A 144,179-nucleotide genomic window follows, 5' to 3' on the forward strand; every position below is an offset into this window, starting at 1 on the left:
GGCATGATGCAGCAACCAGCACTGGATGGGCAGCTCATCAGGGGAGTGTCCAAGGGAAGAGAAAAATTGGACATAAAAGCTCTATGAGCTAATTCCAGTCCACCAGAAAGCCAGTGCATGCTCCAACCGGCCATCCGTTCCCTACCGACCCCTTCCCTACTGATCACTGTACCTCCAACGCAGCCATTCCCATTTCCAGCAGTCCCTTGTAAGCTCCCATTCCCCACTCTGCAGCACAGCACCAAAACCCAAAGACAGTTTCAAACCTTGAAGGCCCACGTGAAGTCTGTGCACTGCAGCCAGTTTGGCAGTCGGCACTTTAAAAATCAGAGCCAGCTCCACAGCAATGATTTGCACAGCACACGGTGCCTAAAATTAGCGTGCCTCCATCTCGGAGGAAGCCGGATTGCTGCTGCAGGTTTCTTGGGCTAGAGAGAAACTCACAGCATCTGAGGAACACAGAGTGTCTGCCAGGCAGTGCTCTCCTGGCACCACACAAAGGCAGGGCAGGACTGGGAGATGGATCTCTGCTATCTGTAGGATTCGTTAGGGACGCCCATCCAGATTCTCAGTCAGTGCCCCCATTACACCCCTGCATTAAGCACACTTTCTCCACGATAACTGTGCTGGAGCTGAGGCCTGGCTGCCCAAGCAGCTCGCACGCTGCCTCGCTTCATTCTGCAGAGGAACGGATGCCCATAGGAGGATGCACGAGTGCACGGCGGGCGTCTCTGACTGATTTAAATTATTCAAAAAGTCAATCAAGAGCTAAGTGCTAAGCTGTTTTTATTTCAGCTTCAGATGTGGCTACAGCCGCTCCCCCTGAGACGTGTGAATAATGAATGCAGTTGTGTAGTGGGATCACTCAGGACACGCACAGCACTGAGCTGCTGCTCAGATTCACTGCTCTCCAGCTCAGCCCTGCAGCCCATCCTGGGCCACGCTCCCTGCTCAGGCCCTGCTCCGGGTTTCTCAGGGCTTTGCGAAGTCCCAGATGCCCATGAGCTGATCGCAGGTCCCTGAGGTGCACAGCACCATGCTTGCATTAAATTTGCACAAAATAAACTCGCTGTACCAACAACCCAGTGAAGTATGGGGCTTTGTATTTTACATGAATGCTAGCCTGCAGCTAATTTCATTTTCTGCTCTGTTGTAGAATTGGAAGGTAATGACTCTCTCTCAAAAATACAATTAAAATGATTTGCCTATGACTTTGACTGCAACGTACATCTTATGGAAGGAGCCCAGAGTAAAAGCTGGGCCGTGGGCTGAGTTCTGCCTGGTTGCAATTAGGAACAAAACAGCCCCATGACACGAAATCTGATGATACAATGAACTTCTGACCTACAGCAGAAATCCGACCGCCACAGCCCAGCTCCTCCAGTGCAGCTCTGCAGGAAAACAGAAGTCCTCACTCAACGTTCAGTTTTCCTCAGCCTTCACCAACGGAATTTTTATATGATGTGAATTAAATATGGCAAACTTTGCAGGCAGAAGTTATAAGTGGCTGTGTGCAGTCCAGGCTTCCTTCTGCTCCTGTAGCCGCTGCCGTCACACCTTGCATTGGCACAGTGCTGCCCAGCAGCAAAATGAGACACTGCTGTGCCCAACTCCACTGGGAATGAAACACTGAATCCAGTACTTCTGGGCTCATCGCTTTTTGCCCATCTTGGCTTCATTTTCTGCTCCCAAGACTAAGAATTAATCCTATATTCCTCACTCAGGACTCCCAGTGTGCGCAGCAAAGTGCAGGGCACCCAGCTACACGCCAGCAGTGAGCTGTGGGAGGAGCGCCCAACAACCTGGAATGTGTCAGATCCGCGGAGCTGACAGCTCCACAGCACTGCAGGAGCACCACGAGCTCTGTGGAGACGTGTCTCCATGCTGGATGGAGGCCAGCACAGCAGTGCTCCTTATCTGAGCTCCTGCTCCACTTCAGGCAAGTGCGCTCTTTGCTCAGAAATGCCGATGGCCAACGCACACAGAGCTGGGGGTGCGGAACCGGGCGGCTCCCCCCGCTGCTCTGATAAGCTAAAAACAGATGGAAGGTCTAAGCCAGTTACGTGGAGCACATGATAAAATTCCTTGCTAAACTGGGGCCCCAGTCAATGTGAGCTTAGGGTGGAACTCCAATAAACGGAGGGGGAAGAACAGGCGCAAGAACAGAGCCAAAGGTTCTGCTGGGGTGAGGGCTGGGCCCCGGCGAATGGGGAAGCAACGTGACCCAAGAGGAGGCCGGACGGTGCGGCTGCTCCATGCTGGGGCTGCAGAGCAGGAATTTCCTCGTGGGAGCGCTGCCAGGAGGGTGAGGAAACAGCTTGTTTGTCAAAGCATGGAGTGAGGAGAAAGGAGGGGTCGGAACAAAGGCTCTCGAGCAGAGCTGCAGGCACCGTCAGTGAGACAGAACATTCGTGGTGCTGCGAGCTGTGCTGCCTGAAAGGGCTTTAAAGAGCCTTCTTTTGGCTTTTCGAAGTAAGGTGAAGTAATAGAGCTCATCTCCTGCGTGCGTCCACGCTCAGCATTCAGACACCTGATGGAGCCAGGAACAAAAATAGCCTGGGCCTAAAATCTCAGTGCCAGAGTCCATCCTCAGTCGTGATGCCTAAGCATCAGCCAGGTCTGGGAACTGAGATTAGTAGAGCTGTGTGTGCAATAGCAGGGCTTCGCTGCGCAAAGGTGCAATAGAGCTGAAAAATCCATGAAACCAAATCCCAACAATGCCCAAAACAAAGCTCTAAGAGGTTCTGTGCACTGCACCAACTGAAAGCTCAGAGCAGCGGTTTGGGGACGTATTCCCAGCACACAGAAGAGGACTTCATGCCTGAAGGATCTCGAGTGACTGATTGCATCACCATTCATGGCACCATCTGCAATAATTAGAACCTAAAAATGGGAACTTCTGCTCAGAGCAGACAGCAGCGCCTGTGCTGCTCCCCTTCTACCAGAGAAATTGTTGTGAATTGAGTCTTCTGCAGGATGTGGAGGGAAGCACAACGCTCACACTGAGCATGATGTAGAGGGTCTTGGCCTCTTTTCATGCCAAGGATCACAAATCAGTTAAGAACTCCTTGTCGCTCGGAAACTCCAGTCATGGCCGTATCAAATTGCTGTAGCAGTAGCTTGCATGGAAAAATAACATTCAGGATATTTTTATTTTTAGCTGCCTTAATGAAATATAGCAGATGGAAATAAAGAGGAGAAGCCCATCCTGTGTGACTCGCCATCTGTCTGGGGATCAGCAACAGGTCCATCATAGATCACAGGTAGAAAATTACTGCGTAATTAATGTCAGTCTTCAAGCTACCTTAGAGCTCTTCAGTCCTGCACTCTATGATGTGAGTTTCAGCGCCACTGCGAGAGACACGCTCACAGCACAGTCTTCATTTCAGAGCACAAGACCTCAGGCTGAGCCCCAGGGGCTCCTGTTCCCCATGGAGGTGGCAGCAGTCTCAGAGCCATCTACTCAGTGTGGGACACACTACTGGGATCCTCATGGTTAATCCTGATACGGATGTTTGTATCCTGCCTGCAGTTCTGCAGCACTACAAGCACAGGGCCATCTCCTCTATTGGGTTGGTAATGTCAATGCCGGGTTAAGAGCCCTCACCCCAACGCCGCCTGTTGGTTTTACTGCTGGCATGCGGCTGATCCGAGTCAGTGCAGGAGCTGCTCAGGAATCCGTCCCTCCAAACTGCTCTGATTACCTCTGTGCTCCACTCGCTGGGAGGAAGCCTGTCATGATTTGTGACATCCTAAACGGGCGCACGGCCCCGAGCGCTGCTAAAGGTCAGGAGCTGGGCTCTGTGCAGGAGATATTTGCTCAGTGCTGTCATCGCTATCCCCACTGCTCACACTGCCGTGTCACTGCAGCTCGCTCTCGCTTTCCTTTCTGGGAAAATCAATGCTTTGTCACAAGAAAGTTTGGTATTTCACCACTGCAGGATATTGGTAATTCATCTCCTGTAATGGGATGTTGTTATCAGATGGCTTTAACCTTGTTTAGTGCCACCACTGCCAGCTCCTACAGCTCGCTCGATCCTGTTCTGGTTACATTCACACTCTGACTTAAGAGCACAGCGCTTTAGGTCTGCACAGTAAGAAAGGCTGTGAGGAACGGCAGTGCGTGTGGAGCTCCATGTGCTGGGGGAAACACTGCTGCCCCAACCCCTTTCAGGGTACTGCAGCACTCACCTCCACACCCAGACACCAAAATTGCATCTTAGCCAGCAAGCGGCAACTGCATTACTGCTCATGCAGGGCTCAGGAGATGTGGCACAACCTCTGCTCCAGGGGTGCAGCCATCAGATAGGGACACACAGCACTGTCCTCTCACTGCGTCCACAGAGCGACCCACAGCTCTACAGCATCTGAGCCCAGATTGCTCTGTAGGGAAGGGGGTGGGATTTGCACAGCAGAGTGCTGCTGTGTGCTGCTGCCCTCACATGCAGGCACCGAGGGACGGAGCTGCTCTCTCTCTCAGCCTGGCCTGAGCCTTTGGAGCTGGAAATGTACAGCGGCTCCTGAAGGTCTGAAGGGTTCCACAGCACAGTGAGCACCTGCCGGCTTATGAGGATGGTTTCCACTACAGCAGTAAGAAGCCATCACAGAACCCCCAGGCCCCAGATTCTGAGCCACTCAATACTCAGAGATATATTTAGAAAAATGACTGCCAGGCTGAACACAGCTGTAATTGCTGCCAAAAAGCTCCATTGCACCCTTCAGCACTGGAGCTGTATCCTCTGGCACAGCATCCCCAAGGATGCCCGCTGCTCTGTCTCCCACATGACCTCCAGCCGACACCTGCACATCCCCAGAACCACTGAAAAGCCACAGTGTGAGCAGGTGGGTTCCCCCAGTGCTGCTTCCACCAAACGATCAGGAGGTCACCCCAAAGCCAACGCATCGCCCCATTTCTGCATCCTCCTCATGGCTCTGGGCGACATGGGGCTGCTGCTCCCAGCTCTGTGCCACACAGCTCTGCTGCAAGAGGTGCCTCAAACACAGCTCTGCACCCCACAGTCCTGTGCCCCTTTGGCTGCAGCTGCTCCACAAGCACCTCCCCCCCCCCCCCCCAGGACCCCTCCACACCACAGAGACAAAAATACATCGGCAGCTGCTGCCCACCTGGTGCTGGGCCAAGATTGGGAAACGGCAACAAGAAACTGAAAATAAAAGACCAAAGAGAGACAGATCGGACCATGCAGCAGAAGTGGGAGCACTAAAAATAGCGGTGATGTGATGTGGCACCACAATGCACCCCAGCCCCCCCACAGCCCGTGGCCGCCCCACAGCTGAGCTCCAGCAGCAGCACACAGAGCAGCACAGCACCTGCCCGGCCCTGAGCACAGCACACCACGATGGAAACGGCTGATGGAAACAGCAGCGCCAGCCCCAGGGCTCCTCTCCAGTGCCTGATCTTTGTCTGCTGCAAAGAGAGGATGCTGTGTGAGATAGAGTAGAAAGTTTCCTTTTTAATTCCTGCAGAAGCAGAATTATTTCACGGAGCTGCTGTTCCCTGGGAGCACTGACCCAAACACTGCAGCCTCCAGGACAGCCCTGCTCTGCTCCCAGGTAGGACACGAAAACAGTTCAGCCCTGGGAGGTATTCACAACCAGAATGAAACTGGACAGGTTCTGACACTGCGTGTGACTTAACCCTCTGCGACCCGGACCAAAGCCCACACAGAATATAGGGGACGTGGGCTGCTGGTGGTGCAAAGCCCCGCTCAGAGCCCGGCACACGGCACTGGGACCCCAGAGGTCCAATGCTGGCTGTGGAGACAAGGGACGCCCCAAAGCTAGGTTTGACTCAGAACTGAAAAACCGCAATTCTCTCTCCCTATTTTTGGCCTCAGGTTTTTCAATGCCTCTGCCTACTCCCAGAAGATGTGACAAGGAGTGGGTGTGAGATAGTAACAATTCAACAGTGAGTCCAAGAGCAGCTCAGGATGAAAGTCAGCAGTGCCACGGGATGGGAGCTCCCAGACGTAGGGGCTGGAGAGGGGCCTTGGGAACAGACACAGGACAGAGAAACACCCCCTGGGGACAGTGGCACCACAGGGCACAAACCCCACCAACAGTGGCCCCGGAGCCACCTGGACCCAGCACTCCCTATGCTGGCCTCTGCACACACAGCAGTGGAAGTGAAAAGCAGATGTGGAATCCAGGAAGACTTCCAACTCACTGTTTTGTTGTTCCCCCCCCCCCCCCCCCCCCCCCTTACTTAAGCTCCAGACTTGAGGCAGCTGACACAGCCATGGGGCAGAGCTGCCCCACAGAGGCAGCAGCCCAGGACAGCGCTGCTCTCCTTCACTCAGCAGCCGCCTGAGAGCCCCAAGGCCATGGGAGGAAAAAGGTCAGCGGTGCTTCTGCTCATGAAAACGGGTGTGAGGAGCACCCACCTGAACCCTGCCCGTATTTCCCACCATCTAGAACAAAGAAGTGGGTTACTCCAAGCTCTGGCTGCAGTGGGCTGAACAGGTCCCAGCTCTGTGCCCTGTGGGCAGTGAAGAAGAGAAATCCCTGCAGCAAGACCTAAACAACAACCTGGGGGAAGGCAAGGGCAAGCAGTTTTCTGAGCCTTTTGATAATCAGACGCCCAAATTCCCATTTCCTTCAACCGCTGACACAAGGAATTCACCCTGAAGAGTTGCTAAAGGAAACCTGAAACTTGCCTGCTGGCAGAAGGCAGGGAGCAGAGCGGCCTCCAGCACCATGACGTCTCTCCCCACGTCTCCACGTGGCCTGTAGGTTCTTAGAGCACCACCTTGTGTTTAAATACAACAAACTGTTCTGAGTCCCGAGTGGATTCATCCCATTTAGAACCAGACGCAGTGCACCATCCCCACCACGCCACGCTCAGGCGTTCCAAAAAGCACAGGAACCACTCTGCTCAGAACTGGGTTTGTCATCTCAGCGCTCTTCGCAGAAGTTTACAACCACACAAGACAGCACTCATAAGTCCTGTACCCAAGCACAGCCCAAGGCCAAAAAGCTCCTTCCTGGTATTCTTCTACAGCAGAATTAAGGGGCACAGAGATGACTGTAATGCTAAATAACATCCACAGACTGCATTGCTCAAGGAACTTTCATACAGACATGAGAAAAATGAAAGGGAGTGGATGGCAAAAAAAACCAATCCCTCAGTTTGGTTTAATAATCCCTTGTAGGAAAATCTGAAGAATCAAGTTACTTACCCACATGCACAGCAGGCTGGGAGAAATGAGCTTTAACCTTGCCAGAGCGAAGGCAGATGATGCTGCTTCCTATTTGATACACGCAGTCAGCACAGTGCCATGAGATCCCTGTGAAAGGACGCGCTGAGAAGAGGGAAACTGTTCTGTGCACCTGCTCTGGGGAGGCAGCAAGGCAAATGACTTGCAAGAAAACCCCAAGACACAAGACCACAAAGAAAACACCAACCCAATGCATGTTTCATATACATATTTATATATATATTTCATGTACAAAGTTACATTCTGAACCCCATGGATTCAATAATAGAAATAAATACTGAAATAACTACACTGCTATATGAGCTTTCCTGCTCACAGAAAAGAAGCCTCAACTTTTAACAGACAGCAAGTGTAACGCTGTAGTATCCATCTCGGATTACAGAGGCAAGTAAAATTCAGCGTAAAGTGTTCAACAGACAAAACTTCCAAAAATTACAGACCATAAAATGTTTAAAATATGTTTAAAAGATTGAGAAATGTGCATCAACAAAACTAACAAAGGAAACTTAATCTTGTTAGAGGGCGGGAGAGGCATTTAGTGTATAGAAAAATGCTTTGAGGTGCAACATAGGTCGTTACAATATGGCATAACCCTGTTAGAAAAACATTTCCTTAAAGAGCTGTATTTGAGTTTACCGTGCCGCGTTTCACCGAGCAGGGCCTTCACAAGACCCTGCTGAGACAGGGTCCCTTACAAGAGTGCTAAGTCAGGTTTAATCCTTTGGTAACTTTCATAATACTCACATGGAAATAAATAGTTACACAGCATTTTAAAAGACACGCGTCCTTTAGAACAGTTCGTATAATAAAACAGATTGAACACTTGTTTGTTACTAAGGCAGCCTATGATAAAGTGTCTATGCTCTGCCAGCTCTATCTGACCCAACGCAGGAAGACCTTGACAAGAAGTGGGCAATGCAGCAGCTCACACCACGCGTCCCACCTTTACACACAAACACCCTCACCTGGGCAAGCACTGCGCTGCACGTTTTGTGCTCGAAATGTTTCCAAACTATCAGCAAGCTGTAGCTGTCAAGAGATCGGCTCCTCCCTACACGATGCTTTGATCACGAGTGTATGCACAAACATTCTGGAGACGATTTCCAGGGGTGCGCATCACCTCAGTGCCTGGGGCTTTGCTCCACTCAGATCACCTCAGGCAGGGAGTTCATAAACCCCAGCGCACTGTGATGAGAACAGGGAGTCATTTTGCTCTACCTTCGGACAGGGGTAACATTCTACAATGAGAAATACAGAGAAGTGCACACGCCTTTCATCTACCACAGTGGTACACAGGTAACCTACTGTCTTCTTTAAAATCCATTCTACTTTTGGACAGAAGCAATCATTGCTGAGAACCAGCAGAAGTTGGCCTGCTGAGGTGACTGAATGGCACGGAGGACCGATGTGTTTGGTGAAAGACCAGATTAAATTGCCAGATTAAACTGCTCTGCTTCAAGGCAGTCAAACCGTCCACACAAAACAGATCATTACCACAACTAAAACGCTATACGGGCACCAAGGAACAGAATTGTGCGTTTGTTTTTCTTCTGAGAACATGAGAACGTGACAATCAAGCAGTGAGCACAAGCTTTGGAAGCTGGAGAAAAACAAACTTAGGAAGACGGCAAGAGAAGCAATGGAGCTGCACCACTCACAGTGAAGAAGTGTAGACAGTTTTTTTCTTAGACATCCAATTTCCCAAGTTAATTCAGATGTGCTTCAGGTTTCAGCATACGTGACTACGTGAGTTTTAAACAGGCCTCTACGAGAGCGTTCAGTCAGTTTACTTTCTGTATTCCTATTCCAGACTTTAGAATTAAGCTGAAGTACCTTAAGAGTGACTTCAAAGACGAATTTGGAAAGCAAATTATGAACAATGTGCTCTCGTCACTTTTGGCATTCTGAAGAGAAAAATACTACCAAGATATTAGACTTCTTTAATAAGGATTTTTACTACATAACTCGTGTCCTAGATACATATTTACGAGAGGAACAGTTGCATACAAAATATGTTGCTTAAAAAGTATTTATACATATAAATCTAACCAATAGACCTGAATGGAGTTTTTCTGGTTTATCAGCTATGATATGCATTTGAAAAAGCTGCCTAAATATATATTTACACAATAGACCTCAGCTAAATGTGTTCATTTAAAAAATTAAGAAAATATATAAACACATGTCTGCCTGATAGACCAGAACTGCTCCTATTGCATAAAAATGTTTAGGCAGTTTTAAAAAGTGTTTCTACACCTACTTCTCTGAAACCGTTCAGCATTCGCATATTAGTCCCAGTCTTTTTGGGGTAAATGCTGGATGTTCATTAAACCCCTCCAGCTTTTGCTTTTTAGAGAACAAATGAAAGAGCAAATTTATGTTTTACAGTATTCCAAAGAATAGAAATCAAGAATTGGTTAAGTTAGGTCTGACACCAGTATAGGAAATTCAATGTAAAAGGAAGACAGTCTTCAACTCACATTTATGGTTAAAAAAAATAGATGGTGAGTAGACAAAATGTCAGCCTGATATTAGAGTCTCCTGACTTTCAACAATTCACTCCATCTTAGTGTTACCTGCTAACATTGCTACATGTTTTGGGTGGGACTAAATGGGAGTATGCAGCTACAAAAAATACACTTTGTACCTTGCCATCAGGCACTAAAGTTCATTTACAACCTCACTTGGGCAGGATGCATTTTCCCTGTACACTCTCAGTCTTTTCTCGTGCTCTAATCGAGGTCTTTAACCTTCACACACGTAGTGACTCATGAGTTCGACCAGCTAGGCAGAGAAGATCATTCTGGTGATTAGGACACACTGAGTTAAGACAAGAAAAAAAATAAAAACAAGGTGTATCCCCTGTTGAAGAACTCTGATTATTTATAAACTTGAATCATCCTAAGAACACCCTTTGGAAACAGAGTTGTTCACATGTATCTGTGTCAGGGAGATGGGAAAAAATGCTGCGTTTGAAATCGCTGATTGAGGGCAGCAGTTCTCAAACTTTAAGGTTCAACAGTGAAAACATGTCATTTTATTTAAATATTGTCACTTCTATACAATCTCCTCTTTCCCCCCAGAAATTTTGATGAAAGTAACAAATTAATCTGTATACATGACGTAAGCGAGACTTTCAAGGTTTGGAAACAAAAGTTGGAACAATTTGCTTTAGCTCTCACTGAATATTCGGATGAGCCCTGATAATCCTATGATTTGCCCTTTTTTTTTTTCCTAGATACTCTGGGAATAACTTTGCTGTTTTACTCAATGCATTATACAGTGAAATGAAGCTCAGTCATAGTAAAGCCAAACTCAGGTGAGATTACCAAAGGAATGAACTACATTAGATTGTTGTGGTACAGTAAAACTAACGTCTTGATTGCTTATTATGGTGTGCACACCAGTTTTGAGAAAGTTCTGATTTCATTATACTGTTCCATGTAACAAAGGTGCAGTAAAACAGCACAAGCTAATTCCTGTATAGTTAAAGGTCTGACAGATTTGCAATATAAAAGTTAGACAGCAAAGAAATGCTTCAACATCATGTAGTGAAACAGGTCTCACAAAATAAAAAACATGCAGAAGCGCTTTTTTTTCCTTTTCTTTTTAGCTTAAGGTCTCCAAGCTGCATCCTACAGGCTCACTCACTGCCATACATTACTTGCCACACTATTAAGTGACTCCTCTCAGCTTTGGCTACAGAAGGTTCAAGTTGTAGAGCTTCTCCAAGAAGTTCAGATTCTCCACCTTCATCACCTGAAAAACATCAGCTTTGATTCAGGCAGACAATGAAGACGTGACACCAAATGGAGCCACAGAAATGACATCTGGGTTTATAATGCTAAGGACAGTAGTTGCCATACGTTCATAAGAGAATATTCACAAACTTGAATATACACATTACAAATGGAAAGCTGGTTGCATAGTTGTTTCAGAGCCTGCTATTCTGACAGCCACATTCTTCAATTCTAGAAGAATATTAACTATGGCTTTTTTTTTTTTTTTATTTAATCACTTCGAAAGAGAAGAGCAGCTTTATGACTGTGCTAAAGGCAGCTTGGATCAAAGGGGACAAACCAACCACTAACCAAACATTTGGGCTGCGATAAGCACCGCTCCAGTGCCAGTCTTGTGGTACAGAACAACATCAGCTCTAACAGATTACATTGGAGCTTACTGACATTACAGCTTCAGGACAGTTCCAAGTCACAATTTGCCTGATTTTCTCGTTAGATTACTTTGGAGCTGTGAGGAATCTAAACATAGAATAGACCAAACTTGTTCTCGATCCAGTTTGCTTACACTTTCGTGGTAATGGCTGAGTCAATGCAGCTATACCTCTGAAACTTTAAGTACATGTCTTTGTATGACTTGACAAGGACAAAATGCACGTCTGCTACATGCCTACACCTACCTTGCCTAAAACGAGTACAGAATTTTAGCATCCCACTACAACGTGGCAAAGAATTGCCACAGTCCTGTGGCACTCCACTGGGGTTAGCAGCTGGAACATGTTTCACACTGGACATGACAGAATTTGGGCTGGTGTTTGTGGGTTGTTTTGGGGTTGTTGGTATTACATGTGTATCTGTTTCTCTTGTTGGCTTTGTTTTGTTTTTTATACACTAGAGATCAATGAGAGGTCAGAATGAAGAGCTGGGAGTGCTTTCGGAGCACTTTTCCCCTCACACTCTCCAGCCACAGATTCTAAATATTGAACATTCTTGTTATATTTTCCTGAAGTGTCAATTAAAAGGTGTATACACAAGAGATTGTTTATGGGCTGCATCACACAGAAATGCTATCCAAAAAATGTAGTGATCATAACAGGATGGGCATTTAAAGATAACAGTGAGTTACTCTTCCCCTTTCCCCTTAAACACGAGTACATTTGGGTTTGAGTGTTGTTCACCTCATACTTTACTTAAATATGAAAACTGACCATAAAAGGTCATTTAACTAAGGACATTTTCTAGCAGCTTGAGTCAGAAGGCTTCCATCTTTCAAAATAAGATTGAATACATGAACTGCCATGCACTGTTTCAAACGAATGTTTCACAGTTTCTCTCAGAGGTCAGGGTTTACTGGAAGAAGTGGAAACTGAAGATGCGTGTATGGAGAATAAAGATGTTTCTATCTACCTGCTTAGTAAACACTCAAGAACTGACTAACCACAGAAATGCATTCTGCAGTCACAGTGAAGTTTTGATAAGGTTAATGACCCAATGCTGGATTTTAAGCTCAGTATTTCTTACCCATTCTGAAGTCAATATATCCTTCTCCACCACTTATCACCAACATTGATTTTAAGGGACCCTGGCTGAAGGATTCTTGGGCTGGCTTGTCACTTGTTAGCTCTGTTCCACCACTACTCTGTGGGCAAACAACCTGACCTGTATAAAAACACAGAACACATTTTTAGGCCATGTCTCACAGTAATGCCACCTGCACTTGGTCACCTAATATACTCAGCTGGGGATTCCAGCACCTCTTCAGCAAGAGGCAAAAAAAGAAGGTAGCTGTGCTCTGATTTCCTCTCTCTAAAGAGATATCTAAAGACATAAGTCAGGTCAGTTCAGTGCAAGTCACAATGAAATGCCTCTTGGTAGAATTCACAGCACTGGCAGATCTAGAGAATGACACTGAAACAGACTTAAGGACTTTTTCAGACACACAGCTGAAATGATTCAGCATATCAGCCCAGTAAGCAAACTTCTGTCATTTACTTCCAGCGCCAAGTGCACACACAACTGCTGAGAGGGTAACTTCATCAGTACTACAGCTTCTAGAAAACTCTAAGCTTTTTTTTTTTTTTTAAACCCAAATTCTTTCCTTTGGGGGCTTCTCCCTTGGTAGTTGTTCTTTCTTGCAGCAAGTCAGATTCTTAAATCAGACCTTAAATTACCCAGCATTTGACCACTCTCTCAGCAGGCAAGTGCTCAGATTCAGGCAGCACCTTTTCCCAGATGAAAACAAACTCTTCTTTGTCACCAAGCCCTTCCCCCCCTGTACCTGAGAATCAGAAAAGTCTCACAAATCAAAATGTAGTAAACCTGTTTCTGAGTACACAATTTCATACACTTGCTAAAAAGCTGCACTTAAGAAGCAAAGGAGGGCAAAAGCTTCATTTGAGGAAGGGTAACAAAAAGCTCACCAGGTACTGCAACAAAGAATTTGACAGCATCACGGTGCCCATGGAAGCAAAGCTGTGCGTGTGCCATTGAGCAATATGGTATGAAGGTTCCTGGAGTCACTTTGTCACTGTTCTCATCTCCATAGACACGAATTACACTACCTGGACGGTTTCCAGAGCCTGCGGCTGCTTTATTAGCTGTAAAAGAAGAACACAAGTGTTTTCTACTTGAAAATACAAATTACAGACATGGTTATTTGTTAAGGAACCTTATGGTACCATCTAAAAGCTACAGCCAACTCAGATAAAAATGAAACAGGAGGGCAGCAATGCCAATTCAAGACAGAGCTGGAAAAAAAAGAGATTGCATGCTTCGTTATTTTAAGTACATTAGAAAATGGAGCAGGATTCTTATTAGTCTAGCATAAACAACAGATTTCAATATCCTACTTTTGGAAAAAATAACTTTTGAAAGGACTGTATCTTCTCTAGGAAATAAGTACCTCTAATGTGCTTCAGTAGGAGCAAATTCAATATACTTCAACATGTAACTTATGTTTCCATTGCAACTTATCAGAGGGAATCCCCGTGCAAGTATGGAAATCTCAACAGCCACCTGCGGCCACGCAGGAGCCACCCTGCTATCATTCTGTGTCTAGTTTTTCTTGAGAAGTTTTAAAATCAATTAAACAGAAGTACTCATGCTAGACATACAAGCCATCTCCATTCTACAGACTACCAAAGAAGTGAAAGAAACAGTGATTTGTAACAAGACAGTAAATGATGTGGATTAATGACAGAGTTATAAGATATGGTATCACATTGGCTGAAAGAAAAATAAAGTCTGTATGAAAGTTCAGCTGCAACACAGGATGATATGCTAAACTGCTGAGCAGACTGGTGGCCATTTAGCAAACATAAAACTGCTGCAATGCAGTAACTGCAAGTGGAAAAACATTTAGGAACATACAGAGGGTAAATCTATAGGGAGTGGTAAACAGCCTCAAAGTGGCTATTAGAAGCCTGAAAACAGATTTTTGTTCAGGATCTGCACTTACCCCTCAGCCCCAGTAAACGTCCCTGGTGGAGGATTACAGCTAAAGTGAGAAAGGAGGAAAGGGGAAATAGATAGGTATGACAGTAGAGGAGAAGGATTAATGAGAACCCACCACTCTTTACTTTGGTTTTTGATAAGACAGAGCTTCAATTTTAGCTCCTAAAAACCAGCAAGTATTTAATTACAGAAGACTCAATAAAAAGTCAAAGAACAGCATCTTGTTATAGAAGTTGCAGTATAAAATGGACAACAGAAGCACTGCCACTTTCATGTGCTTTATCACTATAGAATTTGTTATTCATTAGCAATGTTTCCCCTTTCTCTCTTTCCTTGGCAGAAAACTACCAAATACGTAACTACTCATGATTTCAAGTGCCCTTTTGAAACAGCATCTGCAGATCTGGAAGGTACCCTGCTAATGAGACCCAAGGAACTGAGATACGCGACTGATTATGCAAGGACGTGACTGTTTTTTAAAGCCATGAATATTTATAATAAGGGTTCTCAAACCCACAATCAGGCTATCCACAAACAGTTATTCCAACTCATGATCAACTAACAAGACTGAAATTAATCTGAATAACTTTCCTTGCGATTTTTTTTTTCCCATGTTCACTTTGTTTTAAAACAAACTCTACTGGAAACATTAAATTAAGCTTGATGCAAGAGCTGTAATTTCTGACAGCATGATTTAAACTAGTTCAAATCAATGACAGAAAGCCTGTCCTTCCCTAGTACACATGCAATGCAAAAAGACAGTTATCAAATGAACGGACAATGCAATGGAACAGTATGAGAAACAATGCATGTATGTGCTGTTCAACAACGCAGATACAACACAAAGAGCTTCTGCCACTAAGTTACCCCACAGTGTCACCCATCAGACTGCACTACTTTCTATTCAGAACACAGTACCATTAATTACAAAGTTTGTTGTGTTTTATTTTCTGGAGCTTCTGTCCATGTCTTTTATGATTAGATTACGATTTCATCAGTAGCACAAGGATTATTTTTTGCTGTTTGCTTTAAATGGCCAAATATATAGAGAATCTTCCCAAATTTATCCTTTAAGATTCAGTCTGCCCTTGAACAGGATTGCTGCCTTCTCCCAGGATTCAACCATATTTCCTCTCCTATCCCCAAGCCGTTTCGGTATTTTCAACAACAGTTCAATCACTCAGTTATTAAGCAGATAACTGGATTTACAGTGCTGGAATTCTACCCAGAAATTTATGTTCTACTTAAAGAAACTGCTTGGAAACTCCCAGATCTCCAACCATGTCCTTCAACTGGTGCCAGTGCTGTTCCAATCTTCCATATCAACTTTGCGATGAATTCTCAAGAACTAAAGCTGATTGAATTGTACTAGTGACAATACCAATTTGCTCAAACCAAACAAAAATCTACTCTGGTGATCACATGGCAACCACATCATCAGTTAGAAAACTCTTTTACACACAAATAAGCTTCAATGAACGCTGCTACGACTCCCAACACCTCTGAGGTTGCGTGGATGCCTTTCAAATTCAAGCCAGAGCAACTCCGCTCAAATCAGAGCAAGATGCTTTGGAGATGGGTTGTTTTTTGGTTTTCTTTTTTTCATTCTGTTTTGTTTTTTGCTCAGAGACTTGTAACCATGGACATAGCTTGGGCCTCCATAATGCTTAGCAGCTACTCTGTCACAAACCTGAAAGATTCAGACCTGTCAGTAAAGTTTTCTACCCAATAGCAAGCATCTGAATGACCCTCAGTGTTCTTTTTTCTTTGCATTTACAGCATATTGAATAGCAGCTATTTATATTTTACTTACTTTCTGTTAATGGAATGGAGATGATGACACCATTTCCTGTTCCTACCCATAAACGATTACAAGACACCATAAGAGCTGTGATTCTCACAAATGAGAATCCCAGTTTACCAGTACCTAAAAACAAAAGATGCTTTTCATCAAAAATTATGAGCAAGAATAATTTTACTTCCATAAAAGAGATTCTTAACTTCAGTTCTCAACTCATGCAGACAAATAATTCCCTCCCACCTCAAACAAGCAAGGCAGAGGAGCACATTCAAGTTGTAAAGGCAAAATAAAATGCTAAAACTTCTGAGAAGTTGTGAACCCATATAGGAGACAAACGTGTACTGGGAGAAAACACAAAAAACACAACAGCTCCTTAATGTTGCACAGTAAGTTATTCTGGGGCTTGCAGCACCACGGCAGTCTGTCAAACAAAAAAATGCCATTCAACTGTGAAATAACAGTTTCTTGCCCATTAAAATAAAGGGTACTGCTTCCTCTACAAGGGAGTTTCAGAGGCTATCATTAGAACTATACAGGAAACAGAAGAAAGCTGTCAGAAGAAGGGGAATGTGGGCTACACACTACTCTCCTTTGCACCAATGACACAATAGTTAATTGTGAAGGACTTCTAATGGACCAATTACCTTCTCAGGTTACGTAGGTAGTCAAACTACCCTTATATAAACACAGAAAAATTCAGGAAGCTTATTAGCTTTGACAGCAGTAAGAATTTGCTATTTTGCATTTGTACTTTCTTAGAAAAGGGCAAATTTTGCAGGAAAGTAATGGGTTCTTCCCACTCTGAGAGGCATCGTTCTAGTCGTAAAGATTTTGCTGCCTGTTATTCCTGCCCAAACATCACTTTCCTCATTAGTTCTGAGTTTTAAGGGACAGCTCAGACATCTGACAGGATCAGACCTTACCAGACACAGGCTAACTTAAGTTTCTACTTGCAGAACCAAATTTTCACATGCAGCAGGATTTGACTAGCATTCCACCCACCCTTCAACTTCATTTGAAATGAGAATTGCCTGACTCATAACAGGAAAAGAAAGCCCCAGACAGCGAGAGGTATAAGAACGCTACAGTTTTTCTTATCAACTTACCTAACATTTTGCTTACATAAGGTTCAATGTCCACATCTTGCAGATGTTGATACGTGTGTGCGTGATAGAGACGCAGGGTAGAGTCCAAACGAATCGACACCCATACCCCATCACCCACCCATGCCAGCTGTCTCACTTGGCTTTCTCTTCTTGGGTGTGCATCAAATGACTTCTATAAAAGATGGGATCTTGAATTAGAAAATAAATAAAAGAATACAAAGGACTTCTGTGCCACCTTTACATGGTCAGTACTGGCAATTTCCTTAAGTCATCTACTACCCTCTGATTTATAAGACCACCAGCAGACCCTTAGTGCTTAGCTCAGTTAGTATTACAGTATGATGCTGATAAACAGTAAAAAGGCTGACTGCCTGCCCTGAAGTGTGATCTGAAAGCCATACTTTACTGCTGCATCTTCATTCACGTAACCACCCCAGCCTACTGCTATTTCTATCTGTTTTATCCTGGATCCTCTTCAGTGTGGGGTCTTTAGTCACTGCAGAACATACACATGCACCAAAGGTGTTTTTCTTCCCAGTTCTGTCAAGCCTTGCTATTGCATACAAACTCACACCTGTTGAACACAAACTATCCAGCAAAACAGTTCACTAATGTATAAATTCTTAAAGGTTTCCTTGCATACACAGTAATCTTCACAAACAGATTACGAATTGGGCCCTTAATATTTTCAGAAGAGCTGAGCAGTCACCCTCCCAAAGTCCGATGCATTTCACAGACCAAGGATAAGAAGCTGAAGTATTAATATTGCTAATTGCTTTCAGAAACCACAGGCTTTTCATGCACTTGTATACTCAGAACACTGCAGAAGCCAGCTTACACACCTTACATAAACATAATACTCTATAACTGGAGGGAGAGTACACTCAAGATTAGCACTTACAAACCTCTAAAGTATGTAGAGAGATTCTGGAGAAGGTTGTGGGTGGGTGGAGAACATAATGAATAAGTAAATATGCATAAATGAAAAGAATGAGCTTGGATCTAGCACTGCAAGCTCTACAAAGACCTAAAAGGACACTTACTAGTTTCTGGCCAGGACAAAGTAGAGAACTAAACCCCAGCATAATCAGTTTCAACAAATGAGAACTACCTTAAATTTTTCCAGAATCATTACATCTTTGGAAAATTAAGAATTGCTCCCTAAAACAAATTTGCCTGCCTATCTATGTGCTGATGAACAAATAAGCACTCTCTGGAGTTACTCAGGAGTTTGCTGTAACACGAGATGGCATTAAGACAAAACACAGAATTATTTTAAACACCATTTTAACTTGCCTCTATTTTCATGGCCTTTGGTTGAACAACATAGATTTTGTTCCTGTAGCCACACCAGACTTTGTCATGCACCACTGTCATGCATCTTATAGAATGATGCGGCCGGCCCAGGTCTAAGAGGTGATAGTTTGTCAAATCCCACTGACCATCTTTAAAAACAGAAGCAAAATAAGAAAAAAAAAAAAAAAAAAATACAACAAAAAACAAAGCATAGGTTCCTATCAGTTTAAAAGTAACTTAAAAGCACAGGTAAATACCTTAAGAATAGTTTCATTTTTCAAAAGCACTGTAATGATCTGGGTAAGTCAATACAAATGCATGGGTAGGCTCCACATTTTAAAAAAAACCAGCATTTACTCATATGAACTACCAACACCCCAAATGCTACTCTGTTTTTATATAAGGTTGTACTATGACTCACATTCCAAACATGTCAAAACACTTGTAAAAACAGAAAGTTACCTAGTGTTAAATGCTTTACTTGGACAGGCATCAGTATACATAAGCAGCAACAACCCACACGGCGCTAGGCAATTACTGCTTGGCTGAGCATAGAAATGCTGGCCAGTACATCAAGATTTTTTTTTACATGTCATTAGACCTTAGAGTGGCACCTGATCTCCACTGGAAATCATACTAAAATTGGTCACCCAACACCAAATGAAATTCTGCTGTAGGCTAAGCTAACACAGAGATCATTCCGATATTTACTTGAGATACTTGAAGGGATTACAAACCATTAGAATTTAAAAGGAAGAAAACATCACAACTTCACCCTAGATGCATCTTTTCCAGTATTTGTGTCGGCGCTATGCAACCTCTTAATTCTCCTGAACACCAAGAAAAGCAATTTCAACTACACAAGGGAAAAGAGCAAATGAACAGGGAGTCTGCAGAGAGAAGCCACAAGATGAATTCCAATTACTCTTCAGACATTCCCCAGTAGGTCTTTATTCCAGAGGCTGAAGAACAGAGTCTGTCCCAGAGCGATGTGGACAGAAACTCTCAGAGATGCTTACAGAATTCTACAGGACTTGGCCACACACAATTTTGAAGGTCAGTAACGGAGCAAAAGTCAACTATTGGGCAGGATGAACAGACAGTGATCAATGCAGACTCTATCAGTGGGCTTTCTGCTGTTAGTGCACATACCTATACTCCTTATTTTCTTCCTGTGATAAGAAAGAATTCTAGCTATGTAGCAGAACAGTGCAAAAAATTCTGTGGGAGTCAGAATAAGCCCACATTTTCCTCAAAGGTCATTAGTAACACTTACATTGCATTGTATGAGAACCTAGAAACAGGCAGCCAGAAGGGCTGACAGGGTCACTTTTTTCTTTTTGGCCACATAACAGACAGAAGGACTACCTGAAAGAAGAAAGCCTTAACAAAAGCAGAAAGAACCAGAGGATTACTCTGTGAAAGATTAAACAAAGCCTTAAAAAAAAAAAAAAAAGAAAACAGGAAAAGATTCCACTGCAGACCTATAATCCAAAGGAGACTAACATCAGAGAACAGGGCAATTTAATGCGTACTTCATTTTCCTATATTGTGCATTTAGGACACTTGTAGTAGAAGTTACATATAGACAGAAAAGTCTTATGCTTCCAATAAAAAGAAAAACAGACAGCCATGAAGTCTCTCCCTCACTTCGACAGCAAACTGAAGTATGTTCAAATAACACTGTTCCACCTTGAGATTTTTGATAGCATAAATGGCTCTGAAGAATTCTCTGCTACCTTATCAGTTGGGAAAAGGACAAGAAAGAACTTTGAGATGATATGGTGTATTTTTTATGACTAAAGATTTAAGGTGGAAAAGTTCAGTAGCACACTTAATTTCTAAATAACACAAGAAAAAGCCCCTGCAAATATGACATACGTACTAACAGCAACAAAGAATAGAAAACCTTAACATTTGATAGCTGTAATTAAAAAGGTACCCTAACATTTAAACAAGTAACTCTTAAGAGACAGTCAAGTAACTCATAAAAAATGCCACTATGGTGCTGTGAAAGTACAAACAGATCCAACCAAAATCTAACTTGAATCTCAGCAAATTCCTCTAGTTACAACACTGACTGGAGTTCCATTTTTTATATCCTTCATGTTAAACTATAGCCATGTTTGTGAGCAACAAGAACAGTATACTCTGGAAGACAGGTTGGAAAGCATTAAAATTTAGTTTAGCTGTTCATGGAAAGAAAATCTGTAGTGGGTAGAAGATGCATAGAGGTGCAAGGCAAATACGTTGGGGCACACAGCTCATATACCACATCCAAGGCTTCACTCACTCTGTATGCCTTTAAGCACCTTAAAGAACTTCAGACAGAATATGTGGTCATGAGTTCAAATAAGAACACAGGTGTCTCAGATCAAGAACAGAAGATTCCTAACATGCATTTACAGTTTCCCTGAAGTACTAAAAAAGCGTAAGTACCTGAAATTACAAAAGAAATGGGAGATCAAGTAGTCTGCAAAATGGTCATTAGGAGAGCATTTTTAAGATGTTATTTATAAATGGCACATTTACTTCAGAAGTACTGCCATAACTTCACTTCCAAGACCCAACAGAATGCTTACCAACTCCTCGGTGAAATATTGCTAGTGTTCCATCAGCTAGTGCAACTAGGACTATTCCTTTCACATGTCTAGTAAAAGAAAGGAGGTACAAGAATATACATCATTAGATCACATTTCTCAAAACGCGGGTTTAAAGTATAAATATTTTAGATTTCAGTATACTTCTTACACTAGCATTAGCTCTAGTGGTTTTGTTCTCTAGCTCACAAAAAGGCACAGTAATTAGTGACTCAAAATTCAGTTCAGATAGTTTTAAAAAAAGTAGCTACCATGTCCAGAGAGAACCCTGAGGACAACAATCTGTCTTCAGTTTCACAAAGGAACTCAGTTGATTTACAGCATTTTCAATATTTAGAAGGTTCTTTTTCCTTCTCTCACTCCCCAGGTGTTCTCCACTGCCCCTCACAGAATATGCATGCACTTACAGGAACTGACATCCACAATATCTGAAGAAATATAAAACTAAGTATTTTAACAACAGCTCATTATGATTTACATGACATTCTTTCAAGACTTACACAATACTGAGAATAGAATCTTTAAGTTTAATGGCATGAATACATTTCCTCCAGTGAGCCACTGACGAATGAACATAGAGGCTGCAAAGACAAATCAGGAAGGATTAAAAGCACTATGAAAGGTCTACTGGGCAAGAGAAAAACAAACAGGCAAGAACCACATAACTGAGATCCACAGATAAAGGAAAAACAGGTTTTCATCTTCTACTGAAAACTACGTAAGACTGGAAGAACTATACGAGCAGACAGAACAATTTTCCAGATATCTAAAAACATTACAAAGCCCTTTGTACATATGTCTGTAGTAAAAAGATAAATGCTTTCTAGAGTGTACTGAATACTGCAGAATTATCAACTGCAATTACTCCCAGTACTAAACATTCAGCTGCAGGAAAGTATTTATCAGTCAATAAGAGCTTGCAGTGTCGCTTGCAATGCTTACTTGGAATTCTGTAATGCTTAAATGAAGTCAAGTGCATAAGGTTTAGGCTCCCAAGAACTCCTTGCACTTAGTTTTGACACAAGACAGTTATTAGCCTGTATAGGCCCAAGATGCAAGTTTAAAATAACTTTCCAAATAAAAGAGTAATATTTTCTTACCATCCATTCTGTGTTCCAAGCCACATTGTTGGTAAAAGGCTACTCATTTTCTGTGCTTCTTCTCTCACTAGATCTTGCTCATTTGGCAAAACTGCAACATCTTTATACAGCTCTGATTCAGTGCTAAAAGACAGTTTAAATGTGTTGAATAAAGCGGGTGGCTTACTCAGAGTAACACAGGTATGCACTCTGTCGCTGCTGGCATCCACACTTGCTTTTGAAGTACATACAGTCCTTAAGGAACAGTAACTGTACATAACATACATTAATGATACTAACAAAAATGTAATAATTTCTTCCTCCCCGGTGTGTGTTCAAGCCTGACAGCCTTACTGGTATCTCAGGGGAATGACAGCCGCAGCATCCCAGGCACATAAGAAAAACACTGATCAAATGACTGCAATGCCCACCTGTATGAGGAGAACGAAGATTTCAAACACACTACCATTTGAAATATTGTTTACTCTCAAGCTTGTTCTCCACTCCTGTAACTAACTCAGACTGATTATCCCGAGAAAGAAAACATACATTGGAACAACTCGTCAGTCAGGAGGAAGGGAAACAGGAAATTTGAATAGGCATTTCTAGGCCACTGCTATTCATGTTAAACCTCTAAAACGACTTGGTGACAAACTGGTGGACAATCATTACAGCATTCTGGAGGTGTCCGTACTCATGTCATATGAATTCACATATAAGAGACACTGTACAGAGATGACCACCTCATGTATGCAAAGCATGTAACACCTTGTGCCAGAATTACTTACATAAACCTCCTTTGCAAGAGAAACAACTAGTACCTTCTGTCCCCATGCGTTTCTGAAAATGTTTTTCTTACCAAATATAATTCAAGAGTTATGACTCCAATTACATACCCAGGCTGGTACACTGGAGATGCCTCTGTGTTCTGCACTCCCAGAGGATCTGTAAAGACGTGCTCTGTATAGACTCCAGTTTGCCCAATATCAGTTATATCTTCTGTCCCTGCACTGACTTCTGTTGCTTCCGTTGCCTCTTCTGCAGTTGGAATGTTGTCATCTACTGAATTACTTTCATTTGCAATATCTGTGGAACACAAGACTCGAAAAACTAAAAACAGCAACAGAATTCTCAACAATATAAAGCAGCCAGAATTTGATGCTTGCATCTGCAGCAATGAGCTGTAACAAACAACCAGACAGTCACAGTCCAGCTATCTCAGCTAAAAAAAAATAAGATCAGAAATGGCGAAGTTTTGGTATCAAAGCAACAAATGCACTTTAAGCAGCTTCACTTAGATCTCTACTGAGACCTTTCAGGATAAAGCAAACATCCACATCTTCTCCAGACATTTGTCAAGAAGAGGTCAGCATTTTAAATAATAGATGAAAAAATTTCTCTTCAAACCATACTAAAGACTGACTTCATTAAAAGGGATTTGAAAGAAGCAACTGCCTAAACCCATGTGATAGCACTTCCACAAAGTTTTCAGCTGCAAGTATGTCAGATTTACATGCCATTTCCCATAGAGTACTTGTTTTACACCACCTTTTAAAGACAGCTTATTAAATACCTGGCCTATTCACTTTCTCAGCTACATCAGGAACATCTGTAGTGCATTTCTAAGATTTTCATACCTGACTGTTTCTCTGCCATTGGTGAGGCACCATTTGCACTATGAGCTACAGGTGCTCCTGTAACACCCTCTGCAGTACAGCCAACCACTGTTATTCCTCCCAGCATGCTATCAGTTTCTGCAGAGCTGTTGCTAGTCATACTTCCACACAGAGATGACTTGTCCACTTGATTGGGATCCACTTCTTGAGACCCTTCCTCTCCCACAGGATAGTCTGTTTCCCTTGCTCCTGAAAAAGATTAAAGTTGCATGTTTCCATGAGCATAAAGGCCATCCACCTCTGTATCTAACAACAATCTAAGCTTTCACACTGAGGGAACTTTCCAGCATGAGATTTCACAAGCAGAATTCCCATCTACAAAAGAGTTTTTAACGTGAGGGACGCTACAGATGCTATCACTGAATAAATCTGTTCAAAAAGCAAAAGCAGTACCTACATACGCTGATATCTGAAAGTCATAGGCCACAATTTCAATTTGCAGAGTTCTTTAACTCCTTTAATTCCATTTCAAACAAATTAAATTTCATGACAGATACTTATATGCAAGGTTACCTACATCTCTACAGATAATTTCACTCCAAAACATCCTTTGTACTAGAAAAATGCAGGTTCTTTTCTGTCTTCAGATCCTCTCAAATACTTTTAAGACTTAAAAACAGTAAAATGCTATAAATGTCAAGAAACTATTTTTTATGCTCTCTTGATTTCATAGATTATATACAACTTCAATGTAGCATAACTTGCAACATCAAAGCTTACTTTCAAGAACTTATTCCTAGTTATTCTCCTCCCTCGCCAGTTTCGTGGCCTCCTATTTCTCATAACTTCCCAAATACCTGAAACTAGCCTCCTTTGAATTTGATCATTTTGACAATACCAAAAGATGACTTGTTCAAATCTTCCTTGGGAGGAATTTTCTTCAGAGCCTATTACACAACACTACTTCACTGAAACTATTACCAAAAGCTTTTACAAGAAACAAGCAGCCCAAAAGCACCATTTGTTGTTTTCCAAAATCATGACTTTCTATTACACTGCCCTCAGTACATGCTCTACATACATCCTCAGTGTAACAAAGATTCCCTCCACAGGTGGTTCCAAGATTTACTACTTAAGCAAGAATAAAATCCAATGTATTTTTCCTAAGCTACGTCCACAGTTCTGTGAAACAATGGCACTGCTTTACCATTTGTAATACAGCAGACAAAAACAATTCTCCCTAGTTCTTGACATCTCACTAACTTTTGCTTAATTCAGGTCAAAAGCCAACTGGAAATCAAAACAAAAAAAAAGATTTCCCTCAAGCTAAACATTCCTTAACACCATGCTACAGAAATATTTTATCACACTGATCTTAGATTTTATCACTGCTTAAGAAAATCTAAACATGATGCACTCCAAGAAGTTTTAGGTCTTGCTTATGCAGTCTTTACCTGGTACACTAGCAATACAAAGCACGTGAGAATTACAAACAATGAAACTGTCCAGAATATTTCCTGGTTGGTTAGCATCAATAATGATAACTTTTGTAGCAGAATGTGTGCTCGTACAGATCCAGACTAGACTGGATAAGTCTTCCTGATGTTTCAGCTCCTTCTGCTGGTCCTGCAGGAGAACGAAGCAGAGCAGAAGTGAATTACAACAAGAGGGACAAGAATAAAAGTACTGCCGTTGATCTGAAATATATTACTGTCCTTGATCACTTACCACATGCCAACATAGCTTTAATGTCACTGCAAAAATTAGTTACTTGCTCCAAACCCGTAGAGAACATTAAAAACTCTCATATTTCATACTCGCATAGACACAATATAAAATAGTTCTAACCACACAGTCAAAAAAGCATAATACAAAGTAATTAACATGTCAGCTACCACAGTCATCACCACAGACTGCGATGTTGCAATGCAATTCAAACCAAAGTTAAGACTTCATTTCTATGCTCTCAGTAAGATTTCTGTTCAGTTTATTAAGTTCATGAACACATTGTGCCATCACTTAATGTTAGTCTCAGACACCTTAGTATCTTTAGTTCCCCTCAAAGCAGGCAGCTCTACTAGCATAAGCAGCACACTGCTGTGTTCTGAAATGGACTGCCTCCTGAGACTTAACAACAAGCTGAGACGCAGAGAAGAATTAAAAATATTCTGGGTTTTTTCCTCCTGACGCAAGTACCTTGCATTGATGACTTCCTGAGAAAAACTATGACCACTGACAATGTACTTGGTAATCAGGTTTAAGCAGCAGATAAACAATAAAGGTATGTAACTATACAAGCTATTCAACATCCCATACAGTGATCTTACCTTGAGCTCCTGGTCTAGTCTGTCTAAGCTACTCTGAGATCCTGTGCGCTGCTTGTTGCCATCTGCATCTGTGCCAGCCACATCATTGTAAAACACGCTGGCACCAACCACAGACCCGCCATCCCGCGTCTTCCCTCCTGACAGGTTTACTCCCACAGCACACCACAGCTTGGAAGAAAAAGATTTCGTTTATCTTAAGCTAATAACAAAGGCATTCAGTACACCAATATCAAAACTAGGATCTTTCAGCAGTCCGGTTTAAGGAATTCATTAATGTTAAAGTCATGTTTCTACTGAAGCTTGAATTAATTTGAGCTTTATGGCAACTGTAAATTTTGCAGAATTTAACTATAACTGCACTACAGAAAGAAGATTGAAACTATAAAACAGAATCACGCTATAGGCTGCCTAAAATACAGCCTCTATAAACAGCTCCAAATATTTTACCTTCATAGAGGTATCCTTCTCATCTAAAGGTCTCAGGTAAACAGGTACAGGTAAGTTTTTCATCTTATTGTCACCTTGGCCACCATTTGCCACCTAGACAAAAAAAAAAGAGACATCCAAAGATATTTACAGTTGTCAGAATCAGTTGACTAATTTTGTTAAATATGCTTAAAGAGTTTTGCTTTGTGGGTTTTTTTTTTTTTTTTTTTTCAGAAAGGCTGCCTTCAAATGGCAAAGTTAGAGCAAAACAAAAGTGCTGGAATCAGCTCAGCTGTGAAATAACAGTTCCCTAGTCTGTCAGAATTTCACAATGAAATCACCACCATTACACTTGAAAATAAGCATAATACCTGTTTGTACTTTTGAGGTAGACTCCAGCCAAATGCTTGCACTCTACCATCCTCTTTCTGGACATGGGCTTTCACCTGACGATACTGTTCTCTTTTCTGCTCTCTGCGTGAGGCTAAACTGGCTTCAGTTCTAGGAAAGAATCGTTATTAAAGAACCTTTTACTTATACTCTTTAAAATTCTGTGCATCACTGAAGCTGTCATTAAACTCATCTGTATAACACCAGGTTTCCTGTGGGCTATTTTTAAGGAACCTGGTTAAGATGGGCAAACCAGAAAGACTACAGTCAGTACCCTTACATAAAAATTAACTGCATGGCTCACGCAGTTACTGGAAGTCATGAAGTTGTAAGCCAAAAGCACGTACTGCCAAAAAGAAGCATGGGATGAAAAAATAAAGATACCAGTTAGCCTGATACATGTTGTATTTTTGTACCAACCTTAAACTGAAAGTATCTGAATAGTTATTACTTAGCTATAACGCTTTATAATATTTATAACAATAACAATAATTTCAGTACTGAGTGCTGCCTCATGACTAAAAGCACTTTTATAAATGCAGTGGTATATGCTAAACAACACATTACTGCTGGCTGCCCAGAATCAGTCATTGCTGTGCAACTAATCTACACTGATCTCCCAGATATCAGCACTCACTTCAGAACATTACAGCTCTCTTAGCAGCAAGATTGCTTGTTTAACCTCAAGAGAACAAAACAAGGGCAAATATTGGACAGATCACATCTAGTATTATGAAACCAAGGTGCCTTACTCGTCACTGAGGAATTCAAAGGCTTTAGATTTGTCACTTGGCAATTGAGATAAGGTGCTGCTTCTTTTCTTGACTGATGGAGTAATATGTGAGGTTGGAGCATTATATTTAACGTTGACAGGAGGTTCTGGTTTCTTAGCTGTATTGCTAGATGAACTGAAGAGCCTGCTAAAACTAGAATAAAATAAACAAGAAAACTGTTAGGATTAAGGTACATTCAGACTCAACTGTGCAGGCAAAGCATCACATAGGATAGCCTTCTCAAGCCATCTGAACTAAAAGTAGAGCCCAACACAGCAGTCATTGCACACTCAAATACTTTCAAAGCAAAGAAACTCATGTCAATAGATGTTCTTGAAGAATTACTGACCATTCGTATATTAAATGTAACAGGATCTTGAATGAATAATTCAAGAAAACTAGGATGTGAACTTACATGTGGAAGACAGTTTTATGATGCACGTTAGTTCATGCACAGCACATTCTAAAATCTCCACCACTCCCTGAGCTAGAAATATGTTAGATATCAGCAAACCACAAGAGGATTATTTGCCAGGTATCTTGTTGTGAATAATGCCATTTCAGATCTAAAGAGCTTCAAGTTAGAAAGGAAAATTGACAGAGTAAACCATACTTCATAGAGAAAAAGGAAGCTGAAATAAATGCAATCCACACAAGCTATTCAAATTTCTATTGTTCATCATAAACAAAAAAATCAAAATAAGTTCTGGTGCATATTCAGCTACAAAGAAGTTACAGCACTTTGGCATTTAACTTCACAAAGTGCACAGCCATTCATTAGATGATGCAGCTTACGATGGATTTGTCTTCAAGAACAGTCTTACCGAGTGGGCATGCTAGGTAACAAGAGGAAAACAATTAAGACATCTCCATTTGCTGAAAGATAATTAGCTAACATATAAAAATGTGCCAGCTAACTGGTTAGGGTCTTTTATACTCATTGTTAGTGACTGTTATTTTAATACTTACAACTGCCAAATGCTTGATCTCTTCTTTTCTTGCATGGCTGGATTTTCTCTTGATGCTCTACAAGAAACACATTTTAAATTTACTGAGTATAAAAATCTAAAAAGGGAAGGAACAGGACAGAGTGCAACCTACTTTTACAGAACAGAACAACTGATATTGAAAGTATCAAAGCCAGTTTCTTCACACAGCACCTCTAACAAGCACAACACTGACATCACCAACACATACAAGCATCACAAACATCTAGTAAGTACTCTGTAAACAGGATGGAAAACTCATGCAACATTTTACAATGAAAACAGATTAAAACAAACTTTAAATTCTTCCACCTTAGTATTTTAACCACTGCTTTTTATTTTAAAATTTTACTTTTTGACACAATAGTAAATAAATGATGGCAATTGCCCCTAAAGTCATAAACCCAATAACAGAGATGAGATTTCTGTAGGAGACAATAACTATAGCTACAGAAAAGCAAACCACAGCTGCCTGGGAATACATATTTCCCTCAGACTCAGAACGGCTCGTGGGTATTAGGGACAATAATAGAAGAAAACGAATGTCACCACGGTACCTGACCAGCAGGCGGCAGCAAACGACACTGCTGGCCATGGAACCGCCTGGGGGTGGCATCCCCTCCAGGTAACTCAGTATTCAAGATGCAAGCCAGACCAAGTTCACTAATTAATATTTAACAAATCTTGCAGTTTTAAAATCGTGCTTTCTCCTGCACTATTCAAGATGTTATGCATGGATTACACTCAACCTGAAGGCTGACTATCACTGTTTTGAGGTTCCAGCTGCTAACTGAGCACACTGCCTTAAGATGCACGCACACGTATGGTAACTTCTCCCCTAAGAAACACTGATGATTACAAAATTTTTATAACCATTTCCACTTTCTCAAGGGGTGTTTATTTCACATCACGTGCAGCAATACATTTTTGGAGGTGTCACCAAGATCCCATTCTAGCAAACCAATACATGAACATAACTTCAAGAACTTATTTATGGGCTGGCAAGCAGACAAGTCTACTGACCAGATCACACACAGATAAAGCCAGTGAAATCCAAGGAGCTAAGTGTCTTTTACCTTATCATTTCAGTCCATCGGACAGCTTCCTGAAGTTCCATCAGCCTCTCTTTATACTGATTCCTTTCCATCAGAACACGAGCCATTTCAACACGAGTGAAGCGCTTCCGCTGGGCAGTGGGGACATCACTCTGAACACAGAAAAACAAACACAGAATGAACAAAGGAGCACAGCAGGGCCTTGCAGAGTCAGCCTCTGCCTTCAGACAAGAGTCAGTTTGGGGCACAATTCCAGATTCAAAACTGTTTGGAGCTTTGTAAAAACTAACTTGATTTTACCCAGCGCTTTCTGCCATACCATCCTCTCCACCCATCCTTTCAAATTCAGTACAATCTGAATAAAAGCAGTTCTTCGGGAAAGATAGAGATAGTGAATTTAAGTTTACTTGGGCCCTTTAGATCTGTTTTAACATGGAGAAAGTTTACCACTTAGGCAATTTAGCTTAACAGCATTCACTCAATGCATGCAGTCTTATGTCCAGTTGTGAATTACCAATACAAACATACACATGCACACATACACCTACATCATCATCCTCTTTAGCTTTTTGTCTTGCTTCCTCTGCTTCTGCACGAGCTCTAAAAAGAAAACAAAACATATAGCTGCATTAAATACCACAGCAATTTTCTTTTTCAGAATCACAGTATCAAACATACTTTTTAAGCTCCTCTTCCAGTTCTTTATTCTTCTCTTCAAGCTTTTGCTTTGCTTGTTTTACAGCCTCTAATTCACCTTGTAGGACATCCTTCTCACAGGTCAATTCATCCACCTTTGCTATTAAATCATTCTTCACCACATTCAGTGCATTCCTAGACAAACATTTAAAACATCATTACAAGGACTGACTATGGCCTCACAGCATATTCAGCTTCATTTTACTCTTGACCATGCTTAAGTTTCTCATGTAGAGCTACTATAAAAAAAAACCAAAGATTTTCTTAAAGCAGACCAAATCCTCCTGCCAACTCCAACATTCACAAAATACATTTGTACCACTGCAATTAAAAAAAAAAAAGCAGAGAATTCAGAACAGTTTGTTGAGTAGTTACATTCCTCAAGATAGAAAGATGCAGAGACTGATACAAGTCTCCACGTAACAGAGGAGGACAGGAATATATTATTATTATTTTTTACACAGACATTCACACTTACTTTGTCTCCAACAGCTGAGTGTTTTCCAAAATCAGGTTTTCCACTTCACGACCCATTCCTTTCCAAAGGAAACAAACACAGAGTTAGCAGATGAAACTGATTTTCTCAAAGGCTCAGTTTTCCTGTTATCCAACAGTAGCTGAATTTTAAGTAAGAAGCCTGGCAAAAAAATTACAAGCTACCTGAAATTTCAGGATCTACCTCCTGCAGTTAGATTTCCCCTCCACCTTCTTCCCAACCTGCCTTCAAATAAAGACTAAAGGCAGGCCTGGCTAGCAGGCTAATGCTACCTAAATACATACTGAGGATGCTACAGTATTACCAACTCAACAGAAAATAAACAAGTATGGCATCAGTGGGGAAGCATTAGTCCACAAAACGTTAATTTTACAGTGTTCTGATGTCTTTTACATCAGGTAAGAGTCAAAAGTACGTAAGTTAGACAAAACATGCTGATTAAAGCTCACATTGTGAAAGCCCTGCAAATTTCCCCAGAGCAAATGATACCTTACCAAAGAAATTATGGTCTTTAAAGCCCATGCATTCCATGTAAAGCAAAAACAAGAACAAGAAACATTTCATGAAAGGGGTAATATGGGTGAAGAGCAGTAAAATACTTAAACTTATGAAGTACGAGTGAATTAAAACAAAGCCACCACCAATAACTGGAAGTGAAATGTGACGTGGTTAGAAGCAGGACTTTATATGAAAGATGTTAAATAAAATTTGTCATAAGCATTTCTCTTGGTTGGACTTATAAAAATTCAGTAATTGAATAGAAACCTATTGTCTGTGAAAGAATTTAGAAGCAGGTAATCAGAAATGCTCAACTGTTCAGTATGCTTCATAGGAATATGCTACTACAAAAAATGAACTTAACTCTTCACGTAGCTGCTTCAACATTATTGCATTTCTGGAAATTAATTTCTCACCCCTATTGTTTGCATGCACAAAGTAAACAATTGCAGGGTTTTGAAAATAAGGCAGATACGGCCTGTTCACAGCTGGCACAGCAGAAGTATTTTCAGATTAAACCTTCCACTGTTACCACAATGATGACAGCAGTGCTGCTGATTCAAGATCAACACAAAAAAGTCTCTTAATGGTGGAGGCTTATTTTCTATGAACACAACTGCTCAAGTAACTCTGCTAACAGACTTAAAAGACAGTTTCATAGCAATAAAAAAGGTTACTCTAAAAATAGACATGCAGGTCTAAATTCCCCGAGTTTTGGATCAAAAACAAACGATACTGAATACTGAAGGAAGGTAGATTAGCTGGTGGTACTTCACTGCTAATGGGAGAAACTCATTACACTGCAGCCATAGAGGGATGTTACTCCAACAGCTCTTTCTAAACGTTTTCAGAGGTCACAGAAGTAGCCAGGACACTTCAAACATTTCAGGATCCATTATAACAAATAACCAAAAACTAAACCAATATAACAAATAACCAAAAACCAAAAATAGCCAAAAGAGTGCGAGGGAAAAAAAAAAAAATAAAAATGTTACCAAGCAGGGAAAAATGCAGAGAATGTATTTCATGAGAGCAGCAGCCAAGAACGCCTAACTGTAGAAGCAACAAATTTCAATTCTTTTTTAAAAGAGAAGCATACACACCAGAATATTCCCCTGGGTACGCAGCCCAAGAGAAAACATTAGAGAATCCCAATTAACTACTTTTACAGACCTCAAAACAAGTGCTTGAAACACAGCTACCCTGGATGCAGATGTGGCTACTGAGTGGTACAAAGTGCTTTGGACTACGGTCGTGTTTTAAGTGAAATGGTCTTTATATTGTCCATCTATTAGGTCACATTCTGCATAACAATCATTACAGCACGTTCATTTTGCATACACTGATATTAACAGCAGTTTTACTGAAAGTGCTAATGAAGACAAGAACAAGCCTCTGATACATTAGACTAAGTAGTATATTATTTTTGCCTACAAAGGAAAACAAAGTATTTATCATCAGGCAATCTGGACAGAAATTTGATTTCTATCATGCAGATAAGGAGCAGAAGTTCCAATGTTTATACTACTTCTCCAGCACCTCTGGCTTCGCACGCAGAATGAGACATGAGCTGCCCACATGAAAATGCAAGAGTTTGGGATGAAATACATTTGGCAAGGATGGCATGGCTCTCACTGCTCAGGATTCCAAGCAGTACAGAGTAACAAAGAGAAATCCTCTCTCAGACTGAAAATAGGTCTGTTAGTCCAAGTGGGAAATGCTCTCAGAAATGTCCCCTGCTTCATGTAAAGTAGGTTTGTGGTGGAATGCTTAGCCAGAAACTTGCCTGCACACATAGTAATTCTAAATGCTATGCATATCTACCTCTGCACTGTCAGAAAACAGAAGCTGAATGATTTTCTATATACATTTCTAACAGATACACACATGAGATGCAGCTGCATTTTACATACTGGAAAACGAGGCCTAAACATTGATATGTCCAAAAACCCTTTGTGATAATACTAGACAGTAATAATTTATAGGAAGATTTTTTAATGGCCTTTTTGCTCCTCATCAACTCGCATCCCCCAAACTTGCAATCTGTTTAGTAAGCATACAAGCAGCAGCAAGCTGCTCAATGGGGAAAGAAGAAATGTTTCCCCCTTCCCTGCTTTTAATTAATAGTTTCATTCTCAAATTACCATCACTGCATTATACTGTAATTTTCTTATAAATCATATTCCACAGAGTTGTGATAAAGTGAAGCAATTACAGATGGGCATAACCTGCATTAAGTTATCTAACAGTAGAAAAAAGACTGCTTCAGTTCAAGACAAAAACTTTTTGTCAGAAAACATACATGGAAAACTGGAATAAAGAACAGTAACCTGGTGCCTGTGAAGATTACAGGTATGTTGGAGGAAAAAACACATTTTCCTTTTTTTTGTTCCACAATCCCAATTTAACTAACTTCAGATAAGACTCAGATACTTTTAAATTCCTCCTAACAGCAAACCTACTAAGTGTAATGAAACATTTCACTCCCAAGGAACGCTCCTGCAAACAGCATCATTAAATAACCCTTCTTACCCAGTAAGTCTGCACCTTCATCCACATCTCCAATTAAGCCAGAACCAGCAGATGACAGCTCTTCAAAGAGTGATTCTGTGTTACGGTCAAATGCTTTGTTCTCTATGCCTTTGGTAGGGGTGCTATGCAAAGAAAAAACAAACATCACCAAGAAGGCAGAATGAAAACATTCCCAATCTCAAGTTCCCTTTATGTTACTATGAATAGTTCCCCATGAAAACAAGTAACATTTTCAGAAGCTTTTGGCTTAGAGCCCTAAATTCTGTTCTCATATCTTTTCTAATGTTACCCTCCACAAACAATAGCCTGCAAAAGAATCAGATTCAGGCATGCTGCAACTGGGATTCCTCCTTCAGAACCTGATAAAAAAATGCTATAGTACTCTGAGAATCAGTCCTAAGTCCAGATTTTAGATGTGCAGGTGAAAGAAAGCACAAGAGGCCAGGAAAGCAAATGCAAGCATCTTGAAAACTAGATTTAAGGGAAAAAGGCCTCCTGGTGTAGAACTTCTGATCAAAATATGGAAAGAATACTGAAGCATTCTGAAGTTTGCTATATAATGAAGTTCAGGTGCAGAAACAGACTAAAGAACTGCTGTTACACTTAAAACCTCCAGAGGAATTTGGGGAAAGAAACAGGGCCACAGAAGTAGGAGATTTTATTATATAATGCACGACCTCAGTCTTAATAATTCGAAACAAGTCATGAGTTCAAAACTGAAGTCTGGCACCTTCTAAAACTGTTTTTCCTATTCAAATCACACTAATCAACTTACCTGGAACCCTTATATCCACTGAGATCTTTATCCATATCCAGCTCTGGAGTTGACTCAATGATTGCTTGAACTTCAGATTTTTCTTCATTTTCATTTCCACCTAAAGAAAAAGTAAGGTGTCTAAATAAAACAAAAATCACTGTGAATTGTGAGATTGGGCATTACATAAAAATAATGCCACGTTGACCACCAACCTAACAGACTCATTTAAAGACTCATTTAAAGACTTATTTAGGTAACCACATGAAAAGATGCATGGATTTTGATATCCTTGAGCACACTGGAATTTCTAAGCCATTTTCTCTTGAATCTAACTCAATTCCTATGAGAGTAGACATCTATCTCATTTCAAGACTTTGCCTGGATGAGTGCCACTTCTGCTGCTCACATGGGAACATCAGAAATAATTCTAACATCACCAGTAAAAAACAGACTTGTTTCTTACCAATGTTTGGTACCCCTAAAAAATGAGCAAAAACACACTTGTCATCTGTGGCACACGAATAAGAAATTTCACAACGACTGCATGAGATCCATAATAATAATTCACTAAAAAGGAAATGCAGCTTACCAGTGGACACATTCCTTGTCTCTTGAGCTACCTGTACTTCAATATTCTTGCTTACGTCCGGCTTCTCATTCTGCATATCTGCACCCTTAGCAAATCCTTCAGCATCTTCCTTTTGAGGAGTTTCAGCAGGCAGTGCAGGTACATCTGAAGCAGCCGTGGATGCTGGAGTAGTGGTTTTTGAACCTGCTTGGCTAACGTCTGAGAGCTCATCCTAAAATTGAACAATTATTGAAAAACACTAACAATAAGAAGGACTGGAAGAGTTACGTTCTTCATTAAAGAGCAAGTAATAAAACGCCCGCATTTTGCTGAAGAACGTGTAAGAACAGAAATAGAAAGAATACCTTCATCCTGCACCACTGAGTGCATCTTTAGACTGTGAGTGTGGTTTTCTCTCCTGTTAAGGAGATTATAGCTACATAACACACATCCTTGCTTCCATGCTTTTTCAAAATCTAAATTAATAAAGTATATCAACAAGTTTATTGCGTTATTCTGTTAAGCCTTGCAGACAGCAGGCTGTACCACTGCAAGTAACTCTTCTAGCTGCAAAGTTAATTGCTGACAGTCTTTCCAAAGCTGTTCTAGAATTTGTACTTGTTCAGAACATGCATGATGTCTTAAAATAACTTCTTTAAGAACAGATTCAGAAGCACTGGTGCAGAACATGTATTTAACTGGTATAAAAATATAGCACAGAGAACTGTATTAGCATTCAGACATCTTAACTATCACTTAAACAGCAGCATACCAGCAAACAACATCTTGCTGCAGATATGAATGCAAACTGGTCCATTTAGGACACTGTCTCCAAAACTTAATGAGACAGAACTTCATATTTTGTGGCGCTTCAATTTACTGTACTGCTTGCTTTCCTTTTCAAGAACAAAATGCGAGATGACTTCTCAACCTCACTAAAAAACAGAGACCTGAATAGAGACGTGTCTTCTTTCATTTGTGTCAAGTACGAGGTTACCAGCAGTTGTCATTTTTAATTTTTTTTTTTACTTCTGCTACTTCCTTGCCAGGAAAGACTTCAGTTCACCACAGCAAGGAGGAAGTTACACATTTACATACACCCGCATAAATGGAAAGCCTGCATCCCACAGGAACAGTGACAAAGTAACATTCCCGCTTAGAAACAAACTCTGCTGCTTTAAGCATCTTCCTATCATTTACTTCGTTTTCATCCCCTTGGTAGTAAATTCCAGAACAAGCTATTACTGTTTAATGTTCTGACAAAATTATTCAGAAATCTCAACCAACAAACACCTTCAGAATAACTTATTGTGCAGTTATTCAAGGCAGCAAAAGCCATATATTAAGGTGTTACATGAGATACTCGGTGTCCATTAGAAATAACAGACACTATTCCCCAGCTAGCTTTTTGAACAGGTGCGGTCCAGCCGCCGACAGACGAATGATTCATACTTCAGCAACCACTTACAGAAGGGAGGGAACGATGCCCCTTACCACGGGAATCCAGAGTTCTCACAAACACAGAATAAAACCTCAAGAGAGCTGTTGGCTCTGTTCAAACATTTTTACATCTTTGTATTCCAAAAGCATTCACTAACTGCTGCAGCATGCACTGACCACCAACTTTCACATGCAAAACTCAAGAAAAATGGCTTGACAGTACAAAAGAAAACACTGAAGAGAATGGTCCTTGGCTTGCAGAAATCTCAACTTATGTCACATTTCACACTTCTGACTTTACTATCTGATGCATTTTATTTCAGGCTTGTCCTCTTCCCCCTCCAATAAACACCGCTGATTAAACTACTGTGTTTGTTTGGTTTATACTCACACCCAAAGAACTGCTCTGGACCAAAGCAACTTAGAATAAATAGGTTTAAATGATCACAATTCGTACTGTTCACCAACAACTATTTTTAACAATTAACTATTTTGAGAGGAGTTACAACAAGACATCGATTATGACAACATACTATAATCAATGCAGTTTTCTGAGCAGTCAAAGAATCAAAAATGTCCCTTTGTATCCCATCCCTACCTCTTCGTGGTTTTATGTAATCTGTATCCCAATCAGTTCTTCTAAAGGGAGAGCTCTGTCAATTTGCTTAAATTAATTGGCGTGGGACAAAGGGAATAGGAAGATTTTAAGATCCAACATGGCCCTAGCTGGGAGCGACAAGTTTTATTAGACTCACACTCTCGCTGCCACTGATATTTGTTTGTAATCCCTCATTACTTACACTTCCCATTACCTCCATATGACCTCTCGGGAAAAGAAGTCTGAGTTCCAGGCACTTCTGTAGAGCTTTTTTTTTTTTTTTTTTTTTAAATCAGTTTAGTATCCCACACTGGTAATTAATTTCAATTCGGAGGAGACTACATCACTTCATCTCCACACATCAGAAATAACAGTGCATCCCTTCTCCTCAGACCCTTTCACTAACATAAGGAGACTGAGGTTATACAGTCCGCAGTTCCTCAAGCTGCATTTCCAGACCCACTGCAGACTTCCAGACTTGCTGCACTCCAGCATTTTTTCCCTTCCTGCAGCTTGCTCTGTGCCACCCTCCCACTGCTGGAATGCAGAACAATTGGAGGAATTACAGCCAAGCTACATGTAAGGGAAATCATATCACAGGCTAATTTAGGAAAGTTTGGTCACCCACCTCTGTGGTATACCCATACTATATGCACAGATAGGCAGAGGCTGTTTCAGAATATATAGTAATCCAAGCTTTCCCTCCAGAAGAACGTTAAATCAGCAGATCTGTTTACTCTATTTGCATATCTGGTCAGTAGAGAACAAGCTAGTGACCTTTGGGAACAGTCCTTAGACAGGAAAAAAACACTTGTGAACACAAGAACTGTATTACCACTTTGGAACAGTTTGGAAAATGCAATCCAAACTGTTTCTACTCTCAAAACTCCTTTGAATTGCCACACCTTAATTGGTTTGCACAACAAATCACAGTTCTACCTTCTCCCTTTCAATTACTTTCCCCCTCTCCCCAGCAATGAACCATACCCTGTCCTGGTGTTCCTCCCAAAGCACAAGACACTGATCACTCACCTTCAGGCTTGTGTGGGACCGTGGCTGGCTTAGCTCATGGAATTTCCAGTGCTCTGACCCAGGTGTTTCCCCTGCTTCTCTCTGAGCCTCAGGTGTCAGCAGTGCATCTCCAGGAGGCAGTGGGAAGATGCCCAGCGATATCGGCCGCTCCTTTCTGTTGAAAAGAGACAGATTGCACCATCAGCCATTGCAGTCACACACCTTTTGCTGTATGCCTCTGAAATCGGTAGGGAAGTTCTAAAATTACAGGGTCAAACATGCATATGCTTTTCTCTACTTAATACAGAACACAGCATATGCAGTTTGCATTACAGCATATACTAATTTTTCCTTTTGCGTTATTTGATTGTAAATACACTATTGCATGGCTTTAGGCAGTAGTATTGATGGCACCAAATCTAATCTGTAGCAAACTGAAGTTCCACAGAAACAAACAGATGAAAATGTCAACTTTGGGAGATTAGACTCCATCAACCACCGGAAACACCACATTGTTTTTGTGCAAGATACACACCACCAAACTTCAACTAAATCATTAACTGAAGCATTTGGGAAAGTCAAGCTATTATCCTGAAGTCCGACTTTAGGATCACTTGACTTATATGAACTTGTGTAACATGAAGAAAAACAAACAGGTCAGGGAATTACCAGCGTCAAAGCCAGCCAAGGCAGAAATGCCACAGTTTTAACAAACATCAGTTCAAGTCTCTGCTTCACCCTACAGTCATACAATGGCTTGAGAAAAGCTAGAGACGAGCAGCCAGTGCTCCCACACCACTCTGCTTCTGTGAGCAGCAGCACTGCTTGCACATCACAACTACAGCTTCAGCTTTACTCATCAGTAAGGAAGGCAAAGAACTTCATCCCCGCTCTTGCTATCTTTTGTCACTTCTCCTCAACAAACATTTCAAAGTTCCAAAGATTCACATGCTGCATTTTCCCCAAACGTTCCCATATCCAATCTTGCTATCAGTAATGTTATCAGTGAACAAAAAGGCCTTCTTCTTAGTAGCATGAGGGAAAAACACTGTGTAGAATGCTACTCACAGGATGCTACAGCCAGCCCTGAAAACGAATAATATCAGCTGGGCACAGCATTAAGATAAAACAGAGTATTTGTTCAGACAGAACAATGAAATACAGAAAAAAAGAGCCATAATCAACTAGTGAAACTCAAGTAAAGCTTTAGGTATACTGAAGACAGAAGATAAACACACACAAGCGATGGCAGACTATTTTTCTCAAGAGAAAGCATTACAGGTGTCCCTGCAGACACAGTGCAAACAAAATAGGAGCATTTGAAATATCCCATGTATTTCAGCATTATAAGGACAGTCAAAGCTCAGTCACAGCAGTTTTTACAAGGCTTTTCACAAAACAGACATAAATTCAGACTCCTAAGCAGAATTAGTGACTACATACAAGTTATACGCAAAAGCACAGCAGGAAATGTTGAAAAGCATAGGAAAAACTAAGTTTTTTTTTAAGCCTAGGTAAGAAGGTAGTCAAGGAGAGATTAATAAAATAGAATTATTTAGCAATTAAGCAGTCAAGTGCCATTTGGCAGATTTTGACACCATCAAACAATGCACTATAGTGCATATATGAATAGTAAGTGATTTTGTTTATCAAGAACCTTCCCAAAAGAGAGGTACGAAGATGCTGTTACAGATGTCTGGAAACTCTCACATGCACACATCTTGGTCTTTCATAAACATTGGTCCAAATTCAGTTGGAAATTCAGAATTAGAGCAAAATATGCAGCAAAGCAAATAATGCAAAAATGAGTCCAGGTTACAAAATAAAAAGCATCAGACAGTTGATAGCTGTTGGAGCAGTAACTCTGCTGAAAAGCATTCAGGAAAATAATGGCCAAAGAACTAAAGGACTGGATTCCAGCTGTCGCTGCTTTTCTTTACATTTCCCACAACTCCACTGTGAACAAAAGACACCACAGAAGCTTAAATTACGATAAAAGAAAGGCTGAAAACATGCCATTGGTTGAGAAGTTGACCAGCAAAAAAAAAAAAAAAAAAAAAAAAAAATCCCTTCAGCCTCAAAGAAAGGCAGCCATAAAGGCGCATTGTGCAGAGCCCTGCGCTCCAAAACGCCTCCTGCAGCGACTCAGCAAACAGAGCTGCCTGCAGGATAACCACAAAGCTCATCTCCTTTTACGTGTCAGAAGGGGGAATCTGAACAAAATGGGGAGCAGAAATAGAGTTCCCAACTGAAAAGTGCTTCCTTGAGGAACAGTTTTCTATAAACTTTATCGTCCTTTTTTCATACGTTTAAAAAAGCAGTTCAGGTGCACTGCAAAACTGCAAGGAGAATGAAGCCTGAAAAGGGGCTTCTGTTGGAAATTAGGGCTCCCTACGAGGATGCCTGCATTAAGTGATCTAATTAGAGTGAAACAATCTCAACTTATTTAGTGGCTGTTGCCTACAGAGCAAAGAGCCCCTTCTACTGCCTCCACGTCCAAAAAATATCTGACAGTATGAGAGTGAGCAGAAGCAGGCTTATGTTTTAAAATCCTAAACTAATGCTCAGAAACAACGTATTGGGACCTTCAGAACATGCAGCCAGATGCTGTGCTGTAATAACCCACTAATGGTAAAAACAATACAACTGGTTTACAATTAGATTCCCTCATCCTACATCTCTACCGTTTTCAGATGAATAACGAGCGAAGGAACTGAGCTTAAATTCCTGTAATTCCTAAGATGCATTACTGGGAAAAGACGAGCCAGGAAAAGCATAGCTTCCAAAAACTAGTTGGACCCAACATATGTTCACCTGGGAAGCAAAAGCTCATCACGAAGGACAAGTTTTCTTAAACCATCTGACTGCTTAAATATAGGAAGCCTGAAAAAGTTACCTGAATTGAAGTTCAGTATTTTGCTCTGCTGCTTTTGTTGTGGTCTGGGTTTGTTTTCTGCCCTTTTTAAACAAATGCAGCTTTAAGAACTAAATCAGTCTGGAGAGTTGCAAATACTTTATTTCTCTGTATTTAGAGTGCATGTTTTTGTTAGTTATACTGCATTACAGTCTTTTGTCTACTGATAGATTTTAAACCTTTGGAAAAATGTTCCTGCGCTCAGACTTGGGTTGAAAAGCATTCTCCCATACAACATCCACACACACCATGTATTACAGAAAGTCACACGGCTATTTTAGAGGACGCTTTCAGCATTTTTCCTCTCTTTCAATAAAGTTTGTTATTAAATTTTGAAGTATTCCAAGTTTTCGGGTCAGAAAGCTACATTTCAAATTTTCCGGTTTCCTCCTTCTGTGATTCTGGCAAAAAGAACAAATATTACTTCTGGTAACCATATTCTAACGTATGCCTGCTTCTGCTCCAGGCAACCAGGACACAGAACGTAGTGTGAGGGAGGGCAGAGCTGGCAGCGTGCCATACAAGTACAGAAAAAGGGGAGAGGATAACATTTGGCTGAACAATAGTGAATAGGCTGTGAGAGCTCTAATGCCTAGATGAGGAAAGACTCCCCCCCAACCAATAATCAAGGTTATTTTTTAAAAAAAAGAGCAATTAATTATAAGGTATTTGAACAGTCTATCAATTTGGGGATCTTATATAACTTATTAGATTAAAAAGGAATGAAACGTGTTAGCAAAAGGCTTCAGTATGCATGTATTTATGGCGGCGCACATCCAGCCCGTAAGTACCAAATAACACAACAAATGCAGGCTTTATCCGTGACACTGACTTCAGCTTTTTTTGCAGATTACTGCACATCATTGTAATAGCTTTCTTTAAAAAGAAAAATACAGGCAGATCTTGTACTCAAACAAAAGGCAAATAAATTGCAAGAACCGTGCTACCATATCCCTGCTCATAAATATTACATTTACAACAGAATTTGAAATTCATGCACGGTCGACATCTTTCACTGATCCTCGCTCTTCCTGTTTGAAAAGGAAAGAAAGCAGAGAAAAAGCGAGAGCTCGAGCAGCCAAGGTTCAGTGGGTCAGAGTACCTGAGTATCCTTGGGAGGTTCTGCGTCAGAGCTGGCACGCCAGTAGAAATAGAAAAGTGCACAAGCAGCAGAACAGAGAGAGACACCAAGATAGCCGAGTTAATGACCACCGCCCCGCCAACGAAGCCAAACACAAATAGCAGCATGCATCCGGGATTCATGGCGCTGCGCTGGCATGGTGAAACGCCGGGAGCAGGAAGGCTACGCGGGGGCCAGGGGTGTATCTTTGTCGGCACAGTCTGTCATTCAGCCGCTGCCACAAAAACAATGCCATCAGCAGCAGCTTTCCACTCTTCTGCAGCAGCTCCACAGCAATGACATCACCTCTCCTCCCCCCTCGCACCGGAGCTCCTCGCAGCACTGATGCGGACGCAGGCACAGCCAGCCCAGGAGCTGCTCTCCCCTCCTTCTGCACGCAGCTCATAGGCTGGAAAGCTCCAAATCTGCATAATATATTCACATCAAGCCCCCAGAACAAGTGAGTATCAAGATACCCACCTCCATCAACCTGTACACAAAGCGGCAGCGGACTGCAATTATTCCGGGATATTTTTTGGTACCTACCTTTAAGCAAACACCCAAACAAGCTGAAATTAAGATAGCATACACAGGATATATCTCAACGTTCAGCAGTACAACAGCAAAGGCTTTTCTCTACTGATTTCTACACTATTCTCTTGCTGCATTCCAATCATACAACAAATCTTCCTGATTCAGCCAAATCGTTGTTGTAGGATTAAAGGACAAAGTCTTGCAAACACAAACGAATGGATTTTTCTTTCATTTCAGGGTGAGAGCATAATAAATAGCTTACCTAATTCTACTGTGCGTTGTGGATTCTAACTGATCACCCCCTGTTAGCTGATGAAGTTTGGTTCTTTCCAAGTGCTCCATATAATTGTGAATCATCTGTTTAAAATGACAGAGAAACAGCAAAAAAAAAAAAAAAAAAAAAAAAACAAACAAAACACAAACCAACAGCTTAGTGCTAGTTATTTCTACTACAGTTTCATAATTATTGGCCAATAAAACCTAACCTTTACCTCTACTGCTAAAAGTAGAAAGAGCATTCAGAAACATTTAATAGGTGAACAAAAGAAGCAACATTACAGTGTTTAAAGCCACAAACCAGAAGAGAATCCCATAATTAAAAAATTAGAGAACTTGTGCTTTCATGCACAAGGAACACTGCAATAGCATCCAAAGCACACGTGGTATTACAGACAACATTTCTGAACCCAAGTGCCACATTCAAATGCATGTTAGAGGCTAAGAATCTCATCATGTCAACAGATGTTCAAGTGTATGATGTGACATTCAGTACAGCTCGTTATTGCCTACCCGCAAAAGAAGTATGAAGATGAGACAGCATACGCTCCAAGAATAACACAAAATCAGATTTTTTCTGTGAGCATAAATGAATTCAACATCTCCTTTCTTTCTTTCAAAACCAGTATCAATTTAACTTCTCTTTGAGAACTCCAAGCTTTGGTTTCAAACCATCTAGACTGACTTCTCATCAGCACTGAGTGCCTCTGGGTTTTCAGCACAGGAGGAGTTCTGCCTGCTTGCTCCTTTCCCATTAAGAGATGGCCACAGGCCAACGCTGACTCCCACAGCCATGACTTATTTAACAACCCGATTCCAATCTGCCCAAGGATGGAGCTGCTCAGCACTCAGTTGGTCTGGGATGCACGTGCAAAGCAGTCACAGGTACGGCCAGCCTCCAAATGAAAGCTGGGGAAGTATGAAGAGAGCCCTGACACCGTGCATTTCCAGCATTCCTACGCGGACGTTGAACGGGGCACTGAGAACTGAAAAACCACACAAGAGTTCAGCAGATATTTTTCTCTGAAACATATTCAAGACACAGGTTTCATCTAAAAATATATATATATATATATATATATATATATATATATATATATATAGAATGAAATTAAGAAACCAGTTTTACAGAATATCCTGAGTTAGAAGGACCTGCAAGGATCATGGAGTCCAGCTTAGGTGGTGACATACTTTCAGACCAGTGTTATTAAACAGATCTGCACAACCAACATTACATAACCTTTGCTTCTGAGGGGTATTTACAAACACTGGGACTGAAACCTCCATTTACATGATACTTGCAAGTCAGGGCTGCCCAAGGCCAGTAAGACTGGAGCTCAGTGCTGTTATCCTGGATGTCAGCTTCCCCCCAAACACCAGCAGCCAGCATGGGCTGCATGCAAATATATACTCTTCATCTTAAAATATTCTTGTATTGCAAACTAGTTTAAAATACCCTAACTGGTGGAGAGTCTACAAATCAACATATTACATGCTAAGGTTCAAACAGATCTTTTGTGCCCCACATTCAACTGAAGTAATAATTCAGAACAGAAAAAAAAATTATCTTGCTATTTTTAGAGAAACATTATATAATATACTTTAACTGCTGTCAAAAGCTTACAAAGTTTATCCTCCAACAAAATGATACGAATGCAATGGTTTACTACGACCATTTCATTAGTTCTCTGAATTATTTCTAAAAGCTCGTTCACATGCAGAAGCATTCAAAGGAAATGAAATGAGAACTCCACCTTCAGCTACCCATGCTTATTGTTTTAGCTGTTCCCATCATGCAGCCAGAGCCGGCCGTTCCAATGCTTGCCATGCACAGCACTACGTGGCAACAAATTTATAATTCAAAGGATTTTAGAAACACAATGGGTTACTTTTCCCCTCTGGGATAACCTTGAAATTTAAATAAGACCCTTCTGCATCCCATCCATTCATCCCCATCATCACAGAGGGAATTACTGATCAGAGTTCAACCTGCATGTAAGTAACCAGCAACTTTCCAGGGAAAGATAGCATGCAAAGAAACAGTTGGGTCATTAAAATATACAGCAAAGTATGTGATCTAACCTACTTTCTACCATTCCCTCACTCTGTTCTTCTTTTGTTTACTGAAACATCTCATCACATTTATTACCCGCATACAGAGGCTAGAGGGCAGGTCAACTTAAAGGACTTAGTAGCTGAGCACTGCTCTGCGGGTGAAAACAGTGCTGATGGCAAAAGCAGCAAATCCTTAGATTGCATACTTCAGCACAAAGCCTGTAAGCTGGAAAGACACAAAAGTAAGATGAGAAAGGCAAAGGTGTGCATCTCATGCACATACAGCACAGCCGTTCCTCTGCAGACCCAGACTACAGTGCCTGCAGCATCCCAAAAACCAGGACAGCAGCACCACTGTGTGAAGCCCACACACTGCCTCCATGCAGGCTCACAAACACAGAGGCTGACAACAGCAGGATGAGGTCCCCAAGGAGTGAAGCTCCTCATCCTCCTTTCCTGCCCACAGGGAGCAGCAATAGACACAGCATGTGGGCTTGTGAAAATCAGTTCAGTCAGAAACTTGACATAATTAATTCAGTGTTGCAATTAACAGAGAAGTCAGCACCCCAAGTGCTCCTTTACAACACAATTTTGAAGACTCCCTCCAAAACTACTGGGGTTCGAACCAGATGACATCCAGCAGCCCTTCCAACATCTCAGAACATCCTCAAAGTGCACCATCCTCATCCATAACAAGTCTAACAAATTTATGTGCTTGAATTCTGAGAGCTCAAAATCTGATCATGGATTTTGCTGTTTTAAAACTACACATCCATCTAAAGATTGATTATTACTGACAACTGACTAACTGGAGCATGTACTGTTCTCACACGTCACAGAAAAGAGCAGATAATAAACACAGGAGCCCAGCTACTGTCTTCCTTCACAGAAGTTGGAGTCAAATCATTTCATCATTCTTAACCTTTTGCTACTGACCATTCATTTTGCTGCCTACAAAAGGACAGAAACATTTTGAATGACTGATTACTCCAGAGATGCCATAACAAACACTGACCACTCCACCATTTCTGTGATTACATACATTGCTCAGTTACCAATACCTGAAAGGATTAAAGATAACTCAGAACTTGGAAAATTTACCTTACATAGCTAACGGCATTTCAGAATTCACATCAGCACATCCCAGAGCACAGCACACACAAACTGACTATAATGAGCTTTCAACATATTACAACATAAACAGCAAAGCCACTTCCCTTGAGCATAAAGCAATAGCCATGTGTTACCTTTCCATCTCAAAAAAAATAGTTGGTTTTGTCTCCTCATAAATGTGACAAAATCTAGAACTGTAAGGCACTACTTCTTCTACCTCATGAACTTCAGCAAGTGCTCAGAGAAGGGCAACAAGCATCCTGGCACTGGTTCCTATTTCCACCCTTACAAACATGTTCACCCAATACAGACACACAAGTACATATGAAGACAGTCCCAGGATGGTAACTGGGACTTTTTTCTTTAACCAGGTTGTGGACATCCTTGCACCTTTCTTTCTCTTTCCTTCACTCCTTTCTGTGTCAGTGCCCCAGCTCCCCTAGGACAGCTGCAGCAGCTCTTTTGCTGTCAGCTCAGGCTTTGCACAACAGCATCACTGCTCACCTGGCACAGCCAGCCAGGTTCGACACAAGCAGCTCCTGCCTTTGGGAATGTGTCACCGTATATATAGATCTTTGTGTGTCCCACATAATCTAGATCTAATAAGGTAATTAATATTTTTAGAATCTCTGTGATTCAGTATAGAAATCCAAAATATGTTTCCATGCAACTCTCTTACACCTGTGTTTCTGATGAGCTTGTCACCCAAGCACCATTGCCACTGATGAACCTGACGCATCTTAACCCACATAAAAGATGATGTCACTGATGGGCACAAAACATGTGAAGATCCTCAACTCAGGCTTTACTCATCAAACTATTAATGCTTAGCATAAGGCTGTAGAAAAGTTTGTGGAACAGCAAGTCTAACCTAAGGATGCTAAGACTGGCACCAAGCCTAGCCATGGCTGCAAATAGAGATCTTCACTTAAGCCTTCTCCTCCAGTTTCCCAGCAGTGGACTGGTTCAGGACACGTGCTTACCCAAACGAACCTGACAGAGTGCATGTCCAGTGCCAGAGACAGGCTCACTGTTCTGTCACATTGTATCAGTGCAAAACAGCCAGCAACTTGCATGGCCCAATTATGCTTCATTAAACTAAGCCCTTATTCTGTGTGTCAGGAAAAGAGATATCGAACCATCTTAGTTAGCCTAACATCCCAAAGGTTGTTTTTGTTGTTTTGTAAGTGCTTGCTTGAACAGGAAAGGGCTTTACTGTGAGCATCTGGGCAGAGAAGTGCTACAGGTGTTATTCAACTGCCAAGAAAACGTTGAAGCACTGTTTGGCCTCAGTTTTCCAACTGAGTAGTAAACAGAGTTTTTAGCCAAGCCTTTAAAACAAAACAAAACAAAACAAGCTCCCTATCAACTATACAGAAAAAAAATACTGTCATCCTACATTGGGCTTGCTGCAAGTCACTGCAGCTCTTTGCAATGAAGGTAAACAAATGCCAGCAAGAGTATGCAGGAAACAGGTCCCCTTTAACAGGTAATACAAGGAACCAATTTTATGTGAAATAGAACAGTATTTAAGATAAGCTACAATTAAGAAACAGAATTCTCTTCTGAAGTCTACACAACAAGGATTCAAAGATTTTTGGATTAGACCACTGCCAACCCTTTAACCTTCTCAGTGTCACTGTGACTGTATGACCAATTCCTGCATCTGGTCCTTTATAGCTATAGAAAGAGGGAAACAATAGTTTGCAAAGTTATAATTCCAGAAGTTAAAATACAGCTCAGCACACTGCTTTACTGCTCATCTGTTCTGGGTACCCAAGCAGAGCAAGATCAGAGCAAGACCTGGCACATCACTTGTCACAGCAGGGATGTGAGAACACGTTCAAGCTGCGTTTATACATCCGCTCTGTCTGAAGATGTCATCCTCCCAGCCACCTACTGCAAGTGTCCAGCTATGCAATCCGCCCCCCAGTCTGCCACTCAACTGCTCAGGTAACCACATGCTAATACATTTATCATCAAGCCAGTTAGCTCAAGCACAGACTGACTTGCAGGGGAGGAAGCTTACGGAATACGCTGCACTCACACTCATCTTTCACTGTACATAAAAGAGATGAAAGGTCTAATTAGACAAAAGGATCAAGGCTAAATCCTGTCTCCTGAACTTCAGCAAGTCAGGGCAGTGCTGCTGTCTCCGCAGCTGCAGGCAGCTCCTCACAGAGCAGGCTGGCAGCCCGGAGCCACTATGCAGAGCACCATGCCCAGCAGGCTGAGCTGGATGGAGCACTCCACGCGCTGTATCAGAGATTCAGGACTCCGCATCACGCTGCAGGTGTGACTTCCCATGGTCTGGCCAGTTTAAGGAAGTGTTGGTCCATTCTGATAATGTAGAACTCATAGGAGTAGCCCAGCCACAGCTGAAAGAAGACATGGTCACAGGGCCTCAAGAAAGGCCAGAGGGAGAAGAAGCCATCCAAGCCTGAAATGCTAAACTGTATTTCTGGGAGGGGAGATGAAGGGAAGCAAGCAGCAAAAGCAGAGGGAATGGAGAACAACTGCTAGAAGTTAAGATTGCAGAAATTACAGTCATGTTGCATTTTCAGTGTGACATCTGTCAGAGCAATCATTGCCAACATCTTAGAGTTAAAAAAAAAAACAATGAATTCTCTGTTCATTATTTGGTTAATCATTATTTCAATAAGCACCAGAGATTGATCACTTGCAAAGACAATGGTGATGCTAATTGAGAAGGAAAGAAATATTCCTTCCTAGGAAAAGGCCAACATAAAAAGAGGATTCGGAAACACTTACTGTAACAGAAGCATTTAACCCAATACACTTCATAACTTTGGGCTTAAAGTAGGCAGAGTACTGGCCAAAATATCTGGCATTTAAAAAAAAAGTTGATTTCCTACATAGACCTACATAGACATTTGAGTATGTTGGGAGAAAGGGAAGCAGGAAGTTTCAGAAGGGAAGAGGGGAGAACAGGATTATTACAGACACTCCACAAGTGAGAAATACATGCCAGAAACCAGCATTAAAACGCTGATACAGCTTATTTCCTTCCTAAGGGAGGACATAGTCACCTCGGTGATAATAAAGCCCAACGAAGACTTCCCCTACACCAAAGAAAGCAGAAGAATAAAAGCACTTAATAAATTGGAATCAAACCAGTAGAGGCCGCTGTCCATTTTGGAGCAAAACCTATGTAAAAAGATATTTGGAATGTTTCATTAGATTGCATTGAATTAATGGTGCCCAATACACTTAGTTAATTCGACACTGCAAAAGCAGATTCAACAAAAACAGTGCCATTTCCACTGTGACAGCGCTCATAGGTTCTAACCACACCACACCAAGCCCTTGCAGGCACAGCACTTCAAGTGCTTCCAGCTCAAAATGAGGCAGAACTTAAGCAAGGGAGCAGCATGAAGCTCTGTCACTTCTTGTTTCAGTTAGATTTCTGGTTTTCAACAGATGCTGCACTCTGGAGTAACTATTCAGTACCAAACTCAATCCTGACTACAGTAAGATTTCAACAAACACAAATTAAGAAAATACGAAGAGCAGAAGTTCGGTGCAATACTCAGAACTCTTAACCAGCTGCAGTTCCAAACCGCTTCCAGCTGTTGGCTCTGTTACAGGACATTCACCTTAGAATTGCCATGTATTAAGGGCAACCAAAACCAACATTCACACTTGCTTCTTTCTCTACATCTTTTGAACCAGGAATATCAATACTGCTCTCCCCTCTGCCAGCAGGGATCTTAACCCAGCTATGTGAGCTCTCAGGGAAGAAAGCAAGCAATCAGAATAAGGGAAGAATAGGAACTGTGCTCAGTGATGAACTATTCCAACTAATCAGAATTATTAACAAAACTTAGTGATTTCCTTACTGAAATAAATACACTAGCTAGGCAGCAAGCCTCCCTGCATGGGAGAAGACAAAGCATTTCAGTCCCTTTTCGCTCCAGATCTGACTTCAGTAGTGCTGCTATTGTTTTATTTAACTTCACAGACGAAGTCAGACTTGCACTGCCATCACTGTAGCAGCTATCACTAAGCACGATATGGACTTCTGATCACAACTCTCAGTAGAACTGCTTCTGAGCTTGTTTGCTTCTTGAACAGCACAAGACCAACACTTCAGGAAAACTGCTGATAGAGAGCCAGGATCGTACTTCTGTTTCTATTTCTTTGAAGATTACTAATGCACTCTGATGAGTAATCATATTTAACACATGAAAAAGCAAATTTTTGTTTGTTTTCAAATTCTGAATACCTAAGAAAGTTGCAGAACTGACAAATGTATAAGCAAACTACCATGGAAAAACATGCACACAGATGTGAATGAGATGAAAAGTACATGTTGAACAACATCAGTTTACAATGAACATTAACAATACAAACATCCAAGCATTAACGAGTCAACAAAAACATCCCACAGTTTTCCCAGTAGTTCAGAACAAGAACGTTCATCTATGGGAAAGCCCATAAAGGTACTCTCAATTCATCTCCATGTAATGACCTACCTCTGTATGTCTTGAATGAAGAGCATTGTATTCTTTCTTGAGTTCTGCCTCCCTCTCCTCAAGTCTGCTAACTAGAAGATAAAATTGAAAGAGGAATTAAAACTAGATTCATGAAACTGAAAAAAAAAAGTTTTGATTTGTTCAGGATTAGTCAACTAGACCAGACACAAGAATATTCTTAGTAATGAATAGGAAAGAGCAGAATAAAGAAGTAAGGCAGTTTTTCTATTCTTAACCTCTTGTCGCTGGAACTTCCTGAAAATAGCATCCCAATCTTACAAATTGCAGTCCTTGAAATCCAAAGCACTAATTATTTTCCCCAGCTGATCTCCAGCCCAACAAAAACATTTTCACATTCAAGAACAGCTCACTGCTTACACCACTCCAGATTTTTCCCACACATGAACAAAGAAGACCTAAAGAAAAGCAGAAGCTGCATCACTTAGCTGCACTCAACATAGGATGAGAACTGTGAGCTCTGGTTAAGGCTTTACAATGGTTTCCTAAAGCAAATTTCTCTACAGCAAATTTATCTAACAAAGTATTTTTAATAGCTGCAAGTCAATTCATTCCTATTTCCCTGAGTATTAAGGTAATCAATTCACTGAAAAAATATTTGAATACTTCTGTAAGCATTGCAAGAAATGAAAATACATCTAGCAGATTTAAGTAACATCTCAGGAAATACATTAGTATTAAAAGAGATGAACTAGAAATAACAGATCTTTTTTGCTGCTAGTTCTACACGTGCATTCCAACATTCTCTTTGGGTATACCATGGCATGATACTTCTGTGATATAAGCAGGTGTTTCAAGTTCTGTAACTGAGGCTCCCTTTCCATATTCCATTTATTTAAATACCCTGGGAAACTCAGAATTTATAGTTACTCACCCCCAGGGACACATTGCCAAGCACATTATCTGAAGACAAATGCCAGCACTTTCTTTGCTATTTGCACATTTTGCTATTGCTGACTGGGTATTCTGAAAATCAATTCTCATTCCTTTTTGCTCCAACTATCTGTGTTCTGCCTCAATATTTTATTGCATGTAGGTTCCAATCAAAAAAAATCTTTGCCTGAGTTAAATACTGGAACAGAAGTACACAGTTGTCTCTTCGCTCCGGTCTGTATAATAAACACCTTGAGCTCCTAATCTAATCTTGCTTTTATAAGAACATTAAATTCCTTCACACAACCTTTTGCACTCCACCTATAAATACCTCGCCAAAAGTATTAAATCAAGCTTCATTTATACTAATGGAAGATTGAATGCTTTCCTTTCTGCACCACTATCAGGATGAATAAGAGCTCTCTGGGTTAAGCAGCAGTCAAAAACACAACAGTTTTTACATCTGTCTATGTATTTTTGCTGCACAATACATATGCAAATCTGCATTTCAGGGAGGCAACGAAGGACACAAACATTACATCTAAAAAATGGAAGGATTTAGTTCATTATTTTTAGGCAATAGATCTCGTAAGTTTCCTCATACAGGAGCACGTTAGATGGAAATCTACAGTAAGCGCCCATGGAAAGAAGTGTCAGAGCCTGTAATTACAAAGCATGACATGACAAAACAAATTTTACTCAGGATCTCAGACTGATGGGCATAGTAGTCAGAAAAACATTTTACAAGAGATGCCCATCAGACAGCCTGGTTTATTCCAAGCAATAATTCATTCACAGCTGCAAGACAGAGCCCAGCAGCTCCAGCACTCCTCATTTCTCTATCCACATTCTCCTGGCTTTGCATCCAAGTTCTCTCCCTCACAGACCATGGATCTGGCAACCTTTCAGCTGTGCAAGACCTGCTTTAGGACAGGTAAGCAGCCTGGAAACACAAAGCACGTCACTGATTGTCTTTGCCTTTTGTGCAGCCTTCCCAGAAATGGTGTCCAGGAGCCATGGAGCAGCATGGCAGCCCTGCAGCACCCACTGCCTGCCCCATCCCAAGCCTACACCGGGCCTCAGCTCAATGCAGCCTCACCAGCAGCTAAAGGATGCTGGTGATGCACTCCGACCCAGCACCACACACCAGCATCTGGACAGCTGACTCCAGATTACTTTTTATCAGGAGGGTTCTGGGAGAATTACCTTACACGATGTATTTCACAACAATTAATTAAAGTGCCACACTACACACTGCAAATACCCTTCCTTTCCTCTGTGAAATCCACAAAAGCACTGCCCGCTGCTATCCATGTAACAAGCACTTGCACAGTGGCTGTGGTTCCATAACAAAGCATGATGTTTTCTCCTTTTATCACCCAATTTTAAATGTTTCCTGAAATCAAGTCACAGAATTGTTGTTATTATGCACGGAAGTTCCAAGCCACGAAGGCTCCTGGAGGGATGCACCCATGTTACAGCCCTACAGCTGGGAGCTTCACTCACAAGCATGAGTAAACTAAGCTTACATACCCTCCGATCCATATCAAAAGACCTCAAAAGAAGCCTTTCCAATGCCAACAGGTAACCTGTCCTGGCCAGACCATGCCTCTGCATCAAGGAGATGATCCTGACCACACGAATCCACTCGAACTCACTCCCAGCTGAATAGTGGGGAAGAGATCGCATATTCCCTCCAGATCACTGCGCACACAGTACCTGAATCTAGCAAAGAACAGCACAGAAAGCTTTTGAAGATGTGAGGTTCTGGCCCCAGAAGCTAACAAACCCATTGAGTCACTACTAAATATGCATTCCCATCAGCAGGAACAGGAAGTTAACTGCAACAAAACAGAAGACAAAAAGCCTCCCACTAGCACACAGAAGCACATTTAAACTGAACTGCTGAATTGTTGTCAGCTCTGTTTCACTTTGCCACTGCATAAAGGAGTGGATGACCCAGGGTACCCTCTGGCGTCCAACCTCCAGTATGAAAGCATCCCATAGGAACACTACTACAGACTCATGCTCCAAGTCCAACTGCAAACTTCTCCAGCCCTATGAATACCCTAACACATTCAATGACTTCAAGCACCAATCCGAACACAAATCCTCTCAAATCAAACCAAGCAAGCCTAAATAAGGAGTTTATGTATTCCAATAAATTACAGAAGCCTCTGGAGTGCCTACATCTTGACAGCACTACAGAGACCTGTGTGACTTGCTGCCCACCCTGCCTTTTCAGGAATCAGGGCTTACCTCCCAAGTCTGCTGGCTTTACCAAGTTTGGCACACCCTCCATCTGTATGTTGTCCTCTGCCTCAAACTGCTGATAAGCCTGAGGGGGAGAAAGAAAAACAGGCCTGCTAGAACACTAAATCAAGCCCGTGGGATGCTTTGGGATGGAACTAAGCTCCTGCTACATGAGGCAGGACAAGGTCCCAGCTCACTAATGAACCCTTCCTGGCATATGACCACCCGAAGGCTCTCCTTGGACAGCATTCATCTAACTCTGCTCTTGAAAGCTGGTCCCACTGCAAATGTACAAATCAAGTATAACCAATCCTAAAAGCCAGTAGGACTTCATGATCCAGTAAGCTGCTAAAGAACAGACACGACATCCACTGACTGAAACAGGGACTGAAGCTATCAAACAAGTATTTAGCTTGAAAGTGATAAGACCCGGAAACACAACAGAATGATTACAGTAAACTTTGCCATCCAAACCACTAGCACACTACTCCCTTAATTTAAAAACACACATATGCAGTTACTAATGTCAGCTGGTTTCAGCCTACTCTCACACTACTGCTCAGGCACATTAGCAGATTTACTTTGAAGCAGGTCAATTGCTGCTCTATTTTCCTACTCCATTTCATTTTAGCCTCCAGTGCAGCAGCACGAGTCTTTGTGGGCTCCTGAGCTAACCGTACGCTCTGCTCCATCTAGTGGACTGTCGATTCCCACACCACAAACCCCAGGTAATGTCTCAATCTAAGGAAGCTAATAGATACCCTCAAAGATTAAACAGTGGAAAATGACTTGGTAAAAAGGAGCAATAAGTACAGCTGCAATGAAACTACTGCTGCTCTTCACCTTTTTCACAGAACTGGCAGAGGCTAAATGCAGTACTGAGGGTACAGATGAAAATTCTACACTCATTCAGATGAAAACAGAATACCAACCTTGGCAGAAGACTCCTGGCAGTAACTGCCCTGCATTTTCTCCTGAAGCAGTAAAAGCAACAGTTCTGAGGAAAACCAATCTGTGTGGTTACATCAGCTGCCAAATGTTGGTCTCATGTCCCAAATGAGACCTGCAGCAAGCAATATCAATTGCTATCTTGTGTCACCTGATGTGGGAAATAGAACCAGCCCAACAGCTGGGTCACAATGTTTGCAGCTCTAAAGTCAGACATTCTGTGTTTGCTGGATTTTGTTTTGTTTTAATGCATAGTTTTCCCCCCAATAAAAGCTATCTTGAACTCTGTAATGAAACTTGTGCTTGATAACCCTACAAGGCACAGAACCATATCTGTGCTCCAGCTGTTCTGTCAAATGCAGTACGCTACCTTGGTTGTACTTCAGCACTGGGCAGACCCAGACCAGCAACCAATGCTTTCATCCTCAGAGCCCACTGCCTCCATTGGGAAGCTTTTCAGCTATCCAGACACAGAGATTTGTTTCAGTTTCTCTTGTAACTAACCCAACAGTCCTTTTAAATAAGTTAGCCTGAAAAGGATTTTTCCAGAAAGCAGATTCCAAAGCTGTTCCACTCTTGTATCACAAGATACACTGCAGTCATCTTTAACGTGAAAAAGATGTGACATTCCTAAAAAGCCATCTCAGCTAGACAAGCAAGCTGCAGGTTATTACTGCAAGGTTTTGATATCTGTGTGTCTGACTTGCCAGATTCAAGGTTGAAATCTGAAACATTTTAGCAGTAGTTAGGAGCAGAGCTAGCAGCATCATTACAGCTAAAGTTAATATGAATCCATTCTGCATGTATCTGTAGTTCTTGTAAAAGATGCTTAGGAGACTGGTGTCAGCCTCAGACACCCACCTAACATGTGAGGGAAGAGAAGGGGAAGAATTTAAGTGTTAAACCTCTGATTTAAAGAAACAAACAACAGCACATCGTTGCGCTGCACTTCCCTGTAGAACTCAGAGGTGCCCTCTGCTGTCACAGGAATTCATGTCTGATCAAGTTATAAAACAAACAAAAGACATTTCAGCTAACAGTAAATTTTTCCTAAAGACTGACAACAAAAGCTTCTGAAAACTGCATGCACTGACTCTGTCTCTAAACATCTGTAGGACCTTCATGCTATTTAACTTGCTTTGTAGCTCCCATAGGACCCTGGGAGGGCTGGCAACGACCTTCCCTGCTCAGGTAACACCAACCCAAGGACAGAGGCACAACGGAAACTTACAGAGAAAACCAGCAGTGCAAATTGAGACGATGGGCTGCCAGGCCACAGAGCCACACAACAGCAGCACGTTTCTGTAACCAAACCCTTACACCTGTGCGCTCCTTTCAGCAGGAGTAGCTTACCAGCATATCCAGAATGCAACTCCTCACACCTTCCCCCTGCCGCCCCCCCGGAACAAACTGACACCACAGCCACTGAACACAAACACAAGTGCTTCATCCCATGCATGGGCACTAACGCAACGGGCATCTGCCCCTGCCACTCAGGCTTTCATTCCCTCCTGCAGCTCCCAGCACTCCCAGGGCACTGCTGGCCCAGGCTGCCACCTCTTCCCCTTTCCTATTCCTCCTCCAGAGCAGCAGTGTGGCAGCTCACTGATTTAGGCTGTGGCTGACAGCAAACAAATACATTTGTAACATATGGAGGAAAAACTGAACCACGGTAACTAGTAACTGGTTGACACAAAATAAGATGCTTTTCCCACTTCTTCAATTTCAAATGATAGGTTTATTCCAGCCCAGCTGGTTGGATGTGGCCACAAACATAATCTCACATGATACCTAAGTGCACAGAAGATTTTCTTTTTTAGTTCCCCATGTCATGAACCGGGAGGAAGAACAAGAAAACCTTGATGCAACTGGCACTGAATGATTCTGCAAGGCAATACAGACATAAGTGATGATTATTTCAATACATTTCAGTGTAAAATCATTAATACTGCAATGGAAAAAAAAAAAAAAACCAGATCTCTAAGTTTCACATGGGGAAATCTAAGTCAGTAAAAACTGACAATTTTACAGAATCACAGAATTGTAGGGGTTGGAAGGGACCTCCAGAGCTCATCGAGTCCAACCCCCCTGCCAAAGCAGTTCCCTACAGCAGGTCGCACAGGTCGGCATCCAGGCAGGTCTTGAACATCTCCAGAGACTCCACCACCTCCCTGGGCAGCCTGTTCCAGTGAAACATCATTTTCAGCTGCAAAACAATGTAAATACTGTTTTCATGCTTTTCACTGCTGTTCATTTAATTTGTGAGGTAACTCAGTTGCTGTGAGGTATAGCACATAAACTCTTAAGTAGGAGAGAATATTATCTACTCTGCTCAAGGCTTGGATACCATTTAGCACACGGAGTTACCTTCAAAGATGCACTCCCACCTCTTACCCATTTTCCATTCTACATTATTAAGCATCTCCTGGAAAACAGCAGAAATACCAATAATGGCTACTGTAACATTTCACTAACTCCAACTTCAGTGTTAAGCAGTAGTAAGAGTTTAAACTACTTATTTTGTGCCAAAACAAATCACTCACTCTTACAGTTATTCTTCATCAGAAGGCATCAAAAAGGTCACCCAGCATCTGAACTCCTGTATTTGTGCACAGTACTTTAACAGCAAGAATTATAATTTCCAGCCCAAAGGCAGCAGACAGCTACCCAGTCCATCTCCATGATATAATACACCCAGAAGTGTTTAAATTCCACACCTAGGCTCATGCTTTGGCAAAACCACACAAGAGTGTTTCACAGAGCTGTCTGTAAGGCTCAAGAATGCTTTAATTCTGAGACTGGAAAGTAGATCAATAACTGCATTCTCACATCCCATTTTCATCTACTATCTACTGCATTCCACCGACACTAATTACAGGTAATGCATTAAGTGGTATCCAATAAACTGATGTTGCTATCTCAGACTCTGTACTCTGATAAAACCTGGCTTGGCCTTCCTGTATTTGCTTACTGATCCCTGTGCCAGGCATCCCCAATTCCGTTACCAGCGATAACTCTACCACTGCTCAGAATGGTAGCAGTCAGCAATACCACAGACCCATTTAAATGCACAGATAGTGGTATAGGAAGTTGAAGAGAAAAAGGAACAAAGCTGGAAGACTCAAAATCACAACCACTGAATTAAAATATTGGCATCTTTGGTATCGTAGGATTTGTCTATAAAATAGGAGAGAAGAGAATACAGTAAAGTTAGACTAGTTCAGGAACATACACAGCAGTATGGCTCTCATACCCTGGAAATGTAGATCACCAGAAACAGTTCAGTTGCATAACAGTCATGAGGTGCTCTCAGCCATGTTCGTGCCTCTTTGATCTCACGGCATCGGCAACATTTCAAGGATTTGTAGGGCTTTCATGTTGTCTTAAACAACATTACCAACCCAAATCATAAGCAAAACCCAATGTTCCACACAGCTCTATCATTTCTCGAAATGCCACCAAGACAAAAGGCTTTTCTCCATCACAAAGATTTCTGAATGGCTTAAACTGAACCTAACTCCAGAACTTCATGCCACTGTGGTAACTGTTTCAACAGCAGTATTTCTCACAAAAAAATAGTTCTAGCCACAATTCAGTGGTTCCACCAGAACAAATGAGTTTGTCATGCAAACAGTTTTATTAACAATACGTACACGATGTAATTAAAGGCCTAAAATTGTACATACAGAACACTCAATGCTGAAGGCAAGAAGCACTTCATGTCAACAGATTCACAGTGGTTCACGATGGAGTATATTGATGTGCATAACACTAAGTGCAATTTCTGCAACAAAACCCCAAGCCTGCTGCCACATGTTAGCAGGAACCCAAAAGCCTCTTCCTGTGCAATCTGTTCTCTTTTATTGTAGTGACCAAAGTGACAGTAGATGTTATATGACACAATCTCAATGCCATAATTCTGCTGTCAGAGCACAGGGTCCCCCCACTAACAAGTTGCCTGGGCTGTGGACACAGAGAGCAGGCATTCTGGACATACTGCCCTTTGTTACCAAAATAGACCACCCTACTTTGCTTCTAACATTTGTTTTTGGCTGCTGCTTTCAACCATACACATTCCCATTCACAACAACCCTCGTATTTCTGATACTGCAGTATACTATACAACAACCAGTTTTTATCCTGACCTGATCTATGAACTACTGGAAATTAATAATCCTGGTTCCATCAGAGGAATTGTCCGTACAGAACCTGAGAACATGAAACTGAACAGACCTGTAAAAGTAACTGCTGCTAAGTTTTGCCAACAGCATTCAAAGTCACCAACAGATCATGGAGTCTGCTAACAAAAGTCACAGCACAGGAAGACAAGAAGTTCCCATTGTTCTGACAGGTCAAACTCTGGAAAGATTCAGCTGTGCATGCCATCTACTTTCATAACAACACTAGTGCACCAGTACTCCTACCTGGCTGCAGACCCACTCACAACCATGAGAACTAGACTTCACAGAATAATTAAGCTGACAAAAGAAAGCTCTGTCTTCTTGCACTACAGGTACAAAAGGTGACTAAGAAGGAACAAAAGAGAAACAATCATTGAAGGAAGGGGTATCCTGACAGCTGGCAGCTTGCTTCTAGAAGCAGATCTTATCCTGACCTGTCCAGGCTTGATACAGGCTGTCACCACATTTGTATGCAGCCCAGCAATAAAAGCTGGGTATTAACAGACATTCCAGTCTTAGGTCAATAGAAGTTAGCTTTCAAGCACCTGTCATCAGCTGGACAAATTGATCACTTAAATTAATATGAACGTTATCTCTATACTCTACTAGATGAAATTTAATGAAAACAAAAATCATAACCTTCACTGAACTCTTAACAGACTCACAGGAAAATAATGAATAGCAGCACAGGTCTTTCTAGGGGCAGGGGAAATGAAACAAGGGGATTTTTAAGGCATTTTAATATATTACTTTTCTACTGTTCATAAAACTAGAAGTAGACAAACTCATGATCAATCAACCACTGGCTCAGCCAGCAGCCCAGCTGGAAGCTTAAGCTGCACTACATTCGCTTCCTACCTCGCTACTTCAGGCTAACAAACCATTGCTACATTTTCTCCAAAGTTTCTTCAAGTTTTGTAATTTCACAGAACATCTCATAGTAGAAGCACTCAACTGTTTTTCTGTAAAAGCTGAATGCCTCATAATAATTCAAAAATCATACAAATGCCAATTAGAACAAGAAGCATTAATCAACCCAGCAGCACTTCTAAAGTTAAAGGCCACGTTTATTTTTAGGACAGACAGTGGTTTAATAAAACAAGTTTGCTTGTGAGAAAGTTTATTCCATAGTTATTTGTCATAAAATAAATTCTGAACATCTCCTGAGGAAGATGTTAAGCAAGAGCATAGCATGATTTAAATGGAAAGCAAAAGAACAGACACCAGAAGAATCAGGTTAACAATAACATAGCCTGCGTCTAATTGTTTTGCCTTAATCTTAAGGAAAACAAACTGCACAGAAGTTACCTGTGAAAACACAGGAATCAGCACAGATACTTAGCATATGATTACCCATGTACAAAATAAATTTTAAATACAATAATATCACATTAAATGAAGTGCAATCTGGTTGTACTCACTTTGATCAGCATAGTTTTTTGCTTTTAGTTCAAGCTGTCGAGTCTGTGATTCTAATGCTTCCACTCTGGTCTGCAAGTCCTTTTTCTCTTGTTCTTGAGAATCCTCAAACTCAATGAATTTCTAGACAGAAGAATACACTGAAATTAGATCTAATTAAATAAACAAAAATTAGAAGCCTAACCAAAGCTACTAGATCATACAGAAGCAACAGATACAGCCATTCCCAGATTTGTTTTAAAGTAGAAAGCCCTGTACTTCAAGCAGCACACAGAAGAACATACAGAGGGCTTTACTGCAAAGAACGGTAATAAGCAGGTTTCCAAAACAACAGATCTACAGCCCACACTTAACCATGAAGGACACCAATTATGCTCCACTCTGGCATCCACTGCTCAAGCATCCCGCCTAGCTCGCTTTGCATCACTGCTACCAAGGATCAGCTCTCAGAGACACCTACCTGGGACCAAGAGGAGTGAATGGGTTCATTCCATCCCACCTCCATGCACTGCCTGCCAACCCTGCACACAAACACAGCCCTCAGCATCCTTTGATTTGAATGAGCACTGGCCAAGCACACCTTCACCGGGAAGCCACAACAGCCCCCGCTGCAGCAGGCAGCAGCTAACACAGCTGCTTATGGATGCACTCCAGCAGTGCCCATCACATCCTCTGCTACTTTGGTTTACCAAGGCATCACTCACAAAGTCCCGGAGTTCCCAACAGTTACAGTTCCATCAGTTACAGGGTAACAGCTTACTGTGGCAGTGGGAATTGGTTTAATCAGGTACCATCCCTTGTTAGGACCATGAAAAAGCAACATGTGCAAGCAGAGTTATGTGAACCCCTTACAAACCAGCTTTTCAAACAGTACATTACATGTTATTTGAAGGTAATATTTCCAAAGCTTTAACCAACACAGGGATCATAGCTTTTCACTCTATGAAAGAGCTCAGCTTAGTGGGGTCATCAGAAGGGAGGAACCATTATTAAAAAATATCTCAAACGTAGAAATGCATCAACATCTATGTAGTGGAACAAGAGTTCCTTTCAGGCAAGCTCTGCACAGCTATCACAGGACCACAAATGGCATTCATATGACTGTGCCTGAAGCAACTGAGCAGCAGCTGACACTAGTCCAGGTACAGCTGCTCTGGGTTCTGCAACTTAAAGATGAGTTCTTCCCTGCTCCAAAAAGACAGACGTGAAAAAGTCTTTGTATGTCACATCCTCCAAGATGTTCAGGATCATCTGTTTGACAGCATATGAACAAAAATCTCAAACTCACAACCTGTTCAATCTCTCCTTTGTAGATGACACAATGGCTTTGCCCCTTCCACATTGAAAATTCAAGTCATGTGCAGCTTATTCATTCTTAGCAGACTCCCTTTTATAAAGGGACTTCAAAGTTTGACACAAATTTGGCACCAGGGCTTAATGCCAACACGGACTGCTAAATTAAACATGGGAAACATGGAGGAAGAACTGTAACATGAAACTGTAACATCTTTGTCTAGCTGGTTCTCTGATGATAAGTCAGATGTGTCCCATAACTTGGGGAAGGCTGGTAACAATTATACTTTTGACTAAACAGCCGTTCAAAGCCTTCAGAATCACTGCTGCTACTGAAACTCATCGTTTTACCCTCGTGTTCTTCAATCGCACGCATTAAGAGTGGTTTTGTTTTAAATGATTTGGGTAAATTTTCCATGGATTTTGCCTTCTTTTTGTTAAAGTTAGAATCTAAGTTACAAATCCCAAAAAGAATTTTCCGAGGAGAGCTGGGTCAATTTCCCCCCCTCGCTCTGCTGTGCGCTATTCCAGACCAAAGCTCCAAACGGAGTGTCTGTGCTGCCGCAGCTCCCCATGGCCCAGCGCACAGAGCGCCTGCCCTGACACAGCCTGTGTGAGTGCCAAGGGAAGAGCAGGCTGGCAGGCGACCGCTGCAGCCAAGGACGTGGGCAATTCGCTTGGAGCACTGCTCACTTTTGGCACTGTTTAAAGAAGATGCAGCAGCACATGTAGGAACACGCTGGCTGCTCACTGGATGTTACTGGATATTCTCTCATTTCAACCCAAGCTATTGGTTACACGAAATACTGAAGCAGGCAAAACCTGGCATTTCCAATTCCAAGTGACTTCCTCTCTAGCCCACAAAGTCATAGCTTACAACTCCCAAGAGAAGCGAGTTTTCTGGCTTTTTTTTTCCTGCAAAGAACAAGCTGAAGGACAGCAAGATGTCTTTAAACACTCATTCCAATGACAGAAGACACTGAGCAAGCAAAGGGCTCAGCCTGCCCTTAGAAGACCACCTTGTTCAAGGCTCTCGGTCTGTGATGAGTAATGCCTGTCTGCATCCTAATTTTGACATATAATGAGGTATAAGCATGGGATCCAAGCACACCTCCTTCTGCTTGTGCCTTCTGCTGAAATGCAAACCTCAGATACCTTCATAAGCTATGTTTAGTAACTCCCTTTTACTCCTCCCTGTTTTCTTCAGGCAGCGTCAACTATGTCACTTCAGACAGACATTTGTCTGACCTGCTCTTAAAGGCCTCTGGTACAAAGCAATATGATATACAAGTCTTTATATAGATTTATCACTATATTAAGCGTACCGCAATAATTATTGCAATGAACATGAATCACAGAACAGTGTAGCATATACAACTTGAACAACCACCCAAGCAAACAATCATTTGGTGACTGGGTAATATACAGTCACCAGAATTAGGCATTTCTTCCTACATTTGTCTTTATTGCCTCCTCCCTTACACGCTGGCATGCTTCCCTGACACGTGATCCAGGTGCAGCACTCAGCATATCTGATTCGAGGGTGCCTCCCACTTGGCTGCCTTCATCACCCTGTGACAAACACTTGAGTAACTTCCACTGTGACGATGCTCCCAGCCAAAGGCAGCTGTGTTCACGTACACACGTAAGGTCAGCTACAGAACCAGCTCAGCTAGACACGGTGCAGATAAAAATACACGGAGATGAAAACAACCAAGGATGAAGTTGATGCTGTTGTAGTAAACTGCCCATGTTTCCAGGTCCAAGTGAAACTCCTGCTAGACACGCACAACCACAGCAGTAACAAGTTCTTCCTGCAGAAGAAAGACGTAAGATCACACAACACCAGATCTCTTATCCTCTCCCACTTCTTTGTTGTAGGGCTCACTGCCTCATTACTAGGTAGGAAGGTTAAGCTGTGTGCTGCTGTGAGCGGAACAACCCAATAGGAAGTTCCTCTATTTCTCCAGCTCTACCACAAAGTGCACCATGTTAAAAGCCAGGCAAATTACAGCAATTAGAAAGATCACAATCAGTGTCAAAGGGAACTGAAAAGATCTGGTACTTCTGAATTCTTCCTTATTTTAAAGTCGCTGTAACAGAAGTCCACAAACAATTTTGAGAACGTTTCTTAAACACTCAGTTCAGGAACTAAGCAGCAGATTAGGACATCAGTACACAGATGTTTCCAGTCAAACAGCAAACCATTAACATTCATCGAGGCACTGCTGCAAATAAGAACTCCTACAACGTCAAGCAGAAAATAAAAGGCGGCTCCTGAGTTTCACAGAATAGAAAGTCCCTCAGGACAGCCCAGCAGAGACATGGGATATCCAACTGCATGGCTCCCAAGTGTCTTTTCACTACCAGATTACACAAGGAACCTTCACAATGAACAGAAACAAGAACACATAGCCAATAACCTGCTGTGTCCAAGAAAATAGTGCTATATTCACATTCCTTCCTTTTCTTTCAGAGACACCACACGTTGCGCCAGTGTCACAACAATCAAGTCTGACAGCACATCTCCCAAGAGCATGCAAGGCTTTATACAACACTGTCATGTATACACAGCATAAGCGACCCCAAGAAGATGACCTTTGTGCTTACAGCAGAAAATGTGGTCTTTGATCCAGCTGCACTTTAGAAAGCATCAGTGAGCTGTCCTGGGAGAAGTAGTTTTTCAGACAGCATAACGCTGGTCCCTTTAAGTTCATTTATCATGACACAAAGAAACAGTGATCACAGCGAGTGTCTGAGGAGCCACAATAACAATTAATACTGTATTCTATTTCACCATAATATTGTGGTTTCTGTTTTGCTGCCCAAGGCCTGCTTGTTCCAATCTGGCGAGTGCTGCCTGCATTTCAAGCTTGATTGATTTTTCCTGTGAATTAGTTCAGAAAACATACATCATTCCCTTCTTCTTACCCTCTTAAGAACAATGTTTTAAAAGAAGCCTTTTCTATTGCCTGTATCAGAATGAGGAATTTGCAGCAACAACCTCCAGACCGAAGTCCACAAAGCAGTTAAAGCTGCTGTAGGACAGGGACAAGGAACGGTTTATCAGTCCAGGAGGCTGGGAACACCTGACACCACATTTACAGGGCAACACTTTTCACTCACATCCATAACATACACACATTCGTACAGCGCAAACGACACTTTGCAAATTCAGTTGCCTTCATCTTCAGTCAGTTGTTATTTTGATTTTTGGAAAATTTAGAAGGTAAACAACCCCAGAGACAAACACGGGACACGAAGTCTGGAAATAGACTCATAAGATGGTTTGTTCTATTACAGGTAATGCTGTCAATCCAATTTCCTACAATGAGGGACAATGGGCTGAGAGCAGCCATCCTGCACAGCTGCCTTCTGTTGTATTGCTTTATGCTCCAGGAGGAAAAAACAAAACAAAACAGAAAACCACAAGTCAATGGTAGGGGTACACTTAGGTATTTTTACCCTTCTTCTGTGGCAACATCTGACGCCATAGCTCGATATCGAGCGCTCCGCACCACCTGTTGCTAGCCGCGGCTTTGATGCGCCAACTTTGACGAGCCACAGTCAGGACAGCAGCTTCTCCCACGCGTTTTGCAGCGCATCGCTCCGCTCCGGGAACGCGCCCTGAGCCGAGCCGAGCCGACGGGCCGCCCCGACACGGCTGGGACACACGGCTGGGACGCGCGGGCGGGCAGCGCAGCCAACGCCCGTCCGCCAGCCCACAACGCGGCGCCGCTCCGCCGGGCCCGGCGCTCGGAACGACGCCGCAAGGCCGCGGGTACCGGCGGGGACGGCGGCGCGGAGCCCTCCGTAGCGCCGCACGGCCCCGACCGCGGTGGCCTCGCCCCGGCTCGCCCCGCGGCTCCGGCCCCGCAGCCGGCAGTAGCGGCAATAGCGGGGCGCCGGAGGGGCGTCGAGCGCCGCCGCCCCGCCGAGGAAGCGCGGAGCCGCCGCCCGCGGCCCCCCCGGCCCACGCACCTCCTCGGCCTGTTTGCGCAGCGCCTTCTCCCGCTCGTACTGCGTGAGGAGCTGCTCGTTGTCGTCCCGCAGCAGCTCCAGCTCCACGCTGGTCTCCTGGCTGTGGGCGCACACCGAGTCCAGGTTCTCCAGCACGGCCACCACCAGCGGCATCAGCTCGGCCACCACCTCCTCGTCGTAGCGCCCGATGAGCCGCTCGAATTCGCGGTAGATGGAGCCCGCCAGCCCCGACACCCGCTCCGACATCATGGCGGGGCCGGGGCCGCCGGGGTCCTCCTGGTACACCACGCCGTCCGCCAGCTCCATGGCGAGCGCCCGGCCTCAGGCGGCGGCGGCGCGCGACGGGGCCTCGGCTGCGGCCGGGCCGAGGGAGGGACGGAGACGGGCGGGGGGCGGAGAGCGGCGGCGGCGGCGCGCGGCACTGACCTCACCGCCGCGCCGGGCCGGGCGGGGCCGCTCGTCACGTGGCGGGGGCGGGGCCCGGCGGTGAGGTCACGCGGGCGGGGCTGGGCGGGAAGCGGGGAGCGGCTGAGGGTGATCGCGTGGGCGGGGCTGGGCGGGAAGGCGGCCGGGGGCGGGGCTGGGCGCAGTGCGGGTTGGCGCTCGTTGTGAGGGGGCCGCGTTGCGGCCGTGAGTGTCAGGGCGTCACGTAGCGCAGCGCGGGGCGTAAACGCATCGAGTGATTCACCTAGGGATGACTGACGTGGCTAAAACTAGTTTTCAGGGCTTAGCGGCACTGAAACGACGCTGAGTTCGCTGTTTTCGAATCCCTGACAGGAAAAAAAAAAAAAAAAAAAGGCCTTGTATTCTGATAAATTAATATCGGAAATCCAAACTGTTAGCAGGAACCTTCAATGGAAAGCAAGGTCGCGCTTGCTGATAGAGATGGATTTCGTGGGATTTGGGGTGGTGAGTTCCGTGCTTTCTCAAGGGAATGCTGCCAGCTATTTCTGGCATTCGTTGTAAACTGGAAAGCATCTGCAGCGACGTGACAGCGTTAGAGATCTCCGTGTTCACAATACAATCCACCGCTGCGGAAACGGCTGCTTTCCCTCAGGAAAATATCTTGCGTGTCACGGAGGGCACCGGACGTGCGGCGGTGAGGAGCGCCGCGCTGCGCTGTGGTGGCCGCAGTGATTCCCGCTGCCATTCAGCAGAGCGGCGCGCTGTGCGCCTTCCTGGGCCGGCCGGCACAGCGCAGCTCCGCACCGCACGGAGCGCACAGGGCGCTGCATGCAGGGGATGGGCGCGGATTTCGGTCCCTGTGTTGGATTCGCGTGTGATTCGCGATGGACTCGCAATGTCTGTGCTCAGACATCACTGATACTTCACATGGAAGTGAAACTGGTATTGAACGTGCCGCAGCCGGGGCAGCTGAGAAAAGACGCGATGTATGCTGCCCTGCTCACATCTCTTCACGGAAAATTTTCATTTACATTTTTGGAAATTGCCTCTTTGATGTCGTTTCGCATTTCTCTTTAGCAGTCGTGCACTGAGAGAACAGCAGCTCCTCCCTGCTGGCTGGCAGGCCAGCTGCTATGGACAGCAGCCCTCTGATACTGCCTGCCCAGGGGAGCTGGCTGAGAAAACCTCTCTCCTTCCACATCACGCGTGGTTTCACGTTTACCCCAGTTGTTGGTATTGAGGAAGACGCTGAGAATTTGGAATGGGTGTTATTGCCTTATGTTTGCTGTTTTTTCCTTCCCTAAAGTGATCCTGAATAAGTTTTGCAGGAGGAACGCAGGCAGTTGAGAGGTAGCCCCTTTGGCTCTACTTGTTGGAAGGTCAATCCAATAGTGGGGATCTTCCAACCTAGACCTCACTGCACTGTTCAGCATTGCTTCTGCGTGATGTGGACAGCTATAAACACCCACAGATGATTGTGAGGATAACAGTACCAATGGAATTGCTGCAAAGACTCTTCTGTCTGTATAGTTTTAGCAGCATTGCCATCATACTTGGCTAATTACACAAATACATTAGCTCCTTTTGGCAGAGAGCAAAAGTGGGTCAAGGTGTCTGCTGACAGCCTTTAAGGGAAGGGGTCTCTAAGGATATACTATTTTTATCCTCTTTCTATTAGCAAAGTTGATAGATGTGGTTTTATTTTCAAGTAGCTGGAGTGAGTCCATCCCAGAGCAGGCAGGCTGCTACCACTGCAGTCAGACGAGGAGCACAGGGAGAAGGGGCTGTTTGTGCTCCTGTTTTATTTCTGGTCACCTGGAAGTTTTCTACTGCAGATAAACGAAGTATTTAAAAATACGAACTTTTAAAAATATGAAGCAAAACTACCTGGGGCAAAATGCAGGTGGCATAGGGATCTTGTTGGCAGTCTTACTATTTCTGATCATGTTTTATCATGCACACAATCAGTGTGAGATCGGAAACTCGGGGATGTATTAAAAATGGAGCAAGACTTGGAATTGTATACTAGTTGCTTGCCAGCAAGTTAAGAAACATGGAAGGCCCCATCAGTTTAGTAAAGTAATGGAGCATATGAAACAGCACGGAGGTGTTGCTTTTGTTACCTGAAAGCAGTGACAGCATGAGTAGAATGCAGTTCACACTCATGGAGAAAGAACTCCTTGAAAAAGAAATTTGGTTTTGGATAATAAAATTATATTCCACATCTCTAGAAATAACAGTTTCTTTGAAAGTAAATTGATTTTGATTTACCAGGGAAGACAAATCAGTTTGGGACGAGAAGAACTTAGCTGGGACTTTATCCAGAGGAAGAAATTAATTCTATAGTCCTTTTTTGTCTTAAAGCACCACGGGGTTCAAGCGAGAATCGGGTGAAGGATTATGGCTGAAATAATCAGACAATAGCAGTAAGCTCAATGGAGGGCAGTCAATGGAGGCTGGCAGTGAGGAGCAAGAGGGCACAGCACAAAATGTAAGGCGAGGGAGAACTCCCAGATTTGGGGTGGTATGGAAGCAGGATTTCAGCCGAGATCTTCACAGAGCTGTGCACAGAACAGGGCTGGGAGCTGCGTGCAGATCCTCCTGATGGTTGGAGCCGTTCACAGGCTGTTACCTCCGGCTTATTTAAAAGCCCTGGTTTGAGGTGAGTGAACAGCTGGGGCTCAGTGATGGTTATTTCACTCATTCATTCGAACTCTGTTGACTGAACACTTGGAAGTCTCCTTTCTCTCACCTCTCTGCTTGGCTGGGCTGCCTGGGGCAGGGCAGCGGTACATGAATAACAGTTCTGTGGTGTTTTATGCACTACATAATGAACAACGTGTGCTGCTCACCACGGACTAGCTCAGAAGTGCCGAAGACGACCCCTATTTAATGAGGGTACGAGGCTTGGCAGGGGCCACACGCAGCGCTGGGCTGAAGCTGCCGCCTGCACTGCTGACCCCATGGCAGCCCTCTGCGTCTATCGCCCGGCAGCTGGGCTGTAAGCGGCTGCCCGCTGCTGCCTTTGCCTGTATTTGCCAGTTCGTGGGGATCTTTTCTGTTTCTAAATACTGCTCTGCCTTTGTGAGGACTACAGCGTTAGGAGCTGTCACAGCAGTGTGAAATGTCTAAAAAAAAAAAAGGTCTATATATCAACAGAACGTAAGCGGAAAAACCGTTCGCTTTCAGGCAGGCCCGCGGAGCGCAGCCCGAGCATCCGCGCCGCTCCACGCGCTGCTTTCAGCCGCGGGAGCAGCGGGCTGCGGGCAGACCCGACGCGCCGAGCGCCCCCTGCTGGCGGGAGGCCGCGCCGTCGCCATGGCAACCGTGCGGGCTGGGTGGCCAGGGGGCGGCCCGGGGTTAAGCCGGGCTGGACGGCCGCGGCAGCGCCAGAGCTGTGCGGGGCTGCCAGCAGGTGAGACGGAGCGGCGCGGAGCGGGACGAGGAGCGGGGCCTGTCCGGGCTGGGCGGGGTCTGGCTGTGCTCGCGCGTTTACCTGTGTGCGGGTGTGTGTGCACGTGTGTGTGCTGTGCTTGAGCGAGCTGTGATCCGAAACTGGAGAGCAGCCATTGACAGATGAAAATGATGTTTATGGATTGATATTTTGCCCTGAATCGCAGCCAGCAGTCCCTCCGTGGTCCTTTGTTTTTGTTTTATTTACAGCTCTTCTGCTCTTCGCGTTTGCTAATTGCACGGTTCTGTATTTTGCAAACTTACTGTTGCCTAGTTACTTCTGTAGCATTGTGCCCATCGTGCAGATCGACCTTCAGGTGCTGCCGATGTGCACAGCTCGCCAGGTAAGAACTTCAGGTCTAATGATTGCAGCATAACACCAGACCGGGGCTGGGGCTGCGCTTGCTGCTGACCCCGTGACCGTGGCTGCCCCTGGCCAGGACCATGGCTTCCATCTCAGAGCGCACCTTCATTGCCATCAAGCCTGACGGCGTGCAGCGGGGGCTGGTGGGAGAAATCATCCGGCGCTTCGAGCAGAAGGGTTTCAAGCTGGTGGCCATGAAGCTGACACATGTGAGCTGTCCTTCTCTTGTGTTCTTAATAGGAATATCAACCTGAAAACAGAGCAGCAATGATAAAGAGGAGTGCTCAGAAGAGTTAAACCTGGAATTCTGATAAGTCTTTGGGTGTTTTGGAGAAGTTCCAGTTGCCAGCTCTGGCTAAATGCTTTAGACATGCTAAGCATGCTAATTTTAGTAACTTGATGTCCTTAGTCTGAGGAGAACATTCTTGTAGGTGCACCCTATTCTCAGTTGATATCTCTGGATATATTCAACAAATGCCAGGTCACATAAGCTACCTGCATTGGCAATGGAGACCTTCGGAAGTTCAGATATAGCTAAGGCCAACAATTGAAACCCACAGTTACTAACAGTTCTAGGAACTTAGTAGAAATGCTGATTTCGAAGTGTGCGTTTGCAGCTAACCTACGTGATTGCAGCACACTCTTACAGAAAGCTTTCTGTTGTTGTGGGGGTTTTTGATTATTTGTTTTTTAATGCAGGCCTCTGAGGACCTTCTGAGGGAGCACTACATCGACCTCAAGGACCGCCCGTTCTATGACGGCCTGGTGCACTACATGCACTCCGGGCCTGTCGTAGCTATGGTGAGTCCTTACCAATGACGTTTAGACGAGGAAAACATGGCACTCAGCTGCCTCACAAAGAGGCCTGCGTTACCTACTGGATACTAGCTTACCTTTAACAGAGATTTTAGAAACTTAGATTTAAATAATGAGGTTAGGAAGCATAATAGGAAGATGCACTGCAAAGTCAGTTTAAAAAAATATATGTTTTTCCATAGTCTTTCTCACAATTGAAACAATGTGTTGAGGAAGAGGGCAAGGGGAAATTGAGAACCAAAGGTGAGAGAGTAAAGCTGCACGAAAAATCCACTATGGAATAGCATGTGTTAATCAAGCAGAGAACCGATGGTGAAATAGACATTACTTTCAAGTTAAAGTAACTTTGAAAACCTTGTTTAGTCTAATTTTATTAGGAGTTTTTTCCTTTATGATGTAGTTGTGAAATAATTGAACTGGATGTCAAGATCCTCAGTGAGCAGAAAGCTTTTCTGGAAGAGTGCTTCACAGCCTGAGAGTCAAAGTCATTCTCTTCCCATGAGCATTGCAGATGGGTACTGAGAATCTCAGAAAAACTGGAGATAAAATAAGCCTTGCTTATGGTGGTTTGTGCAGTGATGGACAGCACTGCATTGTTCTGGAACACATTATTAACTCTACTTCGTCTACAGATAAGATTTTATCATCTTAATGCATTTTTTTTCCCCAAGGTGTGGGAGGGTCTTAATGTGATTAAGACTGGAAGAGTGATGCTGGGGGAAACTAATCCCATGGATTCCAAGCCCGGCACTATTCGTGGCGACCTCTGTGTGCAAGTTGCAAGGTATATCTGCACAGCATTGATAGCACCTGAAGATAGGGAGCGCAGCGGTGTCACGGCGTGGCAGAGCTGTGCTGCAGGCTGCCCGCCCTGCGGCACTGTGGCAGCGTCCAGAGATGGAGAGAAGGCTGCAGTGCTCACAGTGACAAAAGCGCTGAGCAAAGCTGGCACAGCCTGCCCTGTGCCTGCTGCTGCCTTACCGTTACGTACAGCTTCTGTGTGCAGTGGAGACCACTTAAAGATGGAGTGTTCTTTGCTTTGAGGTTGGAGATTACATTGCTTTTGTATCAATCTTTTCCTAGGAACATCATCCATGGGAGCGATTCTCTAGAAAGCGCCGAGGCAGAGATCAACCTGTGGTTCGCTCCTGAAGAACTGGTTGACTACAGGAGCTGCGCTCACGAATGGATCTACGAGTAGAACTGAGGCGGCCTTTGGTCTCGTGGCTGTGCTCCAGTTAGCTCCATCCTGCACACCACCTCCTGCAAACCTGCTTCACAAACCTGCCACGTGCTCCGCTGTGAATGCTGATCGGTGGTTGCTGTTGCTTTGGTTAGAAAACTACCGAGCTGTAGATAGGAACGTGCTTTAAAAAGCGTCTCGGATGTTCATGCGGGTGGTAGAGGTGAAATTAAATGGTAGAGAAGCAAAACGTTCCTCGTTAATAACACAGAAGGCGGCTTCACGAAATGCTTCGCAGCTGCAGGGAGGCAGAGAGGAGCGCGGGCGGGGCGGGGCGGGGGGCAGCGCGGGGTGCCGCGGGGCTGCTGGGCTGCGCGGGGCGGCGCTGCGAGCGGAGGGGGGGGGGCACGGGGCGTCCAGGCAAGGGGACGCTCAGAGCCAAAGCAGCTACGGGAAAAGCAACCTCTTTATTTCTCATTCCAAAACGTGCTGTGCTTGCATGCAGAGCTCAGTGAAATGACAACTTGTCTCCAGATTGACGTGCTTTCTTTATTTATGCACCGGATTTATGTAGCGTTTTAAGGAAGGATTATAGGTCAGGCTTTTTTGAAACCCCCTTTTTATGTGAAAAGAAGATTTAATATGAGAACGGATGAGTGTGATCCACTTTCAGCCAGGAAGCACACGGGGAAAAATGGGATGGAATCTGCTTTGCTGCCCAAACTGCTAACAGCTGTGATGGCTCTGCCTGTGATGGCTGCACGTCCAGTACAGCCTGCTTTGGGATGAGGTGTTTCAGAAGCGACTCCAGAATTGTTTTTTATTTAATCGTGTAAAGAAATCCGTCCACAATAATGCTGAGCATCTTTCAGTAGGGACGGCTGCTCCTGCTGGGGAGAGCATCAGCCAGCAAGCATTCACTGACTGCATGGGTGTCGATGCCATTTATCAGCTCATTTATCCACAAATGAGTTTATTGTAGCATTCCTTAAAAGCAGCACTCGTGTGTCAGTAGTTGTGTGCACTCCGCAGCGCTCAATTATTTCAAATACTGAAGCACCATGGAACTGAGATCATCTCTCTATGGTCATGGAGGCGCTGAGTCCCGCAGAGGAGATGCTCCAAAGTAAATGTTTGCCTTTTCTTACGTGAAATAAAGGGTTATTTTCATCACACTGCCTTAGGGCTAATTAATTAATGAGTCTAATGAGCGGGAACAGATTAGGTACCAAAGTGCAGGTGAGGCCGTCAGGCTCTCGTGCCGACAGGCGGTGCTGCACAAGGTGCGTGATGAAGCTAAATATCCTGCATCGCTTCGCTTCTCACTATGGGGGGAAAAAACCCAACATTTTGTCACCCGGCTGCTATTCGCTGCTATTACCGCGCTGTCCATCCCCGAGCTCCGCTTTTCATCCCTCATCTTCACCGCAGAGCGCAGCGCTGACTGCAGCCCCAGCCGCGGAGCCGCAGCGCCAATCCCCGCGCACGGCCGCATTGCAGCCGCCCCTCCGCCCCTCCCTCCCGCAGGGCGGCTTCCGGCGCACGGCCGCCTCCCCCCCCCCTCCTCCTCCTCCTCCTCCTCTTTCTTCGGCGGCTGCGGAGCTGCGGGAGGTGTGCGCGGCTCTGGGTCGGGTCGGCGCGGCGGGACGGGATCCGAGCGGGGCGGGCGGTTCTGTGCGGGCATCGGCCCGGGGGGGGACGGGATGGGAGCGGGGCGGGGCCGTGCGGGGCCGTGCGGGGCAGTGCGGGCCGGGCGCCACGTGGGCCGTGCGGCGCAATGGCGGAGGGGCCGCGGGCCGACCTTGAGCCGGGGGGCTCTGATTGAGGCTGTGCGCTTTTGTTCCGCAGCGCCATGGCTGCCAACTGCGAGCGCACCTTCATCGCCATCAAGCCCGACGGCGTGCAGCGGGGGCTGGTGGGAGAAATCATCAAGCGCTTCGAGCAGAAGGGCTTCCGCCTGGTGGCCATGAAGTTCGTGCACGTAAGTCGAGGCCGGAACTGCCGGCCGTGCCCGGCGCTTTCTTTACGTCGCCCCCGCGGGCCCTGGGACACGAGTCCGTCCCGGCGGCCTTTCGCGCTCCCGACGTCGAGTAGCGCAGCGGCGGCCCGGCCGAACCGGGCGGCCATCGGCATTCCACCTGCCCGGCACTTCACCGCGGGGTCAGCGGGGGGGGGGAGAGGAGCCAAGCCGGAACCGCTGTGCCCCACCGCCACCTCGCGAGGAGAACGGCTGCTGCAGTGCCGGTGGCGTTACGGGGCGCTGAAAACAGCCGCGGGTGCTAAATCTTACAGCGGTGACCCCTTGGTGGGATGGGGTGGGGGCTGCCCTACTCACATACTCCCTTTGTCCTCCCGCAGGCCTCTGAGGACCTTCTCAAGCAGCATTACATCGACCTGAAGGATCGGCCCTTCTACCCCGGCCTGGTGAAGTACATGAACTCCGGCCCCGTTGTGGCCATGGTAGGCAGCGTGCGCGTACTGAGGGAAAGCTTCCTCAGATCTGTGAAAGATGCGCGCTTAAAGTTCCTGCTGAAATGCTTCCCCTGTGTTAACATTCCCCAAAACTTATTTTCTGCACAAAAAAAAACCCTTAAAGTTTGGGGGTAAAAAAAGGAGAGAAGGCGAGGGTCACTGTCCCACAGAAACCCACCTGAAGGGGTTTCTGTTTTGTGGTGAAGCCCTCACCTTGGGCCAGCTCTCACTGTGCAAGGTGTGCAATTCTGCATAAGCGTGGACTGATGTTGGTTTGCTGTCTTTTCTCCCCTGTAGGTGTGGGAGGGGCTCAATGTGGTTAAAACAGGCAGAGTGATGCTGGGGGAAACCAACCCTGCGGACTCGAAGCCCGGCACCATCCGTGGGGATTTCTGCATCCAAGTGGGAAGGTTGGTGCTCAGCTGCTTCTCTATAGAGATCACACTTAACAGGGGTAGGGAAATCAAACTGCTGGTGGCTAACCTGGTCTGATGGGGTTTTATTTGCAGGCTGCAGCCTATAACAACCACTTAGGATAATGGCTGGGTACAAAACTTCTTAAAATTCAGCTGCGTGGCAGAGCTCCATGTAAGATCAAGCAGTGGCTGCTGCAGTAGCATAGCCCCATGCCCCCACCCTGCTGGGTGTAGTGAGCAGAGCTTATAGGGGAGCTGTGCAATTGCTGTACCCGGGATAAGGGTTGTAGCTTTAGGTGCTTCATCCCCACTTCTTCCGTATGGCGTTTCCACTTGTAGAGTTTTTTTCTTTATATTAAACAACGTTGCATTGGTCCACAGAAACATCATCCATGGCAGCGACTCTGTAGAAAGTGCCCAGAAGGAGATCAACCTTTGGTTCAAACCAGCGGAGCTCATCGACTACAGATCGTGTGCACATGACTGGATCTATGAGTGATGCCAGTTTCCACAATGAATTGTGCCTTCTGACTCTCATCTCACTCCAGCTAACGATCTGGGAGCAATTAGCACAGCGGTTATCTTGATGACTTTTCAGAACCATCAAAAATAAATGGATGATATAAATGAACTGCTTACGGTGTGTTCATTCTAGAACAGACCTGTTGTGCTGAACTCAGTGCGGTGTGAGGAGCGCTCGGTTTTCCTTGCAGAAGGAAGAGCTGTGTTTCAATACAAGCTTCTCCACCTGGGTGAATGGGGAGGGAAGGGACGCTGCATCTCCTGGCACAGAACTGCACTGGAAGGAAAACCCGACGCTCCCCCATGGCAATTTCCAGCGCACTGTGCAGCTATTAACAGCAGCTGTGAAACCTAAGGCCAGGAGTAAAACCTGCACTGCATAAAGCCTCCACCTGACACTGCATGGCTCACACAAACGCCTTCCCTACCCCCTGCTTGCAGGCTGCTCAGCTGAGCGCTCACAGCACCTCCGGGCTGTAAGAAGCTCCTGGGTCTGCACTGTGAGGGAAGGAAGGAGCTGCAGCACAGCTCTGTGCCAACGAGCAGCTCTTCAAGGAAACGACATTCAAGAACTGACTTGTAATGTTTTTATTTTGTGTAAAAAAGGCAAATTTAGTGAATTATTTTCATCTTGTACACAAAGTTATAATTTTAATGCTTTTCACATCCATGCTGAAAATCTGCGGTCTCATAAAAATGAAAGTAACATTTAATTTCTCCAAAAGCATTTTTTCCACTTATGTACATTGCATGAGAAAGTCTTAAATACTCTCTCACTGACCACACAAGTTACCAAGAAAATAAAAGATAAATTTGTACAGATATTGATTTATATATCAAATACATACAGAAATGATGTAAAAACCCCATTTGTTTCATCTCCATTCCCGCCCCAACGTTTCCCCAGGGCCGGAGCTGACGCCCATGTGTATAAATGGCTGTGGCTTTAAATATGAAAATTAAAAGGAAGAAAAATTCAGTTTAAATCACAGTTTTTAAAAATCCCTTCCCAATAAAGGATTGTTACCAAATATATTAGCACCATTGTACAAATATTGACAGGAGAGGGTATTCACATCACATAAAACAACAAGAATAACAAACAAACACTGAAACCCGTGTTAGTATCCGTAGAACAAAGAGTTGATAACCGCCTTCGCTTCCTCAGGTGCAGCAAGGAAAGGGTTTGAGCTGTGTTCAAATGACAGAACTCAAAGACCACCAGGAGGGTCCCAGCAACAGAGGGGAGCTGCACGGCACGGCGTCCTGCTTTGCCAAATGCTGCCAGCCTGACCCCAGCGAAAGCTCCGCATCGGACACTGCTCTGCCTTCCGCCCAGCAGGCTGCTCAGAGCAAAGCCAAGGACAGCAGAAGCATTCTGCTGCTGATGCTTCCATGCACAGCAAAGCCTACGCCATGGGTTCCAGCAGGGACCTGCAACCCACAGCCGAAGAGACATCCTCTGAACACCTCGTGGATTTGCTCAGGTGTCCAGAAACCTCCCGAGGCAACGACCCGAATCCCTGACGGCTTTGCTTAGGACAGATTCCAGCACAGCTGACAATTAACAACGCCGGTATCTTCTGAGTACGGACACAAACGTCACTCCTGCCTCAACACAACTCCGACAGAGTCCCGTGCACACCAGAACGCAGGGCAGCTCACACGTAGTGTTTGATCAAAGAAACCTGTTTTTAAAGAACGCTTTAAAGACCGACAGACTTCCAACCCGATTCCTACGTTTCTCCAGCACAGGAGATGCGTTCAAAGTGCCATCTTTGCCTCTCAGCAGTCTAAGCTCACAGGTCGGCCATGCCTGGGAAGCCAGGCTCTGACCTGGGCAATGCATGGGAGCCCAAGGTTTCCTGGCTTGGCAACATCCCTTGCCATCATAGCCCAAATTTCACATCAAGAAACAAATTAATGCATGTTTTTCTACTGTACTGAAAAGCAGCTGATGAGAGAAGAAAGCAAGGATGTGCCCAACTCATTCCAGCTGCCAGTGGCGATTTGGAAGTTGTCACATCAAAAAACATGAATAAAATCAACAGCGATGTACTTACCAAATCAAATCAATGTTTGCAGAACTGGATTTTATGGCAGCATAAATGAAGAGCATAGGAAAAATAATAAAATTAAGGTTCAAAACGTCATTAACAATGGTCTCTAAACCTACTCCTCCAACTCAGGGTGATCATAAGAAATGCCCCATGAGGGTCAGGCTCCGAGAGGACGGATGTGAAGCCTACCAAACAAGAGAAAGTCCCTTTGCTATGGCTATTGCAGAGAGCCGAAGAGTCACCACCTGAAGTTACAGATACCTATAATCCAGTAACCAGGTGCTGTCCGTGTACAAAGCTGTTGTTAAAAAGGGGTCATTATGGACATTTTTACTGGTAAGGGAAAATTCCAGACATTCCTATGCTATACAGGACAGCTTGTTTCTTTTAAATTCCAGTAGTAAATACAAAACTTTACATAATTAACCCCTCTTGCATAGAATGAGGTAAACCGGTGCATATTACCAACACTTTGTACCCAAAGTTAGAGCAATATTTTAGAAAAGAATCAACTTGCTGGTTTTCAACTTTCTATGCACTTTTTTCTGTTTTTAGGTTTGGACAACAGTATACAGAAATGGTCTCCTGGGGCTCTGTGGGTTGATGTCCTTAAAGCATTTCTTAGGCTGCAGGAACACAGAAGTTAACTGTTTCGACCACCAATTTTCTAAGCCCTACCTTGTGGCTAAGAGTCAAATAATCACTGTACTGCTCTGAAGGGGACCTACTAAGATCCAGAAGCACTTATAGAACATACGCAGTTAATTCCTGAGAGTTTAGTTAATGAACCTTACTGGTAAAAGCTAAAGCTCTTGATGCACATTTTTCCAGTCACAGCTCTGCAGGGTGATTGATAATTTCACTCATCAACTCCATCAATGAAGCCATCTACAAAAACATACAAAGTCTAAAACCAAGGAAGGAAAATCCAAATAATTAAGGGCTCACGTGAAAATACTTTGTATTACGCTACTAGTCAGTCATTTGCACCCTTCTGCTTAACTTTTGCCTTTAAAACATCTGGACAGAAAGCAGGTGGGATTAATGGGATATCTGAAGCAAGACGCAAGGATCGAGGCAACAAACATCCAGCTGGTGAGTGACGTGCTATGCTGTGTGCCATCCGTGTAACGTTCTCAAGTCTCAATTTCCACCTCACAACACTGCAGCAAGAAAGGAACACTGCAGGCTGTGCAGAGCTGAACATCTGGCTCCTTTTAGGTCAACTGAAACCACAGGGAACATCAGTTCTGAATGTTCAGAAATAAGCTTTTCAGATGGTAAGGAAACGAGGTCTTTCTGAATGGAAAGATACAATCAGAAGAATACAGAGAAGTTCCTTCCACCACCAAGGGAGGCCTCGGTTGCTGTCTAGGTTAAATCCATCGTTATCTCTCATCTTCCAAAGCAGGGAATCCTCTGAAGTTCCAGTTTGGCAGAGATAGGGCTCTGTAAACATTTGCTGGAGCGTTCCAAGACAACAGATATCCACGTGGAGACAAGAGAGCTGCAGTCCCAATCCAGTGCCCACTGCGGCCAACGAACACAAGGCTACTGATATCACTGGGCACTGATTCAGACCCTAAGGAACTATATATTTTAATTTAAAAAGCATCATATAAAAAAAACGCATTTTAAACTAAATAAAAACACATTGAAAAGTTAAAAAATCTCCCCAGGTGATGGCTCCATTGCAGCTGGGGCTACTCACCAAGTAGAGCTCTACAGGGCGATCCTCCTCATACCATCTGTGCCTCCAGATCAGGGCTCAAATGCCTTATTTCACAATTAAAAACAAACAAACAGAGGTGTGACCAGTGCAGTTCACAAGAGTTTAAGTATCTCCCAATTTGTACCAAAAAGGTTCATTTGTGGTGACAGTTCATTTGTATTCGCAACTACATCTTCCTCCAACGCTTCCCACGATCGTGCTATTTAAACTCTAATCTTACAAAAAAATTAGATTTTCAGTTCTTGTTAACAATGCACAATAGATCTGAACTTGAAAATATTACAAAACTCTTGCAAAAGCTTCAAATGCAACACAAAAAGTGTCCGTTCTCCGTTTTTAATAAATTGAAAAAATCTTTTTTCACTAAAATAGTTTCCCCGTCCTTCCAAAAAATTCTGAACCGAGTCTAGCTCATCTACAGATAGCAAAGTGCCCCCGGTGCAGCCATCCACGCTGCACCATCAAAGCGGGAACAAAACCAGTCAGACTTGGAGAAAGGCTCCTTTCCTATCACCAATCCTGCGCCCCTCGCTTCCTTATGCTGCATTATGGTTCTTGCTTTATGTAGAAGCTGGCAGATCCGTTGCTCTCCTGGTCAGACGCTCCTTGCAGGAAGCTGTACTCCTCTCCATCCAGCATCTCCTCCTTCAGCTGCAACGAAGTCACTGGAAGCAGACGATGAACAGGTAAGGTCTGTAACATCCCAGTAAGCACAACTCACTCTTCATTTTACTTCACATGATTTAAATTGGGAACAGACATCAGATTTCCCATTTTAGAGATTCAACTTTTAATGCATGGGATCCCACAGAAGGCAGATGCTTCCTGATCCTCAACTGAACCTTAAGTCCTGCTCCAGGGTTTTTCCCTCAGTAATTCAGTATTTTAAAACCCTGGTTTAAGAAAGCTACAGAAAATACTGCTAAGAAGAATGCTTACTTTACTGTTCATTATTTCATTTTACTGCCCACTTCCAAATTTAGTCTTCATCCAAGTAAGATGAATTACTTGCCATTTACAATCAAGCACATTGTCTAATTACTGTAAGCAGTCCATATGAGACAAGAAAAAAACACTGACAAAAATTTTCCATCACAGCCTCAAACTGCTAAAAGTCCCTGAGAAAAATGTCATTCAAGCAAAACATTTTTTGTAGTTTTAATCTTCTTTCTTTTGTATAAGGAAAATAGAAATGTGATCAAAGGCAGAAAGACTGATGTTAGGAGAGCAATAATGCCACAACTGCTCCTCCATTTCATTAATGGAGAAGGAAATTACCGAAGTATGAGCAGAGGGAAAAAAAACACTGAAATAAATGAAGCAGACCAGCACTTCCTTTAAAGGTGCAGTACCCACATTTAGGGAGTGAGCATACAAAAATATACAGGATTTTGCATAAAAAATTCTCTCCTCAAGTCAAATTAGAGGACGGTTCAAGATTTCTGTCATCCAGGATTGCTGACTTGCACTTAAAGTAACTTTCAGCATCCAAGACATTAATTTTTGCTAGGCTGTCCCAGCAGAAAATACCTTGGCACAGAAGCCAAGCAAATTGCTAAATGGAGACAACACATTATACATTTGCTGTAGCTGATCTGTCCTTGTGCTGGCAGCACGAAGCACTGCATCTTTGCACTCCACTCTTCCAAGACAGCACCAAGAGAATGAGTCAGCAGAGCGAGCTGATGCTCCAAAAATAACAGACATAGTTGGGTTGCCTGGAATGAGGTCATCAACTTCCGTGAAGACAAACTACTCACCCCTGCGTGGCAAAAGAGAGCTGCCACAAGTTTTTAACTGGTTCATCATTAAAAACGCCGTGGCTCTTAGCAGGGCTGAGGGCTCACCCTGTGTACTTAGACTGCTACAAGTTATAAAAAAAAAATAATTAAAAAAGAGATATTCTCGGTTATTTACAAAATTCCTTTCATGGCACACTGCACCTTTTAGCTTAACGCCTGCTTTACACAGAAACAGCACTTCTAAGTAGAAGAGAGACTGAGGGAGAGACCACAAGCTTTTTAAGCAACAGGGAAATGGCAAGCACTATTTTGTCACCCACTTTTCTTATGTCCTTTGTACTGTTGTGATTTTGACTTTTTCTTCTGTTTTGATGAACTTGACTGGTTATCTCTTGATGCTGCAAAAAAGCGTGGAGTACAAAATTAAAGTTTATTATTTTGGAAATACACTTCAGAACACCACAAAGCTTTTCTGAGAAACCTGCCATTAAACTGCAATCAAACTGCTATCAGTAGCCAGCACTACTAACAGTACTGGCATTACTCTTCCTACCTCCTTTCCATTAAACAAACATTCTTTAAAGCTATCGATTACCATAAGAACTGGCCCAGCACACCAAGTTTTGATGAAGTGTAAATGTCCTAAATGAAATGTAGCCTTCTCACACAAACACTTCTGCACAGCAGTAGCCAAGCACACACTGAGGGCCGTCACATTCAGCACACAAAGAATATTTATTTGCTAACTTCAACCACTACAAATTCTCTCTCCAGACTTGTCAGGTCATAGGGCTTTTTTCCTACGTGAAATAAACATCTTCCAGTAACGAAACAGAAAACTGCTGAGTTGCCACAGAAATGCCCAGAAGTACTTTAAGAGTCAAGATGGAAGAGATCAGATCTGCGTACTTCTAAGCAATAGCAATGATTTGTTCTATTTCTGTTACACTTAGTGACCTAACCTAAGAAGGACGAAGGCAGGAAAAGCATCACATGCGATTAAGGATCAGTGCACAATGCAGAACTTACACTGTGGTGCTGGAGGCTGCAGCTGATAGCCAGTTAGCTGACACCATCCCACGGGGTAGAGGTCTGGGGACTCGCAGTCCACCCACTGGTCATACTCATCTTCCCAGCCATCAAAGTGTATCCTCAACAGACGATGGATAATGCGAGTTACTGTGGCCACGCAGACCAAGCGAGGCTCCATCAGATCAACGGCCTCCAGTTTCATTCCAACATGAAACCCATGGTTTGGAACTTCCTGGAAAAGCAGGCACATCAGGGCACCAACCACGTTAATGAGATCAGTTGAGCACACGGTGCTGAAGCAAACATTTCAATCGCTTTAGCTTAAGACATTTTCAAGCATCATTTATGAAGTTCCGTGCAGTCCTGCATTTAACATTCCAGAAATACTCAGCCCCTAGAAATAAGGGCTGTTAAATTATATTAAAATCTGTTGGCTTAGTTTTTCCACAACTGTACTTGAAGAAAGTGGGTCAATCCCATAAGCACACAGATTAAAACGTGAAGAAAATCCCAAATTAAATTTCAACATGGATGCTTGGTGCTTATTACCTTATTGAAGAGCTTTACAGGTGCTGCTATTGAGTCTGTTTCCCTGAGGTAGTCAAACCATTTGAACGGGAGTTTCGTATAACCTGTGAATTTTAAACAATACTTTCATAAATCAACTGTGAGCTTCCTATGTTAGAACATCAACAAGAATACAACAGTGGCACTGTGCTATGGCTAAAAAGACAAAGAAGCAAAACATTAACATCAGAAATCTCCATTCTCTGAGCTCTGGTCTAATGGACAACACAGTCAACTGGACACTGCCTTTGTGCAACAAAGATGAATGAATTTCTGGATAATACACAAAGCATCATTTGATGTTAAGATCAATTGTCGACACTGGAAGCTCTCTGCTCACGTAGATCCTTCATGTCTACAATGCCCCACACAAATGACCCGGAACACATAACGTAATTAAGCACATCCAGTGTCTTTCCTGTGGGGAAAGAGCTCCACTACTGAAAAATTTGATGCGTTAGGAACAGGTTCATGGAACAAGTGTGGATATGTAAAACCTTAAATAATAAAGTTAACGTTAGCAATAGAAGAAAGAATTACAGGATCTTTTTTTCCCAATCTTTTAAGTTATTGGAAAGGTAAAAAACCAATTTCTTATATATTCAGCTTTTGTTCATCTGCTGAATGCGCCTAAAAGTCTTACGAGTATTAAAGCATCTTCAGCTTCTGCTGGTTTCAGCAAGAGATGAAGATATTAGAAAGGAATAAACCTAGAAGCATGAATTGCAGGGGTTTAACAGCAACTTATTTAATGTACCCACACTGCTGGATGTAATGTAACAAATGGCGCTCACTTGTGGTACATAACTGTCTGCAGGAAGACATGCAGCAGGAAAGCTAACTGGGTCATCTCTAAGTTTTGAGAATTAATGCTTGTGAATGTACAGCTCCTCTGGCTGGACTAACATACACAAGGCCCTTAGGCACTAAAGACGTGCACGTGGTCCTAATTAAACAGCCAAAATTAAGAAACTGTGCATTTGCAAGCTCATAACTTGGAGGGTAGAAGATACCTCTCATAAAAGCTAAGATGCTTTGATCACTTCAATCGTATTAAATCAGTAGTAAAGCTGTGTTAAAGGACCTTACGTTCTGTATTTTACTCCTAACTTCTCTCTCAAATGACTTTTAGATTATTGCATGGGTGATTCTGTGATTTTAAGATTCAGTCATCTCTCAGTGGATGATACAGCACTGCTGGGGAAAACTGCAATATAAAATGGGCAATAAGGTAAACAAAGCTGCCAAAATATGAGAAACACAACAGTATGATAAATGTGGTAACAGAATCTGCACACTGTTGTGTAAAGTCTTCGAAGAGTGAAAAAAAGAGTTTCATCTTAAAAGGGGATTTGATTTCTGTATCTTTTAGCGTAGTCACTTCTAAATTAGCTGCTGTTGATATGGACACTTTTTGCCCCATGCAACAACTACCACAACTGCAAGAGACTCCTGCAGCACATTTTGCAGGTATGACCACGCTCATGAGTTTCTAGGCAATACATTCACTAGATGAGTTAACTGGAAAATAGTAAATCTGCCTCAAATGCACTGAACACATACTCAAGGATGACAAATTTTACTATTCGTGTGCAATAGTAAAAGTAAGACATTCCTCACGTTGTGTTATGTAGTTATTACCTAGAAAATCACTCAATAAATACAGGTAGAAGCCAGCAAGGAGAATGAAGAAAAACCATCTGCTGCTACATGCCTAATTAAAATCCTCTCTACAAGCTGCTGGACCTCGATAATACAAATCAAAAGGTGGAGGCAGTAAGAGCCTCCTGTAGGCACACGTGCGGTGGACAGACAGCTTATTCTCACAGAAGGCAAACAGCTCCAATGGCCACTTCCCTGCAGGTCAGGTTTGTGCACACCCTACAGAAATTTACAGCTTTGTCACTATTCGCCCAAGTCTGAGACTCTCTACAATGTCCATTAAACCTCTGGAGGTCTGGACTCGCCAAGCAACAGCAATTTACGAGCAGACCATGCAGCGACTTGCATATTTATACTTCCCATTCACATCAAGCTATGCTGCTCAACTAGTGGCTGTCCTCAACTTACGGCAGTAAAGGCAAATTATTTTAGCCAGTGTATCATAAGGAGGTTCAATTTCTCTTTTTCTCAGAAGTTTGTCTCTGTTTTGAAGATTACTTTCAAGTTGCACTGTTTTATTTGTTTCTGACTCGAGAGTGTCCTAAAAAGTGAAATGAATTTTGTAGACTGATTTAAAATACAAAGCATATGGCACATACAATATCACTGAAAAATATTCAAAATAAAATGTGGTCAGAATTCTATATGTACCTCTGGGTGGAGTTAGTTCAATCATGTTAATTTCACAGAAACCAACAGGGAAAATAGAAGGGGAAGTGGCATGGTAACAAAACCAATCAGACCCATCTGCTGCTTCTGAGCCATCAATCCCAATCATAAGATAGCCATCTGCTAAAACCTTTGTAAAGAAAAACAAAATTTTACATTAAATACCTTTAACTGTGTGATAAGGCTAGAAAGAAAGCATGCCATGTTTCAAGAGTGAAAAATAACTAATAATGAAAGTACTCAGAAGAACATTCAATTACAATAAAACAGGAAAAGCAAAACAAACTGAAATCATACCTGTCTCCAAGATTGTGTGCTCTACTGTCAAATGTACCTTTGATAACTGCAAAGTTATGAGATGAACATTTCCTTTTTCTGAGCTCTAGTTTATTTTTTGTGAGTATATCAGTTCTATCTTAAAGCTTTATGTTTCAGTTTACTCTAGCTTGAAAGATATTCTGCACACTATTAAGAAAAAGAGATTTGAAATAATGACCACACTCATTGGTAAGGTTATGCAAAGTTGCTAAGCTACTCTTTTTGTCCATTCTCTTTCCCTTTTAATAAAGACTTAATGTTGATGAGATCCCTTTTAATCAATCTAGAAGAAGCTTATCTTCATAGATTCCAGCAAGCAAGCAAGATGAGGCTTTTATTTTGAATACAATAGCAAAATACTTGGGATAATTAGCAGTAAACTGTCTTGAAAATTAATCCCACAAGCATAGCATAAATTAAACGTAAGGCTGAATCTCCAGAGATTAAAATCAAACATACATGAGTATGTTCTCCTTCACAGTAGTTGTATATAACTTAATGGATTCAATTCCTGAGCTTTGTTTCTAACCTGAACAAAGGTGAATGTAAAATGGTCCTGCCTATCTTCTGACAACAAACACTGGCCTCCTTACCTTCCTAATAGTTGCCACACATATTGCTGAAAGGTTTAAGGGGTCTATAGCTTCCAGTTTCATTCCTTCTTTAAACCACTCTCCAGCTGTGTCAACCTCTTTCACCTAAAAAAAATAATCACGAAGTCAGATGACAGCACCAGAAGCTCAGAATCTAACAGCCAGTCACAGCACAGGAACAGGGTGAAACACCTGCACTGTCACCTCTGCTTACAACAAGAAGGACAGATTATTAAACTGTGTGAATTAAAATTCACCAGTGCTTCTGCTGGGCATATTTCCACGACTTCCAGGTCTGTTTCACACACACCAGGTCCTCAATTGACTGACATAAGAACATTCTTGGTAGCAAACTCACCTTCATAAATAAATGTGAGGGCGCATCAAAGTGTCCTTCCTGTTTCTTTGTAATATCTGTAAGGAACAGCAGTGCATATTAACAGCAGTTTTTGGTAACAGAGTAGGCAATACCTTTTTCTTAACATATTAACTGCTGGAGTGCAATCACCTGTTAGTGTGGAAAGTCTACGATGAGACTCCACACAAATCTGGGGAGCACTCTCCATTCTCCCCACTGACTTCCATCTGAAAAACCTCTATAACACAGCCTCATTTACAGAAAAAAATCCAAGACTGCTTAACTGCATCACTACTTTGCTACCAATATATAGAAGCTTTAAAAAAAAAAAAAAAAAAAGGCAACACTACCTCTTTTCTAACAGATTACATTTATATAATCACAGTTTCTATACAGTATGTCTACTCTCTGCACACATATACAGCTTATTTTTGCCAAGTGTTGAATCCCACCTTGCAAGGGAAGTCCTTGAAATCCTATTAGAAACATTAAGACGTTACTTCTGGAAAACAGCACTGTTCTTTATGTCTCTACTCTTGTTTATAAACAGCTCCAGTGAAAATTTAAGTAGTTAGAAAACTGTCTTGAAGGGCTGCGCTGGGAAATCTTTTATGGAAATGCTGTTTCTGACAAGGTGTACATTCACAATGAAAGACAGAAAGATTCAAAAAAAAAACTTCTTCCTATTTATGGACCTTAAATATTTCAAATTAAAAGTATTTGAGATAACAAGGATCTAAACCATACACCATCTATTAAACCATCGTCTTCCCTGCTCATTTCCTAACAGCCCCTACAACACCTAGGTCTTGCAATACAAAAACAGAATATTCCTTACACTTGGAGAGACAGAAATTAGTATCCCATTGCATACTTGCTCATGTTGCAGTGTACAAAAGAGACAAATGCAGAAAGTAGCAGAGCAGAACAGTATAATTCCAGGTTCATTTTTTTCATAAAAAATGAAATTTGTAGCATGCTTGAATATTGCAGTTCAATTTCCTGCAGACCAATTGTACACTGAACTGAAACTCTACAAAGGCAGTGTAATTGGTAAAACCATTAGGCATCGTTAGAAAGTAATTAGCCAAACTAGTTTTATTAACTGTATAAAGCAACAGCATTGCTTAATTCTCCCCACGCCACTACTGCCCACAGACACCTCTGACAAGCAACAGGCTTACCAGATCTTTTGAACCTGTGTCCTATGCTTCGAGACCAACCAATGTGATGGATGAGTGGACTGTACATATGGCACCAGAAATCATCCGTTTTGTCTTCGCTCTCTTCATACACCAACCTCAACCTTCCCCCAATGACATTCTCTACAACAGCCACCCTCGTTCGACACAGGTGTGTTTTGTCAACGACTTCCACTCTCATGCAAGTTTTGAATGGATACTGCATGCTCTCAGACACCTTAAAATAACAGGAAAAAGATTCTGTAAAGATATACTGTTTTGGCTTAGTGATTGGTCTTCTACAAAGCGCAACATCAAAGAACTTCCCATTTAATTCAGGCACTTGCTAAGCAGCTGGCACAAACGACACGTGATTTATCTGCCACCTCCTTGCAACTGCAGCAAGATGCAATATTTTATCAAGACTAACCTGAATAGATCCTACAATGGCATCATTTCATTTAAGTACAGCCTCATACAGCTCTCGCGGCGGTTAAATGGTTCCCTTGGTTCGATGAAAGCTTGTTCAGTTAATAACAGATTAAATTACCTTGACCAACAATTTCAACAGATTTATTTCTTTATTATCCACTCAGAACATAGCTCTTCAAATGCAAGATCAAAATATTTTAACGTATTAGCAATGAAAAATAAAATTCAAACATAATGAAAGTTTACCACTCAAACATACCCCATCGTACACCAAAAATAAAGGAACAGAATGACAGAGCAATTATCCTGCACTGTGAGAACCTATTTTGTTTAAAAGTGCTTTCCAGTCAACTCAGCATTTTGTAATCTCCACCAGTGCTTGGGCCTTGCCAATTTGATTTGGCTTCCACTCAGCCATTTTTAAATATAAATGAACATCTTCAGAAAAAAATGGAGAGGAATACTAGCTGCAGAGCAAGACAACAGTACTTCTCAGATTCCCATTGAAAAAGCAACATGCCATCTCACAATATCAATAAATAAACATAGAAAACATCACACAGGCAGCTACCATACACGACAAAGACAGCAAACAAATCTAGCTGGGAGCAGATGAAAGCTATTAACATTTGAAAATATCAGCTTCATTGCATCGAGACCTGCGCACAGCGACAGATGGTTCAGTTCCTGAAACACTTCACAACTGAAATCATTGCTGAATTAGAGAAATCAGATTTTTTCTTACATATTACAAGGTAGCTTATTAGCATTTTTGAGTACTTTAAAATTAAAACAGACTAACTAGTTTTTAAAGAAAATTACTTCTGCTAGAGGAAACAGCTTTCCAAAGAGAACCGCCTTCTGATAAACATGGAGATAAATGGAAAATAGAGATCCCTGTGAAAACTGCACTAAGGAATTATCATCCTCTCTGCAGAAGGAGCTAACGTGCCACTAACAAATACAGCCCTTCTCTCTGCACTGCCCCTTTGTTTGCAGTACATCACTGATACTGCATCAGCCTTACCTTCTGAGAAAAGTCCGGAGGAAGTGTTTTGGCACCAGTAAGTCGTTTCACTAGAAAAGCTTTCCAGTTTGTGTATTTGTGTTGGATGGCTGTTGCAAATGAAGGGGACAAAATAAGCCACTGTTTTTTTGTGTGTCCATTACAGACAACGTTACAGTCTGGAATAGGTAAATAAGAAATCCTAGATGACTTTAAAAGCTCAAATGAAAACAGTTCAGTGCGGAGTCAGAAGATTAAATGTATGGGTATGTTAGGGCAAAGAGTTTAATCACAAAATATAAATAAAACTTCTAGATATTCACAACACTGACTAGCTAAGCAATTCCACCTTGATCTTAAAAACAAAGTCATTCTGGAGGGGTACCACAGGAAGCGCTTTAAGTGTGAGTCAAGTCCCTGTTTTTCCATTAGATCAGTGATTTACGAACAATTGTTGGCAGAATTGCTATGGCAAAGAATGCTGATATCAGAACCACCAGCAAATTAAAGAAGACTTAACTGTAGCAATCAGTAAGACTACTATTTACATACTTCGAGGAGGGACTAAAGGCTTCCCACTGGTTGCACACCAACCAACTGGGTGGATATCAGACCCACAAACGTTGCACCAGAAGTCAAGGTTTGAATCATTTTCAAAGCCTTCGTATCTTAGCAGAGCATTGTAGCCTGAAAGTAAAATCACATGAAAAATGTAAGATTTTAAAAAGATCAATTAAAACTTACCAGTCATAACAGATACTACATTAGATTTTCTAGACTAGAACTTTCTAAAGAATGTTATTCTTAAGGCACATGCTGCATGTTATCAGAGCATTTTAACTAAAACTCTTGTATCATAAACCTTCACAAGTTACACACAGGGAAAATCACAGAATTGTAGGACTTGGAAGGACCCCCAGAGAACGCTGAGTCCAACTCTTTGCTAAAGACTACAGGCCACATAGTTGGGCGCCCAGATGAGTCTTGAGCATCTTCAGAGAAGGAGATTCCACCGCTTCTCTGGGCAGCCAGCTCCAATGCTGCATCATTCTGACAGTAAAGAAATTCTTCCTTGTGTTAGCATGGAACTTCCAATGTTCCAGATAAGAATTCCTTTGTTACTCACAGCCTCTGCTTTTTGATATTTTAGCTATGTGAACCTTGAATTTTCACCTTTGCTTTTAGCCAAGATAGTGATTTTTCTAACAAGACTTGCTTGCTATTTTTCAATTTTTTATCCTTCATCCAGCAGCACTACAATGAAATCTAGCAATAGAAAAACAAACCAACCAACCCAATTTGAAGATATTGTAAAACAGCTCAACAGTGATAATGGTGGAAAATATAATCTTGTGATACAGCTCTGACCTTTTAATGGTGTCAGCATTCTGTTAACCAAATGACTGCGGACTACACTATAAGCTACCTTTGCATAATTATTTTGACTACTTTAGTAATTGCAATCAAAATATATTCACCTGCTAATTTCACAATTCCAGCTATCCAGAAGACTTTGGTAGGCAGGCTGCAGTCCGTGTTCGGAACCTCCACTCGCACTCCTTCTGAGATGTCACCCCAGCACGTCCCCATAGGTGCCTAGCATTTAAGGTAGGAGGAAAGTAAAGAGCTCACCACTCTGCTTACAGCACAAGATTTGTTGTTGATGTTGCTGATTATTGTTTCATAAGTGACTTAAAAAAGATGACTATCAACATACACGATAACAAACATACGGCAAGAAAATAGCCTATGGAAATCTAGCTTGGTTTTGATCTGAAGCTTGTGCATAGTGCTGGTTTACTACTACTACAGTCTACCTCTTACAACCACCATAGGCTTTCAAGGTCAAACATCCATAAAGCACACATTTTCATTGGTCCTCCTCCTTCCACTATGCTCTGACTACATGATACCTACTAATTTTAGGTAGGAATGGTATAATTCCTCTGCAATTCTCTTAGCAGAAAATTTTGGCACTTAATCCATTCCACAGACATCAAAACATTTACATTCTGTAAATCTGTAATACGTCTGAAAAAATGCTTAGAAGTTATTTCTCAAATCTATTCTGAAGTTTTATTCTGATGGGTTTTTATCACCCATAGTTCACACCCTCTCAGAGCAAACAGGCTTCCAACTCACCTGCATGTCATCATTCTACTAAGCAGCCAAAAAGAGGAGGTAGAGTTCTACCACTTTAATGAACATCAAAGGAAAACGCCCAGCTAAATTCCTCACACACTGTCATGAAAGCTTAGACTAATATGTTAACAACAAAAAGAAATACAAGCTCGATAAAGTCTGAAGTGTTTTTGGAAACTGGAGATAAAAAACCCAACATTTAGTTTGATTTCAGGAATTTTTTTTTAACAGAGCATCATGAAAAAATTGTCAAAGATTCTATAGTAGAGATACCAGAAACACGGTGTTCAAGGATCTAAAACCTTAAAAGCTACTCAGCTGAAGCTAACAGTAACAAAATATACAGTGAGCCAGCCTAAATGAAACTCCACCAAGAATGGCAGTGCTTGGATTTTGGTTATGTTAGGACAACAGTCATAAGAAAGATTTCACACTCTGAGAAGGGTCCTGATCAATCATTAGAACATCCACGTAAAGGGACAGTTGAAGGAATCTTCTGGGATTTTTTTTGTAGTGGGCAGACAGCATTGTAAGGCCATGTTTTGTTACAAGGCTATTTGGAAGCACAGAGAACTGACAGCTCTCTGGGAACAGCCTCCAGCTTCATAGATTTTTTTGCCTGTTACCCACAGGTGAAGAAAGCTGGATTAATACTTCCTGAAAGATTGGAAATTACAATAAGGGAATTTTGCTGGAATGTCCAACTAGCAGCTCCAAAGTCTTTGAAGGGCATAGCATTCACTTCTGCAATATTTGAGGTTAGGCATGCAAAACTTAAATCAAGTTTTAACTATTAAAGGAAAAATCAGTCATAGAAAGTTTTCTTATTCTTGAAGCCTGGTCTCTTCATGCTCTGCTATGTCCCATCTACACCAGCCCACCATGCAGAGCTCTTTTCTGCCATCTGGTAGACAGAAAGAAAACAACTTTCAAGATGATGGTTTATTTTCACACACAAAGTATGCAGATGCAACTTCTTAATCAAGTCCTATTACACTTCCACTATCATCTCTAAATTGACACTTGCGGCTTTTTGAATTGAAATGGGGAAATAACTTTTCAAAGAGCATATTTTAGAAAATCTGGTTGCCTTGCATAGAGCCACAAATCTAAATCAAAAATAGCAGAGCTGAATAATTTTCTAATCCAGCTGCACTTCACTAAAATAAACGTTACTGCCTGCTCATCTACTCCATTGATTCAGAGGAAGAGTCTATCAAAGCAGTTCTTCCCCCTTCAACCGATTAAAAAATGTCACAAATGCTTTTATTTCTAGAACATGGATTGGTATAGAGGGAAATAGCAGAAAGTTAAATTTGTCCTTGTCTGTGAAAATATTGGTTCTGCTAGTTCTCCTACACCAATCCTTACGGCTCACCCTTCAGAAGGAAGCCATCCTGTGTAGCATCACTACTGAAAAGCCAGATAACATTACTGTCCTGAAGTGATGGTATACCTGGTATACTGTGCACGGTAACTACTCTTAAATGAGGAAGACTGGATAAACCAGGGCTGTAACAGCCATCTTCCTTAATGTCTTCTCTGTATTTGTGCAATTAAGCAATTAATGTTTGCACAATGCTTTGGAGGAAAAAATAAACTAAAAAAATCAAAGTACTACATAAGTGTAAAGTCTTATTCATCTGCTGGCTGGCAAGGTAACTCTGAAGTCTGGATTGGCATAGCATGAACTAGCAGAACCATAATTTACAGGTAAGAACAAATTTACCTTTCCGACTTATGATGAAGAGATCCATTTCATGTTATTCCCAACAAGGAAAATCTGCTTCACTGCTTCCTGCTCCAGGAGAGGACTTGGGAGGGTTTATCTGTGAGCAGCAGCTGCCTTCTCTGCAAGGTAAGTCGCAATCAGGAAGGTTCAGTTGGACAGGGTTTGAAAAGAATGCCTAAGCACTACCTATTCCCATATGCTTAACCCAGGAAATCTTTGTTCAGCTAAATAATTGACTCCTAATGGCCTTGGATGGCATCAAAATTACCACGACTCCAGATTTGAAAGCGGACTCAGAATTTAAACGGCAAAGAAATTCTACCAGTCCCTGAACCATAGGGATACTCTGCCACTGCAGCACAACAGTACCTGCACCTCTGGCCTTACCACTGAAGACAATGTGAAAGTGATGAAAAATTAAAGGCAAAGCACCGCCACCTAGTGCAAAACCCTGAAAATGCTCCCCTCGAGCAAACCAACAACAAAAGAAATCAAGAGAAGAAAAATACGTGAGGTGAGAGGAAGAGAAATATCTAACAAGAGGAGAGGACCAGCGTGCTTCCAGATTCTGACTGGTTTGGACACGTTTTTCAAAGACGTGGAATAAACAACGCTCATTAGCAGCCACTGCCATACAGCTTGTGAAAGATTTCAAGGTAGAGTACAAACATTGGTACTGTGCCCACTCACATTACTGCTGTTCTACTCAGGTTAATGAGTGAAGCTGTAAGAAAGATAAGGCTCCTTTTACTATGGAATGTTTGGGCTCCATTTATCAGTGGTGTTACTGCTGTAGATGTATCCTAGTTAAGGACAGGGGAAGCATTTGCTGTAATAGCACAGGTTACAATATCAAACATGGCCTTTTGATACACACTTATGAAATTACTTGTTACAACACGTACATAATTATGAAAGCAAAGTGCAAACATGCTTAAGCACATGAAATTCAATACAAATTAACAAACCTATCCTAATGCAAGACTGTTCTGGGCTCTGTTAAGGAGCATAAATGGTTCTGTCAACTGCCAAGAAAGAGCCCTTGCTCTGACTTAGGAACAACAGGGCTCAGCATGAATTCCAGAGCTGGAGAGAATTTCTCTCTCTTCTCCATTATGAAAAACTTCCAGGAAGCAAGATTTTTAACTTGATACAAATTTTTAACAGATAACTGAGCAAAACCAAAACTCTCATTGGAAGCCAAAATACTTCATCTTCCCATGTAATGAAATAAACAGTATGATGAGAAGTGAGACTTTTTCAGAATGTTTTTACTTAAGAGATGATTTTAGACAACATATTAAACAATATCTAATAAGTAGATTTGAACAAACACACTGAAGACAGATGCTGGTAAATGCTTTCCTAATCCCCAAGCTACAGTCTGTCATGACTTTAATAGCTGAGGACCTTTTGTTTGCAATTTCACAATTGTAACACAAAGGAAAGCATACTTTTTAATTTCAGGTTTAGGAAGAGGCCCCATCTTCCTTCATTCCTACACTAGCCAGCAGCAGAGCTGACAGGGAGAACTGAATGAAAACTAATAAAAATAATCCCAAACCAAAATAATTAATGAAAAGATCAGCTCTATGCACTAGAGCAAGTCTGACTCGATCTAAACAGCATTTTATAACTACACAGCATTGTGTGACCTGGTTGTGTGATACCCTAACACTGTACTCCATGCTTTTGTGCCCTGAAGTGAGGAAAAAAAAAATAGTATCAGAAGCATTTGAGACTCATCCTATATTCATGAAAGCAAGCTTTCATGAGAGTAACTCACAGCATTCAGAATGGTTTAAAGAACAAACAGAAACACAGGTTTGTATCTAAATGATAGTCATACTAGCAGAGTTTACAATAAGAGTTCCACAGCGTGAAGCTTTAAAATGTTCAAGATGTGTTTTGTGAAAATGAATTCAAGAATTAAGGTGGATCCTCTCTCTGATACAGACATGCACACAAAAGGACAACGCACTGAAGAAGTACTTACGTGTTTAAAACAAGTGACAGGAGCTGCTGTAAAGCTATTGCTATTGATGTAGCTACCCCAGCTGAAGCCTTCCACGGGGACAGCTGCTGAGAGAAAGTTACTGCATTTAGGAAACTGCCAGTGAAACCTATTTTGTATTACTAGAAGTGTTTCAGCTCTTTTATTTGACCATACCTGCTTTAGTCTTTGCCTGGTTTTGTAAAGTTGCTTGGTACTGAGCATAAGCTGCTAATTTAGCCACCAGTGGCTGTTTTTGTAGAACTTTAGCCTTCTTTGTTGGAGGTTTGCCCTAAAACAAACAAACAAAAAAACCATAAGTAAATAAAACCTTCCCAAACTCCCAGCAGAAGGATGTCCTTATGCCTGACAAAACTATTTAAAAGCAAACAAAAAAAAATCACTGAGAAACAAACAGCTGCCACTAAAATAACTGAAAAATAATCAAATATTTTTTTCCAGAAGATTCAACTAAAATTGGCACAACACAGAATGGAGTTGATCAAGAAACACAAAACTATATATATAATATGGAAGATGATTAAAAATCAGCAGCAAAACAGTCTCCAAAAATTTACTTCTCTAAGAGTACTCCAATGTAAAGAGCATACAGACTCACTGCTCTACCTGAAAAACAAAATAAAATCTTTTGAAAGCAGGTTAGAAGGAAGATTTTTCTTTTTAAATCTGATTTATACCAATGCAATTTCCTGGCACGTTGCATATGCAATGGAACATGAGATAGGATATAATGATATTCTTTTTATTAAATGTTACATAAACATTCTCACGATTATTTGCTTCATATCCTAAGTGAACAGATCAAACCTCATTTCATGTATCAGCATAGTTAAGAAAACCCTCAAAAGCAAACCAGCAGTGCCAAATAAACCTTTATGCTCTCTAAAGCCAGAAAGCATCCTGGGGATGACATGCATGGATTTTCAAATCATACATATGTAGGTTGAAAGTTTTTTCTGATCTTTTCATTGCAGGTGAAAGTGGGGCACTGCAGCAGAAATGAAATACGGAGTCAAAATTGGGTGGAACTTGCTCTGCTCAGCAAGGTAATGTGTGATCAGTGATACAGCTTTGAGTTCTGTCTTACAAAACCATGAGAGAACTTTACTACATTAAGAATTTTGACTTAGTTCTTTCAAAGCATCACAGTCGTTTTACAAACATGCACATTTTACAGACACAGACAGCAATAAGTATATAAAGAAAATGGTGTCTGTACCGCTACCTGAAGTCTGGCCAGAATGCTGGCCTTCTTGGAGTTGGATGAATAGCTTCTAGAGCATGATACACTGCAGAAACGTTTTGTTTTAGAGTAAAAGGCATCACGGACACCAACCATTCCACACATCTCGCACGTAGCTAATCAGAGGAGAGAAAGAACATGTTAAGAGTGTAAGAAAAACCTCTAAAAATTCTGAACAAAGACGGCGTGACGAAGGTCCTGTAGGTGGCACCATCAAATCAATTTCTTACAGCTTTACCCTGAGCAGATCTGCACCAAAAGCCAACTAAAAGACAACCGCCACCACCATCGGTGATACGGTAAGAAGCCCAGGTTCACAGGCAGAAGTGCCTCTCCAGTTTCCTGCCTACCAGTTTTACCACTGAAGTCAATCATCAACCCAAAGCCAATTTGTGTGTCTTAATGGCTCTCAAGAAAATGCCTACTTCGAATCAGAGCCAACCAGTTCCAGTTTTACTCTAAATATTTAACACTTGCAAACAAATAAAACCAGCTGTTTTTCTTTAATCTTAAAATTGGAATACATCCAAAGTACCTTTGCCTACCAATAGTTTCACCTATAGCTGGAGTCATATGCTTTAGAGGTTGATGGCACAGTGCACTAAGTTCTTCCATGCTCAGTAAGAGTTTGAGACCAACTCACCCCAGCAAGACATACCAAGATTCTACCCAGAGGGAACCAGTAACCAGGCCAAAATTTTTTCCCCCCAAGGGCTAAAGCAATCTCTCTGCCCCTCCAATCTTTTATTTTTTGGTGTATACCACAGCTAGTCAGTAGTGAATACATACACACTGACGAGAATTATAAAGTAGTGGGAATGAAGTTTTTTTTTTTTCCTAGTATAAGAAATATTTTTCTATATTGTAAACACACACAAAAAGAGACAATATGCTTTTGTGTAAGAGAGCACAATGACATTTTCAACAAAGCTCAGAATAAAAACAACATGCATGAGAACAAGCGTGTGTATTATACACAACATAGACTAGATAGGGAGGGTATTCATATAGTGCTTTTCTGATAGCAGGATTCAAATTTTATCATATTTCAGTCTGGCAAAATCAAGAAATCCACTGTATTGGTCCATTTTCAAGGGGACCAACAGTTGGGTCTGGAACCCCACAAAACACAGTGCGGGCAGAAAAAGCAGCATCAGTGTTTGTACTCACACACCACATACTCACCCATGCCAGATTTACCATCTGGATAAGTATAGACCTGTCCATTGTTCTTTATGATTGGGAGACTGGATGGCAAAGGAGAAACCTCTTCTTCACTCTCATCTGAACTGGAGCTGCTGCTGGTGTCCTCACTACAACTGTCATAGCCGTCAAACATCCCGAATGAATCACGTCTCTTCCTTTCTGTTTGTGAAAGATGATCTGTCTAAAAATTAAAAAAAAAGCAAACAATGAAAGCAAACAAAAAGAACACCAGAGCATCGTGAACACAGCTATTTCAACAGCAAACTTAAAAATTAAAGGTCAGCCCTCAAATGGAGATACACTACAAACTGCCCTATCGGCATATAAATATCAGCATGTATTACAAATCAAGTTAGTAGAGTCAAAACCAGGCAACATTTGGTATTGGTATAAACAAAACAAGCTCAGTCCACTGAGAATACACAGTAGCAGTCCATACATTTTTTCCTTGGTTTCTCCAGAGATCATTAATCCTGATGTTCTGATCAATGACAGCCACGCATCTTATATGCAAATGAACACATTCCAGATGGCTGCGGCCAATTTCTGTAGAATTCATTCATTTGAGAAAGCTCAGCAGAGAAAACAGTGCAGCGAGGAGGGCACTGCTCTCCAGGAATGGAGCTGAGCTGCTCTGGGCCATCAGTGGCTCACAGTGCTGGGGATCCAGCTCTCAGCTTCTTCAGGATTCAGCTGCTCACGTGCAAAGCAGAAACACTTTTCCACCTCACAGGGGTGTTCTGAGGATTAATACGTTAACAATTATGAGGAGCTCAGTTACTATGGCAATAGGGTCTGTATAAATGCTAAAAGATAGAAAGGTGACTAATTTGTAGGAAAACTCTATTATGTAACAGGTTTCTGTACGTGGCAGTGGCAATGAAAAATCTGAGGTTGAGTGCAAACACTGCTCTGAAAAATGCCCAGCAGCTGAGCACTTTCCAAAGACAATAAAGAAGACGACAAGCAACAGATTAACTTTTTTTTTTTTAAATGGATAACCAATAAATGTTTTTTAATACAGGAACATTTTTACCTTCATTGCCACCTGACACGAGCCTACTGCTACATAAGCAAGCTGCTCTCATTAAGCTAAAAAAAGAAATCTCAAAGTATTTCTATTATTCTTAACCATACCTACAAAGGTTGAGAGGCATTAATAAAGCAAGAAAAGACATACTACAATGCAAGCACAAGTTAAGAGAATATAGTACAGCAAGAAGAAATAAATAAGAAAGCCTGTGCCTCTACTTCCCTCTCCCTTCAAACCCAGGAGTAAGTTTTATCTCAAAACCGTAGATAGAAAATATGATTGGACTTGTTCTTAAAGTGCATTTGGATTCATAGCTTTAAGACTTCATCACAATAATTCCCCAAATCCCCTTCCTGGAGAGTATCATTTGAACATCTCTATTGTTACGTCTCATCCGAGCCTTCCTGTGCCACATTATCACTTTATTATAACATTCTCTATTCTCCTTTTCAATCTAAATCTTATTTCAGAAGACTTTCCTCATAGTTAAGAGAGAGAACTGATTCCTACACGGACCCAATCCCAGCATCCAACTACAAAAAAAAGCGCAAACAGTAAAAGGTTATGCAACAAAGCAAACACCTGTAAACACTAAGAACAGCTCTGAAACGTTAAGAAATCAGCGCAGTGTTAATTGTGCACACACCCCGTAGCCAACCATATAAAATTACACTAAAACAAATCAAAACTTAGGGCAGGGCATGACATGACCTCTATTCCTGAATTAGACAGGACAGCAATGGCAGTCATTAAAGGAACACTGGGGGAAGGCAGAACAAAACCCAGCCCTGACCTGTGCCAGGAACGAGCCGTACCTGCACAGCACTGCTGGTACCAGCTAGATGCTGGCTCTGTTGTGCACGTGTGTGCAGATTAAGACAGAAGCTGAACACATTGCCATGGATACGGAGTTCTGCAAAGTGTCAGCAATTCACACACGAGAACATGAAGACCTCGTCACAAACTCTGTAGTGTCTCAGAGTGTTTTACCTTCAGTGACCACAGCCTAGGAAATAAATTGCAGTGCCATACTAACTACTCACAGCAGAACAGCGTGCTGCCCCCCACCACCCGCACACAGCAGCTGACTGGATTTCCCTCAGGGACCAGGGCCTGGACCCACATAAAGGAGGACTGGAAGCCCCTCCTGGCGGTGCAGCACCAAGCAGCCCCAGCACACTGCTCTTTCCTTCCAAACCAAAGACCTCAGGCCTACACAGCAGCTCGGCTTCGCCCAGAACTCCATTGGTAGAGGCCTGAAGTGCTGCCACATCTCACAAGAATGAAGAGAAACAGCCCAGTCCCAGTCCTCCCATTCCCAAGGGCACAGCAGACATTGCCCTCCCAGCACCGCTCTCCCTGCACAGGAAGAAGCAGCAGAAAGCTAAAGGCAGGCTGAAGCTCCACTGGCACACAAAGGAGTCAGGCTGAAGCATGGTTCAAGATCACAGTCACAGATACCATGACAATATGTTGGCTCTTACTTTTTTCCTTCCTTTATCACAGATTTAGAATCTCAGCAGCACTGCCAAGGCTCTTTGCCAAAATATCCATAGATGAGAAAGAAAATATTTCTGCTTTCTGTAGGAAATTACAGACTCAAAAGAGAAAAATCATCCTTCAGCATTATAGAGACTCCAAAGTCTCCAACTCATCAAGAGTTTGTTTAGCTTACCTAAACCGAGGAAGGCTCATACATCACCTTTCCTTCACTTTACATTTAGTCACATTGTCCCAGCTGGAGTTATGAGCAACTCAAACATGTAAATGTGTAAAATAACCCTCTAGTTTTTATAAAACATCTTTATGTGAGTGCTTGCCAGAAGATGAGCATGTTTGCCAGACAATTTACATAGGATGTTCCTAGTGTTAATTTATAACTATTATTTGGATTTTAATTCTTGGGAAATTTGCTCAAACTGCATTTTGTGCAACTTGGAAAAGGTTCAGATTTTCAGTACAAAAATACAAACTGCTTTGTTCACAAAGGCAGGTGAAAGTCAGGGCAGAAAATACACAAATACCTTCGCTGGAATTTTGCTAGAGCAGATCAAAACATTTCTATTTTGATAATAAACACCACTAAGATTCTTTTCGGCCCATGTTGAGGCAGCATTTGTAGAAACAAGCGAGTGATGCATGGAACCTCTGATAGCCCTCCCTGCAGATCTCAGCAGTCCTACTCTTTTGTAAGCCCTGTCTAATGCCTGAAACAGAAAACAATTGGGTTACAACTCTGGACTCACAGGTCAAAAATCACAACCTTACACAAAGGCCGATATCTGCCTCAAGCAGAACCACAACTAAGGACAAGTTGCTGCTTCAGCCACAGCAGCAGCTTGCAGCTCCTGCCCAGCTCCTGCCAGTGATGAGCAGCAGCAATGCCATCAGCTGACAGTGCCCAACTGTGGCACCTGCAGGGCCTCTGCACAAAAACGCAGCCCTGCATCCCCAAACCCATCACAACTGTTACTGCACCAAAGCGTCCTGTTGTGACCACAGAACTGCGGGCTACCATGGGTACAGCAGGGATGGATTATGTGTAGTTTTCACATTCACACACTTCTATGACCAACATTAGGTGGTGACTCTCCCAGAATTTGTTTTTGGCTATCGGAGACAGAAATAATAGATTGAATTATCAATTTAACAATTACAACCCTAAGATCAACCCATGCATTTCACAATACATGCGTAACGACAAAAACTGCCTGCTGCCAGGAGCTGGATTTAGCATGAAAAGCCACATTAGGGTTACCATTTATTTAAAACTGAAATAGATGAGCGCTCTTCGCCTCCCCGCAAAACACTGAGAAGGAGCCTGGCTCGCTGCAGAGCTTACAGCTGTGTAAGTGGCCAGCAGCAGAACAGCAGCTGTTCCACCTCACGATAAGCACCACTCATTAAGCAGAAGCAAGGCGTATGCACACAGAACAGGCCAAACTTCTGTGCATACTGGGCAAGGCTCATTTTCCTAGTCAGATTACCAGCTCCTCAATAGGAAGGATTTTTAGAGTGATACAAAATCGAGGTAAGTGAGACTGGCAAATAAAAGCCTGGGTAAATACTTGTTTAGAGGATTTCTTGCATGGCTCTTTTTACTGAAGAGATGGGTGGAGAGAGGAACTTTTAAGAACTGCTTTCTTAGTCCGCACAACTTCCCATTTTCCTGTTCTTCCTCTCCCCCTTGTGAGCACTTGGCAGCAACGTATTTTTAAGAAATATTCTTAATTAACCATTACACAAGGCAAATGGTATGATAAAAGAATATCGTTAAGGAAACCGGTTTTCCAAAAAGCTGGAAGGCAACTCCAAACAAATACGATCAACAGCCATTTTCTCACTCCTTTAGCATACACAGCTGAATTTGGTCATCACATCATAGCTCCCTGAAAATAACTGCTCTTCCAGCATGAAAGGTTGGTCACAAAGGATGTACACTGCGTGGCCAAATTGCAAAATAAAACAATTTAACCTTAGCTGGGCACGAAATTCTTGGGAAATTGTTTTAGTATATCAATGAAAACTATGCTCAAGCATTGGCAACACTTAAGAGAAAGCATTTCAGAGGTGAAAACTTGCAACAGAAAATAACCCGTATTATCAAGCAGCCAAACTGTGCCTCCAAGTCAGCACATCCTGACCAAAGGCAGTTGGTATAAAACCATCAGAGAAACATTTCAGCCTGCTCAAATGGGCAGTCACTACTATTCAATCAGCTCGGTGCTTAAATTCACTAAGATAGCAGTTTAGAAATACAAGAACTGCAGCTCAACCAACGTGTCCCAGCACCTCATGCAGAGAGGCACCAGTTCCTACACTCAGATCGCGCTCACAGAAACATGACAGAAGTCACAAGGCGACCACCAACTTCCAGCCACGGGTGTCTGATAGAACACTTACTTTAATCACATAACCTTAACAAAGCATGCTTTTCCAATAGTGTACTTCGAAGTCGGTGTTAAATTTGATGCAATAGTTTTGTATTTGAAAGTTCATTAATGTTTTATGCCACGAGTGTGGTTTTGGCTCTGGATGTCAGCATTAATGCACCAAGAACAAAAAATTCATTGATTGCAACTCTTAAGCTGGCCAGAACCACCCTGTGCAGAAACACCAGGCCACCGCCTGCAGAACTGAAGCCCTGCATGAGCCTCATAGCATGGCAAAAAAGAAAAACTCCAACATGGTACCGATTTAAAGAAAATATACTTTCAGCTTTCATGAAAAACAAACAAACAAAAAACCCCAAAGCTAAACATCTTGGGATTCCTGGAAATCAGAACCAGCCAAACTTAGTTTTTTATATATAAGCAACTCACCTCTATCGGGAAATGTGCCTTCCACTCTTATTACAAGTAAAATCTCAGCTGGAAAATTACAGAAATGTTTTTTCCTGTCTCTTCATTTGCTACGTATGACAGCATTTTGTCTGAAGCCAGTTTCTGCTGTTTGCCAATGGTTTTGTCCATAGCCTCTTCCCCGGGGGGTTTCACACGAGAAGAGGGGAGACTCTTACAAAAAAATATATCAAATTAGCAGGCAACTTGGAGGGGTGGGGGTGATGTAAATATGTGAAATATTTTCATTTGAATAAAATGCGTTTACGTTAAAAACTTCATTATGTTTTTACAAAGCCCTTACACATAGGAGCACCTGGAAGAGGCAGAGTCTAGAAGGCAAATGCTTGGTTCAAACAATTCTGTTAACATTATAAATAATGACAAAACAACAGTAAAATAACTCCGACCCCAAGCCAAGATTTGCTACACCTGGATTCCTCCTGTGTGCTTAGGGGCAGATTCAGGAAAATATCACAAGTCCAATGTGCACCAACTTACCTGAGAAATGAAGGTGTGCTGCAGCAGTTTGCAGAAGGTATCAAGAACGTTGTGAAATTACATCAGGTTTTAAAAGGCAAGAGAAAGGAAGGCCAGCGTGGGATTTCCTTTCCCCCGAGTTACTGTTACCACCACAGCTATTTAACTCTTTAGGGAACGACAATGAAGATAATCCTTACTTTCAGCCTACAATCCTTGTGCGCTCACAGGTCTCCGCACTCTCGGGAACAAGAGCCAAACCATGCATCAACAACAACTTCCACCCAGGAAAGCATACACCTCTGCTGTGCCTCCCTGCGGCTTACGTTACACACTTCCTCAAAGCGATCCCTAGGCAGAAGTAACAAGCACAGATTACTGCCTACATCTGTTAAGTCCCACGGATCTCGTAACGACTGCATTGTTTTGGTCCCCGTTTAAAGGTCCCGATTAGGATCTCCTTTAACCTTTTCATTCCGTTCCGTGCAAGTTAAAACCGGACCGTTACGAACAAACGTAACCAAGCAGTAACTGAGCGCAGCCCCTCGAACACGCAAAACTTTCGTTTTGTTTTTTTTTTAAAAAAGACAGAAAACCGCCCCATAACTTTCAGATCCTTAAAGGGAACAGCGGCGATACGGGCACTGTTCTCTCCCATGAAGCAGCGCCGTGCAGCGGGACGCTCCGCAGAGCCGCCGCTCCGGGACACGGCGCGGCAACGGCCCGAGCGGGGATCGCCGCCCGCGCCGGGAAGCGAAGCGCGACGAACGGCCCCAGGACAAGCAGACCGTGCGCGTTCCGGAGCGCTGAGCTCGGGCTGGAAGGCGGCAGCGGCGGCCGGAGCTTTAACTCGGCAGGAAGGATACGGGAACGCCGCTCCGGCAGGGCGACGCCGCGCCAGGGCTGCCCCGAAACTTCTCGCTCCGAGAAGGGCCGGCGCCGCGGGACAGCGCGGCACAAAGGGCCCGGGGCCGCCCCACGTGTGGGCTGTCAGGGCCGCCCCGGCCCGGGATCGGCGGAGCGGAGCCACCCCCGCGCCCCGGTGCAGCGCCCCGGCGCAGCTCCCCGCCCGCGCGGCCGAGGGAGGCGCGGCCCCCGCCCGCCCCTGGGGGCCCGTCCCGCCCCGGCAGCCCCTCCGCCCGCCCCGGAGCCCAGCGGCACTCACCGGCTCCTTTGTGTTTTCCATCAGGCCCTCGCGGGCAGGAGACGCCCAGCCGCCGCCTCTGCCCCCTCCCCTCGGCTCGGCCCCCTCCGCCCGCCGCCTCCCCCTGAGAGGGGCCGGGCCCGGCGGGACGGGAGGCGGCCCGCAAAGTTCAGCGTCTCCCTAAGAGAAAGGAGCCCCGCTCCGAGCGCCGGGACATCAACAACACGAGCATCGCCGCTCTGCGCAGGCGCGGCGCCCGGCCCCCCGCGCGCCCTCATTGGGCTCCGCGCCGCTCGGGGCTCCTCGCTCGCCGTACCCACCTCGGGGGGAAGCCATCGGGGGACGGGGCGGCTCGGCTGCACGAAATGGGCCGAACGGGGGCGGCAGCCCCACTAGGAGCTGTTTTGCTTTGTAACGGACGGCGCGACAAGGGAGGGGGCTGCTGGGTCTCGGCTGAAGGCAGCTCGGCGTCACGTGAGGTAGAGGACGCCCCCCCTCCACCCGTGCGGAATAGAGAGCGCCAAGTCACGTGGAACGCGGAATGGGAGAAGGGGAGGAAGGAAATAAGGCGAAGAAAGGAGGTCACGTGACGGTTCGTGCGGACGGGGGAAGCTCCCGGCTCACGTGGTGCGGGGAGGGGCGGCGGCCTCCAATCGGGAGAGGGGCGGGCATCGAGCGCGGCCGCGTGGACGCTCGGCCACGTTTCCGGTTCCGGCGGCTCTGCGGTAGCGATGCGCGCGGCGGCGGCGGCCCGGCGGCGGCCGGCGGAGCTGAAGCTGACGGCCAAGAAGAATAGTAATAAGAAGAAGATGGTGAAGCGGGCACGGCCGCGCGCCAAGGAGATGGAGGCGGCAGCGGCGGCGGAGGAAGCGTCGCGCCGTGCCCGGCACTTGCGAGCCATCTCCGGCGCTACAGCCGCTGAGCGAGAGCTAGAGGAGATGGTGTTCGGCGACAGCCTCGTCGTGGAGGAGGCCGAGCTGCTGCAGCGCCTGGTCGGCCCGCAGGTACGGCTCGGACGGGGCGGCGGCTTTGGCGCTGCGGGGCGGCGCGGCCCCGGTTCCCCTGCGGGAGGTGAGCGGCCCGCCCCGCGCTCAGCGTCCGTCCCGATGCGTTTCAGACGAGCGCAGCACGGAGCGGGGCACAGCCGGGCCGCTCCAGCCATTCGGAGTCGGAGGACGAGGTCACAGGGGGATTCCCGTCTAAAAGGCCCGCCTGGGTGGATGAAGACGATGAAGCCGAGGAAAGGTGCGCGCAGGGCACGCGGCGGCGGTCGGCTGCGTCGGAGCGGCTGCGGACGGCTTCCACTGCAATGAGCTGTGCGGCTGTTGTGTTCTCGCTCTAGGGTTGACATGACCCACAGATACAGGAGGGAGCTGATGAAAAGCGATGCCGAGAAGATGCTTACTAAGAAAAAGCTAAAAGCAAGACTTGAAGAGCAGTAAGTTCATTGACGCTTTTGTGGTAGACTGTGCTAAGACGTCTATGGATGCACACGGCATTCTGAGTCCCTTTTGTCTTTTTCCCCCTATGAACTGCTTCAGTCCTGGAGCTGTTCTTGCACTCGGAGGCACTGTTCAGTTAGTGCTTCTTACAGCGTTTATGGAATCTTTCAATCTGGAGTAATATTGTTATTTGATTTTTTTTTTAATCGGCTTAATGCTTGTTTACTTATTAGAAATTATTCCATAAGACATCTGAGGTGGCATGCTGTTTTTTAGTTGGATGATGAAAGATGTTAATTTGATACATAAGAGTGACTGAAGCATGGATAGAGTTGGATGCTGTAGTAAAAATTCAGATCTGCTGGGGTTGCCTGGCTGTGGAGTGCATTGCTTAAAGAAGTCGGAGTCGTCTTGCAGAAATGTAGCAATCTCTTGTAAGTGCCTACTGGGTAGAAAGAAATGACTTTGTTAAACGAGGTGTTCCTTTCTTCTCTCCCCTTCCTCTTCTCTTGCTAGATTTCAGCGAGCTATGGGAGGAGTTCCTGCATGGGCTGATAGAGAAAGCAGGAGGAAATCCAAGCAAGCTGCAAGTGATAGTAAAGAAACCTTTTACTGCTCTAATGCGACTTGCTGTGCTTGTCTATTCAACTTGTGGAAAAAAGACTTGTTTTGGGGGTTTGATAAGTCTTTGTGTGAAAAAAGCTGGATGGTCAGCTTTATTCTTTCTTTTGGTGTGTTTTTTTTTTCTTATCATTGTTCCTGTAGGGAGTTCATTGAGCTCCCTATTCCAGTGTGCTCTGTTTTTAATTAGGTGGCAGCGAAGAAGATGACGATCTGCTGTGCAGAACTGGCAATTTCATATCAAGCTCAGAATCCCTACCAAGGGGTATTTTGGAGGTAAAGGGAAGCCTGTAATTGCACCTTAGTTTGGTTTGTGAACGTGCTTTGATTTCAGTATTGCTGTTCATGCAGTAAAATGAGCTCTTACATGAATGTCTGTTCCTGTAATTGTAACATTTAGATATTAATGCTTTAGAGAAAGTGGGTAGTTCATGTTAAAAGGCATGAAACAAATAGAGATGTATTGACAAGGGAATTATTTAATGTACTCTTAAATAGCACTTTGGAGTAGGATTTCAGTCTCTGGGGGAAGATGAAGTTCTCCCATGCCCGGATGATGAAGTGGTTCTTGAAGGGAGCCCTCAGATGAGTGTTTCTTACAGTACCTCCTTTACAGCTATTTCAGATGAGCAGGAGTGCAAGTAGTCTCAGCTAGCCTTCCTTCTGACTTCATCAACAGGCTGACCAGTTTTATGCCTACCCTGCTGTACTGAAGCAACTTAGCAAACTTATTTTGTTTGTCCTGCTGGTGTCAAAGTGTTGAAAAGTCGTTGTAGGCATCAGCATAACTAAATGTGTAACCTGTTATTTTGTTCTTTTTGCTTGATCTGTGTTGTAGATGAAGAGCTGCTTGCCTGCTAATCAGGAACGTCTTGCTGATGGAAAACTGTCAACTGTGCAGTTCCATCCATCTGCTCAAGTTGTTCTGACTGCTGGCCGCGATCGATCAGTGTCACTCTTTCAGGTGAAGAACTTTAACTCACACTATGTGAATGTGTTCTTAAATGGAATACTCCTCTGATAAATGTACTGGAAATACCTTGGCAAGATAGACTCTCTTTTCACTGTTCCTATGACGGTTTGCACACAAGGCTTGTAATATCTATGGTTGGAATGGAATTAGCTTGGAGTTTTCTTGGAAGATTTCCCTGTCTTCATACCAACTATCTGCAAAATATAGGCAAAGTAGTTTCATCATCTGTTGCTGAAGAGTAATATTGAGGTTGTGTTTCTTATTTTTAATTAGTTTGCAAACACTACGTTGTGAGGAGCACTCTGCTTGTGTTTACAGCTGCAATATTGCTCAGAAATCCTTGGGGGGTTGGAACGGCTGTGTTGTAGGAGGAAGTTTCATATCCTCAGATACTTCTTTTGTGTTCCTGTGAAGACTGAAGAGCCCAGCTCTATTAGGAGTTTGATGTGGCCTAGTATGAGTGAAGTGGTCAAAGGCACAAGCTGAGTGTGACATCTGTGAGGCTGCAGGAACAGCATATTAGAAATTATAGTTTATTTGAATAAAGCGTGGGCAAGACAGTAAGGAGAAGGGGTTTGAAATATGTCCAGAAAGTCTGGGAGAGCCTCATTTACAGGGTGAGGGGTGAGAGGTGGACTGTTTGTAGATTGGGAAGGGAGAGATAAATGCTTTTAGCTGGGTACACTTTTTACTGTCTCTCTTGTACTGGTGAGTCAGTAAGAATTTTTCTGTGTAAAAATATTTGATGTGTTCATTAATGTTATAATCTTTTAATTTTTATTTTAAGGTTGACGGCATAAGGAATCCAAAAATACAGAGCATCTATTTAGAGAGTTTTCCAATCTATAAAGCTCGTTTCAGTGCTGATGGAGAGCAGGTTATAGCCACTGGTACTCACCATAAAGTCTTCTATGTGTATGACATGATGGGTGGAAGTATTATCCCTGTACACCAAGTAAGAGGTAAGTTAGTGATCTAAATGTCTCAGTGCATTTAAAGCTGTCCAAAGTAGCAAGTGCACATGGATTTGCTTTAAAGGAAATGAGTTCTTGGAAGTAGTGATGTCTATTGTTTTACTATGGTATGTTCTAGTTTGTTGGGTATAACCCCAACTTTGTGTAACATCTAACCCATAATGTTATCTTTTAGTATATTACAAAAATGAAAAGGTGGAGTCGGGTCTTTCTTATGTTAGTTGTAGGCCTGAAGTTCAGGCAAGTGAGTAAATCTCACCAAGATTAAGTTCTGTATCACTCATTCTAAAGGTATGGAGGAAAAATTTGTCAAAAACTTTGAAGTCTCTCCAGATGGATTGTTTATGCTTCTCACTGGAACTTCAGGATATCTCCATTTGCTGTCAATGAAGGTAGCTTTTTCCATAATTCATGTAGTACCAAGGAACTGAAACCCTTTTCCTTTTGAATCTGGTTGCTTGCCTTTTAATTTGAGAAGCAGTGCAGCTTTTCAGTTAAAACGGGTGTGATGTACTGTGACAGCCTTTGAAAGTGAGCTGCTCTATGAACTAACTGTAACTATGGAAAATGGCTTGGGGATGTCAGACAGCTTTCTTTGATGTTCTTTTTGGGACTGGTGGTGGAGAAAGTCTAGAGTTTTCTGGTGGTGTTTTTTGGGGAGGGGAGAAGGTGGAGGGTGGGTTACTGGAGAAAGCCATTTGTCAATGATGTGTTACAACTGATGGTGCAAACACTGTGCTGAGAAAACCAATAGCCTGAGCATGGGAACAAGAATCTGAGGGTGGAAGGAATGTAGGACTTGTTTTTTGGGAATAATGTTAGTGTGTGTTGGTGTACCGTGGTCATGAATCACTCCATCTGCTGTGATTCATAAGGAACCTAGATTTTTTTAATCTGCATTTTAAAATGCCACACGATGGCAGCTGCACTTGTTTCAAGCTTGGAAATAACTAGGAAAAATAGTTTTAAAACAATTTCAGTTCCCTTTTGTATTGAGACCCCTTTGTGAGGGAGCAAATGAGCATTTATTGAACTGGTTAACAATAAATTGGTTGAGCATGAGCTTGTGTGCTGCACTGCGGGCTCTGAAAACGCTGATCTGTGCTTTTAATGCCAAGCCACTGTGGCTGACTTAAGGTTTGTGTGGGACAGGAGTATGGAAGCAACTTTCCTACTGACCTTACCGTTTCATAGCACATCTGAAAGCATCAAGGATTTGTTGAATGCTGCCTGTTAAGACAGGAGGGTGGTAAAATGCCTCGTCACACCTCTTAATCTGCATTGTCTTGGTCTGAGTGCTCATTGCACTCATGTGTCAAACAAAGCCAATGCTTTGCTTAGGTGATTACATGAAGCTGAAGGACACCAGTTCCTTTCTTGTAATGTAGGACTTCTCTTAGCTGCTGGCTGTCTGACATTATGTTGTGTGATAATGCTGCCACTTCAGGCAAAATAGCACAAAACTGGAGGTCCTTCTTGAATTTACATACAGATATTTCAGTGTAGACTTTAGAGATGTGCTTTAAACAGACTCAGGAATACCTCAGGCTAGGAAGGGTTGAAATGGCAGATTTGGTCACCATTATTGATTTCCTCCTATAGACAAAAGAACTGATCAGCACTATGAAGGTAAATGGAAGAACCACTGCATCTGCTTTCACTTCAGACAGCAGTAAAATATACAGCTATTCCAGTAAGTGCTCTGTTTAATAGTACTAATTGTAATTCCATTGAAATTGCTTAAGTTTTTGTAAATCAGTCAGTGTTGTACAAAGTTAGACCTCGTCTGACCTAGAAATCCTAGCAGGTGATCCATCATTACCGATAAACTGTTCCAGTGTGCTCTTCTTTTTTTAAAAACAGACAAAACCTCCTTATTTGATAGCTGTGTATAAGTTTACAACTGTCTTTCTGAAATGTATTTTAACAATTCTGACAGATCAATGTATGTTTTGTGTGCATGAATTCTGTAATCTTCTCTTTCATTCTGCAAACAGAGGAAGGTGAAGTTTTCATTTGGGATGTGAGAAGCAGGAAGTGCCTACACAAATTTGAAGATGAGGGCTCTTTGGAAGGAAAGTGTATTGCTGTTTCAAGAAATAACCAGTATGTGGCGTGTGGGTAAGTGAACAACTTGGGTGTTATACTTTCTTCCTGTCTCATTTTGAAGCTCTTCAGAATTTGTGTTTGGTAAGAGTGGAATAGGAAGATAGAATGAGTTTGGTTGTAATAAAGTTATAATAGAACTGAATAGGTGAATGTTGCTGTTTCTATGACAATCATGTATTTTGTTCCACGTACACGTCAATTACCATACATGCTGAATACTGGTATTGCTCTTAATATGTTACTGTTGGCATGCAGTGATTTTAGTAGTTAATTTTGGAATTATGCAGCTGAAATCACACAGTGAACTTCTGTAGTAAAGTGTCATTTTGGGGCCTCTTTTCTTCCACCTTTCTAGTTTACTCTCTTCTGTGCTCTTAATTTGATTGCTGTGAGAGAGCACGTCTGCATTTGTAAAGATGTTTTGACTCCAACAGTTGCAGCAACAGAGCCTGAATACTTCTTGAAAGTATTTCTGAATTAATGGTTGCTGGCAGCTAGTGTGTCAGTCCTAGCAACTACCTGATGTTTAAGTACAGTATGCATTTCCTTAGGAAAAACTTCGAGAACCTTAAATGACTTCAGACCCTGATACTGAGCTCTCTCTGGTTTGAATTTGTTGTACGTAAGAGATTGGTGTACCAGGGATCACCAACTAAGAGTCTGTTCCTCGGCCCACCCATCAAACCTCTCTACTAAATCCTGATACAAACTCTGAAGCAAAACACAATCTTCAAAATATTGTTACAAACAGCACTAAGCAATTACTTGCTGATCTTTAAGTTGACTACTGGCTAAGATAACAAGCTAGTGTGTACCATAAACGCTGTTTCTCAATATGGATTTTGTTAATTTCTCATTGTAGTTCAGTTTCTGGAGTTGTGAACTTGTATAGTACTGATGTTTGTCTCAAGGAAAATCGTCCTAAACCAGTTAAAGCCATAATGAACCTCGTTACCTCTGCTACGTCCGTGACCTTCAATCCTACCACAGAAATCTTGGCTGTGGCTTCCAATGAAGCTGATGAAGCTGTCAAATTGGTATGGTCAGCTTCTTTTCTCAGTGTGACACTGTGTCTTCTTTTAAAAAATGGAGTGCAATCCTGCTGACATGGTCAAACTGATTCCGAGTGGGTGCATGCACTACAGAATTTGCTTGATTGGAATGTGTACGGGCTGCTGTACTTATATCAGAAAATGTTTTTTTTCCTTAGTGAAAGTTCTTAAGATAACCTTGTAGTCTAACTTGATTCTTTTTTTTTCTCCTCTTTTTTAAAATGTTCTTGTTTTGTTGCTGCAAATACAATAACTTAGCGACAATTCTTAATTTTCAGCATCTGTTAACTGTAACAGTCTTTCTGGGTGGTGACTTTTCCTTGCTAAGAAATTTTGCCAGCCTTGACAAAATTCTGGGTATTTCCTACTTGATGTGACTAACTATATCTTTCTTAATAGGTACACATTCCATCATATACTGTATTCTCAAACTTCCCAGTGTTTAGAAGAAAGCAAATTTATCTTACTCAATCTATGGACTTTTCTCCTAGAAGTGGATTTTTCTCTATAGCAAACAACAAAGGCAAAGCTTTGTTGTATAGGTACGTACTAAGTTTGGTTGCTTAATCCCAGGTAACATTTATATTCAGTAAGATGATGCAGATGACTGTAAATGGTGAAATTTGACCACTTGATCTGATCTTTACTCAATGAGTTAACAGTGTGGCACTGAGTTCCCACTCTGGAGAATGAACCTAGTTGTTCTTTTGATTACTGACTATGCATTACTGCAGACATGCCTGTGAAAAGTGTTATTGTTCCTTGCTGAATAGAAGGAGGGAGGAAATAGCGGATAATGGATGGTTTTTGCCATTTTGTTTTCTTTTTGAGCTTTAACTACACCTGTGTTTCAGATTAGGAGTGGTAGTAGATTATTGAAAGATACTCGGTGCTACTAAATATTTATTGCTTGTTATATTATGTTTACAGCAGGTTATTGAGAAGCTTTACACCTGTCTCAACTATGTTCTTTCTTCAGGTTGAAACATTATTCAGATTTCTAGAAGATACAGGAGACAATGGACTAGCATCTCAGGTAAAAGTAGCACTCAAGCTGTTGACAGGATTGTCTTGGCGTTTCTTCTTTTTGTTCAGCTACCTCCACCTCATCAAAGGTGGCAACAAGAAGTTCTCAGTGTGTAAAAGTGAAATGGTATTGTCTGGGTTGTTAACAGAAAATGTCCATTACAAGGGACAGGCTTGTTTGTTAGCTCAGCTTTTCTAATAATGCCCTTAAGGGTGGTTGGTAATTCAACCAAATGCGCCCAGTCCTGTTGACAGCTGTTTTAAAAGCTTGTAAGCATTAAAAACAAACTCCTGAGCAGTGATGGTAAAAACAGCTGTAAGCTGCCCTAAATTGACCCTGTTGTGTGGACACGCTTACATGAGTTCACAGGTCTGTGTGATTGAAAATTTAGGTTACATAAACAACTGAAATTTCAAGTGCAGCTTGTGAGAATTTTTGCCTTTTCATGGGAAACTGGAATGTCCTGTAGCCTTGTCAGAAACACAGTAGTGCTGCTTGACCTAAAATCTGTTAAAGGTCGGAAGCTCAGCCCATTCAAACTGAAAGCTGGTTCATCTTCTGTGCATTAAGCTTATATAAACTGTTGTGCTAGGTAGATGTTCTGAGCATGCTAACAACATTCTCTGTGCTGATCCTTTCCCAGGTGCTGTAACCTGCAACTACAAGTATGCTGCCAAAATCAAGCAAACTACTTGCAATGGAAGTTGAATATTAATATAACATCTGTGATTTGTGAATGTTTTTTCTTAATAAATGTACCTGATAAATTTGCAGGCAAGTTCTTTCAGCTTTTTTCCCATGCTTTGTGTAAGCAAATGACTAAACAGAATTTTGATGGTTGGTAATGAAGTTAATGTCTTCAAGAAACGCTTAAATGCTCTTTAGTTATTATGAGAACACGATGTGTTCCAGTATTGATACTAAAAAATCAGTTTTGTTTAAACTCTCAGCTCTCCTCTGTGTATGGGATGTTTCTGGCTGGAAGCATTGTTTTGCTGATGAGAGGAGCAAAAAGGTAACTTTAAACCTTGTCAGCACAGGTTTTGTATTCCAGCTTGTGGGCCAAGATAGCTGAAGCTGATGATGCAGCAACACCACCATCGTTTGTGCTTAATGTCTCATGTATTAAAGCCAGCTGTTTAAGCCATGGTTTTAATTCCTCAGGGAGGACCCCATTGTTTCTGTGAAAGCTAAGCAGAGTATTGCTCATGGTTGATTTTTTTTTTTTTTAATAATTGTGAAATCCTGATCTCATTAGGGCCATGTAGTAAGGACTGCTGTGAAGCTACAAGTACTGGTTCCTTCTGATGTCAAAAATGCCTCTGATCACACTTTTTCTTGAATTTGACACTTCTTTTAAGATAAATTGCTAGGAATAGCTAGTGAAATTTCAAATTTGAGAATAAATTGTGAGTAGTACATCAGTGTCCATGGGAGGGGAGCTTTTTGAGTGGAGTGACATAGAGAGCAAGGTGTTGCACTGTAGTGGAAGTGCTAAATCAAGGCCTGAAGCAGTGATGGAGCACCTGGTGGGAAGGTGGGGCCAACCCAGGGGAGCTCAGGTGCATGCAATGAACCTGATTGACCAGAAGGGCTGGAGCCAGGATCCACCCCTTCCCAGCCCTATTTAAGGGCTGGCAGTGGAGGTGAGGGTATCTTGCTGGAGATCCCTGTGTGCGTGTGGCTTTTTGAAGGTAAGCAGCTGCTTTTTTTTATGTCATTGAATATGACTGTTGTGTTTGAGCAAATCTTTATTGCTGTAGCCTGGGACCTTGCTACTTTGCTGTTTATTGCTGTGCTTTCTGTTACGTTGCATCCACCTACTGGTAGTGAAGTCATTGTGGGGGAAGTAACGTGTAAAGTAGGTGCTGTGGGCTCTGTAGGGTACTTCTAAATCCTCATAACAGTCTTCCAAAACACTCTGTTCTCTGAAGTATTGTAATCTTTAACATAGCTTTACAGCAATGATGAGAACCTTATTCACAGAAATAGTACAATGTAGAGGCATTGAGTTGACTGCTGTTTATAAACTTACTATAGCGATAAGCCTAAACTAAATATCCTAGTGCAGAGTAAGGAAATTTAGCTGTGAGCACAGACAAATCTGACTAAAAATCCAATTGAGATGGAAGTTTTGTCGAATTCTAGAAATCTGGAAGCTGGAACTGGTTTGTACCTTCACTAGAGGGCAGCACTCAATCACTTCAATGCTTTGTGTGTCTGTATAATAATATGAATGTAATGATCAGTTTTACTTGTGATAGCCTCATGACTAGGGTTTTGGTTGTAGTTCTCAACGTAAATCAGTCTTTTTTAATCCTTTCTGTACTTCCCTGATAGGTTTAAGTAGTACGATATAATCCACAAGACCATTAAATCTCTTTGTTGGAATTCTAATGACTTTTTTAAAAGGGTAGGCTTCAAAAATAAGAAGCAATATATATTGTCTTTTATCAGTCTCACTTAAGCAGCTGTTTGCTTTAGTACCATTGGATCTACTGCTAGTGGCTCTGCCCCTGTTCTCCCAGTATGTCTTCTCTGCTCTTTTTCCTATAAAGAAATAATCCTGAATCTAGCAACTTAAAGCTGTGGAGCAAGTCATTAACAGGGCTAGAACTTGCACTCAGAATTATGGGATTCCTGGCCCTGTTAACAAGTCCAGCAGTTTCTGATGCTTGTCTCCACCCATCCAGCTGATTTCTGGTTGAGGCAAGAGGCTGAGAATGGAGCTGAATGGAAAAGATTTTTTCGAATAATGCCAGGAAGGAGAATTTAAACACTTTTAACAAATTCTGTGACGAAAGCTGCAAATATTAATCTCTATAATGAGTTGAGGAAGGAGAACGCTGAAGAACAAGAAGTTTTAACCTTTGCACTCAGTGTCGTCTTGCTATTGCAAGAATTGTGATTGTGTCTTCTGCAAAGCATAATTTGCAACTCCATCCAAAAGGGAGCAGTGAAGATTTGCCTTTTGAGAGATGAAGGAATCCTCAAGGTGGTTGTGTTGCTGTTTGTGAGGAGTTACGAGCAATGGCACTTCCAGGTGCTGGCCAGATTCCTCACAGGTGATGCTATTGCAAGAAGTTGATGTACTGATGTGTTGCAATGGGATGCAATTACCACACCTGAGCTGTTTGTGCCACAGTTCTCATCTCACTTTGAAAAATGCAGCCTACTCCATTTGTTATGTGTTAATAGTACTTGTGCTTCTGACCTATTTAAAGCATTGGTATTTAATTCCTTTTTTCCTAGCATGGCTTTTTTTTTCCTGACATTGCTCAGCTGAAGTTCTTTTAATGAATTATTTCTCTGCTTTTCCTCTTTTGCCATTCTCCTTAGCAAAACAACTTTTATTGATGTGACCCATTAAATATTTATCACTGTAGCCTTTCCCCTTCAGGCTGTGATCTTGTCCAATTTTGCAAGCTAGAGGCAATTAGTCTTGTGCTTAGAAAGGAAATCTCCAAGAAAAAAAGCCTGCCTGGATGGCAGTAACACTGGTTACTTGAAAGTTGATCAGCTTTGCTATTAACTGTCTTGAAAATGCTGTTTGCCTCTGTTCTCAGGGCTGGGTTTGGGGTGGAGGCGGTTCAGCAAAATCTTAATGGGCTGAAATTTCTTTTTCTGTGTCTCATCCAATGCTCAGGAGCGCTGTGCTGAGCTCCTGTCAGTCTTTGCCTTGTGGAGCTGTTGCAGTCCCTACATGATTTTTCCAGTTGAATGGAAAACTCTTGATTTGCCTCCTATGTTTAAGTGATGCGTGGGATCTGATCTCATAGTGAAAGGATAACTTTACAGGTGGCGAGGGATCAGGTAATAGGCAGGTTATAGTGCAGTCAAGCAGAGCTTTAACATTTCATGTAGTTAAACTTCCCATGCAGAACTATGTGATTTTGGAGTGTGAGTTGTTGAAGTTTATGAAAGCCTCTCTTCAGATCTGGGGTTTTAGCCAATAAATACTCTTTCCCATTGTAAGATGGGATTATCAATTTGATTGCTTTTTCCAGGTGCTGTGGCTTCTGATTGATCCTTCTCAAGGGTTGTAAAGTTGTCACTCTCCTAACATTCCTCAAGGTATTTGAATAAAAAACACGATGGGCATGGACCAGTGAATGTGCAAATGGTCAGAAATGAACCCCGGGTTTTGCTTCAAACTCACTCTGTGTGATTAATGTAATAGCAGGTCATGCTTACTGTCAGTACAATGTGCACTTTATCTCCAAGCGAAGGAGATCTGCCTTTCAGCATCCTGAGTCTAACAGGGATAAATTATGGAAAGCTGTATTGCCTGCCTGCATGGAGGCCCAGGAGGACACAGGATGGCATTTAGCAAGTGACACTAGGCTTGTCTCAAGGAAGGGGGGGGACTGCAGGGGTGAAATGACATTCTGAGTTAGAATGGGGAATTTAAGCTTAGTTCTTGATTCCCTGTCACTCCCCTGAAGCTGCACATTAGCCCATCTCGTTACAAGTTTTGCTTTGCTCTGTTTTTCACGTGCACCTGCAGTTCCTGATGGTACTGTGTCATTCCTTCTCCAATCTGCTCTTTCTGCCCATACTTAAAGTGACTCTGCTGATGAATATGGTATGTAGGTTGTGTGCACAGTTCTGTGAGAACAGACACTTGGTGCTTCCAGCTGATGTGCAGCTTTGGGAGGTTTGGCAGAGGTGCACACCAAGGCTCAGGTTGGTGCAGGAATGTCAGACTTGTGCAGAAATCCGTTGGTTCCTGTGGTCCTTCTGGGAGTCAGTGAGGAGGCAATTCAGGAGAATGGGGGAGTAGATGTAATGAAGCTGGCTGGAGCCATCTAAAAATAATTACCTTAGTTATAAACGTACATAAATATCCTGCTCTCTCCATGTCTGATAATGCTCAAACTGCTTTTGAACAGAATTTTTATTTGTCTGAGGTCCTAAACATTTTGAGACCATCTGTCTTTTCTCTGTATGTGAGAAATTAAGTAAAGCCTTTAAGTGCTATGCAGCAAACTTCCCCCTACATCTCTGAGGTTTTTTTACACAAGGTGAAGGAGATCAGCTGCCTGCTTTCTTGTCAAGAAAGCAAATTCCAGAGATGTTGGAGGTATAACTTGGCCCCATAATCAGGATAGCAACATAGTGAGCAGCCCAGCACTCAACAAGAAGTCCCAAAGATGCTCTGTGCCAGAGATAGAGCGTGATGATCTCTGTAGCCCACATGGATGCTCTGCAGGAAATACAAGTAATAAAATTAAGAAGTGTTCAGTAATACAATGAGAATTAAACTTACTGCTAAACTATTTGATTAACTGTTGCACGCTTGGAGGACTTCAGTAAACCAATGTCTCATGAGGACTTGGAGTGCTGCGGGGGCTGGACTCCCTCCTGGCTCCTCACCATGAGTTGCTCCATCTCTTCTGAGCTTTGCCTTTTCCTCATCTTTCCTCTGATCTTCCATGGTTTCTGGCCACCTCAGAGGAACCACGCAGAAGAAACTGAAGTAAATCTGCAGCTCAGCCAGTGCTCTTAATCTAAATATGAGGCGCATAATTGCTGGTAGTGCTCATAACAGTTTTAAATCTGTGGAAAGTTAGCCAGTGTTTTTAATGGAACTACTTTGCAGCTAGATGATGTTCCTGATGAGCGTGTCATGGCTTCATTAGGATTCTCCCCTCCTCGTTTTCCTGCATTTTGTCAGCAAATGATTGATTGCTCTCAAGGATGTGGCTGGAGCTCCTGATTCATGTCTGCACTGCACCCATGGCTGCGGTCCCTCAGCTGAGTGCCTGTGCTGCTTCCACCCAAAGTCCTCTGGAAAGGGGCAGGGAAGAAAACTTGCAGAAAAATGTGTGTGTGTGTGTGTGTGTATATATATATATTTTTTTTTTTGAGGCAATGATTTTGTATGCTTATGTATGGAGGTGGTGAAAATGATGAGATTGATATACTCCAGACAGTAACTTATCCTTCATTAACTTTATTAGGCAAAATTGCTTCAGACTCCATAAATACCAAATGGCAGACTTTGCACACAGTGCCAGCACAGCATTTATGAGCACCATTAACAGCGGAGAGCATGGCTGTGTGTGTGTGAGGTCACACTGAGCAACTCCATGTAGTTATTTGCTGAATTCCTGGGGGGGGCTTTTGAAGGAATTCAAGGGTCTTCGCACTGTGTTATCATGTGTATGAAGACCTTTTCTGAAGTGTTTACCTGGTGAAATACCAGTTGGCTGTGCTGGGTGTTGCTGTGTAGATGGGGGCTCATGGGGTGTAGTGGAAATGCTGAGTCAGGGCCTGAAGCAGTGATGAAGCACCTGGTGGGAAGGCAGGGCCAACCCAAGGGAGCTCAGCTGCATGCAGTGAACCTGATTTCCTGGAAGGGATGGAGCCAGGATCCTCCCCAGCCTCATGTAAGGGCTGGCAGTGGAGATGAGGGGAGATCCCTGTGTACCTGAGGCTTTCCTAGGGTAAGTAGATTCTTGCCTTTGTTTCTGTGTCCGTGTCTGCTGCTCTCCTGCTCCTGATGGCATTTATTGCAAAGCTAAATCTTTTTGTGATAAATTTGGCCTTTTTTTCCACATCTCCGATCACTTTCTGAGATCTCTTCTTTATTTTTAATATAACTAGCACAGGTAGGATAAAGGCAGACAGCGAGTTGCTGCACCCTGGGTGACACTGGCAGCCTTTGATCAGCTTCTGTGGCTCAGGATGGTCGTTCTGATCTGGGCTGTTGCTTAAAGAAGCAGATTTTAATTACCTGAGCTGGCACTCTGCTGCTTGTGAGGGGAAAACCTCCCAGCCTTCCCCAGTGATGCCCCTGTGGTGTCTTGAGACAGCGTTTTGGTTATGGCACAGAACCTGAAGTGTATTTAAATCCTAAGAATAGTCCCAAGAATGCGTATGTGTACCAACAGTGGCTTGGATTTTTTTCCAAAGTTTGTGCTAGGTTTAGTCTGTAATAGTGAGGCAGAGTGGTGATGTACTGGGAAGGGGTGGGAGGCCTCAGCATGGCTGTGGAGCGGAGGGCTGCCTGCCTCCTTTTGCTCTTGCTCTGACTCCTCCCTCCCCAGAAATCCAACTCTCCTTGCCACGCGTTCCTGTCCTTCCTTGTGGGAAGTCCCCTTGGCTTTGCCTGGATTGACTTCCCATGTATATTCTTATTGTGCTTAAAGATGGGATCTGCAGTGTGAAGTGATATCTCCTGCCCCAGAAGGTCTGCAGGGCTGTATTTTAGCAGAAATCAATCTGGTTCTGCTGTTTTTATTTCTTGTTCTGTCCTGCTGCTCAGCCCACTGTGAGTCTCCAAAGTTGTTTGAAGAGTGTGGAAGAGGGTTAAAAAAAGTAACAATCTTCCAAAACTTAAAATGAGCAGGTTTTGTGACCCAGCAGATTCATTCAGAGGGAATCAAGTGCTTCGTGGCAGAGGTAAGACATCTGATGAACAGCTCCAGTACAGAAGGGCAAATGATGTCAGCTTCATTTGGAAGTAATTGTTTTTGTACGTGGCTGGCATATAAACCATGCTAACCTGATGCTACTGCAGCCTGGCACTACAACGTGCTTTTTGCTACAAATAGGTGCTGAACACAGATGTTTTGTTTTAGTATTCAAGCAGCAGCATTTCAACGGCACCTAATTAGCTTATAGATAGATACAGCCATTAGAGAGGAAAGTATTGTAAAGCAGAGATGTCTCTAAGTACTGCGCTGTAGCCCCCAAGTATTGGTGTGTTCCTGGGGCAGGTGTGTGGAGAATGGTTAGTGGCCCCAGAGCAGCCCAGGAGGTCGGTTCTCTGGGGGGATTTCTGGTTGGTGGATGGAAAATAGTTGCTGTTTTCTGGCTGCCAAAGGAGCTCTCGGTTTCGTGCTGTGCTTTAGCAGACTGGTATGCTTGTGCAAAAAAGCGCTGATCAGCTGCTGCAGTGGAAGCTCTTGCCCAGAGAGACAAGATGCAAGAGGGCAGCAGGTGTTAAAATGTCTGTTTGTCCTCCATTTGCTCACTTTCTGTCTGCCTTTTAGCTTGTCATTTATGGATGTGGGGCTGGGCATGGTGTTTCTGGGAGAGCCGTAGGGAGATGGCTGTAGGTACAGCTCATGTGACTGCCACTTTGCATTCAAGGCATCAGACCTTGTGTTGGTAAAGGTGTACTGCTGTTTTTAGCAAGTCTTGTCATCTGCTGGGCCCAGTGGTACCAAACTGGGCTGAGCACCTGCTGCAGGGTGGATTCTGCAAGCTCTGCTGGAGCCAATGCACCCAGCAGGATGTCTGTGTTCCTCCATGTCATAACCTTATCACAAACTGAAATGAATTCATCTTGCTTTCTCCTTCCTCAGACAGAGCTGATGAGATCTCACTTTTTCAAATAGGTTTTATTTGTAGGTGCAGAAACCTCTGGGGAGGCTGTGTTTGTTCTCCCACTTGAAGTCCCAGAGAGTGAGCAAGTACAGTGAAACAAAGAACACAACCCAGAGCTTTGCATTTGTGAAGCCCTGTGTTAATTAATGTGCTCTATTCAGGCACTTCCGGCATAACGTGGGCTTGTTGCTTTCTGTAGTGACTGCCCTGGCTGTGATTTTGTAGCCATGTGTGGTTTTTTTTTTTTCTGCTATATGGAAGGAATCATATTTTTACAGCAGCATAACCCATTTTTCCTTTATTGTAATTGTTTTGGAATAAGAAGTAATCATCCAGGACTGACCAACTTGCTCTACCACACGTTCTATTCTCAATTCTAGTAAATTGCTTTGAGAATTGAACAAAGCTCTGCTCAATCATGCAAGATATCCATTCTGAACAGCACCAGGCAAGTAAACCTACTTTAGCCTGTTGCAATCATCTTTAGTTCTACTTCTTAAAGATAAAACTTTAAGAGCATGATACCCAATGTGCAGAACTTATGAATTTTCATTCATTCAATAAGGAACTTAGTCTTCATGTCCCTCATTCAAATTTCCAGCCTTGGCAGGTATTTAACTTCTAATTTATTGCTAATAGACTCAGGCTTTGATGGAAACTTCCACTGGTGGATATCAGCATTCTGTGGTTATGACTGTAGCTGCCAAGCTCCAGCTGGCAGGGCCCTGTGCAAGGCTGGTGGGCAGCAGCACCACACACCTCTGTCTCTCTGGGACATCCCCCTGCTTTCCTGTCTGAGATGCTGCCAGCCTGTGCCTACGTGAGTTAGGTGGTGGTTATCTGCTGTGTGCCTGCTCACGTGGGCAACCAATCCTTTTGCTTGATGAGTTTGTGCTGTTAAGATGTCCAGAACTTGGAAACTTTGTGTATTAGTGTAATGTTAAGCCAATGTAGATCAAACAACAGCTTGCAGTAGTATCTGTTGGCTGGAATCTAAGAGGTAAGTTCAACTTGAGTGTTTCACAGGGCTAGGCAGGGCATTTTTCCTATTCACGTAGGACCTTTTGTATCCAAGTTCTTTTGAACAGTTCTGATGAATAAAGAGTATTGTTTAATCACTGGTGCGCATCTCAGGGTTCAGCTTCACAAAGCAATGGGGCACGTGACAATGGAGATTTTGTCTCCTGACTCTATTCGTTGGTTTTATTTGCTGTTTTATGTCATAGTTATGTCTGAGATGAGATATGCAGGCTTAAGTGCCATACTGAATTCTTGTTCTGATGCACAGAGTGGCATGTGGACTTTCCAATTTTATAGGAAGGAGAAAGAGCGATGAAAGCTTTTGTAGGAATAGTAAAAGGAACACCGAAGGTAGTCACTGCACACAGAAATGCTGCATCTGTCAGAAGTATTACCACGGTTCTTATCTTGTATGGAAGATGGGTAGCGACTGCTTGAAAGAAACCAACCATCTCCTGAGTAAGTGGTATTTATGGGCTTCTATAGATGTTCTGTTTTTTTCTTCTTCTGAAGATAATAGAACAGTGGGAACAAAAATTAGGGCTTTGCCATCACTCATCTGTGACAAGCTAATAATGATAGAGCCTTTAAAAGGGCAGCACACCTGGGAGAACACGGGCATCTTCAGGGCCAGTGTAAATTCAGGTTAGTAAAACTAAATGTCATTAATGTTACCACTGTGAGGGTCTGCTAACACTCAACAGAGCACTGCTATGCCTTTTAGTTTCTTTTCTTTTGAAGGAATGAAATAAGGAAAAACAGGCCTTTTTTTTTTTTTTGTTATAAATAAACCCTTTAAAGATGGGTAAAAGTGTTTATTAAAACCAAGTATTTTAAGGGTTGCCCCTTTAAAATGGGCACTATCAGAGCCATTTAATGATGGAGGTAACAGATGCCTGATGTGAAGCTCTGGGATGGCTCCACACATGGCAATGTTTTTGCACTCTAACATTGTGAACAACTGAAAGAAATCAATATTAGAAAAGGGGAAGATGCTGACGTTGTTTCAGCAAAGTAAATATTCTCCTAGAAGAGAATTCTGGGGGGGGTGGTGCTGGGCCAGGCGCTGTACCCCCAGCCCAGCTGTGCCCACCAGGCCCTGCTGGAAGGTGCTGCGCCTGCAGCAGGGTGGGATGTGCAGGGCTGGGAGATGTTAAGTAATCTCTAAATGCTAATGTGTCAACAGCCAAATTGGGAGCTGTAAACAGAGTGTCATAATTTCCCTTTGGACTTTGGATAATGGGAAAATAGATCATAAAAACAATTGAATAAACTTCTAATGCTTTCAACTAATGCTTTTTGTTTCTTGCAATTAAAATTAATTGCACTGTTTTTCATCTGTGTAGAAAAATGGGCTGAATTGTTATGTGTTTGTTACTGCCAAGGACTTCTCTTTGTTTTTATGCTCTCCTAGGCAATACCCCTCTGCTTGGGGCAGGCCTTCAGAATGGCGCCTTTGTGGGGTGGTCCCAGCAGCACTGCCACACGAGGGGCTGCAGTAGGGCTCTGCCTGGTGCAGTGTATTCAGGACTTCTTTTACTGTCCCTGCTAATCATGTTATTTTGGAACACATCACGTGTCTGGGTGCTGGATGCTGCTAATCCCACTTTGGTGTTTATGTTCTCTGATAAAAGTTATGTTATTGCACTTCAAATGTACTGAAGAAAAGCAGCTTATGATTTGTGCTGTCCTCGTGAAGGGGTCCTCGTTGCTTTCTGGTTTAAACAGTGCTCATTGTCTGAAGTGCTAATGTGTTCCTCATTTAGATATAGTAAGTCCTCTGGGTGCTGCACTGTCACTGTTGTAACTGGGCTTAGGGATTCACCTGCTGATCTCTGTTGTGTTGCTCTCTTTCTGGCTTCCTGCTGCTGTGTGGCTTTAAGACCCCAAGATTTCTCTTCCCTGGGGACACAGGGAGTGTGAGCCTGAGGAGGGTGGCCTTGGCTCTCATTCCAGCTGTCCATAGCCTCCAAAGCTTGTTCTCACACAGTGACTTTCTATTTAGAGCCCTTGATGATTTTGAGCTGTGGGGACCTTTCTGAGCTGGGCTTTGGTGGTTGATGTCTGCCCTGCATGCTCTGCAGTCTGTGTTCTTGATGTGCTGGGCAGCAGATGGGCAGATGCTCTTTGCCCTCTCTGGTTGTGCTGTGTGGAAGAGGGTATCACAAACCACTGTTAGAAGTCCATGGTTTTAAGTCAATTAAAAGTATGCTTTTAAAGTGGAGGAAAAAATGATGCAGTTTTAAGGAAGTAGTGCTGCTGGCTGGAACCTGAAGGCTGTGCGCCCCCTGCTCATCTCTATAGGGAGTTGTTTGGGAGAGACCACAGAAATGAGGAGGGAAGTCTGCGTGTGGTCATTGCCCTTCCTCGGCAGTTGGCCTAACCGTAGGCTGACTTCCCTTGTGGCTGTGGGGCAGGTGAGGGAGGGTGAACCTGAGGAACTACTGCTGTCCTGTTTTGTGCTGGGTAGGGCAGTGCTGACCTCAGCCAGAGGCCAAGCTCTGCCTCAGTGGTCTTGCGTTACTGAGGAAGCACTGCTGGAAGATGCTGGAGGAGAGAGAAATTGGGTGTGGGGGCTGGGGGAGCTGGCTGAGCTTTTTGCTGGGATGTTGCAGTGCTGTGTGATCCCTTGTGGCTCAAGGAATGCAAAAACACTGTTTTCCAAAATGGATTTGTTTAATGCTGAGGAGAACTGGTTTATGCGGCCACAAGATGGCAATCGCAGAGCAAACTTGTGACGCTTCTCTGCAAAGCCTGATGGAAATGAGTGCTGCACTCCTTGAACTGCAGATGCCTATAAAATAAAAAATAGCATTGCAGGTGAGAAGGGTGCTGTGCAATGGATATGTAAGATGCGCGTGTGTTTATTTAAATGGTATTTCTTCTCTAAGCCCCTCAAATACACAGTGCCTTTTGTAAATGTCTTTCACTGATTCATGCAATCACCAGGGATAAACTCTTCCTGCTTTCTCTTGGTCACTTTAGGACTTGGGCAGATGGAATATCTGTGTGTGTGATGATTCTGCCTGGCTGTAGCTGCTTTAAAGCTGTTTAATAGTGGCCTTTTTATTTCAGCCTTTTCAGCAGAAGCTGCACAAATCGTTTGGTTACTTTCATACTTCAGTCCCAAAGGGAAAAAAATCACTGTAAAAAATTGGTTTGGAACGTTTCCTGTTAAACTATTTTCATGGGTCAGAGGCATGATGTGAAATATTCGTACAGAGAAAATAACAAATTCTGCAGTATGTTACTGCTATAGGCTCTGCTCTCACATTCTGTGAATTAGTTCCTATCCTTTTTCCCCCGTTATTGCTGTGAGAATGGAGACAGATCCAGGTTGGCTGAGGTGCCGTGTGCTGGTTTTGATGAAACTATCACAGAAACAGCAGTTCACATTAGCCCCTTCTGTGGGGATTTGAGTGGAGGACTTGCACCATGTGATCACTACATTAAAACAACTCCTTTTTGCATCTGCTTCTCTCAGTCTGCAAAGGCCAGGTATCATCTGGGGTGAGAAAGGAACGTTGATAGGTGGTACCTTCTGGGGGGTCCCTTGGAGCCCTGATGCCATCCTGTTGAAATCTAAATCAACCAAAAATTAGCAGTGTAATAAACAGCGGCAATCCAAGCAAGTATCAGTTATGTAAGTATTGTGTTTCTTTAAATAAATGTAATCTGAACTCTAGGAAGCCTGAATATGGGAGTGATAATGCCAGTGTTTCCATCCAATCCTACTGATATCTCCTATCTAACTAGTTATGAGGCCATGTAGGATAGGAATCGAGGCACAGTAAGCATGAAGGTCTTGAAAGAATTAACTTTTTCTTGATTGCAATATGGCAGGTATGGGAAGACTAGATCTTTGTCTTTTGCTTCCTTGTTTTGATTGAACAGAGTTACAGAAGTGAGTTATTGCCTTAAATCCTCTCTGCTCTGTGGGATCCAAGCTGTAAACAAGGTAGAGTGAAAAGTGCAGATAAAATCTGAATGCTGAACACACTTGATCTGTATATTTCACTGTAGCTGCTACTCGGAGCACATCTCTATTTTGCTTTGTTTTTGACGTTGAGTGGAATATGGCTCATGCTCCCTAATAGAGCTGGCACAATTTCAGGTTGACATGGCTGTCCTGGCAGTGTCAAGTCTAGCTTGAGCCATCAAGGCACAGCGGCTCGTTACATACTTGTTTTTATCATCTCCTGCTTTATTCTGTTGGAAGCTTACAGCAGAGGTTAAAAAACATCATCTGCATTGGGACTCCTCTCCAGCTGCTACGGGCTCATTTTCTCCCTGACCCTTTATGGTACTAAAGCCAACCTGCTTCGTCTGTCACTGGCTTGAAAGGAAGCCTGCTCCCTAGACATGCTACATCATTTATTCCTGTTTTTCTTTTTGATCCAACAGACTTGAAATATGTTCTATTTCCCATTAACAGGGTTCTACCAGATGCACAGAAAGGGTAGGGACCTTCTGACGTTAGAGGAACACCAAACCTCTGCAGGGCTATCAGATTTTTTTTCTGCACCGTGACACTGACTAAAAAACAATCTGCAGCTTTGTAAAGAGAAAATGTACTGCCAGATGCTTTAGCTAAGATGGTTGCTTGTTAGTTCTGTTGGTTTATCTTTTCAAAGTATTTTATTGTGAGCATTCTGTAATTATGTCTGTGCGTGGTGAGCAGAGTGGTGTGTATACTCTTTTGGGCCAAAGCCTTACTTTATAAGTTCCCAGTTTGAAGCTGATGAGAAGAGAAGCCTGAGGCTCATGCAGAATAGCAAGCTTAGACATTACAGTAAGAATGACAATAAGCATGGCTATAAAAGAGACTTTAAATCAGCAGTCCTTCTCTTTCTTCCCCCTCCCTGAGAATGTTTTGTTTCCTCAGTTTTCTGCCAGTACTGCTTTTAGGTGCACTTAAGGACTTCAGTTCTTCTGCTTGTCCAATTACAATATACATTAAACTTTGTCTGAGAGGTCCATTGGTTCTCATGGCTTCACCATAAGGACTTGGATTTGTAATAACAATAGCAGTTCCCTTGAGGATCCTTTTAAATAGAAAATTGGCCCAAATCATTGGAGTTGGCTTCAGAAATTGCACCTGTTTTTCTGCATGACTTTAGATATTGTCTTACATTATGCATTGTATGGTCTGGGTTCACATGAGGCTGAGCAGCTTCCTGAATCTTATAAGCATGGTAGTCACTAAAGCCAACAGTATATAGATGTGCATGCAATTAGATTGATTTTCCAAGTCACCAGTAAGGAAACAATCAAACTTGCTTTCAAAATGTTTCTGTGCAGAAGATGATATGTGGCAGTGGCTGGGCTTTCCATTCCTTCCTGCTTGCTAAGTGGGTTTTATTTGTATGCAGGGTAAAGCTGAGGAGAAAGGGCGCTCTTTTCTGAAGGCATTAGTTCTTCCCTGTGTGAAACAGGTCCTTAGAAGACTAAAAACAGGCTATGGAAGGATTAGACTCATGCTTAGTCTTTTTTCACTATGGTTTTGTGACCTTGTATGTGTCATTTCAACCAGTGGTGCAATAGCTGGTCCTCAGCAAGAAGGGAATAAGCTTTCCTTTCCCAAGAGGAAAGTGTCACGTTCCATCAGTACGGAGGAACCACTACTGCTGTTTTTACACGGACAGCAGATAGCAGCACAGGGCTTGGTGCTGTAACTCAGTTCATCGCTGTGCTGCCAGCTGCCTCAGTGAACAGACGGGAGAGATCCTGGGACTGGATCTGCCTACATCCTGTTAAACTATGTTGTGTCCAGCCAAGCACCAGAACTCTGCCAGTACAGAACTCCTGTGGCACATCTTTAGCTGGGGAATCTCATCTCAGTGAGGGACTGATGCCTTATTTCTAGTGCACAGAATACTTACTGCTCTGTTGCTGAGAGCACACGAGTTGGACTTTGAAGCCATTCCCAGTGTCTTGGTACAGTTAGAACTCTAAAAACGTAAACCTGCTGGTCGTGGTAATGACAGTAAATGCTGAGGACTGTGATGCCATTAGACGAGTAATCACATAGTTTGCATTTCCTGTGAGTGTCTCTTAGGGGACCTCGAAGCACCTTAATGATGCCTTTAGCATAGTTGTATTAAGGGTTATTAAGTGCACTCTTTCCTGTTACAGGAGTGAGGCCCAAAGTGGTTAAGAAAGCTGACCAGTGGTGCTGGGAGAATCTACTGAGCTGTGAAAGCTGCTCTCCAGGTCTTGATCCGTTTCTGTCCCCTAATCTGAAGCCCATATTTGAGCTTGAGTTGCAAAAATAACTACAGCAGCTTATCGGCACGGAGGTCTGCAGCTTCACTGGTGCTTCTGCCAATGTCGGTGCTCAGTCTCATAGATAGAAATGGTGGAAAAACATTTTTTTTTTTTTTTTTTTTTTTTACCTGCAGTAAGGATGCATTGTGTCTGTGGAGTTGATGCAGCTTGTAACTGTGATCCTCTGCTAGAAGAAATCTAAAGGGAGAATGGTGTATTACATCAGGATCTGATTAACTTTTAATTGGGAAATGATGAGAGTAGAAGATTTCCCTGAATAAATACGTAAGTGTCCATTGAAACACAGAGAATTCTAATTCAAGCATTGTTAATAGTCTACAGCATGTAACATGCTATTAGTCACTCAATAAATGATGATTAAAAAGTATGGCAAAGCCAACACCTTGTACAAAGGTTAGAATTTATTCTGCTTGGTAGAGGAACAGAGATGAAAACAGAAAGGAATCCCTTTCTCTTGACTGAAAGCATAAGGAAAACACCCTGTTCTTGGCTGTTCTCTCTCTATTGCAGTTGTCTGTGTGTTGAGGCAGTAAAGGCTGGTGAGCTTTAGCACAGTTCCCATCTTCTCTGCATGCTGTGGCGTCTCTGTACCTCCTTGCAGTTCCCTTTTTTTAACTGCCAAGGAATAACCAAAACAGCATTTATATTAATATCTAAATATTACAATGTGTTTATACATTTTTTTAATAACAAATGTGTTTGTATGTTATACTTATTATAATTATAAAATATAGGAATAATGTGAACTGTGACCAGATCTTCAAAGCAGTTAGGAAGCATAAGGAGTGGTGGTTCCCCTGCTGCATGCTGTGCTGCTGTTATCCCCTGAGCACAGCAAATATTGGAATGAAAATGAGAATTGTCCAGCTGAGAGCACCTGCTGGACTTCACTCATGAGAGGGCTCTGTCCTTAATGCATCTGGTTCTGCCCATGCTGGGCTTGCTGTAAACTCCATCAGAGCTGAGCCTTCTGTGTTTCTAATTAATTTACTTAGTTGATTTGTGTGTGTGTGTATGTGTGTGTGACAACAATTATAAGCCTCTTTAATAGACAGAGATGTGAGCTTCTCTTTAGGGGCTTCCTGAGTGGTTGCTGCTGTTTGGTGTTTATATACGGTATCATCATAAAACAGAAATAGACCATTTTGAAAGCTTTTATAATGCTGGGAAATGAGTTGGCAGGATTTCACATAATGATCTTTTATTAGAGAACTGGATCTATGGGGGGGAAATAATTCAGGAGTTCACATGCATTGGCAAGGTCCTGGAAAGAAGGTGATGTTAGCACTTCGGCATCAGGTAATCCTTAATGCCACAGGCAGGTCCCTGTGTAAGGGCTTTTCTTGCTCTGTGTTGCTCTCCTCAGGGATCTTTAGCTGGGATGAAGGCGGCCAGGAGCAGCAGATCAGTGGCAGGAAAGCTGTGTGAGTTCCCTGTTTGGCCCATGCAGTGTGCCTCTTCGTGAAGTGCGTGAAATTGTTTCCCTTGCAATTGGGGCAAGACACTGGTAATGAAGTTTTGCGTATCCCAAAATCCAATTTTTTTTTGTTCCTAATTTACAGGCATCAAAGCTGTGTGCATTCATATTGTTCTTTTCAGAACTTGATTTTTCTTGTAACGTGGGAATACAAGAGCGCAAGGAAGCTGCACGGGCAGAGCTGGGTGCAGTGAGACTGCCACTGTTAAGGAGGCAGAAATACAGAAGCTGTAGCACACAGACCTTGCTGTTTTAACCTGTCATGGAAGAGTTCTGAAGTGCTCACTGAGGACTCACAAAAAAACATTGATACACTTCTTGTTGAGAAAGTACGTCACATTATAAATGTATTTCCTCCTTCCTAGCCCATCTTGCTCTTTGCACTCTTGGGTTAGCAGACAAAGCAAAAACCAAAACAACAGAAACACCAACAAATAAAACTCAAGCCTGCCTGCAAGGTTTTAGCTACAAATTCTTGGTATTACCAAGATACTTTGAGTTCATCTTGCTGCTCTCCATGCACCCTTTATATGGTAGCATCAAAGTACTTCTTATTTTGTGAGCAGCGTGGCTTCTGTTATTTTGCAACCAAAGTTCTTGCAGTTCTTATCACATTGCCTGCTTATACTGGACATTGCTGAGTATTGGCATATGATGCACTTCAATACAGAGTTAATTCATGAAAGGGTAAATGCTTTGTTTTACTGGTCATCAGTTTTGATCAAGACTTGAGGCTAAAATTAAACCAAAAAAAGGTATTTATCCATGAATCTGATAGGCAGGAAATAATGCTTAAACCAGAATAGCTCTGGAAATGTGTGCCCAGGACTTGTCTTCTGTATTCATAACCTGCCACTGCCCTGAAGGGATTTATTAAAATTCAAAGCATGCTGATCCCAGGCTGTTGGATTTCAAATATGAAATTGGGACCTGGCTTTGATTTTATTTATTTATTTTTGTATGTGTGTATGTATAATGTATACATATATTTTAAAAAAAATTGTATGTGTAAATACAAAACCCCTGCATTAAAATGGAGATTGCTCTGTGAAGATGTTCATAAGCTGCTTACAGTAGAATAGTGGACTTGATAAAGAAATAATGAATCTGGAAAACAAGGACCAACCAGTATTTGAATTGGTTTTCTTCAGAACTTTACAGTGTATGAAAAAAGTGTAATTATATTCAGTTGCTATAGCTGGTTTTGCATAATGAGGCCCTCCTTCTCATAGCTGATAATATTCCCTGAATTGATGGAACGTCAAATGTTTGAAGCTCTAAAATGGGCTACAGCTCTTACCTGCATTGGGAAAACCAGAGGGCAAAAATTTAGATGGCCTGGATTGTGTGCATTGATTTCCATGGATTTATTATTTCCCCCTTTAGATATGACTGTTGCTAAAAAGGTTTGGAAAATGTTCAGTTCTTCTGGTCCTAATCTGGCACTTGGTTTTGTTTTATGCTCTTTTAAATTAAATTTATGAAGACTCTTTCTGACTTGGAGTTATATGGCTCTCTTTTATGGTAATTGCAAAATAATAGTGAAAAATAGTTAGTGCCGGAGGGATCTGCTCTTTGCAATAGGCTGGACAGATCAAACAAGTTGTTATTAAAAACAGATTCCTGACTGATAATATCCAGCATCTGGGAGCAGTGATTGCAGATACAAAATTGGTTTCACCAGGGGAGGTGGTTGTGGTGTTTGATGTTGAAATAGCCTTTGATAGAATAGGAAGATGAGCTGTTTACTGCAGATAGAATTCTGTGAATTTCTTGCACGAATCCATTAAAACTCTCCGTCTTATCCTGGGGGCAGTGGTGATAAGCCAGTATTTTCCAATATCATTTCTAATCATGAATGGGGAAGTAAAGTAAACGAGTATTTCCCTTTCTCATCATCGCATTTCCTTGCTTATTACTGAGCGTTGGCAGAGTAGGTTAGAACAGCCACCAGATTAACGATGCTTAAATGGATTTTTCTTTGTACAAGTTTTTTTTTTTCTTAAGCGTGGAGTACTTAGTGCTATCAGCAGATGTTGAACAAAATCACTGTGACTTATCCTTGTTTTCTAAGCTGCCAAAAGATTTGGTAGAAGAGGGTGAGAATGGAGAGGATTTTAGCATCCCCTAGCCCTGAGACAATTATCTTTTTCCACTGGTGACTACGCTGAACTGCCTCTATGTGTTTGCTTTGCTTTTGGATGACAAATATAATGGCTGGAAAAAGATGTGAATACTTTGTGTGTTTCTGAAGCTGTATTTTTGTAATTAGTGCAACTTTGATGGAGCTGAACTTTTCCAGAGACAAAAGGTTAATAAATGTTGCCCAAGAATATGCTGAAGTTGGGCCACCAAACATGAAACGCTTGGATCATATCACTGTGCATAGAATTTCATTCTGCGCAAGAATTCAGCAGGATTTTTTACCCTTATTCTCACAGGTACTACAGTTATCAGACTTCAGATAGAAATAGAATGTATCCACCAAACAATCCACCAAATGCTTCCTGCCCAAATTCTGATCAACCATCAGCTCAGCCATGCACAGCGTGGTAGAGAGGAAGGCAGACTGAGGCCAGGACTAGGCATCTCTGGTCTGGGTCACAGCAGCAGAATGTCTAGCTTCACTAAACCTCGTGTGAGTTTAATGAGTAGACCGCATAGCATGGCTGGGTTGTGAGGCATGTGAAGTTGGTTCTCAAGCATGGAACTATGATAAATATTTGAAATAGTAATAGGCAATTTAACATGTTAGTGGACAGTAGTTTGAATTTTCCTCAACAAGATCCATTATTGCATGCATCAGTGATTGTTCTTTCTTAGCAAATAATGGTAAAATGTACGTTTCTAACCCTATTACCTTAGTGATTCCTGGTTCATATAACTGTAAAGAATTTATGAGCAACAGAGGATGCAATATTCTGAGCCTGAGACCTTCTGCTCTCTTTCTCCTTTCTCATTAGCAGCAGCAGGCCCTCTAGAGCATCCCATAGATGTGCAGACCATAGCTGCTCCTATGTGGGAAGGCCTCATGCTGCAGTGTGACAGACCTCCAGAGGGAAAAGACACTTAGCGGCTGTATGCGGTGGTTTTTCACAGATCAGCGTGCATCTGAATGTGATGCTCTTTCATCACCTCTTTTATTAAAAATGGTAATAATCAAGGAGGAATGTCAGGTTGTGTTTTCTGACAAACATACAAAAAAGGAAGTACGGATGTGAGGTTTCAGAGCACCTCTCTTTTACACTTCTTTACGTATAAATGAAGGAAAAAAAAAAGCTGTGATTGCTCTGCATTTTTGCTTCCTTTTTGAATGACTCGCTAAGGCAATTTAAAGGAAACTTCATTTTAGGTGAAATTTAAATTCTAACGTGCAGTGTGTGGATGTAAGTGAAGTAAATGAAATTGGCAGCATTTCTGTACAGAAAATAAAACCTACTGTTGCCCTAGAAAATTAGTGTTCTATTAGTGTTACGTAAATACTGGGAAGTACTGCTAAAGACAGAATAACGCTGGGTTTCAAAGCAAGCTCTTGTTTGAAGTTTCTATGTTCTGTGGCTGGCTTTTCCAGACCTTGTCTTTCTGTCAGACCTCCTGAGAGAGGTGCAGTGGAAGAGGAGGAGTTTTACTCAGAACCTTACTTCTGAACCAGCCATGATAAATAAGCTGAAAGATTCACATCAACCTTTCTGAAATTGCTAGTAATCCTTCCTGTTGATGAACTTGGAAGCAATGTGGAAATTTTGCAGTTACTGTTGAATAATAATTTAAAAATAACTGAGGTTCAGCAGGCTTAAAATATTTTAAGGCTTCCTGAAGAAATTTTTTAGGAAAAAAATCATATGAGAAAATACTCAGTGAAAATAAGAGTTCCCTTTGTGCACCGTGCTACAGCTGCAGTGGCAGGGACAGGGATGGGGCTCCTGGCTGCTGGGTGACTGCTGGAAAAGGTTCCTCATCTTCACATTTGTACAGTTTGTTGTTTTTCCACCTTTTGTGGTAGGAAATGGCTGAAGAGCACAGCACACTGCATGGTATTTAAATGTGAAATGTATTCAAATGCTTCGGGGCTTGGATGCTGCAGGGCTCATGCATAGCAGAGACTTGCAGGTGCTGCAGGAGAGTCTCACAGGGGTGCCATTTTCTTTCTTTGTGGTGGAAAACTGGGAGAATTGAACCGTTGCAATGCAGGAATGTAATGTCTCTGTCCCAGAAAGAACTGTGTTTCCTCATGTACCAACTAAAATGCAATAACTGCAGCATAACTTCAGAACTGAGAAGCACTCAGAAGTGATGCCTCTGCAGGGGCGCTGCCCTGAGCAGAGACCTGCACCAGCACTGCCCTGACCTCTGGCCTCCATGCAGCCTCTTCCCAGCGCAGCCAGCGCGGGGGTGCTGACAAAATGGCGCCCAGCATGGAGGCCGTCCTGCTGTGCTTGGACTGACTGAGCAGGGCCTGGCTTTGTGTGTGCAGCTTTGGAAAAAAAATAACAGGGTATTTTCTCAAGTAGTTTGGGGGCAGGAGAATGATCCTTTTGGTTGCTTTTTGATGCTTCTCATGCAGTTTGTACCTCCCCCTGATTGCCACTGGGACTGAACCTTTTCCCGCCACAAACTGCAGCGTCCTCAGCTGTGTGGGGAGGATTTGTCACCTCACGGCAGAGCGAAATCCATGCTCAGTCCTCCCCTGAATATTATCGACGGAAAGAGGAAGCCTGTCAGAATGGTGAGGCTATTCTTAAACCACAAAAATCGCTCTGTAGAAAGCAGTTTTCCGGAACTTTCCTTAGAGACACATGGAGGGACTGTGCTTCCTGGTCCGGCCCCATCTGCAGCAGAAAGGTAGGCTGTGTTTGTGCATACATAGTTGTGCTTAAATACAGAAATATGTGGTTTTTGGTCAGCTCTTGATATTCACATTGAAAATAGCCATGTGGCTGCTGCTTGGCAGCTTGCAAAGCTCAAGGAGAGGCTGTGAGGAGCTGTGGGGCTGGAGGCGTTGCCAAGCAACAGCAGCCTCCCATGGCTGGACCTCCTGGGGGCTGTGGATGCGGCTCTTAAAAATGTACATTTAAGACCATAGAATAATTTGAGTTGGAAGGGAACTTTAAAGACCATCTGGTCCAACTCCTCAACAATGAGCAGGGAGACCCACACCTTGATCAGGAGCTCAGGGCCCATCCAGTCTGACCTTGGGTGTCTCTGACTGGGCTTCCATCACCTTTCCCAGCAGCCTGTGCCAGTGCTTCACCACCCTCAGTGTAAACAGCTTCTTCCTCATGTCTGACCTAAGGTGTGTGTATGTATTCATATGTCATGTATGTATGCTTCTGGCTCATTGCTGCATAAGGTGCATTACTCTATTATTCTAAAGGAATCTAAGTGCTGTTTTGCTGCGTGCTCTCTTTGTTTTATGCAAAAACAAAACAAAAAACCAAACCGACCTTGGTATTTGGCAGCTCTTTCTGTTGGGTGCCAAATGGGGAGGTTTGGCTTCACAGATTGTATTGATATTTTTCACCCAGCTCTGCAGCTGTGCATGCTAAAAATATCTTTGGAAATAATTCAGCTAGGAAAAACCATTAACTACATAAAAGGATGTTATTTATTTCTAGGGTTTGAATTGCTGTTAAATTTCACCCCTTTCTGTTTTTCTTTCAAATATGCATTGAGTGCTCTGTATAATGTTGACAAGCATCTGGATGCCGTCAGCTAATGAGTCCTAGACAATGGTGTGTTGGTCTCCTCAGACTATATGGGATGGTGTAGTTACTGAGGTAGAAGAAATTTCTCAGAAAATAGGGAGAGCTGCCATGACAAGGATCATCCCTGCTTTATTAACAGTCTGAGTTTTATTAACAGTTTGAGTTAGACCTTTCTGTACGTGAGCTTTCCTTTCCCATATTCCAAGCGTGTGCTTTCATGGCCTTCCTACCTTGTTCCTGTGTGGGCTCCAATCCTGTGTCCATTCCTATAGCCTGCAGCAGCAGTAACGTTGTTTTTGCTGGGAACCATCTTGTGAGCTCTAATTTTCATCTGCCTAAGTGTGGAACTTCTTTTCTTCTTCTAAGAAATGTGTGGAAGTGAAATATTTTCTGCTCTGGGCCAAGGCTTCCAGCAGAAAAAAAAAAGGGATGTATGTGGTGGCAAGAAGGCTTGACTGAAGTGTACCTGTTCAGTCAGGACCCTTTGTGACAGACTATTAGACAAAGCAATGGTAGAAATCCAAACTTGCCAGGCGAATATCCTTCTGCTTTCTGAATGTCTTGTGATATCTTTAGTGAATTGACTTTCTTAAACAAGAACCATCTGGAAGGTGAGAAGATGGAATCTAAGGTTTTCCCCAAATTTTTGTTTTTGCTGTTGGGCAGCTTTTCCTCAGCTATTGACTGTAGAGTTCAGGTGGGTTTTCAGTGCAGGATAAAGAATCAAAAAGAGAACTCACTACAGAAGTGCAACAACTAGATGGATTCTATAAACTTCTGACTGGATTTTTATTGTAAGTGAGGAATGACCAATACACAGCCTAGGTCCTAACTCCATTCAGCTTCAGTCTCAAATTCAGTCTTAGATTTGCAGAAGAAAGCTCTGCTTTGTTACATCAGTAATTCCTGTTGATCTGTCGCAGGATGTGTGCCTATGTGAAATAGGGCAGGACTGAAGCTCTGAAGCTTTTGAGGTTTCCCTTTACTTTGGTAAGTATTTCTGGTCCTCAGCCTACCTTAGAATTGGACTTTAAATGTCAGATTTTTTGATCACGTTTAAAAAGGTGACTCATTTTGAATGCTTTATTGTATGTTGGGCTGGGAAGGACAGATAATGGAGTTTTGATAACAAAACAGCAGAAAGTAGGAGCGATCTCATTATTGCATGAGCTGGAAAGTTAACATATTTATTAAAGTTCTGACAATTGTGGCAGTCATCCTTGCCTGTAAATGTCAGAGCATTATAAACTTCCATAGCTTTCTTCTTGTTTTTCAGACTCTTGTCAATCATCATAATTATTACGTAAATCGACACAAACACTCATTATTTCTCTGCTGTATTGTTTTTAACTTTAATGTGATGGAAACTGATTTTCATTCTAGGAATATTTGACAACTACTTGCTATTCGATAGAATGCTGATGACAGCACTGGCTTCAAATCCTGGATACTGGTCTAATTGCCCGGCTCCGTCAGCCCTGCCCAGCTTTATTGCTGTTACTGCACATGGATTTTTACAAAATATTGTGATTAGGATAGTATGGAAGCTTATATGTAGAAATCTGTTTTGCATCATGCTCTGATTGCGTTTTTCTAATCTATATGCATAATATCTAACCTGAACTGTATGAACACCTTCTGCAGTAGCATGTTTCAAAACAAATTCTGATGATGCTGAGGCTTCCCCAGCAGCTTACAGCTGCAGAACAGATACAGTCCTTCAAGACTCTTGCTGAAAGCTTTTCCCCCAGAAGAGGATAATAGTTCAACTTTTCAAATTTGTAAGATTCTTTTTAATTACTTTGTTGATAGTGCATCTAAAACTTAATTAGTTTCTAAATCCTTGATTTTTTTTATTTTATTTTATTTTTTTTTCTTGATCGAAGTTGGTGGAGATACAACTACATACTTCAGTGAATGTAAGGACAGTAGAGGAGGCCATGGTGCTCTGCTGGGACAGTTCTGTATGTCATATCTGTCATTCAAAAGTTTCCCAGTAAATATGTTTTTCCATATTTATTCTGGCAAAATCCAACTGGAAAGGATTTCTTGAATTGGCACTGTGTCTTTATTTTCCAAGTCCTATTGATATTTGCATCCAAAAAGGCAGCATTAATTCACTAAAAATTACTTATAACAGATAAATCCTTTCTGCTGTTTAGGCTGGTCTCTTGTGCACTCAGATGTGTGGAGTTCCTTGGAGCAATTTTCTCCTTTCTCATTGTAACATGTCTGCTTCAGTCTGGCTGTGTGAAGTAAATAAGGAAGTCTTGAGCTTTTTAAATGCCGAAGTTCTGTAGTTCACAGCTTTCCATATTTAAATATATGTACCAATCGCTAATTTTCATTAACAGCTGAAGTGATTAAATAATTTGATTAGGCACACAACTTGATTAAGGAAAGCTGAATTTTTCATCAAGAGTGTGAATTATAAAATACATAGTCCAAAGCAGTTGAGTGCATTTAAAACATAAAAGAAGTCTGAATAGCTGAGATGTTATTTACTGGCTTTCCCGTCTTATGAGAATTGAATCACTTTGGGGTGAGAATTTTCTTATTAGCCATATGCTATTGAAAATCTGGCAGCATCCCTTTACTGAAGCCAGCAGCAAAGGTTTTCTGGTTGTCTGCGGGTTCAGAATTTCACTGACAGGCCGTAATGCTCAGGAAGGTTTCTCCAACCAGATCCAAATGTGATGAAAAGTAATCAGCAATTTGTCCCTGAACACAAACTTAGGAATTCCTGCTTTTTGGGACTTATTGGTAACATAGTTCAGCCGTATATTATCATGTAACTGTAGGGCATCCCACGCATGCATTTACAGAGAATGTATTTGCTGGAAGAGTTAGAATAATTATTGCATTTCTGTCAGGACTCCTTGCAGGGATCTTGCAGTCGGGGTGGATGAATTGGGCACCGTAGATGCTCTTGTGTGCCTTTATGTCAAAGTGTAAGCATGATTTGGAGTTGACAATACACATTTCCTGTCTCATTGTGCTGGAGGAGTTTCAGTATGGAGCTGTGTTGTAGAGGTACCTGGGTGTGCCAGGGCCATTTTTAATAGCTGATGTACCTTGAATATTACATTCCCAGCGTTTTTCCCTCTGTTCACCAGACTCTATTCTGAGTGGTACAAAGCAATGACACTGAGGGTGCTACGTGCTGCTCTTACTGAACATATCTTTGTTCATTCTTTGTTTTAAGGCTGCTCAGTCCTAGAGTAGGCAAATCCAGATCTGAATAAACTCCGCAGTGGAAACGTACCCAACAAGCCAAGCTCCATATGCCTGATTAGGTAACTGATACTGCTACATGGCTAACTTAAAGGAAGAGCATGTTTAAGTTAGACTGAGAGGAAGTGGGGTATTTAGTTTCTTTTCTTTGTCTTGCTACAACTTGTAATAAGTATGTTTTGTTTTAAGAAGGCTTTTTGTTCATTATCACTGGCTGCAGTTACCAAAAGACAAAGAAATGGTGCCTTGGTCCCATGAGTTTTATGTGTGCTGAACACCTAAATTCAGATAACTAAAATGTTAGTTCATGTGGAATAAATAGAACAACATGATTAAATAGTGAACTAAAAGCCACAATATGTTGGCAAAATAATAATTATTAATTTATTAAGTGTAATGTGAATCTTGTCATTGCTAGATGTAACCAGCAGCCACATTTATTGCTTTGTCATTCACCTGTTAAATAAAGTCAATGAAGACTGGCAGCTTTTCCTGTCTAGTCACTGGCAATTAGCTTAAATCTTTCGCCGATGACTTTGTAGTCTCAGTCACTCTTATAATACAAGTTTGTCTTGTACAAATTAAGAAAATAGGGGGTGAAGGCTTTGACTTACTAATGACAAAATTAGGCAATTTACATATTCTTTGTAAAGGTCTGGATGATACTGGCATTACAGGTAGTGACAGCCATCTCAGCAGCATTGATACACTGTGGTTGGGATGCCTGGTAGTGAAACATGGTATGGTTACAAAGTACTGTGGCTGATGAGGCTCTGATTAATTCCACCTGAGCGCTGATACCATGCCATAACACATTTGCCAAGGGGTGGGTTCCTCTGAAGGGGCATCTGCCTTATTCTTCTGCTAAGCTTCACTGATCATCTTTACTGGTTCCGCAGTGCATCATTTTCTTGCACATTGTAATTTGCTGTAATTTGTCTCTGTGTAGCTCTGAAGGTTTGTAGTACCTATGAAGGATTTGCCCCAGTGTGTTTGATCAGTGGTATTTGTGACTTGACAAAAAATTAGAATCAACTGTTCCTTTCCACATAATGCTTTCCCTTTATGTATGTGCTGCTTATATTTTCTGCCTTGGGAGTGAAATCCTGTGTGAGAAACAATATTGAGTTAAAGCCTTCTACTAGTTAGAGAAAAACTGTATTTTTGTACTGTAGTCATTCATGTCCTTACAGACTGCTCTACTTTCACATTGGCTAACATACCATTGATGGAAATAGGAAGTGCCATCCTGAAGAAATAATCACTTTTGTTTGCTGAACAATTGGTACAAATGACAGGAATGTATAAACCTGTTTTAGTTGTCTTTGTTAAAGGTTATGATGGGAGATGTCTGCTTTTTTTGGTTTGAAATTCACAACACTGGAGTTGTATCAGTGACTGAAGATCTAGGCGTGCTGCATCAAATTGTGCCTGCGCTGCCCTGCTTCACTCGCTGCTCTCCCCGTCTGCCTACAAGCCTGAGCAGATCTGTGATGTCTGTGTTCCTGATGAGCCATCTGGAAACTGAAACCTCAATGATATGAAAGTGTTGGAAGGATTCAGTGTCTGTAATTGATACTTCTGTGAAGTCTTGTGCTGCTGTGCAAATGATTAACAGTCCTTTGAATCAGGTATTTGTTATATAATTACAAATTGTTAACCCTTAGAATAACAGCGATGTTTAATGGTGCTCATGTGATTCTTAGGAAGTGATATCTATGTCAGAAGTATTTTCAAGTGCTACCAAAGGAAAATTAAATAGCTGGGAATTTGCTCTATCAAAGTTATTCTGCTTTTTGTATCTATTGGGGTTTTCTTGGAACAAAGGAGGCATTACTTTCAGAGCAATACTTTTTCTCTACTTATAATGTCAAATGCTTTGAGATGATTAATCAGACCATTTTAGTAAATTACTCTGACCTTGTCATTTACTTTAAAAGCAGGCTATACATCTAGACCTCATTCTTGTTCCTTTTCATTAAGGATGTTCTCCATTTACAGGCTGTACACAGGTTTGTTTTACGATTTTTCAGTGAGTTGAAAGCTGTGTGTGAACAGCTGCCTCTGCAGGAAGGATTTGGGAAGAGAATGAAAAAGCAATGAGTAGTTCTGGTAAGGTAGGCCAATATCATAGATGCATTTATCATCAACAGTGGCTTTTTTCACCCCTGAAGATTACAAATGTTATGTTAAATGATTCTGCAGTAAGATTTTGTATGTGTGTCCATACAAACACTTGAATACAGATATGTGCAGAGATTTCCAGATTCAGTGCTCAGTTTTGAACAAGACCCTGCTTGCTGGAAGTTTCTTCCAACCCTTAAATGTTTCAAAAAACCGTGCCCTGCCCTCTCCATTAAAACAGCAGTCCTGTACCTACTTCTTCCTGTTTATTTTCTTTAAATCCTAGACTAGAACTCTCTGTACAGTTGAGGGAGGGAGGACAAATTTCCTCTACACAAAGTACTGTCTGCAAACTTCATACTCCGAACCTTAAGCTTTCTCTCTTTATAAGGAGACAGTATAACTTTAAGCTCACTGATTGTATTTTGGCTGTATGCCTTCAAATAAAATGATACACTTCCAAGTAAGCAAGTGTACAAACAGGTGGTTTTCATAGGTCATTTCAAATGTGATTTACCATCCAGTACATCATCTCACAACACAGCAGTGACAGCATTTCATGATCATCAAAGGGGTAACGTTTCAGGCTTCTGAGACTCTACTAAGGTTATTTTATATATTTTCTTGAACATGTTATAAAATAGATGATTTTCTACTCATTTCTATGTGCTATATTCTTTCACGTTGTCATGGAATTGACCTCAGCACATTCTCTCTAGTTTCTTCAGGCTTGGTGAACCATCTACTGTTCAATCGCTATTCACATACAGTATGATCTGACTGACAAAGGATGAACTGTCTATGAGATCCCAGGCCTGAAGATTACCTTCAGTGATTTAAAGGGCACTTAAGACTAGAAGCAAATAATAAAGGTGTTCTGAATCCTGAAGCAATTGATAAGAGCAAGTCGTCTGACTTGATGAAGAGGTAATAAATATTAAGCCTCACCACTTATGATTTCTTTTTGTTCCATGTCTGCCTTTATCTGCATTCTAGAATTTGAATTTCAAGGTAAATAGACCAATAGCCCAAATAGCACAGCGTTGCCACTCTTGTTTTTCTCTCTCTTCCCCTTCTGTAATTGCTACTACTCCTATGTGAGAAGAGCTGGTTGTTTCTCTGACCCAGCTGGAGGTGGCATGGGAATGAACAGCTCTCTCTTCTTGCAGCCCTTGCCATATTCAGACTGTGGGAGCTTGGAAGTCCAGTGAAATGGTGTGAGAAAAGACGAATACTTTTAGCAGTGAATGTTCACATATGGGCCAAAGTTGAGAGGGAGGTGCAGTAATTTATGTAATGGTGTGACATAAGCCTTCTCAGGGGTTACTAGAAATATATGGCATTTCTTAATAGCTGCTCTCTTCTTACTGACATCTATTTAAAAAGTGTGTGTGTGTGTGTGTGTGTGCTTGATGTCATTAGTAACTACTTCCTCTGGGGAATGTTTTAGATACAAATCACATCAGAGTACCAGGACTGATTTGCTTTAAATCACTTTAATACAGAGATTTTGCAGTGGTCACCATGTGTAGATAGAACTATGCAGAAGACTTTAAAATCATGCCAAAAGCATTTTCATCAAGAAATGTACTTTTTTGAGATTTTTTCCTCTTGCATTTAATATCAGGCTATCCATCTATTGCACTTAGAAATCCACCCATTCTGTATGCTACTACTACATGTACAGCAAGTGCAAAGGTGCAGGGGCTGAATTGCCACGTTCAGAGTAGCTGGTAGTACCTGCAAGCAGACAAAAGGTCATTTGGCAGATATTTTAAACTTGTACCTGTTTTCAGTTCATCAGTAGAGAGCCAGGAGAGTTTGAGAGGCACTGCTAAGGAGTGTTTCTTTCAGAGGTGTGTATGGTACTGCATTCATCTCCTGGTATTTGGAGAAGTGTCAATGTTGAGTGAAAACCAAGTGTTTTTTTCTTGTTAAGGAGCTTAAAGCAGATGCTCTCCAACTCTTCAGCAGTGTGGAAGAATATTAGTATTGCTACCAAGTGCAAGTAGGGGGACAAACATTAGAAGCTGGTTATGTTTGTATTACAGTGAATGAGAATTTCTTCCTGAGCCTATAAACCTGAAGTGCCTGTTGCATCCAATTTTGGGTAGTTTTGTTCATTTTGTTGCAATGAAATAATTTCAGTCTTATAATTGTTGCCATTCAATTTTAAGAATGTTGAAGCAGTTAAAATGCTCTAACAGCTTAAAAGATTACATAGTGAGTAGGCCAACTGGCAAAAAACCTAAGCATGGAATATCTGTTGTGATGCTCTTGGAAGCAGCTGATTCCCTCCCTGACTCATCTGGGTGGTTTCTTAGGATTCTAATTCCTTCATAATAAAGCATGTAAGTCCTTTTAATTGAATCACATTTTTTGAACTGGGAGCTGTTGGTATTTTCATCTTGACAAGTGAAATGAGGAAAACCTTGAACATAGTGGGCTTTGTTCCTCCTTTTTCTCTTTTATTTTTTCTTTCTCCCGATAATATTTTTGTGTACCAGGTGTGCTGTTACTTGCCTGTTCCTGTTTTTTTCTTTCCTCTGTTGGACAGACCTGGCACAACCAGCATGAATGGGACTGGCTTGAATTTGTGAATGAAAGGAAATCTTGTCACAAAAACGCAGTCTAGTTGGTTAGTCATATTCAGCTCAGTGGAGGCATCAGCAAATGGATTCTGTCCTGTGCTTCAGGTTGCTCAGATTTTACTTGTGACTCTGGCCCCTAATTCATAGAAACAACTCCTCTGAAATGAGTAATGTTAATAGTGTATTTCCTTAACTTGTGAAATGATGCATTTCAGTTAGTTCTGATGCAAGAGTCAAACTTTTCCTTATTTGAATATATCAGGAGTCAGCGATGGGTCTGCTGTGCTCTTGGTTTTCCTGCTTCAATTCTTCTGTAAATTGTATATGAGTCTGGTTATCTGCCTGTTGTAAGCTGGGCAGGTCATGAGCTGCTTCTGTCTTAGAGTCAGGAACAATCAATAATACAGCAAGTAACTCCTGACAGTTATTAAATGAATTTTGGCATCTTCCTGTTGGCAAATTACTTGTGAACAGATGGCAAAACTTTAAAATTTAGTAAAACATCAAAGTTTTTCCTACTCTGCCACCTGAAACTATCTGATCTGAAGCCAGTTGAGGTTTAGAGTAAATTTACTGCCAGTGCATGGTGGAATAACTTATTCTTTTCAGTCTTCCAGATGACTTGAATGCATAAAGTATTATCAGCTTTCCAGCAAAGGAAGATTTTCCTGAGAGCTGGAGCTCTATAGTGATTAACTTTGTGGCTGTGTGTTGGTTAGTTCAAGCTGTGCTTGAAATTTGGTTCCCCCAGTTTTCTTAGTCTGATCTAATTCCCACTGAATTAGGGTGATTATCTTTGATGAAAAATGCATTTATTCAAGTTCTTCAGTGTGTATTACAGCATTTCTTTGACATGCGCTGGTTGATTGTTGTGAACAGCAAGAGAGAGGTAGGGGATCCTGCGTCCTAGAAGTAGTGTCATGAGCTGAGATGTTGAA

At 42.6% G+C, this 144,179-nt stretch overlaps 5 protein-coding genes across 6 annotated transcripts; 3 read left to right on the plus strand and 2 right to left on the minus strand.

Annotated features, from left to right (window-relative positions):
- Positions 1-10,878: 10,878 nt before the first annotated feature.
- On the minus strand, positions 10,879-66,256 carry SPAG9 (sperm associated antigen 9; the record flags this gene model as incomplete). 2 transcript variants are annotated; one of them, XM_079544120.1, is made up of 29 exons in its annotated part: positions 10,879-10,994; positions 12,494-12,631; positions 13,393-13,569; positions 16,239-16,352; positions 17,333-17,504; positions 18,629-18,777; positions 21,211-21,278; positions 21,729-21,809; positions 22,329-22,451; positions 23,204-23,393; positions 23,945-24,172; positions 25,378-25,549; positions 26,251-26,418; positions 26,698-26,790; positions 27,048-27,177; positions 27,819-27,992; positions 28,809-28,865; positions 29,902-30,032; positions 30,429-30,480; positions 30,559-30,711; positions 31,055-31,112; positions 34,103-34,224; positions 34,878-34,977; positions 35,449-35,659; positions 38,498-38,651; positions 43,307-43,401; positions 50,985-51,055; positions 60,679-60,799; positions 65,951-66,256. In XM_079544120.1, the coding sequence occupies 29 exons, from the start codon at positions 66,254-66,256 to the stop codon at positions 10,879-10,881; spliced, it is 3,924 nt and encodes a 1,307-aa protein (XP_079400246.1). The 2 variants fall into 2 exon arrangements, with proteins under 2 accessions (XP_079400246.1, XP_079400247.1); XM_079544121.1 differs by lacking the exons at positions 43,307-43,401; positions 50,985-51,055; positions 60,679-60,799; positions 65,951-66,256 and adding exons at positions 14,430-14,468; positions 42,493-42,653.
- A 3,984-nt stretch (positions 66,257-70,240) lies between these two features.
- On the plus strand, positions 70,241-72,189 carry LOC306953340 (nucleoside diphosphate kinase-like; the record flags this gene model as incomplete). The annotated part of the gene is made up of 4 exons (XM_079544234.1): positions 70,241-70,381; positions 70,872-70,973; positions 71,660-71,772; positions 72,072-72,189. The coding sequence occupies exons 1-4, from the start codon at positions 70,253-70,255 to the stop codon at positions 72,187-72,189; spliced, it is 462 nt and encodes a 153-aa protein (XP_079400360.1). The 5' UTR covers positions 70,241-70,252.
- Positions 72,190-74,023: 1,834 nt separating this feature from the next.
- Positions 74,024-75,664, plus strand: LOC306953339 (nucleoside diphosphate kinase; the record flags this gene model as incomplete). Its single annotated transcript, XM_079544233.1, has 4 exons — positions 74,024-74,152; positions 74,530-74,631; positions 74,941-75,053; positions 75,441-75,664. 4 exons carry the CDS (start codon positions 74,024-74,026, stop codon positions 75,556-75,558), a joined length of 462 nt encoding a protein of 153 aa, XP_079400359.1. The 3' UTR covers positions 75,559-75,664.
- Positions 75,665-79,919: 4,255 nt separating this feature from the next.
- On the minus strand, positions 79,920-97,403 carry MBTD1 (mbt domain containing 1; the record flags this gene model as incomplete). Its single annotated transcript, XM_079544192.1, has 15 exons — positions 79,920-80,038; positions 81,436-81,513; positions 82,145-82,379; positions 82,697-82,779; positions 85,028-85,175; positions 85,957-86,061; positions 86,315-86,370; positions 87,499-87,733; positions 88,955-89,043; positions 89,486-89,620; positions 90,412-90,529; positions 94,804-94,886; positions 94,978-95,092; positions 96,047-96,180; positions 97,250-97,403. The coding sequence occupies 15 exons, from the start codon at positions 97,401-97,403 to the stop codon at positions 79,920-79,922; spliced, it is 1,887 nt and encodes a 628-aa protein (XP_079400318.1).
- Positions 97,404-105,616: 8,213 nt separating this feature from the next.
- Positions 105,617-112,422, plus strand: UTP18 (UTP18 small subunit processome component; the record flags this gene model as incomplete). The annotated part of the gene is made up of 9 exons (XM_079544248.1): positions 105,617-105,705; positions 106,226-106,305; positions 106,521-106,606; positions 107,169-107,294; positions 108,091-108,265; positions 108,453-108,521; positions 110,275-110,398; positions 111,249-111,423; positions 112,369-112,422. The coding sequence occupies 9 exons, from the start codon at positions 105,617-105,619 to the stop codon at positions 112,420-112,422; spliced, it is 978 nt and encodes a 325-aa protein (XP_079400374.1).
- Between the last annotated feature and the right edge of the window lie 31,757 nt (positions 112,423-144,179).

The sequence above is a fragment of the Tetrao urogallus genome (assembly GCF_951394365.1).
Source record: "Tetrao urogallus genome assembly, chromosome: 18".
Taxonomy (NCBI): domain Eukaryota; kingdom Metazoa; phylum Chordata; class Aves; order Galliformes; family Phasianidae; genus Tetrao; species Tetrao urogallus.